The sequence below is a fragment of the Mytilus trossulus genome, chromosome 14, assembly GCF_036588685.1.
Source record: "Mytilus trossulus isolate FHL-02 chromosome 14, PNRI_Mtr1.1.1.hap1, whole genome shotgun sequence".
Lineage (NCBI taxonomy): Eukaryota > Metazoa > Mollusca > Bivalvia > Mytilida > Mytilidae > Mytilus > Mytilus trossulus.
The window spans coordinates 42,312,755-42,456,933 of NC_086386.1; the positions used below are offsets into that span (position 1 = coordinate 42,312,755).

Below are 144,179 nucleotides of genomic sequence, written 5' to 3' on the forward strand. Positions count from 1 at the left end.
GGAACAGCATAGCGAACGCCTTCTGAATACACAAAAGAGTTATTATTAGTACAGACGAAATATGACATATATATGCAAAGTCGTCAAGTACATGAAATACAACGCAAGCTGGATATTTCCTATTCCATATCAAAACAGTGTCACGTAAGTTTGTCGACTTTAAAACTAGGTTAATATCGTCATGGAAAACATAATATCCACATAAATCAATGATTGTTGTAGAAAATGCAGTTAAGCTATCTGTAACAGCCAAACATGACAATAAGACAGTTACAGGAGAACGATTTTCCTTCCGAGTGAATACACATAAAATAAAAACGTTAACAAGTAGAATCTCGAAGGTTAGAGCAAGCTCAAAGTTTAATATAATAATGTCCGGAATCAAGTATGAGATTTGGTTGCAAATACTTTTGACCATCTTGACAATAAATACACTTTTTCACTCCAGTCTACTTTTGGTTAGATCTTGTACAAATGTACAAATAACAAATGAACTCATCACAGATACCAGGATTGAATTTTTTTATTTGCGCCAAACACACGTTTCGTCTAATTTTAATATTCTAAACAAAAGTCACTGATGAAGTCTTTTTTTCTTGACATCATACGATCATATAGCTCTTTATTCTTTAAAAGCAATAAATGAGATATACCATATCGTAATTAAATATGACTATATTTGAATAGATTGAAATTCAGATTATATCGGAATTAATTTGATAAAATTGCTGTTAAGAAGAAAACGTACTTGTCATATGATTATATAAATAGGAGCAAATCAAAAAGGAGAAACGAATACGATTTGTCTTGTATATCATTTTAGTACTTGACAATATATTGGGATTTGTTTACGAAACCATCTGCTTTCATTTGACAACAGTTCTCCAAAGAGTTAAATTGATGTTTCATATGTACAGAAGATTGCCCCAGATATAAATATATTATCGAAAACAAATTGACTCATGGAATAAATCGAGATTAAATTGACATAGCCTTGAGACACGTGTAAACTTTTCACATGATACGTCTCCCTTGTGAATTGAATTTCGTAAACTTTAATAAAATGTATCAACTATTTTCGCTTCATTATGTCTGCATGTGATTTGATACGGCTTTGAGGCAAGTGTAAACTTTTAACATCATATATCTCTCTGTAAGACCCTTACACAAAATGCATCAACTATCATGGATGCACAACGAGTTCATGATTTCTTGAGGTTATATTTTTGCAAAGAGGCATTAGTTACAAGATATGAACAAATTGAATATGATTTTGTTTTGTTTAATCATTAATGAAAGGGAAATTTTGAAATAATAATTTTATTAAAAGCCAGTTCAGTTCAATTTTGTCAAAATTAGTTAAGATACATTGCAAATGAATTATTCACTTGCATGGGAATAATTCGACCATATTAAGTCCATAATCATGTGATCTTCAAATAAATGTATTATCTAGAAAAATGTAACGTATGTATTAGTTGTGATCAGTCATCAAAAGGAAAAGAATGACCCAGTTAAGTGAAAACAGTTGTACCATTTCTTTGACTTTTTCGATCCACTAACAATAATTCTTATAAACACGATGATTCACTTTTTTGTGACCTAAAACTTTAAATCAAACACACCTAGGAAAGTCCATATATATGTTTATCCGTCGGCATTCTTCGAATACTATCGCGATGGTAATGAAAAGGCGTGTAGACTAAAATACAAACAAAATACTGATGTATATTATCGGGTTCAATCATGTTTTGTAATTCAGATATACATTTAAATATATTATAATGGAGTATGAACATTTAAGTCAAATCGGTTAACATGGAATCTTCCAATTGGTCTTAATTTGGAATGAGAAACATCGTTGTAAAGTTAACAAAAGTCATACGTTTTAATATTTCTGCAAAATGATTGTTTGTACTCTAACATATTATTAGAGTTTTGCAGTATCATTATCTGAGTCATGCCATCTCGAGAAAATGTAGATCACAATTATTAAGATGTTTGGCTTTGATGTGTGCTAAAGTTGATGTTAATTATTCAAAATAGGTGAAGCACTTGGAAGACCAAGCAATTTACCATTGTGTGTTATGAAATTCATAAAGGTTAGATTGCCTATACAGTAATGGTAGATTCAGTTATTCATACATGGTTGAAATTCCAACGAATCAAATAACAGACCTATTATATTCTCTTCCGTTAGTGTCATTGGAGGTTTATTTTCATGTTGTGTAGAGTTTTTGTAGGGACACACGAATATTGTTTAAATTTCAAAGATATCTCACTTGGGATCACTGATTTATTCTGTTTATCGTAGAATTCAAATGGATTTTGAAAGTAATAATCATTTTTGGGGGTTCCGCATCAACGTGAATTTTTTAAGTGTGTCATAGAACGATTTTGAAATAGCTTATTTCAGCCTAGTCCATTCCGAAATCCAGTTTCTTTTATCTTTAAGAATAGTGAATACAAAGTTGTCGCTTTTGATGTTTGTCGTTTCTTCATCCCAAATATTTTGTAATGTATGAATTTTACCGTTTCCGTAGTTAGCGGAAAAAAAAGTTTTTTTGTTGTATTGAATTTTTAATGACTGATGTAGCATTCATTTCATAGGCCCATTCCGTTTCTTGTGTCTTGATTCTGATTGTTATCAACGCCGTCACAGTTCTAGAAATTTGTTCTTTGGGTTTCATTTTGATATAAATATGATACTTACTAATAATGAAATAATCTCTTAAATAGAGAAACGGTCAACTCTTATTATTCAAGTTGTAAGTTTTAATAAAAATTACATTACAAAAAAAAACAGAGATAAAAAACAAAAGGATAAACCCTGCTCATTTCAAGGAAAACCCGGATTTGTTTTTTTATAGATTCGTGTACAACACAGCTTGACCTCCAAAACCATGTCTCATATTTACATAAAAAACAATAGAACAAATATTTATACCCAATTGAATTAAGTGATCTCTTATGAATTAATGTTGCAAACTTCATTGACGATTTATGAGAGAATGAAATACAATATAAAAATTCCATGACATGGTTTTTGAGGTCAAACTGTGTTGTGCAAGAATCTATGAAATATTTTTGGATGCTATGAAAAACAAAAAAGCTAAATTCATTCAAGTGTGGACATCACAATATAGCAACTTATTACATAACAATAAATTAAGTAATAATTATGTCATGATAAAATTATCACAATTTTAAAGAATAATCCGTCCTCTTTCTTTTGGTACCTCATTTATAAAATTTAAAGAAGGATGAGTGGAATTACATCAATTTAAAGATGTCTGATGGGGGATGAACCATTTTGTATTATGCTACCTTAAATGAAATAAAGTTAATATGCTTTCTTCTTTTTTACGATACATTATATATAAAGGCTGGTCCACTTTTCTTTGCATAAAGCAGGATGTTCTTCTTAACATCAAAATATAAGGCCAACGGACGCGTGATTCCGTCTTCGAAACTGAGAAGCTGCTTGCATATTGTTCCATCAGCCGACAGTGCAACTAAACTGTTTGTAAAATTGGAGGAAACAAACAAGTTTGAGTTGTCATCAACGGAAATAGCCATAGGAGAAGCCAAGAGGTCAGTGTTGTTGTAAACCCACCTTTTCTCTCCAACTAAGGAATAACATGTTATAGTATGTTGTTCTGCCCTCGATTCGTAAATACTATCGCCATGGACAGCAATATAGAACGAACCCGTCTTCGAATCACCTCTTACTTGTACGATAGTTGAAATTGTCTTATCGAATAATTGAATCGACTGAATTCCTCTTGATTTTACATAGCATACTATCATTCCTCTTGCGCTATGGTAATCTATGCCCTGACACTCTCCGTGTGTATTTATATTGTCTTTAATATCCTCTGAATCGATGTCAATAATATGAACGGCACGAAATGCTGACATTGCTACTGTTCTGTCACTAATGATGGAAACGTCATATGGCCCACTAGTCACTAATACGGTTTTTGCAAGCGTACCATCTTTATTGATCAAGATAAGCTTACGTTGACTACAATCTGCAAATAACATTTGTCCGTTAGATAATATGACGGCCCCCCGGATATCAGACTTTTTAAACAAATCTCCAGTCATATCAATTTTGGATGCAATTAACAGTTTAATATTATCAACAGTTCTTTCGATGGGTATAGGAATGTTTGTTAAAATTTGGGCCTGCTTTTCCTTTTCTGTTTTTAATGTTACCGATAAACATCCTGGTTCTACAGATATGTTTCCAAAGGTTTTAATTGATGTTAACCTTGATATTTTATCATCAATTTTGCATTTCAAGAGATTTTGTTGAAGGCTTCCATCCTTTGTTAAAGACTGGATATATTTCTCCTCGATTCCCACATCAGCTTCAATCATTTTACTGCCTATATATGTCTGAAGGTCTGACCCGTGTTCCTTCACAGATGCTATGTTTTGTTGCAAGACATCTGCATGTTGTGTTTTCTCAGAAAGATCTGCTATCACTTTATTTGTTTTAATTCTAACTTTATTTTCTGCAACATCTAGTTCGTTCAATATCTGTTGTTCTAGTTCATCCATATGGCAGTTTATTTTAAATCGAAGTTGTTTGATGTCATCTTGACATCTTTCTCGTTGCTTCCGGAATGTATTTAGGTCATCTTGGCGATTTTTTATGATTGTGTCAATGTTGGTTTTGATGTCTTTTATGCTAACCTCAATTGAGTCCAATAACGTTGACGATTTGGCAGTTTTAAGAACGTCCTGGAGCAGAAGTAAACCGACACAGTTTTTGTGCTTTGTTGATATACACGCTGGACAACAAAGTTTGTTATGATGCGGACAATAATTTTCATATTTCATATCATGATCTTCGCAAAAACTTACGATGTTTGCAATTGACGTCGGTAGTTTGTAATAGCTTTCCATAGAAATAACGCCATGTTTGCGTGTTCCTTTTGATATGCTGTGATGTTCATGGCATTCAGTACACAGTCCTTCGTCGCATTCTGGGCACCAATAAGCTGCTGTCTTTGTAATATGACGAGCGTCACAAATACCACAAAACACACAATTGAATGAAGCCATTCAATCTGTAGATAAATAAATAAAAACATCAATTATAAGAACCTAAATTTCTTCATTAATCATAAAAGTTACTGTGTTTCTTTGAAAATACTTTACCTTATGCAATAAATGAGATCTATTTTACTACAATGAATATGGATTGAACGATACGTAGCCTCTGCGATATTGGCGCCTGTCCAAAGGAAAGAACCAATAACATTTAGTTATTTTTTAATTTCTCTTTATGTGTATGCTTCGTAAAACGGTGTGACGTCCATTACGATGAAAAAGTGTAAAGTATTGTTTAGGGGACAAGCTCCGGGTACGGAGTTTTTGCGTTGCTTGGAAAACCAATTGGTGACCTCGGGTTAAGTTTGTGTGAGTGTGTGTTTTGGCTTCAGGGATAGGTTGTTGTCTCATGTTCTATTTTCCTATATCAATTACATATTTCATTGGAAGAAACAATAATATTTATAGGGCAGAAAACTGCATAAGGGTTTCATTAGACCTATAATCTTGAGTATAGTATAAAAAAACAGTAACATATCAAGAATCTAATGATAGTCTACATTTACCAATCTGTATTAAGCTTGAAACAATTTCAACAAAGCATACTTGAGCTTCTGTTTTAATTCTATCAACACTGATCAATCTCATTTCATGTCTCTAAGGTTCAGCCTCATAACTTTGGTATGACATATCCGATTTAAAAAAAAACAAAAACAATTTGATACGTTATAACTTGCTACAAATATTTAATTTTCCAGTAATCTAAGTTTAGTAATATGTTATTTTAATTTTTTCCTTGCATAAATACTATTTGTATTTGTTGTATCAGCTTATAGGAAGAACTGTTCGTTTGATGTGTAAGGGCTTTTGATTGTGCCGTTTGATAAGCATGATTAAAGACTTCCCGTTTTGAATTTCCCGCGAAGTTTAGTATATTTGTGATTATACTTTGTTTCTGTTGATGACTATCAAGTTGAGGTTGCAAGTAGTATGACGTCGCTGATTAGTTCGGATTTAGGTTATGAATATAAGATCTAACACATTGAACATCGCCAGATCATGATCAGATATACTGTGAAGAATAAAACAAGATAATAGCGATGGAGTGAAGTACAATTAAAACAGTAAACAAAGTAAATCTTCTTTTTAACAATCTCACCTTATTACATTTTCCTATGCACAATAAAGAAAACAATTAAACTGTCAATTGTTCTTGAACAATTGAGAGGTCTTTCCTTTTTTAATGTAAAATACATGTTCCAACAGACGTAGAATGTATTGAAAAGGTCAAGGTCAACCTTAAAAAGCTCGAAAACACACTAAAAATCCTTTAAATAAGGTTAAAAACACTAAATTCGCTATCTGGGACATGACCTTGACCTTTGACCTTTTGACCTTTGTCAAGGTCATTAATCCCCAATGTCATTGCCTAAGAGCCCATGGGTCTAGGACCTTTGGTTATATAGTAAAAGCTGATTTTGTCTTTCCAAAAACCTAAAACAGGTATAATGCCCCTTAAAAAAAGGTCAAATCTCTTCGGTCAAAATGTAACAAAGTTGCGCCGTAATGACCCAAACATTTTCCACTATTCAAAACTTCTGTAAGTATTATGGTTTCTGAGATTATCCCATAACAAGGTGATAGGTCAAAGGTCAAGGTCAACATACAAATTTGACCTTGAGGTATTTTTCAAAGATACATGAATTGATGATGAATGGTGAAGATCCTAGGTGTCTACGACTTACGGTTTCTGAATTTTGGTGGTCAACCGACACCGGTTAATTTTCATAGGGGCATAACCCTACCAATGAGTCGTTGAATCTTTTCGATCCAAATGTAACGAAGAACCGGGGTCTGGTCCTGAACAAATTTCACTCTTTGTTTTTTCTCTACCTTTTACGGTTACGGTGTTGGAACGATAACAAGGTTTTTTGGTTTCGGAGGGATAACTCCGAACCGACAAAATTTTTCGACTCACAGGGTGAGTTCCAGATAGGTATTCATGACACCTATACAAAGTGTGAATATGAAAGCGACACGTCTTACGGTTAACGCGGCTAAATTTGTCAAAGTTTAACGGAAGAATAATAATAATAATTAAACTGTCAATTGTTCTTGAACAATTGAGAGGTCTTTCCTTTTGTAATGTAAAATACATGTTCCAACAGACGTAGATTGTATTGAAAAGGTCAAGGTCAACCTTAAAAAGCTTGAAAACACACTTAAAATCCTTTAAATAAGGTCAAAAACACATAATTCGCAATATGGGACATGACCTTGACCTTTGACCTTTTGACCTTTGTCAAGGTCATTAGTCCCCAATGTCATTGCTGAAGACCCCATGGGTCTAGGACCTTTGGTTATATAGTAAAAGCTAATTTTGTCTTTTCAGAAACCTAAAACAGGCTTTATGCCCCTTAAAAAAAGGTCAAATCTCTTCGGTCAAAATGTAACAAAGTTGCGCCGTAATGATCCAAACATTTTCCACTATTTGAATTCTCTGTAAGTATTAAGGTTGCTGAGATTATACCATAACAAAGTGTTAGGTCAAAGGTCAAGGTCAACATACACATTTGACCTTGAGATATTTTTCCAAGATACATGAATTGGTGATGAATGGTGAAGATCCTAGGTCTCTACGACTTACGGTTTCTGAGTTTGGGTGGTCCACCGACACCGGTTAATTTTCATAGGGGCATAACCCTACCAATGAGTCGTTGAATCTTTTCGATCCAAATGTAACGAAGAACCGGGGTCTGGTCCTGAACAAATTTCACACTTTGTTTTTTTTCTACCTATTACGGTTACGGTGTTGGAACGATAACAAGGTTTTTTGGTTTCGGAGGGATTACTCCGAACCGACAAAATATTTCGACTAACAGGGTGAGTTCCAGATAGGTATTCATGACACCGATACAAAGTGTGAACATGAAAGCGACACGTCTTACGGTTAACGCGGCTAAATTTGTCAAAGTTTGGCGGAAAAAGAATAATAATAATAATAATAAACAGAAGAAATACAGTAAGGTCTTTCCCTTTTGTAAAAGGAAAGACCTTAATTAAACTGTCAATTGTTCTTGAACAATTGAGAGGTCTTTCCTTTTTTAATGTAAAATACATGTTCCAACAGACGTAGAATGTATTGAAAAGGTCAAGGTCAACCTTAAAAAGCTCAAAAACACACTAAAAATCCTTTAAATAAGGTTAAAAACACTAAATTCGCTATCTGGGACATGACCTTGACCTTTGACCTTTTGACCTTTGTCAATGTCATTGGTCCCCAATGCCTTTACTGAAGACCTTAAGGGTCTAGGACCTTTGGTTATATAGTAAAAGCTGATTTTGTCTTTTCAAAAACCTAAAACAGGGGTTATGCCCCTTATAGAAAGGTCAAATCTCTTTGGTCAAAATGTAACAAAGTTGCGCCATAATGACCCAAACATTTTCCACCATTTAAAACTTCTGTAAGTATAATGGTTTCTGAGATTATCCCATAACAAGGTGTTAGGTCAAAGGTCAAGGTCAACATACAAATTTGACCTTGAGGTATTTTTTAAAGATACATGAAATGAAGATGATTGGTGAAGATCCTATGTGTCTATGACTTACGGTTTCTGAGTTTTGGTGGCCAACCGACACTGGTTAATTTTCATAGGGGCATAACCCTACCAATGAGTCGTTGAATCTTTTCGATCCAAATGTAACGAAGAACCGGGGTCTGGTCCTGAACAAATTTCACCCTTCATTTTTTTTCTACCTATTACGGTTACGGTGTTGGAACGATAACAAGGTTTTTGGGTTTCGGAGTGATTACTCCGAACCGACAAAATATTTCGACTCACAGGGTGAGTTCGGGATAGGTATTCATGACACCGATACAAAGTGTGAACATGAAAGCGACACGTCTTACGGTTACGGAGGGAAATTTTGTCAAAGTTTGGCGGAACAAGAAGAATAATAATTAAACTGTCAATTGTTCTTGAACAATTGAGAGGTCTTTCCTTTTGTAATGTAAAATACACGTTCCAACAGACGTAGAATGTATTGAAAAGGTCAAGGTCAACCTTAAAAAGCTCCAAAACACACTAAAAATCCTGTATATAAGGTTAAAAACACTAAATTCGCTATCTGGGACATGACCTTGACCTTTGACCTTTTGACCTTTGTCAAGGTCATTAGTCCCCAATGCCATTACTGAAGACCCCAAGGGTCTAGGACCTTTGGTTATATAGTAAAAGCTGATTTTGTCTTTTCAGAAACCTAAAACAGGGGTTATGCCCCTTATAAAAAGGTCAAATCTCTTTGGTCAAAATGTAACAAAGTTACGCCATAACGACCCAAACATTTTCCACTATTTAAAACTTCTGTAAGTATAATGGTTTCTGAGATTATCCCATAACAAGGTGTTAGGTCAAAGGTCAAGGTCAACATACTAATTTGACCTTGAGGTTTTTTTCAAAGATACATGAATTGATGATGATTGGTGAAGATCCTAGGTCTCTACGACTTACGGTTTCTGAGTTTTGATGGTCCACCGACACCGGTTAATTTGCATAGGGGCATAACCCTACCAATGAGTCGTTGAATCTTTTCGATCCAAATGTAACGAAGAACCGAGGTCTGGTCCTGAACAAATTTCAGCCTTTGTTTTTTTTCTACCTATTATGGTTACGGTGTTTGAACGATAACAAGGTTTTTTGGTTTCGGAGGGATTACTCCGAACCGACAAAATATTTCGACTAACAGGGTGAGTTCCAGATAGGTATTCATGACACCGATACAAAGTGTGAACATGAAAGCGACACGTCTTACGGTTTAGGCTGCTAACTTCGTCAAAGTTTGGCGGAAGAATAATAATAATAATAAACTGTCAATTGTTCTTGAACAATTGAGAGGTCTTTCCTTTTTTAATGTAAAATACATGATCCAACAGACCTAGAATGTATTGAAAAGGTCAAGGTCAACCTTAAAAAGCTCGAAAACACACTAAAAATCCTTTAAATAAGGTTAAAAACACTAAATTCGCTATCTGGGACATGACCTTGACCTTTGACCTTTTGACCTTTGTCAAGGTCATTGGTCCCCAATGCCATTACTGAAGACCTTAAGGGTGTAGGACCTTTGGTTATATAGTAAAAGCTGATTTTGTCTTTTCAAAAACCTAAAACAGGGGTTATGCCCCTTATAGAAAGGTCAAATCTCTTTGGTCAAAATGTAACAAAGTTGCGCCATAATGACCCAAACATTTTCCACCATTTAAAACTTCTGTAAGTATAATGGTTTCTGAGATTATCCCATAACAAGGTGTTAGGTCAAAGGTCAAGGTCAACATACAAATTTGACCTTGAGGTATTTTTTAAAGATACATGAAATGATGATGATTGGTGAAGATCCTATGTGTCTACGACTTACGGTTTCTGAGTTTTGGTGGCCAACCGACACCGGTTAATTTTCATAGGGGCATAACCCTACCAATGAGTCGTTGAATCTTTTCGATCCAAATGTAACGAAGAACCGGGGTCTCGTCCTGAACAAATTTCACCCTTCATTTTTTTTCTACCTATTACGGTTACGGTGTTGGAACGATAACAAGGTTTTTGGGTTTCGGAGGGATTACTCCGAACCGACAAAATATTTCGACTCACAGGGTGAGTTCGGGATAGGTATTCGTGACACCGATACAAAGTGTGAACATGAAAGCGACACGTCTTACGGTTACGGAGGGAAATTTTGTCAAAGTTTGGCGGAACAAAAAGAATAATAATAATAATAATAATAATAATAATAATAATAATAATAATAATAATCAGAAGAAATACAGTAAGGTCTTTCCCTTTAGTAAAAGGAAAGACCTTAATAATCAGAAGAAATACAGTAAGGTCTTTCCCTTTAGTAAAAGGAAAGACCTTAATAATAATAAACAGAAGAAATACAGTAAGGTCTTTCCCTTTTGTAAAAGGAAAGACCTTAATTAAAAACCAATTGTTCAGAGAACCATTGATGGTCTTTCCACCAGTAAGGATCTTTTTTTATATGAAAATATTAAAAATTTGGTTTTAAATGTCAATTGAACCGTCAAATGACAGCTTATTGAACGTTGATTCCAAAAACGTATGGTTTCTATGGAAAAAGATATAGATAAGGAAGATAATTGTTTACTTCCGGTTCAAACGATGTAATTTCCGGTATAGTTTGATTGTTTAATTGACACTGATTCCAAAAATATATGGTTCTATATACTTTTACATTTATTTAGAACGAAAAATAGCTACTTCCGGTAAACAAAATGTCACTTCCGGTTGGCTTTTACAAGGTCACATTGCTTGCAACCTATTGCAAAAAGTCTCACGTCTTTATCATGTATACATATGAGGTAAAAGCAAAGGTCAAAATCTAGAACGTTAATTTTGCCAATGACCTTGAGCTCAATTTCAAGGTCTTTAACCAAGGACCTTAAATCAAAAGACTTTAGTCCTCTACTTTATATTGTTTATGAGTTATATTACCATACATATGATATTAGATATAAAAAGGGGAAAAACTCGCGTCAAATGTCTACGTACCCTTTTGTCTAAAATTTATGTGTTACTGCATGTCGTAACTAACAACTTTATGAAAATATTTTGTCAATATCTTATATGATTTCTGAAAATAAGAGATAAAAAGCCAAAATCAAAATTTTAATCATGACCTTGACCTTTGACCTTGACCTCATTTTCAATTTTTTGGACCAAGGACCTCAAAACAAAAGACCCTAGGCCTCTAACACTTATGGTTTTCCAGTTAAAAATGCATATCACTTATATCAAATATAAAAGGGAAAATAACTCTCATATGGAGTCTCCGGATAGCTTCGTTCAAAATAATTCAAATCATCCTGAGGATATAACAAGCAATTTGATAAAATAAATTTGTCAGTTTCTTATACGGTTGCGAATATTAACCGATCACAAGAAAAACAGTGTTCGGGGAGATAACTCTTACATTGAAAAGATTTTGGTTACGCGGTGTCAGTTTCAAAAGCGTATTAACTGTTTGATATCATATACCATATATCTAAGCGACATCTTGCGAAACAAAAAAATTGCGAAGGAACAAAAAGTTGGCGGAAGAAAAAAAAATAATAATAATAATCAGAAGAAAACCAATAGGTCTTTCCACGGAAAAGTGGAAAGACCTAATAAACGGAAGAAATACAGTAAGGTCTTTCCCTTTAGTAAAAGGAAAGACCTTAATAAACAAAAGAAATACAGTAAGGTCTTTCCCTTTTGTAAAAGGAAAGACCTTAATTAATTAACTGTTTATAATTGTAAAATCAAAGGCAAATAATCATTGATACTAAATACAACATAGTAAATTAAGTATGATTGATCAGAATAAGTAAAGGATTTTTAAACCGCCTTTGTACATGTCATTTATATATAGTCAATCACAAAATCTTCAGTTTTTTAATCGAATGCACAACGTCAGCAAAAATGTATGAGAAAAAAATAATATTTTTGAACAAATAATGTCAAACCGATTGTGTCCTTTTTGTTTTGTTATGCTCTTACAGCATTTGCAAACTCCTTAAACTTGTAGTAATATTAATGGTTACCTGAGTATCGGATGTGTACTCTCCCCTTGTTTGTTTTATAACAAGGAAGTAAACCAGGTAACCAGGTTCAGAGTTTAAATAACATTATCAAATCAATCAAGTTTATCAATAAACGGTATTCAAACCATGAGTTTAAATAACCCAACACAGTGTATCCATCAGTACATACGTATAGTGAAGGGGAGAGAACTCGAGATTAACAGTGGATATGGAATAGAAAAAACCCACTGTGAAACTTCGTGCGTCCGTTGTGCTTTTCTATTTTTTATTGTCATTTCCAAACATTTAAAAGCCACTGATTCATGAGGAGTTATATTACCAAAACTTTGTATCAAAATACTGAACGCTTAGTTAAATGTTAAAGTGGAGGTCAACACAATTGTCTTTATAAAACGTTACAAATAAACAGAACGAGTGAAAAGCAACTGCCATATGGTCGTATGTCCGAATTGTGACACATATTTCCGAAAACGAATTGTGGGTTATATTCATTAGTAGCTCCCTAATTGGACTTAAACGGAATAGAAAAAAAATTATGTTTGGTAAATTTTGTTTCTTGTCAATTCTTTAATAATCATCGGTTTATTTTAGAAAAAAATCGATAAAGTACTGATTCACTGACTATTGAGCGATAGATTTCCCTGGGAATAACAGTTTCGATTTATGCACAGCATAAGAAACTAAACATAACACTGTCTTAATAAATTTCCATTAAAATAGACATAATTTATTTAAAAGACACAGTATGAGTATATCTTATAGTCATATCGAACTATAGCAGTCATCTTGTGACTTTGGCGACGTCACACATCACCTGTACATTGTATCAAGTCCAAGTAAAATATATAAAAGTGCACTAGTGCTTTCAGGAATTTAAATTACTTTAAATTCATGATACAAAAGGTGTGGAAATATATAGTAATTTCTCATACATTTAGAAAGGTATTTATGCCTTATGGAAAAGTTCAATTTTTGGTCTTTTCCCTTCCAAATGAAAATGTGTCTTGTTGTCTCGAAAATTAGATATTATAGGTAGATGTGGAGTGTGTGCCAATGAGATAACTCTCCATCCAAATAACAATTTAAAAAAGTAAACCTTTATAGGTCAACATGGTCAACGGCCTTCAACACGGAGCCTTGGCTCATACCGAACAACAAACTATAAAGGGCCCAAAATTACTTGTGTAAAACCATACACACAGGAAAACCAACGGTCTAATCTATATAAAAAAAAGTTCACATGTTATATCATACAACTCCGATGAATTGTGGATTTTATGTCTTGTTTAAACTTAAAGTGCGATTTAAACAAAACCTTTAAGTGCGATTTAAACAAAACCTTAAAGTGCGATTTAAACAAAACCTTTAAGTGCGATTTAAACAAAACAAACGGAATAATTGTGGAAATATGTGCTTATTATCATGTTAAAAAATATACGAAAAATCGTACGTGCAACAGTTTAATTTTTTATTATGTCCCTTCCACATTGATTGGAAAATTAGCTTTTTTCAGAAAATATAGTATTATTTTTCAAGATGGCGACCACATTGAGCGCGTGGGCCGACTTGGTAAAAACATATTTGGTAAGATTGTTACAATGAAAATTAAATAACTTTTGGATGCTCGCGTTTTCAGTCATTGTCTAACCTTAAAGCAGCCTAGATTCAAATATTGGTTCCTTTAGATAAAGCTGATACATACTGCTCCTTTTTATACAGTTTTGCAAAGAAAAGAAGACCAAACAATTTTCACTATGACGATGTTCGACACTTTTTTTGTCCATGGAAATAATTCAATTTAATTTCACTTTTCTTGCAATTGAATATGACACGTTATTGTAACTATAATGATATTCATGGACAAAGCTAGATTAAGGAGATATTTTAGTCATAACATCGACGTGATCAAAGAATACAAATATGGTACCTGATCACGATTTAAATTTTGACTATACCGTATACCTATGTAGATTAGTAATGTCAAATTCTCAATAAAAATCATTACAATATTATTTTATATTGATATGAAAAGACATAAAATGAATATTATAATTTACCGAAGTGAAATAGCCATATTTTTCAATTTTCTTTATATCATTCATCGAGTAACCAGTAAATTTTACATAATCCTAATTAAACCAGTAATATGCAGAGTTGTCGAACTTAATCATGCATGTGAAAATAAAATGACATTTTCTTTTAAATGTTTTTCTTTTTTCCCAATTCAGTATAGTTTACCATTTTTGATAATTAATAATTCCCTTTCCTTGATTAAGCGTGTGCATTAGAATAGAATGGACTTACGGTTAGCGAGAAGTATATTGGCCATTTATTAGCAAAATTCATTCCCTGAAAATTGAGAACAAAATTCATTATCATAAAAAAATGCATTCTCTTATAAAAGTCACTTTAAAGATGTTAATAGAGACATACGCATTATAAAAATATGTAATTTGGTATTTTCATGATACCACAGTTAGTTATATCCAAGAACGATGATTTCGCTGAATTTCATGTATTTTTACATCTTTTTAGCGTTAGTTGTAATCTAGTACTGTGTAACAGTGTTAACTTAAAAAATTAATGTCAGCTTATGGTTCAATTAATGCGATGATACATTGATTAGTCAAAATGAATGCATATAAATTACCAATCTTAATTTGGTAAAATTTCGTCAAACGTTTCTTATCAATTTTCCAGAATGAACAAAATATTCATGCTTTCAAAAAATTTCTAAAGTCACAGGGGGAAAAGCGATTGGGTGGGATCACAAATACCACCAAAAACGATTGACATATCATACATGTAGTAAGAAAAAATTACAAATCTATTTTGTGAATACAAATAAAGGCAACAGTAGTATACCGCTGTTCAAAACTCATAAATCCATGGACAAAAAACAAAATCGGGGTAACAAACCAAAACCGAGCAAAACGCATTAAATATAAGAGGAGAACAACGACACAACACCGAAACGCAACACACACAGAAACAGACCAATCATCAGACAAAACACCACGAGAATAACAAATGTAACATGAAAACCAAATACATGAATTTGGGATAGACAAGTACCGTGCCACGTCTTATCTCAATATCTCAAAAATAAGAGAAAACACAAACGACTCAACGTTAAAATGCAACACAAAGAGAAACGAACAATACTATAACAATGACCATCTTCCTGACTTGGTACAGGACACTTTTAAAGGGGAATACAAGTCTTAGATTAAAGCAAGTGGGGCAACAACATGGTCGGAAGATTTTAGCTAAAAAAAGCTTAATTCAAAACTTATATAGACAGCACAAAAATGTTATCTTAATATAATAAAAATAGAAAATGTTTAAGGAGGATAAGTGCTGGTTGCTTTCCTAGTCTAGGATGCATCCCTGTGTTGTCCATAACTGGTCTCAATATGATAATCTAAAAACGAGGAAGGGAGTATACAGTATTGTTTCATTTACAAATGGAACATATTCTGTGGTTTTAATGGCTTATATTCTGAAACGGTCAATTAAATTCCTGATAACAATCTAAATACCTTGATATAGTTTAATCTTATCCTTTAAAGAACTGTAAGATTAGTGTATATGGTCCGAATACACAGTAATCGTCCTTTGAATTTCGTATGTATAGTCCTTAGTGTGGACAGTGTGTAACCAGCCAATTTGTTTTATATCCCTTCCATATTTATTTATCCATGTGTTATGCCTTAAATAGCAAGAAAGGGATGAAATGACACTGAAAGAAACCAGATGCTCCGCAGATCGCAGCTTTATACGACCACAGAGGTGGAACCCTGAACGGTTGGGGCTAGTATTGACACAACATTCAAACTGGATACAGCTTTGAATTTGGACTGGGATTAAAATGTTGACACAGCATAGGTTTCGGACACACATATGCTGTTGAATATTAATTCTTTGATATTTGAAGAAATTTTTTTTTTCATTTCTGAAATCTGAAATAAGAAAAAATGGACCCCACCAATTTTTGTTCACCTCCCCCTTTCCCTTATTCCAAAACTGATCTCAATTCAAATTTCTAATGAAGTTTTCAACAATAACTCCTCATTTAAATACATCATAAAACTTAAAATATCATAGTCATGATTTTAAAAGTTGATTTAACTACTCATAATTATTCTGAAAAAAAGAGAGATAACTCAAATGCAACATTTTATATTGGCAAATTTCCAATGAAGTTCATTAAACTTAAGTTTTTGGCAAATATCCAAAGGAATTTATTAACAATATTTTTTTGGGCAAATTCCCAACATACATAATTTAAGAGCAGTTTAGGTAAAATATTAAAATGAGTTTCAATTACTAATCTTACATTGCTTTTAAATTATGTTTTGTACTTCAGTTATTGTCAATTAACCTGGAAACCCTTTTCTCCCTTTTTTTTTGCACCTTATTCCTTAACGGCTTGAGCCATAACTCTCAAAGACAATTCTAACCATCCCTTTGTGGTATTCCAATATCCAAAATCTAAATACATGGTTAGATTCATCATATCAATTAAAGAACCCCAAGAATTCAATTTTTAATGAAATCAAATGAAGTTCAATTTTGGACCCTTTAGACCTCAATGTGGAACAATTTGATAACCGGTCCTAAATATTAAAAATCTTAATACATGGTTAGATTTAGCATATTAAAGAACCCCATATATTGAATTTTTGTTGAAATCAAACAAAAAAGTTTTAATTTTGGAACCTTCTTTTGACCAACTTGAAAACTGGGTCCATAATAAAAATACGAAGTACATGTTTAGATTCAGCATACCAAAGGACCCCACGAATTCAATTTTTGTAATAGTCAAACTAAGTTTAATTTTGGACCCTTTGGACCTTTATGTAGATAAAGGCAACAGTAGTATACCGCTGTTCAAAGCTCATAAATCCATGGACAAAAAACCAAATCAGGGTAACAAACTAAAACCGAGGGAAACGCATTAAATATGAGAGGAGAACAACGACACAACACACAGAGAAACGAACAAGCATCAGATAAAACACCACGAGAATAACAAATATAACATCAAAGCCAAATACATGAATTTGGGATAGACAAGTACCGTGCTACGTCTTATCTCAATATCTCAAAAATAAGAGAAGACACAAACGACTCAACGTTAAAATGCAACACACACAGAAACAAACAATAATATAACAATGGCCATCTTCCTGACTTGGTACAGGACACTTTTAAATGGGAATAAAAGTGGTGGGTTGAACCTGGTTTTGTGGCATGCCAAACCTCGCACTTTAATGGCAAAGTTAAATATAACATTGAAATGACAACATAATATTACAGGACTACAATACAAATAAATAGGAGAACATATTAGACAAAGAAAAACATGATTAATAGATAACAAAAAGCATCAGGTTTAAAATTCAATACGCCAAAACGAATCACCAGTGAAGCCCAGATAAAAAAGATCGAAAGTGAAAAAAGTACAAAGTTGTACAGCACTGAAAATCAAAAGTTGAAAAGGTTTTGCCAAATTCGGCATTGTTTTTATGCCCGGGATAAGAACATTCTTATTATATAGAACAATTTATGCTATTGCAAACAGTAAATTTTATCAAATGAATATGAAAGAGATATACATAATGAAACTGAAGTATTAACTAATTACAGAAAACTAAACCCAATTCAATCCAGGCGTAGACCAATTTGAAAACGGGACCAAATTTAAGAATCTATATACACAGTGAGATTTGGCATATCACGTAACCATAATTATTCAATTTCTGATGAAATCAAACAAAGTTCAATTTTTAACTCTTTGGGCCCTAATTCCTAAACTGTTGGGACTAAAACTACCAAAATCAATCCCAACCTTCCTTTTATGGTCAAAAACCTTGTGTTAAAATTTCATGGATTTCTATTCACTTATACTAAAGTTATGGTGCGAAAACTAGGAAAAACGCTTATTTGGGCCCCTTTTTGGTCCCTAACTTCCTAAACTGTTTAGACCTTCACTCCCAAAATTAATCCCAACCTTCCTTTTGTGTTCATAAACCTTGTGTTTTAATCTCATTGATTTCTATTTACTTATACTAAAGTTATTGTGCGAAAACCAAGAATAATGCTTATTTGGGCCCTTTTTTGGCCCCTAATTCCTATACAGTTTGGATAAAACTCCAAAAATCAATCACAACTTTCCTTTTGTAGTCATAAACCATGTGTCAAAATTTCATAGTTTTCCATTGTCTTAAACTAAAGTTATAGTGCGAAAACCAAGAAAATGCTTATTTTGACCCTTTTTGTCCCCTAAATCCTAAACTGTTGGGACCAAAACTTCCAAAATCAATCCCCACCTTCCTTTTATGGTCTTACACCTTGTGTTTAAATTCACTAATGCTAAAGTTAGAGTGCGAAAAATAAAAATATTCGGACGACGACGACGAAGACATCGATGACGCATACGACGACGCCAACGTGATACCAATATACGACCAATAATTTTCAATTATTGCGGTCGTATAAAAAAGGGCCATGAATTTTAAAAGTAAAGTAGTGACTTGGTCCAGCTGAAAAGAGTTAAAAATCATCACTTCGGTAGCTTTTAAAATATTTCAAGACCCCCTTAACATAAAATTGTCCATATTTTAACAGTCGGTTGAAATAGAACAAAAGAATCGAAGCTATTTGTTAGAGAAGGCAATATATGTTTACTATGGAACGCCACAGCTGTCTTATGTGGAACTATGATATTACTTTATGTTGTTTTATCATTACTTAATACTAGTTTGTCTTTATTTGATATGGTTTTGACATTACGGAATATTTTTTTAATATAACTCAATATGAAATAGTAATTACTTAATGATATTTCTATATTACACGATATGGTTTCGTTTTGACTTGATATAGTTTTGTCATTACTCAATATGCTTCTGTCATTACTCAATATGGTTTTGCCATGACTCGATGTGGTTTCACCATTATTTAATATGGATGTGTCATTAGTCAATGTGGTTTTAACATTACTTGATGTGTATGTGACTTAACGTAATGTGTTTTTTTCATTACATGATATGATTTTATTATTTCGGAATGAGGTTTTGTCTATTCTTTATATGGTTTCAACATTACGTAATGATGTTTCAAAATTTGACCATTTTACACTACTTGATGTGTTTGTTTCATTATTTGATGTGGTCTTTTCATTCTTTGATGTGGTCCTGTCATTCTTTGATGTGGATATTCCATTACTTGATGAGGTAAGTCCACGTGACCAATTCGGAAAACCCTGTTCTTTTTTTAGATAGATTTCCATGTTGTATGTGCCTCTTATGCGTTTGGCCATCCATCTAATTATTGTTCGTGTTACTGATTAAGTTAAACTTTGAATTAGTTTTCGAATGAAAGTACAATACTAATAATTAAAGTTATAGTAAGAAATAATTGACTTCGAGTTTGAGTCACATATAAAGGCAGAATTCTAGTTACAACTTTGCATTTGAGTCACTTCTTGAGGTAGAGTTCGAGTTAGATTCGAATTTAAGTCGCATTAAGATTTATTAAGATTTCAAGTTGAAATTCGAGCCACTTTATATGTCTTTTTGAAATCGTAATTAAGTTTTTCTATCGCGGAACAAGGGCTTTTGCTCGGGCTTCCGAAAAGAGGAATCCGGGATATGCGTACTAAATAAACAATGTTGCTAAAAAATCCGACTAAGAGACAAAGCATCAATACTATAAAATAATAATTCTCTAAATTGTTCTTAATGATCATTTGAACATATAATTATACGAATATCAATCTTTTACTTTTAATCAATTGAATTCTCTGATCTACCTCGCACTAATTGAAAAATAAACTTTTTTGAATATTTGTTTCAAATGTGACAACAAACATGTTCCAGCTGTCGTAACCATAATACCTTCATTTTTTACTCGAATGTGAACTTCCAAATTAGACCAAATCACTCAGTTTGTAATTTCGCGAATAACACGACGGGTGCCACACGTTGAGCAGAATAGCCTTACCTTTTTGGGGAACCCGAGATCACCCCGATTGATTTAAATTACCCAGTCATACCGATCTATTGAGCCAGCTAATTGAAACTGCCATGGGGTTTTTTGCCACCGCAACTTTACAGCAACTGAAAGTTGGGGGCATAGTGTTGAACCTTTGTCCGTCCGTCCGTCTTTCCGTCCCATTATGGGTATATAGTTAATCTGCATTACTGCGCCAACAGTGTGAATCCTAAGAAGTTTTTGCTTTACTGTCTGTTTGGACATACATTGAAGGTGTGCTGTCTGTGTTCAGGGTTTAATTTATATTAATATGTGGTCTTTTGGGAGAAAGTTGAACTTTGTTATTTTGGGGATATTTACTTGCATAAGTAGGGCGTTTACAGTTAACTCCTCCTAAAGTTTGAATGCTATGAATTTATCACTCTGCTAGCTGTTTGTATATGTATTGATGTTGTGCATGGTCAGGGTTTTTTCTTTTTATTATTTTTCCTTTATGTTTTTGAGTAAAATTAAACGTTTTCCTTTTTGAGGTATAAGCGGTTAAATGAGTGGAGTGCGATTTGTCTAGTTTACTTTTTTTTCTCGTGGTGTGCTGTTACACTACTGTTACAATTCGATGTTCTTTCATATACATGTTAAACTCCTCCACGTTTACTTTCTTTATGTACCTACCTCAAGTCAGGAGCACGAAGTTCAATTGTTGTCGTTGTATACATATGTGTCATATTTGTTGTTTTGTGAATAAGACCGTTAGTTTTTTCGTTTGATTTTTTTTCACATGGTGCATGGTGGCCTTTTGTAGCTGACTATATATATAGAGTGTTGAAGGCTGTACGGTTGCTTATATATGATTTCTAACATCCACTGTATTTAAACTCTGGTGTTTAGTTGTCTCATTGGCAATCACACCACATCTAACTTTATTTCAACTTCTATGTTCCGTTTTGTATACTGCAAAATTGTTTATTTAGTACGCATACTCCGGATCCTTCTTTTCGGAAGTCCCAGTAGAAGCCCTTGTTCCGCGATAGAAAAACTTAATTACGAACTTCAAAAGACATATAAAATAGCTCGAATGTCAACTTGAAATCTTAAAATGTGACTCAAACTCGAAGCCCAACTCGAAAATCAATTCTAACTAGAACTTTACTTATAAATATGACATTCATTCGAAAACTAACTCAAAGTTTAACTGAAACAGTAACCCGAATACTAATTAGATGGATGGCCAAACGCATTAGATGTATTTTATTTTGTTTGAAATAGCGTTTTTCCCGTTCGCTATTTATAGATCGGATACTGGTTTTGTAATAGTATGTACTATTTATTATTTGATTTTAGGTGCAGGATGCACGAGGAAAGTTTTGGCAATTTTTACGGGTGGGGTTTAATTGTACTATATAAAGTTTGGCATTTAAATGCATTAGTATCGAAGGTGCTCGCAGTTACGTCGAATTGAAGTTGGTCACATAGGTATAAAGTCAGTTGCTGCTATGTTTAGTGTACGTACAGGCGTTGGAGGTATTAGCCGAGGAAACAGAAACGAGAGGAATAATGTTATATGCCATGTATTTATATATTGTTTCAATCGAAGAAATATGTACAATAAAGTAAAATAAAATATTGTATCGCAAGAGAAAAAAATATGTTACTGCGAGCAACTAATCCTATATCTGTGTTTGTCTTGTTTATAGCCTATTGAATTTAGAGATTAAATACTTTAAATTCGGACGAGCAGGGCGAGGGAGAATTTAAAGGCACATACAACATGGAAATCTATCTGTATTTGAAACAGGTTTTTCCGAATTGGTCACGTAGTTTTACCTCATCAAGTAATGGGATAACCACATCAAAGAATGACAGGACCACATCAAAGAATGAAAAGACCACATCAAATAATGAGACAAACACATCAAGTAGTGTAAAATGGTCAAATTTTGAAACATCATTCCGTAATGTTAAAACCATATAAAGAATAGACAAATCCTCATTACGAAATAACAAAATCACATCATGTAATGAAAAAACCATATTACGTAAAGTTACATACACATCAAGTAATGTTAAAACCACATTGACTAATGACACATCCATATAAAATAATGGTGAAACCACATCTAGTCATTACAAAACCATATTGAGTAATGACAGAAGCATGTTGAATAATGACAAAACTATATCCAGTCAATACGAAACCATATCGTGTAATATAAAAATTTCATTAAGTAATGACTATTCCATATTGAGTTATATTAAAACATCATTGCATGATGTCAAAACCATATCAAATAAAGACAAACTTTTATTAAGTAATGATAAAACAACATAACGTTATATCAGAGTTCCACATAAGACAGCTGTGGCGTTCCATAGTTAACTGCATTGTTTACCATAGTGACAAAATTTTTAAAAGTTAATATAAACAAACAAAACTGCAATTTTCTTCTCAATTACGAAATGTTTTATTTAAAAAAACAAACATTTGTATAAGTTTTCAATTTTTCTAGCACATAGTTAAGCAAAACAATTAGATATCAAGTCGACGACATGGGTATCTTTCAAGTTAGATAAAGAAAATGCATAACCTCCGATTTAAAAAAAAAAAAGTAACCACGGACGAAAAACATATCAATCTGTTAGTTCAGTAATATTCGTGTCTGCCCTTCCATTATGTGACTGAAGAAAAATACATTTACATAATCTTAGCATATTGGTCCTTCTCTCTAACGAGAAAAATGACAGAGACACAGTTACTATTCAATTGTTTGTCAATGTTAAAGACCATTTGATAAAGAATCCCATCCTCAGTGAAATGCTGTAGATCACTTTTCTTTACTAAATAGTTTTACTTCCATCTTATGCCTGAAGATCTAACGCCTACATCTTAAGTGTTGATATGTCAATGATATACTATATCGTGTCTAGATAACTACGAGTACATTTATTTAACATGTTTTTAAAAAGCTGCAACGTATCTGAAAGAACAGTGCATTTATTGAGTAACGGAATAAACAAATCCTTCGAGACTTCGAAATGAAACAGAAATGATCAAATTAATAAAAACCTTCATAAGTAAGTGTGTCTGTTAACTGTATTCCATATCAATTATGAGTGTTACAAATATATTAAATACAAATCTGAAGAGTCAGTGAAAAACAAAGTCACGTCAACTCAAGTGTCACGAAACCTTATATATAAATATAGATTGATGTTGATTGGCGACGAGTAAGTTATGTTTAGCCTCATCAAAATATAGTGTTCTAGGACTGAATAAGCCATCCTTGGAGGAAAGAATTTTCCTAAACTTTTTTCCATCAGTAGACAAAACAATAACACTTTTATAATGAGAGAATAACGCAACGTAAACGTACGAGTTGTTATCTACAGCTATTCCAGCTGGACCAAAGATAACCTCTTTATTCTTGAATTGCCACAACTTCTTTCCTTCCAACTCATAACACCTTACAATGTCATTTGAAAAGTCCGTTGTATATATTTTATTTCTATGTACAGCTATACCAGGTTGAGTACTTCCATCGTCAACGTTGACTAAAGTTGTGACAGTCTTGTTTACTATATCAATACCTTGAATTCCCTTTGATTTAACACAACATATTAATACGCCGTTGTTGTATGCTATTCCTTGACATTGCCCAGCAGTCTTTATACTTTCAAAGACTGTCTCTGAGTTAATGTTGACAATCTGAATGCCAGTGGATGTTGAAACCGCGACTACATTTTCTTTAATGAAGGTGACGTCAAAAGGACCTTCTTTATCTGTTGAACATGGAATTGACTTTTCCAGTGAACCTTTGTTATCAACAACAACAAGTCTACTGTTGCCACAGTCTGCTAAACTCACCTTACCATTAGGCAAAACAACACATCCCCGAAAATCGCAATTCTTCCAAACTTTGTTTTGGATTGTTATTTTTGATATTTGAGATAGTGTTATTTCATCAAAAGATTTCGGGACTAATTGTGGAACAGATGAAAAAATCTGCGCTTGTTTGTTTTTCTCATTTTGCAATACAACTTGTGGACGTCCTGTCAGGGTGTTCACTTTTCCGAAGACTTTGATTGTTGTTTCCAGACTTGTTAATAAATTATCAATATTTAAATTCAAACGAATTTGAGCAAGACTTCCATCCTCGATTAAGGATTGAAGATAGGTTTCCTCTTTTTCTACTTCTGTTTCAATCGACTTACTTCCAATGTATGCATTTAGATCTGATGCATACATTTTAATGGCGGAAATGCTGTGTTCTATATCATCTGCGACTTTCCTTTTTTCTAATAATTTGGCTACGATCTGTTCTATCTCTGCTTTTGTTCGGATTTCTGTATCATCTATATCCTTTAACATGTCGTGTTCCAGTGTGTCAAGATGATTATTAACTTTTGTGCGTGTCTTCTTGATCTCGTCCTTATATCGCTGTCGTTGGTCATGTATGCTGACAATATTTTGTTGCCGGTCTTCAATTATATTTGTGATGTTGTTTTGTAGGTCTTTAACACTAGTTTCAATAGAATCCAACAATGCCGATGTTTTTGCAGGATTAATAACATCTTGAAGTAACGAAAGACCAATACAACTTTTATGATCAACAACAATGCAAGCAGGACAACAAAGCGTATCATGGTGTGGGCAATAATTTTCATATCTCCTGTCATGGGTGGAGCAATAATTGACAATATTTGATATCGATAGTGGTAGTTTATTGTAACTGTCAATCGTAATAACGTTGTGATGCTTAGATGCTTTAGAAATACTATGATGATCATTGCACGCAGAACAAAGTCCTTCATCACATTCGCCACACCAGAAATCGGCTGCCTTTGTAATATGACGGGCTTCACAAATTCCACAAAATGTATTACTTGAGGTTGCCATATTATCTATAAATACAGAGAAAGATAAAGGTAGTATGCATGTGTATGGTGTGCTAGCACTTCCAATGCTTACATTTATCCGTCAATAATAACGTTAGATGTATGTTTCATTATAATACTATAGTCTGAATGGCTAATTGCACATCACATGTTCTTCCTTCAGCAATTGCATCACTCAATAAAACGTATCGCCCATTGTAACAATAATGTGCACAGGTGAATTAAATTTAAAAAAAAGGTAAACATTTCTGTTTCCATGATAATAGCTAAAAAATGTAATTATTGAATGCTTCTTTTTGTTACTTCATAGGGTTGTAAAAGCGTTGACCATGCTCACATTTTGTGAATAAGCACTTCCGCGCTTCATACAAAATGTACTTCGGTCAACGCTTTTACACCCCAATGAAGTTACAAAAAGAAGCATTCAATTCTTAACACATTGTCTGGTCCATTTTCTTGTATTGGTCGTGATTACCTAGCTGGTGATATTATTTTATCATGACGTTATTATTTAAGAATTGAATGCTTCTTTTTGTAACTTCATTGGGGTGTAAACGCATTGACCGAAGTACATTTTCCGAGCTTCATTCTAAAAATGTGCGCAATGTCATCGCTTTTACAACCCTATGAAGTTACAAAAAGAAGCATTCAATACTTTTAATTATTGTTTTAGCTAGGATCATGAAAACACGAATTTTATCATTTTTTTTTATTTAATTCACCTTTGCACTTTATTGTGGGACCACGTGTTATCATGAATGATAAGTTTTATTGTGTAATACAATTGTTAAAGGAATAACACGTGATGCGCTGTTAGCCAATTAGAATTACGTATAATATTGAAACATACATCTAATATAATTATTGAACAATAGGCTCTTCAGAGCCTGTGTCGCTCACCGTGGTCTATATGCATATTAAACAAAGGACAGATGGATTCATGACAAAATTGTGTTTTGGTGATAGTGATGTGTTTGTAGATCTTACTTTACTGAAAATTCTTGCTTCTTACAATTTTCTCAATTTATAATGAACTTGCAACATTAGTAACAGAGGAAAATATATTGTTAAAATTAACAAAAATTTACAAAATTTACAAAAATTACAAAATTATTAAAAATTGACTATGAAGAACTCCTTAAGGGGTCAACTGACCTTTTTGGTCATGTTGACTTATTTGTGGATCTTACTTTGCTGAACATTAATGCTATTCACAGTTTATCTCTATCTATAATAATATTCAAGATAATATCCAAAAACAGCAAAATTTCCTTAAAAATTTCCAATTCAGTGGCAGCAACCCAACAATCAGTTGTCCGATTCGTCTGAAACTTTCAGGGCAGATAGATCTTTACCTGATAAACAAATTAACGCCATGTCAGATTTGCTCTAAATGCTTTGATTTCAGAGTTATAAGCCAAATCTACATTTACCCCTATGTTCTTTTTTAAGCCATATCGGCCATCTTGGTTGGTTGGCCGGGTCACGCCACACATTTTAAACTTGATATCTCAATAATGATTGTGGCCAAGTTTGGTTTAATTTGGCCCAGTAGTTTCAGAGGAGAAGATTTTTGTAAAGCTAACGCCGGACGACGGACGACGGTCGACGACGACGGACGACGACGACGACAGACGACGACAAACGACGACAACGACGACGACGACCAGGTGAGCTAAACATGAAATGTTTTAGAAATGAATTACACTGATTTTACATTAAGCTGGGTTGACATTCATATATATATTTCAAGTATGCGTCCCATGTAATTGCTAATTTGAGGATTGCATAAAAGCAATTAGGAGTATTTTCTGTCGTTAACAAATACAATAGAGCACGTATCAACTAAAATATTGTTGGAAAGAGATTAATATAAGTTGCAAAACTTGTTTCCCAAACCACTATAAATAAATATGTTTAAAATCAAAGTATTTTTTTATTTGCTATTCAGCTGGAGCCTGCTTATCGAAGCTCTTTAAGTAATAAGACGTGTCCTAAGACCAACTTAGGACATACATTAGTTCTAAGTGGGTTTATCAAACATGTCGCAACTTAGGAAAATCCCAGGAATTGTCCTAACTTTAGGATACCAAATTAGGTGTCTTAAGATGGTCTTAGGGTAGTTCTAACTTTAGGATATATTTAGGATGGTTATTTTCTTAACAAATATGTTTTTTTATAGGTTCCATTTCTTTTTTATGGCGGGATGAAAGGGGGAGGGGGTCTAGGATAAAAAAAAATTGCCATGTTTTATTTTGGTTGTTATCTGTATCCTTCAATTTCATTTATTAGTGTATTATGATTTTTTTTACATACATTTTTATCCGCCTTTTATTTTTCAAAAGTTGTCCAGCCTTTTTTTTTTTTTTTTTATTCTGAAGTCAACCATAGATACAAGAGATAAAATGCGGCGTTGTAACTCCCGCGACATATTCAAACTTAGCCAATCCCGTAGCTCCATTTAAATTCCGTGAAATACGATGACGCTTGCGGTAAATCAGTGTCACCCAGGTCCAATAGATTGAAACTATTGGCCGGTCCAATTAGTTCAACGCTTGCTATTCGAAAGAAATAATGAAAATATTGTGAACATATTCTATATAGAAAATGATGACTAAGGTATGATAAATGCCCTTATGTACATGTACTTATATTCATTCAAGGACATTAACCATAGAAACTGAATTCAGATATGCGTCTAGAAAATTGATACAAATTTAAGTCATAAGTCTACGTCTGTGTCCAGTAATAGTTACCGGACTTGGTGTGTCCCAGAACATTTTTTTGGATCTGGATACTAAGCAACAATACAATTTACCGCACACGTATTTTAGTAATGCATTTATGATGGAATCGTTGATTGAAAAAATACCAGTGACAACTATTTCATGCTTGTTTTAAACGATGTACTAATAATATTACTGATGCTTTGAGTCTTGATAAGCGATTAGTAAAGCTACCTATTGAGTTTAGACAAATAACTCTGTAAATATACAAAAGTAAGACAATGTCAGAAAAATATCAACTTTTTTTGTATGAGGCTGAGAAACATGGGAAGGGCAAGATTCTATCGAGTTTTTCATCAGTTTTGCGCCGAGTACAAAAAAGTTGATACTTTTCTGACATTGACTTAATATTGTTTTTTTACTGCAACTTAAATAAATAAAATCGCAGATATTTAAATTGTAACACAAATTTAAAACTTATTCCCATGCCTAAATAATTACATTAGATGTATGTTTCATTCTAATAAGTTATTCTGATTGGCTAACTAGCAATCTCGTGCTATTCCGTAATCAGTAACATTACACAATGCAACTTTTCATTCATGATGACACGAGGTCCCACAAAAAAGTGCACAGGTAAATGAAATAAAAACTTGATAAAAGTTGTGTTTTCGTGATCCTATAGGTAAAAATGTAATTATAAGTATTGAATGCTTTGTTTGTAACTTTATAGGGCTGTAAAAGCGTTGACCGCTTTATACAAAATGTTCTTCGGTCAACGCTTTTACACCCCAATAAATTTACAAAAAAGAGCATTCAATTCTTAAATGAAACCCTGACTGTGGAAAAAGTGATGCATGATGAAATTGACATTGCACAAAATATAGCTGTGTTACTATATTTAAGAAAAGAAGGAAGAAGATAAATACTAACACGGAGATTACAAACCAAGTCATTTTGAGCATCTCAAAACTTGTATGTCTGTGTATGGAACGAAAGAAATGGGTCATGTCAAATTAAAATACACCGGTTTTGTCATTGTTGTATACTACACAATCACCCGGTTTCGTCTGTTTTTTTTGGATTTTTTTAAAACCAACAATTTATTATTAACATTAACATATATATACTAGTCAACAAAAGAAACGATACACGACTGTGAAATAAAATTTATCAAAAAGCATTTAATATAACAAAACATAAGATACACTATTTTAAAAAGCTTTCATTTGCAATTGATGCACATGTGATAATGAAAATCAAAACTTGTCGGGAAGTATCTAAATTCCGTGTAAAAGATCAAAGGGTGAAACTTAGATTTGAGGAAAGTTGAAAAAAAAATCGACACATAATTTTCTAAGCACTAAATTAAATTTCAAATTTGTTTAAAAATATTCAATATGATAATCAAGTTATGTTCATGATGTAACCAATGGGTTGAAATATTGATTTTTCAATTTTTTGGGAAAAAAAAGTGTGTTTTGAAATCTCAAAAAATGCAAAATATTTTTTTTTTATTTTCGTCTCAAATCAATGCTTTCGATATGAAAACAACACACAGTAAATTTGGAACCTTTCGGATTAGTTTTAAGATTGCTACCGCTTTATGAATATCACTTTACACATACTGTCTATGGTAAATCAGTTGATAATGTATACATTTTAACGATTTCTCGTAGGACCAAACTTTGCTTAAAGTCATAAGAAACGACTGACCGATGAAAAATAATGTTCTTCCAATTCTTGAACCAATGCATACAAACATCATAAACTTAGTCTTCTGTGCTCGAATTTATCATTTTTTTCGTGTAAATTTCGTATAATCGTCAATTTTTTTTTCAAAAAATATACAAAAAAAGCATGGAAATTGAGCACGTGTTTAGCATGTAAATTCAGATAATAGTTTATTTTAAGGACATCCATGCGTATTGTGGTCACCGGATTTTTACGAGATGGGTCACACTGAGGTCACCTTGCATACGGAAAATATGTCGGGGGAATTGCTTGCTGGAAGGAAGCAATTCAAATAAGTAAACTTCTTCTAAATATGGATAAATTAAAGAATTTTCTTCAGAAAAAAGTATATGTACATAAGTTTTATAATGAAAACTATCCATTGAGTTATAAAAAACATATGCATTATTTTTTTTTTATTTGAGGTTTCTTATGACTTTAACAAATAAACGAAGAAACTGTATGATTTTTAAAAACAACTTGATGGCAAACACGGTCTTTGCCTTTAAATGAGAGGTTGACATCATTAGTTGGAACTTCTGTTTTTAAAATTGTCGTTTTATGTAAATTTTGTAAAAAAAAAAAATGGCGAAAAAACGTCACAAAAGCAAAAAAAAATTTTTTTTTAACGGATTTATGTTTCCATAATGATTAAGTATTTCTACCTTCAATATTGGTCCAATGAATGAAAAATTGTATCTTTAATTTGAAAAAAATTCTTGTATCGTTTCTTTTGTTGACTAGTATATTTATATTACGCACTAACATGTCACACATGCTTAACTGATCGCAATCCAATTTATTATGAAGGTCTGTAAGATAAAAAAAAAACTGGTCACAGAAACTTAACCGATTGTTTATGGAACCATTTAAGTCGAGGTCTAATGAATCCTGCCAGACGAGCATGAACACATTCTAATTATTAAAACCAACAACACAAAACCCTTCACATTTACCAATCAATGAAGGAAATAAGTTCATGATCACATGAATCGTCATGTGGCCAAAGGAAAAAGAATATAGAAATGAGATCAAGGGTAGGGGCAATGGACATATGGCAAATAGGGACAAACATCGTTAGATCTGTGTTCCATACTTGTATATGTTGCAGTCAAACCTTCTAACGTTTGACATATGCAGCTTTGTACAAATAGTTCAAAACACTTAGTCTCGCTTGTTTAAAAATATCAATGAGAATGTTAATAATAAACATAATCAAACTCACATAATCCCATTTTGCTGGTGTCCCTGTTTTCTTATTTCTTACAATATTTTAATTCGGTATACACATTATAAGATAAGTGGCGAATCTAGGTTGCACGCCCCTGAACCCACCTTTGATTGCCAAAACTATATTGATTCGTGTAATTAACGATTTTTAAAAGCAAATAATAGTTAAAATATTGTTGACTCGCTACGCTCGGCGGTATGTAAAATCTGTTCGAATTACGTCCACGTTGAAATAACTTGAATCCGTCTGTCCGTAAATGTATATATTGTCAAAATATATTGACCAACGTCAGTGTACGATCACCATTACACAATGGCGACAGTACAGACCTGTTTTTATAGTAAGTTTAACCATGGAAGTAAAAGGTTAAAAAATATTTATTTTTGAACTTTGTCGATGACCTGAGACTATAATACTAATTTATACATACATGTAGTAGTATAGTTACAATTAGTGATAAAAAATATATGTTTAATGCATTGTAGTTTGAATCCTTTACTTCCTATAAACATTCATTTTCTATGTTGATTATGCATGCATATATACATTTGTCTTATCATCAACATTTACCCTTCCGAAGATTTATTTTTAACGATCATAGAAAAGATTACATTTAACATACACAGAATGATTATATTACATATAAAGGTGTACATCCTATTGTAAGAGAAAATCACGTATCAAGTGTGTGTTTCGATTTTTTAAGACCGTTAACTCTAATTTCAAGTTTAAACATATTTTCCATAATTCATATAGAAAACGCATATTTGAGAGCTTTAACCTCAATTTGCGTTATAACCTTCATTTCTATCTATTCTGCTGTTAACAATTTTTGAATGCAAAGTAAAATTAAATTATTTGTGTTCTATAAGAGTAGGAATTTTAGTGTTTGATTATTATTTATCTTAATCTGAAACTGATCATATAAATAATAAGCCGTTGTCATGTGAAAGAACTTGTTTTTCAACAACCCACAAAACTCCTTTTTAACACTAAAGTTAAATTTTCAATTTTAATGTAATGCGATTATGATTTTTTTTTATTTGACCAAACCGGATTACGCATTGTGAAATCTATGACAAAACCGGGTGATAAACATTGACAAAACCGGCCAGTTCCATTTTGACATGACCTATTTCTTCCGTTCTATACTCAGAAATACAAGTATTGAGATGTTTAATGACAAGTTTTGCAATCTCCATGTTAGTATATATCTTCTCGTACCTTTCTTTCCGTACAATGTGAAAAATTCAACGACAAAATAAAAAAAAATTGCCGGTGTGGATTAGACACAATGGAAACACTACTCTATACATATACAGGTTTTTGAAGATTTCTTGGAAAGTTGTGTTGTTCAGTATAACAAAATTCTAATGACTGGTGGAGCGGGTAAATGCAAGTTTGTTGTCCCTTAATTCACATACCAAATTTTGCCCTCGGCCTAGTAGCTTGCCCCGGGCAATCGTTGGTATCTCAGGGACAACAAACTTGCTATTACCGGGTAACCCGCACACACAATCAATAGGTGTATACTAGTTGCTATATAAAGAACTTTATTAATAATTGTTATAAATATCATATTTATTCAAAAAAAGTTTCTTCTTTAAATATACATGGTAAAATTCGTGTTATAAATACCTTGTTTGTGTACCCTTAACATACATAAGGCCTACATTGACTATCGACTGCATGTACATCTCGAGATGTACATATGTAGACAAAGCATGTTTAAAACTATACATGTAAACACGTGATTTTTATCAATAGGAACGTAATTATGCTTTGACAAATTGTTCACGTGTGATTTACACTAACACAATTCACCGATTTTCGGTCAATGTTAACACGGCCTTCATTTTAATTGAAACTAAACAACACCAACACCTGGTGAACCGAATACATCATTTTCAGCTTATAATAATCGTAGTCGATACACTTGTTTCGACGTAATCTACCAAATTATAAATACAAAACCGTTTTTGCTATACATTTCTGTATTCGTTTAACGGTTCTGAAATGAAATCATCCGTCAAAAAAATAATTAGGAAATCATGTATGTTTTACCTGATTCCACTGCTTTTTCCGTCATTTATCAAAAGGGAAGTGAAAATGTCAAGGTATAAACATTTATAAATAACATAAAGACCGATAATTCAAGAACATTGAAAGTAAAAAAATTGAAAAAGCAACACGTGAACTTACGATGTATTTCAACAAAAACAAAATGAGTTACACAATCATAAGAAAGTGATTGCTGGTACATATAATGAATAGCTGTTTTACTGAAAAGGTGTAATACCAACAATCATAGTGCATAACATCCGGTTAAATACGAAGAAGTGTAAACACAAATCTTCCCTTATATTTGATAGTTATAAGTTAATCAATCTTCCATTGCATTGCAATACGAAATTTCTGGGTCATAAACATAATTTATATCTTAGGTATTTCATAGCACCATTACTTCTTGTTTTAGGTTTCTATAGGATATTGTGGTTACTTGTGGTTATATGGTTACTAAGATTCTCCGTCTAGTGGACTTATAACATTCTTTTAAAGAATCCAGTCCTAAGCAAGGAAGAAGAAGAGGAAGAAGAAAGGATTGTACACAGATAAAAAAGAAAACGTGGTGAAAATAGTTTACTTCCAGTGATGGTTATTTTCTTATATTATGTAATGATATATTATGTGAAAATTTGTCCATAGTATTTGAAAAAGGCCAGGAGACAAAATCTTACTCATGCTTAGTATTTCTTCATTTGAAACAAAGAAAAATTCTGTACCATTTTATGAAAAGTGAAAAGTGAAAAATAAACTAATATGGAGAAACTAATGGTGGAATTACACTTGATAAGTGCCATAGTATTTTATCTATTTTTATCGACATATTGTAGTACCGTGAAGTGACAAAACTGTTTGATATAAAGTAAGGTTTACTATAATTCAACAAAATCAATATTTATACCCCAGACATGTATTTAACAATTTAATAACAATGTTGAATTGGTAACATTTTAGAACAATTTAACGCAAAGATTTGATAAGTTTTCCCGGATTGTATCATAATTTTCTGACTCGGTTTGAAACATCACAGAAAATAGATTTTTTTTTTAATTTCAAGCCAAACTTAAAACCAAATATTTTTTGAAGAGACATCAATGAAAAGAAGCTTTTCATAATGTTTCTTCAAAAATCCGCTTGTGTTTATCTGTTTATCTTTTAAAATAAAAATAAAATAGGTATGGGTACCAAAAGAATAGAGATGTACAAAATAAAGAAACTATTAGTAAATATTTAAAACTTCCACTCCCTTCACTACAAACTGCTCAGAGTCTGAATTGACCAGTTTTTGTGCTCGACCAGTAAAATCAAGCACACATTTTACTCGACTAGTCTCGACATTGTCTCGACTGTACTTAACTGTACTTAAGTGTACTCTACTAGGTCTCGACTTTACTTAATTAGTCTGATTCAATACTTGATGATCTTTGTGTAGTCTAAAATGGTCTTGACCAAGGCTCGACCTGTCTCGACCTGTCTTGACTAGTCTCGACTAGTCTCGACTCAGTCTCAACCAGTCTCAACCATTCTCGACCTGTCTCGACTAGTCTTGACCTTCAAATTTAGTTTTGACTGGTGTAAATCAGCCTATCTAACTAACTTAAATATTGATCTTACAAAATTCAAGCTTAATAGGTAGTTTGATTAATGGCTGTGAAATAAAAGAATTTAATTTTACAATACTAGGTAAAAAATAAAAATTATTATATAAATTCGAGACTGGTCGAGACAGGTCGAGCCTTGGTCAAGACCATTTCAGACTACACAAAGATCATCAAGTACTGAATCAGACTAATTAAGTAAAGTCGAGACCTAGTAGAGTACACTTAAGTACAGTTAAGTACAGTCGAAACAATGTCGAGACTAGTCGAGTAAAATGTGTGCTCGATTTTACTGGTCGAGCACATAAACTGATCAATTCAGACTCTGAGCAGTTTGTAGTGAAGGGAGTGGAAGTTTTAAATATTTACTAATAGTTTCTTTATTTTTTTACATAAAGGTCACCAAGGTCAGGTCAGCTATAAAAGGGGCACATATTCTTATACTAAGTACTTCTAGATATTTTGTTCAGACTCATTATACTTATAAAGTTTTTGTTTTTTCTTAATTCATGCACTGAGGATTCATAATAAATCGTTGCATTTTAGAAGTTTCGTTGATAAAGATAAACTACAAATTTCAATATTTTGTGAAGTACACATTTGATATATACTTGTCTGCACACTTTGGTTAAACTACCAAGTTAAACTCAATATTTCTCAATCTATAAATTTGTTATGCCGATCGAAATTTAGAAACCACAATATTCTCTTGATTTAAGCTCTTTTCTTATATGATTTTGTTTTCGTCTATATATCAGCTGTTTTTGTACTCGGCTCCAAACAGGTGTAGTAGCTCGCTTAAAGCTCGCATACACCTTGTTTCCTAGTCTCGTACAAATACAGCTGATATTTAAATACACTTAACAGTTATTGTCTAGACACTAAACATTTATAGTCTTTATCCTTCTATTAATCCTGTATATTTTTGTGTTTTAAAAGACACAAAAACAAATGTTTTGCTTTTTTTTTCGATTTGAAATCCCTTGAAACCGGTGTTGTAATACGATACAGTAATCACACATTCAGCTGAAGACGGGTTACCAAATTGTATACAAGAAACTAAAATTAAAAGTATACAAGAATAACAAAGACCAGAGGCTTCTAACTTGGGACAGGCGCAAAATTGCGGCGGGGTTAAACATGTTTATGAGATCTCAACCCTCCCCCTATACCTTTAGTCAATGTAGAAAAGAAAACGCATAACAATACGTACATTTAAAATTCAATTCAAGAGATGTCCGAGTCTGATGTCAGAAGATGAAACCAAAGAAAATAAACAAAATGACAATTATACATAAATAACAACAGACTGCTAGCAGTTAATTGACATGCCAGCTCCAGACTTCAATTAAACTGATTGAAAGATTATGATTTCATCATATGCATATCAGGCACAATCCTTCCCGTTAGGGGTTTAGTATCATACCATCATAACATATATGAGAAGAACATAACCCGTGTCATGCCAACAACTGTTTTTAGAATAAATGTGTTTGGTTCCGATGCAAAGACCCTATAAGTGAATCAATATTAACGCCAAATATGCAATCTTTAATGATTTGACAACAGTATCGTAACTATATCCCTTCTTGATAAGTTTATTTAAAGGTTTTCTTAGTTTCTGTGGTGAATGCTGACGTTTTTGTGCTAATGATTTGACAACAGTATCGTAACTATATCCCTTCTTGATAAGTTTATTTAAAGGTTTTCTTAGTTTCTGTGGTGAATGCTGACGTTTTTGTGCTTTATAAAGAATATTTCCATAAAAAATGGATGTGAAATACCTAAACGTATAAGAAGTCTGCATGTTGAGCTATATTTACGAATGATGTCCTTATACCGATGATAAAATTTAGTAAATGTTTTGACTAGTTTGTGATATCGAAAACCCTGGTGTAATAATTTTTCAGTAATACATAAATTTCTCTCGTTCAGATCTAAAACATTGTTACATACACGAGCGAATCGTACAAGTTGAGATATATAAACTCCGTAAGATGGTGACAAGGGAACGTCACCATCTAAAAATGGATAACTAACGATAGGAAATGAAAAATCATCTCTTTTATTATAAATTTTAGTATTAAGCTTTCCGTTAATGATATAGATGTCAAGATCGAGAAAACGGCAGTGGTCATCGTTAGTATTAGCTTTATTTAAAGTAAGTTCAACAGGATACATTTCTTTAGTATACATACTGAAGTCGTCATTATTGAGAGCCAACATGTCATCCAAATATCTAAAAATATTATTAAATTTGTTTATCAAATGTTGTTTTGATGTGTCTTTACTGATTTTTGTCATAAATTTTAACTCATAGCAATACAAAAACAGGTCCGCAATAAGTGGTGCACAGTTAGTCCCCATTGGAATTCCGATAACCTGACGATATACTGAATCACCAAAGCGAACAAAAATGTTATCTAGTAAAAATTCAAGGGCATATATAGTATCAAAGCATGTCCAATTGAAATAGTGTTTATACGCCCGTCAAAATTTTTACGGGAAGTATTATGGTATACAAATGTTCGGTGTCCGTCCGTCTGTCCGTCTGTCCGGCGTAAACATGACGCACCGTAACTTGAGAACGACTTATCCAAATTTCATGAAACTTAATATAATTGTTTCTTATGATGGTCGAATGATCTGTATACTTTTTGGTGAAAATAAGATTTCAACTTTTTGAGTAACGGCGCTTTATTACTAAAACAGTTTTTTTTTCAAATGTCGCACTGTATCTCAAAAAAGATTCTTTATTTTGACTTAAAACTTTAAACACTTTTTAGTTATAATAATCTCAATATCTGTATACTTTTTGGTGATGATTCAAAATTTCATTTTTGAGTTTTTGAATATTTTGTAAAAAAGGGGGAGGGTTTTTTTACATGTCGCACCATATCTCAAAAACAATTTATGATTATTGCTTAAAACTTTACACATGTCTTTGTTATATTAATCTAAAGATCTGTATACTTTTTGGTGATGATACAAAAATTTAATTTTTGAGTTATTGAGTATTTTGTTAAACAGGGGAGGTTTTTTTTTACATGTCACGCCGTATCTCAAAAATAATTAATGATTTTGCTTAAAACTTTACATACTTCTTTGTTATATTAATATAAAGATCTGTATATATTTTGGTTTTGATTCAAAATTTTATTTTAGTAATATTTAGTTTTTTGTAAAATAAAAACAGGGTGGGGGTTTCGCATGTCCCACTGTGTCTCAAAAACAATATAAGGTTATTGCTTAAAACTTTCTGAGAAACTATTTATGACTATTGCATAAGACTTCCACACAAGGTGTCGGGCGTATCATGCGCTCATGTCGTAGCTGTTTATTTTGTTTATTGCTTCTAAAAAATGACCTAAAAGAGTTTGAACATATATATTCACATTCTGACTTTTTAAATGCCCATTTAATTAGGTGGGTGATTTTTTTCTTAATGAAAATGTGAGGCAATGTGGTATACAGGGTAGAAAAATCAAAACTTTGAACAGATTCAAAATCACCAATATAAGCATGCAATTTATCAAGTACTTCCAACGAGTTCTTGACACTCCAAAAGTAATTAATTCCACTATTTTCGAAAGCCTTATTTGAACAATTTATTATCAGGTTTTTTATTGTCCCAAGTGTACTGGTAAGAAGTATAGACAATTTTGTTGTTGAACAATGGCTTGAAGACAAAATAATCTACATTTGTAAGGTGTTTTGTGAAGCTTCGGAAGCCAATACATAGTGGAACTTTCAACGAACGATGTTAAGATCTCCTGTTATAACATGGGAAATGCGTCCGTAAATGTATGCGGAATTAATACAATTACATGAAGTAGGTGTATTTTCACTGATATTAACATCTTTACACAATTGGTTATAATTGAATACAAATTTTCGAGTAGATTTCTTGTATATATAACAAATAAGAGGAAGCTCAGTATTGTCAAAATATCCAGGAATTTGTTCTTTAACAGAATGGTCGTTAAATATACCGGCAATATTTACAAAATCAAAACCTTTATTGACATACTTTATTTTAATAAAATGTTTTTTATGATCTTCAGGGCGATCAATTTTTGGAAATAGTTTAGAATAACAATATGCCATAATAATTTGAACTATTTCATACTTAGAACTGTTATATGAAATTGTGTTGCAATCCTCCAAAATTTTATTTAACCTATTAACCGGTAATGAACAGAGCTTTGTTAACAGATAATTTCTGCCGTTGTTTTTTGAAATAGAAATTAAGTCCGAAATATCGGTATGATTGGTCCGAAATTTTCTTTGATTGCGATGTATGTATGTTATCAGAAAATTGGTTTGATTCTTATTGCTCTGAAGAAATGTTTGAAAAAAAACCAGAACATATAAAAGTAATCGTTTATTTGCAATTATTACGTCATTGGAATGAGACTGCAATGCACATTCTTAGGTCACGCAGGTTCATACAATACTCAGTCCGGCAGTGGGCGGAGCTTTCAAACGATATCTGTATAGTTTACAGATGCAGCATAGCGATATCTGTATAGTAGAGCCCCAATTGCAGGATAAAGATTTAAAAGGACCACGAAAGTAATATTTCTGATCCCTTTATAAGGCATTTGATGCTGTGAACATTATACACACATACTGATAAAATCGTTGAAAAGGAAAACGTATCAGTTGAGATATTTACAAAGCAATGCGATTTTGAGTAAGTGAAATTGTTCTTCTGAAAATTAGTAAATCGGACATAAAACTTTGATACAATAAACTTTATTATATATAAAGAAAAGCAGTTGTTCAAAAACACTAACCTAATTAATTATTATAGACTAACACATTTTACAATAAAGAGAAATTATATGCACAATTTAATTGTAACTTTACTATAAATAAATGATTTTTTATCTGATACTGAAAAAAAAACCGGAAAGTGAAATGATTTGTTCATAATTAAAGTTGATTTTGAAGAAACGAGAAATATTGCTCTCTCAAAAGTTGACGAGACAGGGCTATGAATCAATCATATTAAGGTCATCATTCAAGACATTTTACAGTCGCCATCATGAGCTGATTGACCTATTTGACAAAAGGTTACCCTTCTGAAGTACCTGATTTCACTCCCGGTTTTAGTAGAGTTCGTGTTTTTTCTTAATTATATTTATTGTTGATGTAAGTGTCCTTTGGTTTTATGAGTCTTTGTTTACTCCTTAAGTTTGATTGTTATTGTCTTACTCGAAAGGTTCTTGGAACTTAGTCATCTTTCATTACACAAAATAGTACTTACACTGTATTAATGCAGAAACCCTTACAAAGCTTAAATTTCCTTTGTTCAGATTTATATGACCGTTTTAATTGGTAGGATAGATTACATTCTAAATCCATTTAAAGAAAGAAATAAATAACAATTTAAATCATTTATGGAACGAAACAAGAAAAATATGAATACACATTGTTATATCATAATTTTATATGAGTTAGATATTAACAATACCAGTTTTATAACAAAAGGCTTAAAAGAACAATACAATTAAATCCCCTTTATGAATTTCTTTCAGGATGGCTTGTTTCAAAAGATATATTTTACCGATTGTACGGTGAAATATGCAATAAAATTTAAAGGACTGATTCTTCTACCATTTTCATTCCAATGAACAAGCCGAAGATTATATCGTAATTCAATATAAATAAAGAGCATGTCGTTATTCAATATATATAAACAAAACTATACATTGTTATCATAATTATTTGCACTGGAAGGTAAGTCTTAGCAATATATTTAGATATTTGCATTACATCTTAAAGATATAATGAGACGGGTTTTTTTTCAAATTCAATACTTACATGAGCGCTTTCAAAAACATAAAGAAGAAAAAAACCACAAACATACTGAACTCAGAAGAAAAGTCAAGAAGGAAAGTCCCTAATCAAAGGTCAAAATCAAAAGCTCAAACATATCGAACAAATTCAAAACAAATGTCATATTTCTGACGTGGTTGATTAAATCCGGTTTTGAAGCTAGCTAACTCTTTTACCTGTATGAAAGAGGGACGAAAAATACAAGAGGGACAGTCAAACTCATAAATCAAAAGATAAACTGACGCCATGGTTAAAAATGAAAAAGACGAACAGACAAACAGACAAACAACAGTACACATGACACAACAAAGAAAACTAAATATTAGCAACACGAACCCCACCAGAAAAAGGGGTGTTCCGGAAGGGTAAGCAGATCCTGCTCCACATGTGTCACCCGTCATGTTGCTTGTGTAATAAAAATATCCGGTAAATAGTCTAGAGTCGCAAAAGTAATCCATTATATTGACAACAAAACAAACAGACATAAATTGTAAAAATGTCAAAAGAGGCTTACTTAAAACCTCTAACACAGAATTCTGATATAAATTCTGACATTCCTTTTCATAAAGAACATATATTTTGAATCTGCATCAGACCACTTTTGATGGATAATGAAGACATTCAAAGCATGATCAGATAACATAAGCAACACGACGGTTGCCACATGCGGAGCTGTATCTGATAACCTTTCCAGACCACATGAGATCACCTCCAGTTTTTTTGTATTGTTCGTGTGCGTAACTCGGTCGTTAGTTTTCTAGCTTGCGTTTTGTGTTAAATTGTTTGTCTGTTCGTCTTTATCTTTTTAAGGCATGTCGTTTTCAGTTGTTTCGACGAATGGGTTTCAATGTCCTCTGGTATATTTCCCCTTTCGTTTACTAAAGTTTGTAGGAAACATTTCAATAAATCTTTAAAAATGTAGTACATTTGGAGTGTATTTTATCATAGATTTAGTATTGGCCTCTAGATGATAGACCACTTTTGAGTTCATCCGTCACCGGAAAAAAAAATCGTCAATTATGCGCGCATTTGTGACGTCATTTACCAGATAGAGGGGGTCGCATGTATCACTGCACTATTAACGTTCATCAAGCGTCTTAGTTATTGTCATTGTGCAGGATAAATTAGATGTAATACGTGTTTTGAAGGTACTTAATCAAAATTCCCTAATGAAGTTAGAGCTGATTTACAATTATGAGAATTCAATGTGCCACATATTTCGTACACTAGCTCAACTTTGGGAAGGGAAATGACAAATGACAACACACATAAACGCACGAATGATGTTCACCTAAACCAGAGTTTTTGACGGAAATGTATCGAACTCGAAAGTTGTCTATTAAACGCCTAGATGATTCGATACTTAAGATCGATACAAAATCTTCATTTAATAAAATCAATGCAAATTCAAAGCATTGCGAATAAATGTATTAACAATCATTGGAGGGTTTCATATTTAAATGTTGACTTTTGGACATGACAATCATTGAAGGATTTTATGTTTTAATATAACATATTCACACGAATGAGATATTACTTATATAATAGTTCTTGAAATACTGGTCATTATCGTGATATATGGACTGTCCTACGGGCAGCCAATGTATCACGATAATGACCAGTTTTTCGAGAACTATTATGTTTATTTCATTGAGAAACCATGTTTTGGAAAATTCTCATAAATTCAAAATGCCTAAAGCGAACTCGGGTTGTTGTGCGATTTCCATGGCAAAGAGTGAAGACCAGTCGTAGTAATACAGCCATTCATTTGAGTGCAATCGTTCAGTATATAAAGATTTAATCTAGTAGGAATATGTTTTATAAAAGGTACATCTCTCTAAACAGAAAAACAATGCCCCACCGGTCATTACCAGAGAAACAACGTCCCAACGGTCATTATCAGACGGACACCACGCCGAAACGGTCATTATTAGACGGAAACAACGCCCCACCGGTCATTATCATGTAAAAGTTCGTTAACGACCGGTTTTCTGGTCCGCTTTGTTCTGTTAATGACCGATTGAATTTATCACTGAAGAATAATTAATGTCATGTGACCCCTTTTAAGTCAATCAGAAAATCTTATTCTCAACCGATATGAAATAAATATAATTTATCAACACTTCAAAAAATTAAAACGAGCATTCGATATGTTTAAAGGCTTCAATTTATTATTAATATCAAGGCAAACAGCATAATGCAATCTTACCATACCATAATTAAACGCATATTCATGTGGTGTGTATATATTTCTATGTTCCTCTTATTCCTGTATTGCCTTGTAAGCTAGCTTTTATTTTGTTTATACAAGCGACACAGTTGCGTCTATTGTAAACGACAGGTGCTTCTGTCGTATATATTATAAGTCATATGAGTGTTTTTCTAAACTATGAGTAAATTAATGAGGTCTAAATGGAAATTGCTGATGCCAGTTCACTATTAGTCTGCAAATTATTTTTTCTAGCTATAGTTATTGCATATGTCGTAGAATCATTGTTACAGTAGTATTAATAGATATAAAGCATTTAATACAAGTAGAAATTAGAAATAATATCAAAGGATGCAATGTTGTGCGCATTTTTTGAATTCGTTTAGATATTATAAGATTTTTCAGCTTTTATTTAATCAATCTAAAACTTGACAAAATGCTTTTAAAATAAGTCGTAAATAACAAACATTTTGATTGCTATACTATAATTTTGCCCTAAAAAAAGATAAAATGCAATTTTGTTTTGCAGTAAACATGTTTTTGATCTGATCTAAATAATAACTTTTCAATTTGTGTTGTACACAAAGTATGTTAAAAATCATGAACATATTATGTTCTAGCACAAGTTAAAAATTGTGTTTAAGTGAGAATTTTTACGAACTATCATTTTATGGTACTTTAAACACAAGTATTTTGTTTAATAATCCAAACCGAATTCTGCAGCTTGATGTTAACAGTTTTACCACATTACAATGTAATAAAACTTTGCGAGGATACAAACAAATTGTCCTGAGAATATTATTCCAATTTGTCCATGTGTGTTTAAATATCTTTTTCACAAAATGTACAGTTGCTCATACATACTTTCTCATGATCATACTTAATACCACGATAATCTGAAAACAACAGAACTTAATAATTAAATAAATAAGTTGTCATATATATATTTTTTTTTTTCATTTGTAATCGATCGTTTAATCCTTTTGATATGTTAACTGAAAAGAACACATTGTACGTAATCAAACGGAACACTCATTTTGTTACATTTTTAAATATATGTATCAAGTTTTAAGTAACTTTAACACGAAATCGGCAAATGCATATTTTAAGGTCGATCGGGCTATATAAGCCGGTCGACCTAAAACATTCGTCGGGCATAATAGAAGTAATTTGAATGTCGACACTAAAACATGATTATTTGTAGTTACAGTCGTTAAATTTTAAACATTATAAAGATACAATATAATTGATTACTTCTGTGCTTTTTTTTCTTCAAAACTTCTTTTTATGATTTGTATGTTAGAAAACCATTATAATTATTTTGGTAAAAGTTAAAAACAACCAACCTTGAATGATTATTCTGCAGTTTTCTTATTCTGTTTAAAAAATCCAAACATCAAGCGATAAATAGGTTTGCCATTAAAAATACATCGGGAAACTAGTGATTATAGCCCAATTCAGCTTAAAAGAAAAAAATTCAAAGAACATTTTGATAGAAATTATAATAAAACACAATATAAATATCAATAAAATGTCCTAGGCGTTAAATCTACACTAGAGTAACCTGGAAAATATATAGAAATAAGACATTAAATTACAGGTGGGGAAATGTGAAATGTTTCTGACTATTGCATACTAAGTAGGTGTAAGTAAGTTTGTTTTATCATTTTTTAAAAGTGTCAAACTAAAACGCCACCTGCATAGTATACAAACAGTCATATTTTTTATACAAAGTCTACATAAAATTTTCTCTTCTACAGGTGTAGTTTGCAAAAGATTTGTTTTCAATTTCATACTTCATTTACTTTGTTGCCATTTTCAATTTGTTACTCCATATTCTTTGTTGCCTTTTTCTTTTTAATAATTCTTGTCACCAGTCGAATGTACCCGCTTATCATTCAGAGATTTGAATGAAAGCTAGTAACTCGAAAATAAGTTCTTGTATTTAAGATATCATTGGTTTTAGTTTTGTCTCTTACACTACATTCCAACACAACCTTATCAGACAAAATTTGTCCTATTTAATTAAATCATTGTTTGGTAATTCTGAATGCAAATAAATTTGCTGCAACTCATTTTAAACCTTCTCCTCTAAACAGAAAGGTTAACAAGCTTGATATTCGTTTTTATGATTCTTATGCATTTCATTTCGTGAACGGTTTAACAAGATGTTTATACAATGTTTTCTATTTGAAGAGATTTACCAAATGTATTAAGGAATGGATAGCATAAAATATGCCAAAGAAAAAGCACTTACATGTTTTGATAGAACATATTACAGAAATGTTAAACAAAAATTAGTCCCAGAGTCAAAACAGATTGATTTTGTGTTAATTCATCCAAATTTAAAAGAAATAACTTATCCATCGAGTGATAATGAACAGAAAAAAAATCAAGCTCGAGATAGGCTTAGAAATATTTTTGAAAATAAGTTGAGAAGGGACGACTTTATTGTTCAGGAAACTGTGTGTAAGGACACAATTTATAAGAAGCTTCACTGTTCCTTTAAAAGACTTTGCATTGAAGCCGACCTTACAAATCTACAAATGCCATTAGATGGGGTAAGTTATGCTAATTCTTTTTCGTGCTTTCTATACAATATTGTATGAATTTGTTGTGTACAAGATGTAGTTTGTACAATTGATAATTTTTTAAGAGTTTTTGTACAAGTTATAATTTTTTTGACACATACCTTCTAGCACCAGGTGATAGTTTAATCTTCTAAAATGTACTAGTTTTATGTTTTAAATTCAAATTTATATATTTCATCCTCACATTTAGTGCTATTCGCCCCGTCATGCAACTAGAAATGAGGATACCTGAATGGTTTATGTTTAAATTTTAGTTTTCCTCCTGATACCATATCCATATCTATAAAAAGTCTTTTTGTGGTCTAATAATGTTTTTTTTTATCAATGCTCAGTATAAGACTGTATGACGTAGTTGTGAACATATGACAGAAATATGTGAAACAAAAGACTTTGTACAAATTATAATTTGAACAACATTACAACTTGTACACAACATATATATGCTATTGTATATAAGTTTTTTGCATATTGGTTTTCAAATTCAATCTGTGCACAGTTAGATTAAGAAATTTAAACTCCTCTGGGAAATGAAAACCCTTATAGTATTTCAAATACAGTAAAAAGTGGTTCATAAGTACTCTTTTTGTTATCATTTCATAAATACTACGGTGAAAGGTGAAGCCAAACACAAATGAATTATGGAATTGCAAATCTTGGTGAGGACCATGTATCTACAAATTTTCTATACACCTAAATCCTGTTATTGGTATCCATAAAAATGTGATAGATAATAATGAATTTGTGAGTAGTGGTATGTCAAAAATATATTTCTTTTACAGAAATACTATCCAGATGAACGTCATACCAACATTTGCTCCAAGTTCATTTACAGTACATTTGATACAGACAAAGGTACGTATTCATACATATAACATGCACAAGACAATAGCAATACGATATTCATATTTAATATATACCATTTGACTAGTTACAAGGGTAATAGAATGTTTGTTGTCCCTAAGATACAAACTATTGCTCATGGCTATAACCAGATGAAAATAACAAGTCAAAAAGTGTTTAATTATATGAGTTTGGAGGTAGACTTTTCCAACAAATTGTCGGCATTCCTATGGGAACAAACGTTGCGCCTCTTCTTGCCGACCTCTTCTTATTTTCATATGAATCGGAGTTCCTCCAGACACTTGTCAAAAACAAGAGGATCAAAGAAGCCAGATTATTCAATTTCACTTTCAGATATATTGATGATGTTCTTATCATAAACAATCCGAACTTTTCTGATTGGGTTCCATTGATATATCCCCCAGAACTAGAAATTAAAGAAACAACAGACACGGCTTCCTCCGCCTCATTTTTAGACTTATATCTCGAATTTGACTTACACAGTCATCTCAGTATCAGAATCTATGACAAACGAGACGATTTAAATTTTGAAATTATACATTTCCCCCACCTTAGTAGCAATATACCAACTTCACCTGCATATGGGATATATTTTTCCCAACTTATTCGATATGCAAGAGCTTGCAGCTCCTACTCAGACTTTGTACAACGTCATCAGTGTCTGAGTAGAAAGTTGATGAACCAGGGGTATGTCAAAGAACGTCTCGTCCTTTTTCTAAAAAAAATTCATCGGAAGGTACTAAGACCTTGTTGATAAATATTCCGTATCAACTTCTCAAATAATACACGATGGTCTTGATGTATAGATTATGCGTACTGATGTTGTTTATCATCTTAACACCATGTTTTATTGTTCTTTCATTTGCCTTTGTTCTATTATAAATATTACTTTAACTGTTGAATGGTTTTATGTGATATCCGTTTGACGTGGCTCGGTACTTATACATCTCGTCCATGTGTTTGTTTTGGCTTTCATTTTTTGGTGGTTTATTTTGTATATGCGACTCTTTGTATTTCTTTTGTTTTTATAACGTGACTCTGTACTTTAAAAGATCCCGTCAGTATTATATTGGTCTATTATATGTCATTATGATATATTTCTATTATGAATTACTATATAGGTTGAACCACAAACGTCAAAATCATTCAATCGCGTAGTTGAATTAACTATTTTTGAATTATCATAAATTCTATCTATAACTTTTGGACTTGTTTGAATCTCGGTCTTTTTCTGTAATTTATTCTTACATACTTTTGATATTTTAACCCTTTATGCTTACATAGCCTATGTAATTTTAAAATTGTCTGTATGCACATTGAACGACAAATTTATGTGACGTATACAAATTTTCTGACGTCAGACACTTAAATCAATCAATGTGTTCGTAGATAGTAGATGTTTTTGTGTTCTGTTAAATTGTCCCTTTTAAAATTGTTATACGATGATGACTGATGTACCCATATTTTGACTATTTTATTAATTTTGACTGTTTATTTAACGCATCATGTTAATATAACGGAATTTGATGAGACTGTTATTAAAGTGAGAGGGTTAGCGCTTTAGAACCAGGTTTAATCCATTATTTTCTACATTTGAAAATGCCTGTACCAAGTCAGGAATATGACAGTCCTTGTCCATTTGTTTTTAATGTGATTGTGAACTTTCCAAATTGATTTTCCTCCTTAGTTCAGTATTTTTGTGATTTTACTTCATACCGATCAAACCAACATTCCAAAAAGTTTACTAACATCATCGGAAAGAAAATAAAAATGTCACATGAACATGCACAACATTTGTCAAAAATCATGTTGTACATGATATCTGTAAATATTTAAATAACTGTAATCAAGACTAGGAATACCTGTGTCAACGTTTCCGTATTAAACACTTCTTTACTAGATCTATTATTGAGCACCAAAGCAATCACAGATAATGACAACAGACCCATATTATATCTTTTAAAACAAGTCGCGAAGATTTTCTTTTTCCTTTTTAATTGCTTTTAGTCAGTGGTATATCTATTTGAAATTAAGATAGACACATTATACCTTTTACGATATAAGAAAATGGCAGACAAAAGGTTTAGAGGATTGAAAATTAAAAACGAATAAAAAATAACACTAGTGTAAGTGATGTACACAAAAAGAAGTCTATGCACACTTTTTATTTCTCAATTTTTCATTTAGTGCAGACTTCGTTAGTCATGTTAGTATGGTGATGAAACGTTCTAAACCTCTTAAGCACACGTAAGACAGGCTTCCAAAAACGTACCAATAGGCTTTAAAATAGAATACCCGGCTTGGATATTTTTAGGTCTGCTAAATTTTGTATTATAGATTAAACAAATATGTTTATCGTCATTTTTACCTTTATAAGACTGTTATTGTGGATCGAATTAGTTAATCAAATTATTCACCTTTGTTTCACTTTCAATGTTGACATTCTTTTGCTTTAAATAACCGTACACGGACAATGCATGCGTTATTCTACCTCTTTTTAAGGGGTTAAATTGGAGTTCACATGAATACGGATTTATTCTCTTGCAAGTGAATACTTCGTTATCAATGTTTAATAGACTAATTTGCCAAAATTGAACCATTTCAGCTGAAAAGCAAATTATTATTTCACTATTTCACTTTCATTAATAATTGAACAAAATAAAAATGATAATTTAGAATTTTTATATACTCAAAGCTAGTGCCCCTTTAAAACTATGTGGATAGGTAACTGTTTTTCCGTAACATTTGTTTTGTGTTTAAAAGTTGTTCTCATTTTACGTTTTAGCTGTTAATCCCAAATCTGCCAGATTTAAGGTGAAGAGAACACATCTTTTTGAAAACCATAATGACCCTTATAAGTTCTTCAGACCAGCTATCAGGACTTTACTGGTAAATATTGTTAATGTCACTATTCTGTTTCAAAAAACAAGCTCTTGAAAAGTCAGTTTTAAAATGATATCATATCAATAAAGGAACTTAAAACGCAAGGAATTTTAAGACTTTCAAACATGGCTTATTTAAAATGTATATCACAATAGTATGAAAGGAGAAGTAGCGGTAAGCGGGCAAATCTTTTAATGGTACTGCATACAAATGTTTTAAATCGTGAAATGACTGTTACCTGGCGTAGAACTCAGGTAAAGGGGCCACTAGCACTAGTTTTAGCAGAATTTGTATTAAGATGTCGATAAGCCTTTTATATATTTCTGTAGTCATTATGTATGAGAAACAATATCGCGTGTCATACTTGCAGGTATGTGCAGAATTTTCAAAACGTTTTGTACCCTCAAATATGAAATAAAATTTACAAAAATATGGATTTCGATTGAAAAGTGTAAACGTTTTGTATATGATTGAAGAAACCATTTAGCTTTGTTGCTTTGGCGGACATTTACATCGTTCTGACCTTAAACAGTCATCGTCTCACAAGTAATCAAATAAAATGTCAATATCGTTGCATGAATCTCGATAAGCCGATCAAATAGAAGCATGTCACTTTTCCCTTTCTTCTGTTACTCACAGTTTTGTTGGAGACGAGAAGTATATCTACATGCAAGAAACAGATAACAAGCAACAATTATGTACCTTGTCTTACCATAGTCCTGCAATGTGTCCTACTATATATGAAGCAAACACAAATCCATCAATCAATCAATTGTTTTTCAATATTGACAGGTTAATAATATTCTCATGAATATCAACCTCATTGATTATGTGAATATAAACATGATGGAAGACATGATAAAAGACATTAAGTTACTTGATGATGATGTTGATGAGACGGATTTGAAGAAAACAGGTTTGATTTTAAATATCTAGTTTTGGGCAGGAATTTAGATTACTTTGTGAAAAAATCATACAGAGTCACGCAAACAATACACCATAGAGGTTATCACTGCCATGCTTGAATTTTAAATTGACAAGAAGGAGAAAAGAAGTCTTTTAATTTTACCTTTCGGTATATTGATGGTGTTCTGTCCCTTAATAATAATAGATTCAGTGATCACTTACATTAAAAATATGCAAGTGAACTTGAAATTAAAGATGCTACCGACACAGATATATCTGATTCTTATTTAGACATTTTTTTCTTTTTTTTAACTACTTATGGTAGGTTAAATACAAAATTTATGACAAACGCGATGATTTAAGTTTTCATATAGTCAACTTTCAATTTCTGTGTAGCAACATCCCAGCGGTATCAGCATATGGAGTATATGTGTCTCAAATCTGACGTTACTCTGGAGCTAGATCAAAGTACGTTGATTTTGTTGAAGGAGGAATACTGCTTTCTCAAAGGTTGCTTAGATAGGACTTTAAATCAATCAAATTAATCTCCCAATTGATACGATATTCACGTGCTTACATTTCCTATCATGATTTTCTTGATAGAGGGTTACTGATCACAAGGAAGCTATTAAACCAAGAGTTCCAAATGGTGAAGTTGAAATCATCCCTTCGTAAATTTTACGAACGCCATCACGAGTAGGTTGACCGTTATGGAACAACCGTTTCACAAGTGATATCGGATATGTTCCTTACGTCGTAAATACAATCCCGTTCCCTTTCATGAATGTGACCTAACGAATTAAACTATATACCGGATTTGTAATCACATAAGCAACACGACGGGTGACACATGTGAAGCAGGATCTGCTTACCCTTCCGGAGCACCTGAGATCACCCCTAGTTTTTGGTGGGGTTCGTGTTGTTTATTCTTTAGTTTTCTATGTTGTGTCATGTGTACTATTGTTTTTCTGTTTGTCGTTTTCATTTTTAGCCTTGGCGTTGTCAGTTTGTTTTAGATTGACGAGTCTTTGTTTACTCTTTGATTTTGATTGTTATTGTCTTTTTATGATTAAATTGAAGTAATTGTGAGAAAAAAAATCCAGAAAGTTGAGTTTCCAACATGTCATGTTAAAAGTCAATATATGGTCTTCAATACCATAAGAAATGTTACCTACTATGTTAAGCAATCAAATCGATAGGTTAAAAAAAGAACTTAAGCAAATTTTATATTCTAGTGAAGATCTGCAATAACTGCTTGATTTAAGGTCACAAACTATTTACCTCCAACTTCAACTTAAGGTTGCACTTATTTAAGTTTACATACTAGACACTTCTGTAACTGCTAAATCGTTTATATACACTTATATTACTGTTTTTTGAAGTAAACAATTTTATAACATCTAGGAAGATTACTTTACATTTTTAAAAAACATTAAGAAGAGAAGTTAGGATATATATTAAACGATTAAAACAAAAGTTAAATGTGAAGGAAACAAATATTCAATCGATAAAAAAACTCAAAGGAATCTATATTGAATATTTCAAATATAAAATATTATTTTTTTTTAGATATAACCTTGTTGTTATTATGTGGTCAACTATACTAGCTTCACTGCTACTTAAGATCTTTTATCTGATTAATCAATTTTTGTAACCAACATAGTACATGTATACGTATAATGATATATTATTTACAGGATTTGGTACAACATTAACTGAAGCAATAGACAAAAAACTCCAGATAATAAGTGAGTATTATAATATGCTTCTATAAAAACATTATGAACAACAGTTCAGCTGTCAAACGTCTTGCTTGTTATATTTACCTATTTCTTCCTAATGTATGAAGTTACCAGGTAGAAATCAACACATACTCAAATGAACACATTGTAAAAGGAGAATGAGACTTAATTATAGCAGGAATCCTCCGGGAAAACAGTGCTGAATAGATTTGAATGGTAATGGTTATTATATCATAAGGATTATGTTCACTCAGCATAATATTCAATTATAAATGTGTTAAAATTATCTGCAATATCATGTTTTAATTTTCATTGAAATATTCCAGATTTCCCTTACATGAAGAAACTTGGTGTGTACTCAGATAATTTGATTTTACATGAGACCTCTGACGACAGCAATCCTTATGAAGAACGGCCTGATAGTATTACAATTGAAGAAACTAGAGATGGTCTGGAAAAAAAGGTGGACGATCCACGAAAAGAGCTAAATGATGAATGGACAATATTTTATAAGTTTCAGCCATTAACAAAAATTCGAAATTATTTCGGAGAGAAAATAGCGTTTTATTTTACATGGTCTGGTTTGCTGATGACATCATTGTGGGTGCCAATGATAGTAGGTTTGATCATCTTTATATATGGCATAGTTAACAGGTAAAATAACATAGTGATACTATTTGTTATCTTTTCAATGAAAATTAGTTTTATGTGCTTCCTTTGGAAAGATGAATCCTTGAGTTGCAAAGTATTTGACCTCTAAATCATGATAAGTACCTGCAAAAGCTATTGGTTAGAGTTGTTTGGCCACGAAACATATGAATCCGGACGTTGACGCAATCGAAGTGATAATACGGACAACATTTTGAATGACAAAAACTTCGAATGCCTTTCTAGAACTTGTTTTATCATCTATTATTATGTACATGCATATGGTTAGTTGATGATTAATTATTTATTAAATTAAAAAAAGAAGGTTGCAGATCTTGAAACAATCGTTTGATAAAAAACGCACAAGCGGGGTACCTTTTCTTTTACGTCTGGTAATGTTAACAAATATTCAATATTTTTTCTAATATAAACCTGTACATACCTATACTAAAAGCGATAATAAATAACTGAACTTGAAATCACCACAACGAGCCTTCAAATGTCCCCTAGAACTTCAAAATCAACACATTATCGTACTTAATCGGCTCAACCTTTACTGTAGCGTCCTTCCCAATAGATATGGTAAGGTAGTAGATCTCTAACAATATAATTAAGCATTTTTCTATATTCGTTATCAAAAACCGTCACAAAAACTAGTCCTTTGATTTTTTTCAAAATAATGAAAATTGAAACGACTACAATTCAGGTGAGAGGTTTCGCTAGCTTCAAACCCATATTCAATCCGCCATTTTCTTTATTAAAAAAATGCCTGCACCAACTCCGGAATATGTCAATTGTTTTTCATTCCTTTGATGTAAAAAATGGGAAATCATAAATTTTGTCGAAGTACTAGACTATGAAATTGTCAGTTATATAACGCCATGATTTAAATGTCTTATCCAGCGCGCACATCTGAAGGTAACTTTTGTTTATTATAAAAAAAATAAAAAAATTCACGTTATCCAAAATGAAATAAAGTTTTAGAAATATACCTTACAGTTAATATGATTTACTCTTCCACAATTATGAGTCTCACTTAAATGCAGATGTTGGTCCTACATGTAATTTGCCTTAGACAAAATAACAATCTGAGCTTGCTGAACATTGGTTGACAAATGCACTACTCATGTGAGAGGTTTAGGTACTATAAAACCAAATCACGAACTCCAAGGGAAATTCAAAACATATAGTCCTTTATAAAATGGGAAATCATAGGCTCAGATATATTTTACTAATGGGAAACAAGTAACATATTCCTGACATGGTACAGGTATTTCCTTTTGTAGAAAATCGTGGATTAGACTGGGTGTTAGAATTGGCCAAACCACTCAGTTGTATGATAGTCTCATTGAATTCCATAATATTGACAACAATATGTAAGGAAAAAAAATACATAGATACAATCGTGTGGAAAAGCATTTACATTTGTAATATAATCTTAATCACTATGACTATGAAAACATATAACTGTTTCACAAAACAAAATAAAATAAAAGAATTAAAAATTGAACATATCACACAACACAATGGCGATATGTATGAGAAACAAGCCTCGTCATGAGTATAATCAAAAATTGACTATACAGTAAAATGTTAAAAATATACAAGGAAGTTCTTTGATTTAACTTTGGCTAATCAATTTTCTGTTCAGACACTGGGACGTTTTTAAAGTCTTAGTATCAGCTTAACACTCTTGAATACCGAATGAATTTGATATTGTACATCCCATATGTAGGTGAAGATATTATATTGCTGCTGAGGTAGTGAATATTTATAATTTCAAAATTTTATTCGTCTGGGTTGTCATAAATTCTGATATTTAGATGTCAAATTCGAGGTAAAAGGCTAGAAATTGGGCGGATGAAACTACGTATGTTGTGTCCGTAAGTTCATGTTCTGTAGGACAAATAAATGAAACCTAGTCAGAATTTGATAGTTAATGGAAAGAACATTAAAAACATCATTATAATATCTGAATGTTAAAGTAAATAATGTGGACTATTTGATCATATAAAATTGAGAATGGAAATGGAGAATGTGTCAAAGAGACAACAACGCGAGTGTTGCGTTTCTTGTTTTTGACATGTTTTTAAAGAAATTCGACCCATATCAAAAGAAAAGATGATGTCGGCATGGACGGTTTTGCTTTGTATCGTTTCCATTGTATCGACCCGAAGAAACTTCATTTAAACTTCTAGTATTTCTAATGTTCGTATTAAAAATGATAAAATGTGGTGATTGAAAATAAGTCAAATGAGGTAAAAGTGGATTGTAGTGGACTGTTATAGACCGCCGTACGGTATTCAACACTGAAAAAAAATGTTTCGTAGAGTCGGTTTTGCATAAATGTGAAATAGTTCAGACTCAAATCAAACGGTATTATGTATATCGATATAATTCACAAAACCATATACACTGACGGACTTTCAAAACGCAACACTCGATCATTTTATTTGGGTTTTTTTCTCTTTATTTTGAAATACACATGAGTCAGGAATCTGATGTACAGTAGTTGTCGTTGGTTTATGTAATATATACGTGTTTCTCGTTTCTCGTTTTGTTTATATAGATTAGACCCGTTTGAAGGGTTTTATACTAGTAATTTTGGGGCCCTTTATAGCTTGTTGTTCGGTGTGAGCCAAGGCTCCGTGTTGAAGGTCCGTATTTTAACCTATGGTGGTTTTACTTTTTAAATAGTTACTTGGATGGAGAGTTGTCTCATTGGCACTCACACCACATCATTCTATATCTATATATGATACATGAAATACGTAATTGAACATGTTGAAGAATCTGTTGATTTATTTCGTCATTGCAATTGTCTAAAATTAATTTGAAATTCGAAAATTTGAATGATAACGTCACGCTTAACGTTTAGATTATGTGGTATGCACTGAAATCCTGGAATTTGTTTTATCATATGTCGAGTCAATCGTTAAAGGCAAATGTGGCTGTTGAAAATTACTAAATCACAAACAGAAAGGTAAACAACTTTTGTTTGGGATGTTATGTGTCAGGTTTCCACCTTCTGATTTTTGCAAATTTCTACTTCTTTCAGTCTGTTTTTGCGGTGTTGTGGCGTACACGGAAAGCATTAACAATTATCTTACAGTGTTTTGTGGCATTTCAGCAAACTAGAAACATTGCTGATGTAAATCGGCCTGCTATGGCATCTAGCAATTTGGTAAAAATTTAATACTGTGTTGCAAGTTACGTTTCATAATTTGATTGAAATTGCGTGACGTTAAACTTCAGGTGGTCCCTAACGAGTTAATACTACCTGCATTAAAATCTCTAGCACTTAACAAGTAATTTTATGGCGCGAATTTTTTCTCAAAAGAATGTGCACTTATTTCTGTCTGTAGATTCCTAATGACATAATTTTATCATCATTAGTTTTTTCTGATTCGTAACAAAAAGGAAAATCAGAAAATTTGTAATGAAGAAAACTTTTTTAAAAGTCATTTATGCGCTGCGCTATTAATTTCCCGCCAAGAAAATCGTGCGACTTCAACATTCCGCCATGTTTGATTGCCTCCTGAGAAATTTCATGTATTGATTTTTTGTATTCATAAAGAAGTATGAGAAGCGTGATTAGCTATTAAACGAATATAAGTTATGATTTGCGTTTTTAAAGTGCAACAGTATATGACAACGACAACTACTGTAGTACATGGTCCTGGCTAACCATGGTACAGTGGTGAATCAGCAAACCAAACTAGGTAATATCTTACCCGGTTCGATTTGATAGTTTATGTAACAATGTATTTAATTTTAACGAAAGAAATCTCTGCTTTTCTGAAAATATTACACCAGGGTTTTCTAAATCAAAACAATAAAAAAAAATCATCGGTACAAGGAAATCAATCAGGAATATAAAATAACGTGCATACATCTTATACGTTCCGATATTTAATATCCCATATTTTATGGTAATATTCTATACAAAGCACAAAAATATCAGCATTCATGAAAGCGCGCAAATGTATTTAAAAACTGCGGCCAAAAGAGACAAACATTTCTTAAATTGCTGTCTTGCATGCTTTCACTGTGTATGACAGTTTTTGTTCCGGTTGATGTGTTTCAGATTTTGATTTTGCCATTTTATTTGCTTTTGAATTTTCCTTGAAATTGTTTTTTTTCAATTTTTTATTTTCTTGTTATAGTCTGAATTAAGTCTCTTGATTTACTTTTAATCATCTGACGTTAGAGATTTGTTTACCGTTGAATTTCGTACAACACAGTATAAAATGTGCAGTCGCTCGACCAATGGTATTTGTAATTTGTCGGGCGATTGTATTTTCTTACCATTTTAATCTATAGTCATATTGATTCTGACACTTCTTAAATATACAAAAATAAATAAATACCTAAAAGTATAGTTCAACTATGTAACAAATAAAAAGTGTTGGCTGTTGATGGTCAACTTTTTTAACATGTGTATTGTTATCTACATATAAAAAATTAATGCATGCAAAGACAATTTGATAAATTCAATGATTTCGCAATGAATCGTACAGTATAAAATATTTTACAGATAACGAACTGTACACAATTTGAAAAAAAGATGTATAAAAATGCACCTTTTTGTTTATAGATAACAGAAACCATAGAGTCTTTACAAGTTTGATAAGTCTAAACTTTAATATTATCTAATATGAAATGTTTTAAATTTATGATGCACCAGACACTTGAAATGTATAATTATCAAAAAAGTATCATTTTCTTAGTAGCAGTGTAGTGCGGTTTTTTAATATTGGGTATATAAATATCGCATACTTAAAAAAAATTGCAGTAAGTCATAATTTATACAGCAAAGAACATATGTGACATAAATTAGTAGAAAAATAGATATTTGAACTGTCTTAAAATTGTAAACTCTCCTCTGTCGCAACTCGGTGGTACAAGTTATATTCCATTCAAACGCGTCAATGTCCGGATTCATTAGTTTCGGGATTATACGAGATGTGGATATCGAGATATATTTATTTTGGAATGTACCGTTATATTGAACGACGGTTTTCAAGCAAAAGGACTGGCAACAATAAAGGAATGTTTTGAAGTCATATGAAAAGAAACAAAATATATTCAAAAGCATAAATTAAAAAAAAAAATCGATACTTCTTATTTATTGGCATTACACTAAAATGTGCAGATTTAAGTTATCTAACAATTAAACTTGAAGATTGGTTTGTAAAATCATAAGGCATTGCATGGTAAAAGTAATAGTATTGTACACATTAATGGATTGCAGTGTTATGATTTATCATTTTACACATATTTCCTTATATCATCATATTTATACAGTGCCAGTTTTTCAGAAGACAATTCAAGGTAATTGATGGTTTATTTCTAGTTTATGTTGTTGTTTTTCAATGTCACTTAAAACGACCACACGCTATATAATACTAACCAGTTTGTGTTATTAGAGTAACGGGTGTTAAATAATTACGACCATTGACAGGAAACTTGCAGTCCTTGTTAATAAAGATCGGCGTAAAGTTTCCATAGGAGGAGATAGGAATTACAAACACAGCGTCGACAGACTAATGATCACTGTAGATAAACTACATCTATAAATTACACACAGAAGCCATAAAAAAACATGGGAAAAGATTTTCCTATTACAAAAATCTGGAACAAATAGATCATAATAGGTCGTGGTAATAGAGGAAAATATATAAAAAATTACTATGTTTAAAAATATCAAATTGGAGTATGGTGTAGGGTATCTACTGAAATGTATTTTTTATTAAAATGTGAGCATTTTTGTCAAAACAAATTTCATTGCGATGAGATTTTGATGAAACATGTATTTTATTTGTGACAATTGTAACCAAATTTTATGTATGTTGATTAATTCTCATATTAACAAGAACTGACACTTTTGTTATGACATTGGCAAATTCTGGTATTAATTCATGTAATTTTCAAAACGTCTTGAAATTTTGGCAGCAAGTGGGAAACTAGAAGTTGAACTTACTTTATATTATAAGAAAATATAATGATAAAAGTTTTGAATCTTATAAAAAAAACCAGCTTATTTAAGGGAGTAGAAAGGAAGTATCAATACCAATTCAATAAAATCATTTAATTCACTTTGTGTTGATGTTATTTTCCTTATTTTGTTTTACTTTATCTTTTTTCAGCTTTACCAACAATGAAACATCAAAGTGAGTATTGTCTTTATGATAAACGCTATCAAAAGTATATGCACAGATATGTTACCTTACATTTGCATTTTTTAATGTTTAACATAACATGCGTTAAAAATGCTACTTACGATGTTTACAAATGCAACATTTCACATCAGATCTGTTTAAAAAAAATGGAAGTAAACAACATGTACAATTTGATAAACCTTAACCTGAGATATTTTTTGTTAAATTGGAAGAAGTTCAAAACCGGCTTATACATGTAGTATGTTCATGAAAGTACCGAGTACAAATGCAGTTGGATGAATTACCAGAAACTCTAAAATGTTATATCCATGTAAAAAAAACGTTTGAATGGTTTTACAATAGTTAATCTTGGGTCCTTATAGCCGTGTTGACGGCCGTTCATTATAATGATTTACTTTTATAAATTCTTATGTGAGTGGAGAGTTGTCTCATTGGCACTCACACCACATTTTTCTAGACCTAAATAAACGTTTTACAGGAAGACTGCACGCATGGTTCGTCCTGTACAATTGTTATTTTGTCCTTCTTTTTTTGTATCGGAACGTTGTAATGTGTAATCAAAATTAACAAAAAACGACATGTTTTTATTTTTTCCCCCTCATTGTTGATAATAAGCCGCTATTTTATTGCATAATAACTAAATTTAAATATGTTCCCTTTCGACTTAATGTTTCTAAAACTATAAGCAATATGTCAACTGCATCGGTTGTACGGGCAGATCGGTATGAATATATGTTCGTCTTGCATAGTTTCTCTTCACTTAACAGGCACTGTATGGTTCATTCGAATGTTAAGTTTCCATTGCTACACAATAATTTTAAACTTTCATTAGCAATTTAGTGTTTTGAACAGATCTATGCCAATAATATGCCAAAGTAATTTATTACATTTCAACTACGTACAGCTTTTTTCAATTAAACCACAAAAATATTTCAATTACATTTGTTTAATTTTTTTTATAAAAACAAACTAATTTCGTCAGTGTCAATAACTCTGTTTAAGTATTGAAAAACTACAATCAAACACCACATTGAAATCTTTCGACTGAACAACTCAAAACCTACGTAAAACCGGTGTTATCTTAGACACATAAAAGGCAAAAGAGTCTGCTTCTCAACGTATTACTCTTACAAAAACGTGTTTGAGTTATTTTAAGTGATTATATGTTTATAGACGTGTTACACCATCAGTATAGTGTTTATAAACAATCATATTAGTTCCTTCTGACATAATTTGTATTTATATTTTAGGGTAACAAAAACCTTAGCTGTTTTCAGCGAGGCAAGTGACAATGACGCCACTCCATTCTATGCTTTACTCATCTGTGTCTGGGGTAAGTTCTACAATACGGTCTTTTTCAAATGACTGTTCAAATTTGATGCAAGTATCTTCGTTTGTCAATTGACTCAATAATGTTCTATCTATTTATTAATATTCAACTCATCATATAAACGCACGGTTGAAAATTACACCGTAGACAGGTAATTTATTAACCATGTTCTTTTACGTCCTTGTAGTTCTCGTGTAAAAAATTCGTCTGCTTTATCATTCTAGCTTTGGAGAGAACAATTAACGTTAAGTTTCAATCAAATGGAGACAATACAATTTTAAAAAAATATCTTGAAAGCCAAGTAATAAAAAAAACAAAGGATTAGGTCCGGCCCGGTAAGGGCCGATGTCATCCTCAAATTTCAGATTCATCTAACGAAAGTTTTTGGACAATTTTTATATACTTAAGTGTCTATTTCAATTGATTCGATTAGTTTATGTGAAAGATTCTAACTGATTAAGTCATTAAAAACGCGCTGATACAAGTCTAAATATGAAAAATCTGTCAAATATGCAAACAAAACGTCACTTTTCAGAGGGTTTTTATCAAAAATGAAAGTGGCCGCATCCGTGTTCATCCTCAACCTTTTTATGTTTTGTTTTATAATCAAATACAACTAACACTTCAATATTATGAATGAACACGAATACCGCCACTTTCATTTGAGACGGAATTTAGCATGACTTAATGATGCTAGAACGCAATATTTGTGCAATGTATTGTCAAAAACAGCTCATATTTTTGTAGCAGAAGAATTTTACTTTCCAAAATATAGTTTAAAGATTAGATTTTCACATTTTTCTAAAACTGCTGTATTTTGGGGCCAAACAGGGGTCTTACTGAATCTACTTCTTTTATTATTAAACGTCGATCTTAACATCTTGTCCAATGTACTAGCTCAACGACTGAAAAAAGTTATATCAAAACTCATAAACACAGATCAGTCTGGATACATAAACAATAGATTCATTGGATTCAATTTAAGGCAAGTACAGGACATTATAGATTATGCAACTATATATAATAAAAAAAGGCTATTGTTTTGGTCGATTTAAAAAAAAAGCCTTTGACACTGTTGAATGGAAATTTATGTTAGATACTTTATATCACTTTGGATTCAGTGGATTATTCATAAATTCGGTTAAAACTTTGTATACTGCACTACAAAAGTCAAAAAGTCTGGAAAGACCAGTTTTTGTCTGAATTCGCATGAACTTTTATTTGACATTCTTAATTGGTCTGCATAATATAAAAAAATCTTGACATATTATTAGGTTGTCTAAAAAGATTCTTGATTTTCCTTAACAAGTGTCTTGACAGTATCAAGATTGTCTTAAAATTTCTCAACACTTCCTGTATCATCTGATAAGATATATATATAGGAAGATGTGGTGTGAGTGCCAATGGATTAGTCTCGACCAATTCTTGACTGTCTTAAATTTGTCTCGATCTGTCTTGACATATTCTTGACATTATTAATAATGTCTGAATATGGCATGACAAATTATTGACATTCTAAATAATGTCTGAATATGTCTTGACACATTCTTGACAGTATTAAATATGTCTTGACAATATCTCAACAATATAAATTTCGCCTGAAATGTGTACAGACTTATTCTGCACGGTTTATGACATCTTTTGGGTTTTTGTGGCTAAAAAAGAGGAGGGGAAGGGCTGTCGTGTTGGTGAAAGAATTTGTTCTCATCTTGATTCAAACTATATTTTTTTTAGAACAACCCAAAAACATTTTTTTTTTCAAATTTGAGTGTTGAATTTTATAATTTTTTATCAACAAAAAATTGTGATAACTCCTTCCTGAAAAGAAAAAAAAATGTTAAGATCTATATTATGTATATATGTTTGAGACCAATGAAATTGATTAAAAGATATAAAATTCAAAACTCAATCTCAATTTGAATAAAAAATAGAAATCATTGATGGGACCCATTATGAATACTTTTTTTTTATTATTATTCCTGGAGAAGATAATAATTTTCTTTTAATCTTTGGAATCATTATGGAAGGTCAACTGATAAGTTGTATGGATGCTTACAGGTAAATCAGTAATTTCTATTTGATAGTTGCATGTATTCTGGGGTGTGTAATACATTAATGTTATGGGGAACATCCTGTCCATGTGAAATACTTAATATATATTCCAACAGATGACATTACACAAATTTTTCTTTTGTTATATGAATGATTTTTATATCATCATAATTTGCTATTTATATAAACTACATTTTTGTACAAAAATTATTTACCATATTAAAATTGGATATTATGAATGTAGAGTGAAATATGTCTACCATATGATTGGTTTTAATTATTTAATTAATAAAATTTAGGAATCAAAATTTGTAATTTAAAAAAAACACATTTAAATTGTTTTATATCAACACACCCTTTTAATTATTCTTTTTACATTAGATTTCATAGCCATATTTGCATTTGTGAAACTATTTAAATACCCAAATTTTCAATTATTTTACATGCCCAACTTTCATATTTGTTGTAAAAAGTGTTACTTAAAACAACAGTATATTATGTAAAACGAATTAAAGATAAAAGTTATATTATGAATATTGGTCATGATTTGTAAAACTCAGAACTGTCAAGTAAATTTAAGACACAATTCAAAATGTTCAGACTATGTCAAGCCATGCTAAGAAAGAATAAGAATGTCGAGAATATGTCGAGAAATTTCAAGACAGTATTCAAATATCATGAATTTGTAAAGAAATTTTAAGACCATATTCAGAATGTCAAGAATATGTCGAGTAAGATTCATACAAATTTGATATAAATGAGAATTTGTCAAGAAAAATTAAGACACGAGTCATACTTTGGGAGAATGTCAAGTAAAAGTTCATGCAAGTCAAGACAAAAACTGGTCTTTTCAGACTTTTAGAATTTTGAAGTGCTAATATTCAAACATGTATTTTAAAAAAAATGGATTGATTTCAAAAATATTTAAGAATTTACGAGGGATTAAACAAGAGTGACCTTTCTCTCCTCTACTTTTTGTTCTATCCGTTAAAATATTGGCACTAAGACTTCGAAGTAAAGAAGATAAAAAGGATTTTAGATAAAATTTAATAGAAAAACACATTTAATTTAAGTAAGCCAATTAGCTGATGATACAACTTTATTTTTAATGATACAATTGAAATCGAACTATCATTAAATGAAATTGAAATCTTCGGATCTTTTTCCGGATTAATTATAAATAAAAATTAAATAGATATGATATGTATAAGAAAACTCAAAAATAGTAAAGACAAAATAGCATATATTACCTGTACAGATAAACCTGTAAAAGCTTTTTTGGGACATATTTTAAATGAAGAATGTGAGAAATTAAATTTTAAAAATAAAATAGAGAAAATGGATAAATTATTTATTCTTTGGAAAACACGAAATCTCATTATTTTAGGAAAGATTTTGATCATCAAATCTTTGATTATACTACTCTTTACCTTTTAAGCTAGCTTTCGCGTATTTCCAGAAAAATATAAAAAAGAAATAGAAAGAAAATGTTTCAAATCCATTTGGAATTGCAAACCAGATAAAATTAAAAGAAGTACGATACGTAGTTATGAAAACGGGGGTTTGAATATGATTGACATTGAAAAAATCACTTTGAATCACCAAAAGAATCATGGATAGGTAGAATCTTAAATACAGATGTAAAATTATACCTTTATATTATTTACATTGATCAGGAAAAAATTGCCTATATATGAATATGGATTATAATAAAACTGATCACTATTTACCTAATATCTAAAAATTGTACATGTTGTGTACTAGTTATCAAATTAAAATGTGTACAAAATAATTGTACAAAATTATAATTTGTATTTTGACTTTGTACAAATTGTAAAAAAATTGCCTGTACACGTTATAATATGTATAAAATAAGGCCTAATTTTACTTATAACTTGTACAATATTATACATATGATAAGTTTCAAATCAAATGACAAAAAATAATTTCAATTTTAATTACGAATCAATATGAAACACACTGATAACTCTATTTCAATACTATACAATAATATACAATGCACTTATTTGTTGGAGCAGGTGGACGAACCATGACATCTCGAATTACACAAAACATTCTGCTTTTAACATTTACACTTCAAATTGTTACAACCACCTTTACATTTGCAAACGAGATAACCCTGTTCTTCAATTCTTCCTCAGTTTCAAGATTTGGCAAAAGTTCCACGGACAAAGAAGAATAAAATAAATCTATCTTTGGATCTGAACCAAACAGAGCATGAGAAGACGATTGACCAATTACTCTGTGATATGATATATTTTTCTGCGATTGCACGAAGCGCAACCTTTCATACTACTGTTGTGTTTTAATGTCATTCATCCATACTATGAGCATTTCTTCAATGTCTAAATTTGCAATTTATACAGACCCTTGACTTTGGCGATGTCTTGGTCGCTCATGAACTATTACTAATTCTGACCATAAAGATTTCAGTTCAGAAATGATATGTGCAGTGAACTCTCTTCCATCATCGCTTTGGAGGATATGGGGTAAACCAAAGAGAAGAAAAATGTCAAGTAATTGATTGGTCACTTTTCTTCAATGCCCCTTTTTCATTTTTAACTTTAGAAATTAACTCATTCAATTTGCCCCTTGTATAAAGATTGTTGTGCTTAGATGAGTTATTCTCAGCAAATTGCTGAACTTCCTAATAAAATTCATCCTTTCGATCAATAATAAATGAATCAATATGACTTTTAAAATAGCATTGAAATTTTTTTATAGTGGGCATCAACCCTTTTTTTTTCACAATATCCATATGATAAGTTATTGTACAAGTTATAAGCGAAATTAAGCCTTATTTTGTACAAATTGTAATTTGTACAAGACCTTTGTGTACAAATTATTATTTGTACAAAGTCAAAATACAAATTATAATTTGTACAAAGTCAATATATATATATATATATATATGTGTATTAAAAAGCTAGATGAAATTAGGAGGAGGACAGACGGAAATACCAAAAATCTTTTACGATATTAGAAAACAAATTATTTGGGGGAATGAATACTTTAAATTTAATAACAAATGTCTTTTTTCCAAATTTGGATAAAAGGTTCTTTGATTTATATAAATGATATTTTAAATGAAAATGGGGAAAATCACAAAATGTAAACTTGCAAAAAATTGAAAATAAATCCGACTTGATAGCTGAGTTTACTTCCCTAAAAACGCAATTCCAAAAGATTGGTTACAACGAGAAGTATAGTCTATGTAAATAGACAATGTTTGTCTATAAGTTGTAATTATAGTGACATTTCTTTTTTTGTCAAATAAGTTATTAAATAACAGATTAGTAAAGAAAAAAATTGTGAAACCTTTTGGTATAAATGTATGGTTAAATGTATTACAATTACAGACAAAATTTCATTTGAAACCATTGTACAAGTTTATGTTTTTATTATCTAGAAGAAAAATAGTTAAAGATGTATCGATGGAAACTTTTACAAGGCATTTTATCAACCAAAAAGTTATTATTTAGATGGAAGGTAACAGACAATGATTTATGTAGCAAATGCTTTATTGAAGAAGATTATCAACATTATCGTATGTCATGTTCTTTTTTACACGACTTTTGGAGAAAAAAATATTATTTATTGCGAAAAGTAAATAATGAAAAAAGATTTCACATTGAACAATGTTGAAAGATATTGTTTTTGGCTATAAAATATATGATAGATAATACTTTTGATTTAACTATATATATGAGCCAGTCCATGCGAAAAGGTACATAAAAAGTCCTTTTAGTAAACTTTACAGGACACGTTATTAAAGTTTGTTATAGTATTTTTGAAAAACGATTTATCCGAAAAAAATATCATTATTGTAAACATTTATAAGATTTTCAATTCTATCTCGAGTGTGTCGATTAAAACAGAAAAAAGACGTAGAAATATCTAAATTATTTGCTTTTTGAGCAAGTGTAAAATCATTTGTTCCTCGGACTAATGCTTTACCGACCAGCAATTAAAAAAATCTTGATCAAACTAAAAGGGGGAGGGGGTCTCAACACGTGCAGGTGCGTGTAGTTCACAGCTTGATGATATGAGGAAAAGTAAATAATAATTATGCATACTTTTAAGAATTCCTAAATTTTTCGTTTTTGTACCTTTTCGCATGGACTGGCTCATATATCTTATTACTATCATTGGGTTTTCAATTTATAAATCCTACCATGTATCTGATTAGAAAATGAAAAGACTTAATTTTTTGGGGTCTATTCATTAGAAAAATTTATAAAAAGAATGTATTATACTAAGAAGTTAAAGAAGATAAATTTTTAGTTAATGTTACATTTTGTAAATAAACATTTATGAGATTGATGTTTTATTAATTGATATAATAAAATTGAAAGGAGTAGGTCCGGTAAGGACCGATTTTGCCTCAAATTTCAGGTTCATCTGGGGAAAGATTTTTACCACTTTTTAAACACTTAAGTGTCTATTTCATTTAAATCAATTAGTTAATGTGAACGAATTTAACTGATTTAATCATAAAAAGCGATCTGATTCAAGCTAGAATATGACAAATCTATTAAACATGCCGAAAAACTTCACTTTTCAGATGAATTTTGTCAAAAATTAAAGTGGCCGCATCCGTGTTTATCCTCAACCTTTATATCTGTTATGTAATATTATAAAATACAACTAACATTTCAATATTAAGGATGCACACGAATGCGGCCACTTTGGTTTGACACGAAAACCGTCTAAAATTTAACTAAAATACTAAAAATTTTAAGATGTTCAGTAATTTAGCATGACTTAATGGTGCTAGTGCCCGGTATATAATAATATGTGCATTGTAATGTCAAAAACAGCCCATATTTATGAAGCAGAAGCATTCTTCTGTTCAATGAAAAACTAAAAGTTTACAATTTAACGATTCTGTTAAACTGCTATGTTTTGAGGCCAAAAAGAGGTCTTACTGGACCTACTCCTTTATATGCATTCTTCACAAGAAGCTTTGACTTGTCGGAGACAATGTAACAAGCAACTGATGGAAATAAAGGAATTTTAAAAATAATAATAAAATAAAAGATTAAGGAAAATTAAAAAAAATCTTTGCATTTAAAGATTAAAAATAAAATAAATTGACTCTGAAATACAATTTGGGTTAATCATGTTAAATATTAAAACCATTATAGACTGCACAAAACTTAAAGCCTACTGAAAAGAATAATGGTGTCTTAAGGGGACACTAGCTGTCAAATTCTTGTCTTTTGACCCAAATTCTCATATTTTATTTTATAACAATGAAAACAAATTATTCAAATTTCCAAAAAAAAGTTAATACAATTTACAGGACATGGCCTTAAATATTTTTGGCTTCGTTTCGTATGTTAATTAGTCTTGAACCTTACTGGCTGCTTGAACCGATTTATTATTACATTATTTAGATTTAATTATTGATTGAACCAAACAAATCATACTTTTCTATGTCTTGTAGATAATGCGCCTTTACCTGAATTTCAGACAACAGAATAATGACATTTTATAAAGAATTACTTTTAACCATTCTTTATATGACATTCTTATCTTGTTCTATAATCATATTTAAGTTTTTTTGGTTTTTTTTTCTTACCTATGCAAACATATGCCAAAAGATGTATAGTTTACCCTTTTATCTGGCTACACGTGGCACACACTTGTGTTGTATATAATCAAATAAGGATTTTTTGGTTTGCATTTGTAAACAATCAAATAACATTTTTAAAATTAAAAAAAAATCGACAATTTAAAAACAAATCGAAAAGTTATGGAAATGTTTTTTTTCAGGAACATTATTTCTCAAATTATGGAAAAGAAAAACAGCTACATTGGCCTATAAGTGGGCTGTAGATGAATTTGCAATGACAGAACCAAACAGACCACAGTTTTATGGAACACGAATAAGACAGGTAAGATAGAAGTTTTTAGCTCTTTTAATATACTTTGCGTGGCTATACACACTGTTTTTCTTCTTTTTTAAAACATTACCTTCAAAAGTTGGAAATGTGATTAATGCCTGCGTCAATATGTAGTACATAAACACAATTTTAATATAAATATAAACATATAAGTTGCTCACATAACTGGCGGAATTCTTTGAAGCTTTTTCAGTAATAGATTTTCTTATACCTAACACTCCTTTATCCAGTAATTCACTGTCGAAATGATTATTTCCTTGAACAAGGATAATTTCAGTACATTTAGGAGATAACTGTATTGTATTTTAAGCTCCGACGGCATCAATTGGGGATTTGATGGTCGCAAATTAAGTTTACTGGCGACGCGTTCGCGGAGACAGTAAACGGGTATTTGCGACCATCAACTCCCCAATTGATGCCGTCGGAGCTTAAAATACAATATTGTTATCTCCATTATAATGAAACTGACAGAAAACAACGTTAAAACATGTATTTAAAATCTGTCATATGCCGTCTGCGCTTGCGCGTACGTCCCATAGCATCAATTGTCAATTGATGCCATGTAAATAAGTGACGTTATCCAATCAAAATGAACGTTACAAACGTTGTTGCATTAGAATGTGTCTTTTGTACAGATGTCTAACATTTACAAATACAACAACTACTCATTTGTAACAAACAAATGAAGACTTTTAAGTCTGTATCTTTCATAGTTTTATTAAGGTACAGTTTTAGAACTATACAATATATAAGAAAGATGTTTATTCAAAAATCGTGTGTACGTTTTAAATCGATTGCTGAATGATGCAATGTTAGTAGCTCTAGCACATTGTGTTCTTTATATAATTGAAAGGTCAATTGACCAGCAAAAACTTTTGATACCAAGATCATTCCAAGGGTCACCATCATTTGGTCATTTATTTGTACATAATGAACCAAGGTTTGTTTATAACCATGTTGCCAGTAGCCATTGCTGTATCTACAGTGGTACATATAATTACCAGTCCGGGAATTCAGGTCAAAATGAGAAAACAAGATGTTTTTGAAAAATAATAACTTCATAATTCATGAAAAAGGAAAAAAGACATAATACAATTAAAATAAAGACCATTTGTTCCAAAATGATTGAAGGTTTTAACACATAAATAAATTATTGACGAGAAGCTACTTTCGGTTTACTCAAAGTTACTGTTAGCGTCCTAAGCATAGGTGTCTTTCATATTGATTCAATAAATAAATATTTCTAAATTTTTTTGCATAAAACAAGGAATATAATTGTCAACTTCTGGTTTAGAAATATCGCACTTTATTTACACTGATTCAGAATTTAGAATTGGACCTTGATATCTGGCCTTGACCTAGTTTTCTATTCTTTGGACGAAAGACCTCAAATCAACAAACCCTAGTTCTCTATCTTTTATGTTTTACAAGTTACAAATGCATATCATTTATTTCAAATGCATTAGGGGAAAACAAACTCTTATATGGCGTTTACTTTTTGTCAAAATCTGACAAAACCTATCCTGGGGATATAGCGAGCAATTTGATAAAATGCATTTGTCGCTTCCTTTTAAGGTTACGGATCCGGAGGAAATCTTGCCACAAATTAAACAGTGTTTGGGGAAACTCTTACAATAAACAATTATTCGACTTAACAGGATCTACCAGAGTCAGTCTTCTAAAATGTAGTAAATTACAAATTTTTCAAGAAAAAAATATCTCAAAAACAGGCTTTGAAAATTTTGGCAAAATGCATGCTTCCAAAATGTCGTATGCGAACTTGAACATTTTTGTAAATAGCAGTGAAATAAAAACTTTGACATTTATGGATTATCCAAGAACTTATATTATTTTCACAGAAATAAAGAAATGTACAATTTTTTTTCCCAAAGCCATTCTACAACGATTTTCAAATTTTCATACAACATTTTGGAAGCAAACTTTACAAACAACAGACCTTGGCAATTTTGTAATATGTCTTATTTTACACATTTTGAATGGTCTTACTGTATGCTATTTTGTAATACCGAAGATTTTCTTCCGCCCGGACCATTGGTGTCAACAAGTATTTTTAGCCAAAAAAGTCATATAAGACATTCAAGAAGCCCAGCGACGATATGCAAAAAAATTAAGCGAAACAACAAAACGGGGTACGTTATAAATTTGGCGGAAGAAAACATAAATTATCAGAACAAATACAAAAGGTTTTTCCACAGAATAGTGGAAAGACCTAACTAGTCTATCTTTATTGCATATTTTAGCATCCGGTGACAGATCAAGAAGATTGGTACTATCCAACAAGAAAACAGCTAAGAAAGTTTATGTTGTCTGGGCTGACAATAGTATTCATGTTATGTATTGTGTTGGCAAGTGTGATTGGTGTCATTGTTTACAGAGTGTTTGCTAGTGTTGACTATTGTCCTCACATGCCTCCTGAAGCCTGTGTGATGGTTACGACAGTTGTTTCTTCTTTGCTGAATACAATATCAATTTTGATACTAAGCAAGGTAATTGAAATATATAAAAGAATAGAATATAAATTCTGAATTTACAGTAAATTACAGGTAAATGTAACAAAGCTACAGAAATTTCGGTGTCACAGTAAACTACTATTCTTAAAACTAAGCTAAAGTCATATTTCATTGTTGATTAAGGGCGTTTATGAAAGGAAGCACTACTATGTTACCTATCTGAAAAATTATTATACCATTTACAAAGGTATCCAACATCAAGCCTGTTCAAGTTTCACCCTATCAACTTCTCTTAACTACTCAGAGTGTCTTTTTTTCTAAATATTACCCAATCTTAAAGTTGAAACTATATCTTGTTCGTCTGCTTGCTCTTCCGTCCAGTCGTCCACACATTTTTGTTCTTATTTTTCTGATGAACTGTTGAACATACTTCGTATTTTGTCAGCAACGGGAAAGTGATATACCGTATGGTTTACACACCGTACTGATTTTCTTGTCTCATTCATAGTGGGATCATATGGACAAAATAACTTGATATTTTGTTCAGTAGCCATGCGTTGAATGGTTTTAAGGTATTGGTACTTTTTAAAATATGTCAGATGTAGACTATCCATAATTTGAATATTATTTAAATAATACATTGTTTTGAATGAACTTAATACATTGTAATATTTTCCACAAGGAAATATTACTTCATACTTGCAATCAGTTTAACAGATATAATTTGTAACGTGTGTCAACTTGTCAAACACGTCAGACGTCAATAGCTACTTCCAGGTGTCCGAAATATTTCATAACGAATGAGGGCAAGTTAAGACTGTCAACGTATGCATTCCTGTTTTATGATAATGGAACAACATTTTTATTCTTTTTCCATGATTTCAATTGCATTACTTTGAATAAGTCAACCTTAATTGTCTCGATCAACTAAGATATCAGCAGTATTCCATTGGCATAGCAATAGTCATGGATATTAAACCTAATCACATCTACGATTAAGCTAATACTAGTTAATTGTTTTTTTTTTAAATTCAGTATTCCTTTAGTGTATTAGTCTGAATGAAGATAGGTTAATACACCCTAGTGTTGATTTTCAATCAATACTATTTTGGGTTTTGATATAATACGTTTAAAAGTTTTTTTCTTTCTTTAAATGTCCTGTTTAAAGTCAGGAATATGGCATTTGCAAGTTCTTATCTATGTATGTTGCATTGTCGTGTGCTTTAGTTCAGTGTTTCTGCTGTTTCGTTGTTTTCGGCTTATAGTTGATGTGTTTCCCTTAATCGATTGATGACTTTTGAACAGCAGTATACCACAATATAAGACACCTGAAAATGAAAGTAAAATAGGTTCCATAACTTTAAAATTTTGATGGATTCAGTCGAGGATTATGCCAGGCAATGGGCTAAGCGCGAGAAGGAAGACGTAGACACTCTATCCGAATGGATAAAGGCAGTGAGGTCGTTAATACAAATCAGAATTAAGAAACTGAATGGGTCCATCAATGCCCATGCTACGTCAATCTTCAAAGATCCAAATGTTGCTAAACACCTATCTGACCTCCATGATGAATATGTTGTTGTCCCCGCAGACAAAGCCCCAAATAACATCGTTTTTATCTGTAAAAGTCATTACATTAATTGCTTGATAAACGAATTAGGTATAGACAATTCACTTGGAAACCCAACATATACCCTCACGACATTTACCAAAGAGGAAATCCTGGATAATCATAGGTCTGTTCTTTGTTCCTTTGGTATTTCAACCAAAGATGAAGAACTGGATCTTCCATCACTGTATTGGATACCTAAACTACATAAGTGTCCTTACAAACAACGGTATATTGCTGGGTCTTCCAAGTGCTCCACGAAACCCCTTTCTAAATTATTAACATCCATTTTATCAGCAATCAAAGACGGGCTTCAAAGTTATTGTGAAACTGCCTATTCTAGAGGTGGCGTGAATCAGATGTGGATACTTAAAAATTCCAAAGATCTTTTAGAGTACATACAATCTAACTCTCTTTCAGCTTGTAACAGTATTAAAACATTTGACTTTTCTACTCTTTACACAAGTATTCCACATTCCAAACTAAAAGACAAATTAAAAGAGTTGGTATTACTTTGCTTCATAAAAAAGAATGGCCAACGTAGATACAAGTATCTTGTCTTAGGGAGGGATAAATCATACTTTGTAAAGAATCATTCTGATTCAAACAAAAAATTCTCTGAAATCGATATTATCAAGATGCTTGATTTCTTGATTGACAACATATTTGTTACGTTCGGAGGACGTGTTTTTCAACAGACTGTCGGCATCCCAATGGGAACAAACTGTGCCCCTCTACTTGCTGACTTGTTTCTTTATTATTATGAGGCTGACTTCATGCAGGAACTTCTTAGGAAGAAAGATAAGAAGTTAGCAATATTCTTTAACTCTACTTTCCGCTATATAGATGACGTTCTTTCACTAAACAATTCAAAATTTGGTGACTATGTGGATCGCATCTATCCCATCGAATTGGAGATAAAGGATACTACAGATACAGTTAAGTCGGCTTCATATCTTGACTTACATCTAGAAATTGAGGGTCGGTTGAAGACAAAACTTTACGACAAAAGAGATGATTTCAGCTTTCCAATTGTAAACTTTCCATTTCTAAGTAGCAACATTCCAGCAGCACCTGCATACGGGGTATATATCTCCCAATTGATACGATATTCCCGTGCTTGCATTTCCTATCATGATTTTCTTGATAGAGGGTTACTGCTCACAAGGAAGCTATTAAACCAAGAGTTCCAAATGGTGAAGTTGAAATCATCCCTTCGTAAATTTTACGGACGCCATCACGAGTTGGTTGACCGTTATGGAATAACCGTTTCACAAATGATATCGGATATGTTCCTTACGTCGTAACTACAATCCCCTTCCCTTTCATGAATTGGACCTACCGAATTAGACTATTTACCGGATTTGTAATCACATAAGCAGCACGACGGGTGCCGCATGAGGAGCAGGATCTGCTTACCCTTCCGGAGCACCTGAGATCACCCCTAGTTTTTGGTGGGGTTCGTGTTGTTTATTCTTTAGTTTTCTATGTTGTGTCATTTGTACTATTGTTTTTCTGTTTGTCTTTTTCATTTTTAGCCATGGCGTTGTCAGTTTGTTTTGGATTTACGAGTTTGACTGTCCCTTTGGTATCTTTCGTCCCTCTATTCCAAACTAGTCAATATCAGATGATTTTTTTTTCCATTCTAAACAGGTAAAATCAAACTTATAATATGATGGTTTATCCAATTAAATGCTTGTTACAAGTCGTTGTTTAAAATTGAGACTATTTAGAATATGTTATGATAAGATTCAATTTGGTTATTTGTGCGTTTGTGAGTAAAAAAAAGATGTTAGTATGTTAAGCAAATGGATGGCGTTGATTTCAATTGGGATTATTTTTGTTTGGCTTTAAATAGATATGATCTAATGTTGAGTGGACTGTTGTTGCATGTTCAAGTGGGTATTGATTTCAAGTACTCCCCCAGTTTTCTTTTGAGTGTTATGTAGATAGCTAAGTAAGTTAACTTCATTGTAATATTAACTAAATAAAAAAGATACTTTTTACAAATGACACATTAAAACAACAGTGCATCGCAGTCTTCTCGTTTGTATTTTGAACATTGTCATTTCTGGGCCATTTATAGCTGACTTTGTAGTATGTTTTTTACAAATCGTTGAAGTCCGTACGGTAACCTTTAGTTGTCAGTTTCATTTGATCGCTTGTGGATAGTTACATCATTGGCAATCATACCACACTTCTTGTTTTATAGCAGTATGATAAAATGCCATAGTAGTATGATAAAATGCCATAGTAGTATGATAAAATGCATAGAGTATACTGTTTACACTGTTTAAAAAGGTCAACAATTCTAAACGTATATGCTTTGTAGATTTATGACTGGATTGCGAGAAGACTGACAGACTGGGGTAAGAATAGTTTTATACTTTTGGAAAAGGAATATATACATATAACATTGTATAAAACACATATAGAAACATAACTCATCAAGTTATAGATTCTTGTCAGCCCCTTTATGGCTCAAAAACATATATCTTCGGATTCATCCAAAGAATATGTGGGGTCAAACTACATTGAGAGTCTAGCCTTAGATAAACGTTTCTTGTTTTTATATTTGCGATACGTCTTGTATATTCTCCAAGGCACACCCCTTTATTGTTAATGCGGTTTACGACGTCGAGGTTTCTGCGTTATGAGTAATTCCTCTTTGATGCGATGGAGAACGTGACAATCATTTTGATAGGTTGATTTGCAGAGAAGTAAATAAAATTGTCTTTAAATCATTCTTGCATTTGATATATGAATAAATGATGTTTATATTAACATGATTAATGTGAATTTAGTGTATCTAACACAATAAAACATATGAAGAAAAATAGAGTAAACTATGCACCAATCTAACACAAACACACTCAAAACGACTGTCAAGATCTGGATATTCTACAAGAAGATGGTTTAATCAAATAAAAATATAACATAATGTCATACATGTATGTGCTAATCTATTTAGATAAATTTTCGATGGTAGGTTTAAAATTGTATTATATTTCCACAAATCATTAAGAAAGAATATTAATCATCAATAAGGTCATCAAATTCAATTTCAAATTGCACTGACGTATTATGAACATGTATGGCGCTCACATGTACATTTTTACACGCATATAAAAATAGTTTTCGGATAAACGACAATACTACAGTAACCCAATGACGCTCACGTGTAATATAAGAACAACACTGTAGGTTTTTTTATTTCACAATTCTGTTTCCGCCTGTGAAATAAAAATCGATATATTAAGTTACCAGGTGCGCACTTTTTGTATAAACAAACATAAACGTTTCTGTGTTTAATATTGAAAAACACATTACACATTTTTTTCGATACAGCGTAAAAGCATATTATCTAGAGTTATGTTATACAATGATACAAATCGCAAGACACTTTTTTTTCCTTTCATTGTCTTAATTGTCAATATACATATGTTTGTTAATTTAGGATCGTTTTTATTCAATAATACAAAACAAATCTTCTTCATTTAATAAGAATTTCTGTTCAAGACATATACACTCTATGAATCGAAATTTTCATAGAAGCATTCGTATCTACAATGCATTGTTTCGACCAACCGCTTTTATAGTACTTATCTATTATGGCTAGAATCTATGTAACAAAATGTATGTATAAATCTGCATGAAGTGTATAAAACAAACAAACCATAACACAGCAAATACCATGAACTCAATTGTCAATAACTTGATGTGAGAATATCGCCTAAACCTCCCTAATGTCTTTCGTCGTTGCTTTTATAATTGACGTAATGTATGCCCGCCAATTTAAATTGTTAACCTCTTTTTAGAAATCTCTTTTTCCATTACAGTGACCCTACCTTTGTATTTCCATATTTTGTTAAGATATAATCAACGCATATTCTTTTGAATTCTCATCGAGAAAACATTGGTCAATTTTTATCAAACTTGATTTTATAGATAATAGAAATGGCGGGAAAAGTATTTTATCAACTTATCGTAATCATTTTCTCCTCGGAAAATAGTTATAACAATAGTATAGTTACGAACTTTTCATAAAATTTGACACGATTCCCAAATTCCATGACTAAGATGACGTTTTAACGAGGTCGGTGACCCCAATTTCAATTTGCCTACTACTAAGCTTTTTACCTTGCCTGGTAAAGTAAATATAAATGATAAAGAAGATATTATTAGTAGATTTCAATATAAGGATTTACCGGTTTTATAAAAATGTTCTAATATTTGACCAAATGCAAGCGACCATCTTCCAACAGCTCTTTTACATATATATTTGTAGAGAATCACAGAACACAGACATCTTTTGATGATGCCTTGATTGTGAAGTTGTTCGCCTTTGAGTTTGCTAACAACTATTCATCCTGTTTTTATATAGCCTTTGTCAGAGGAGTATATACCTATACTTTATAAACATGTCTTTGTAAATTACATTGCTCATTTTTATGTTTAGGTGTAATACCACCATTGATTTCCCCTATTAGTCTTTGTTAAACAGGTTAACTTTGCACTTTTCGAAAGAATGTCAAGAAGTTATCTTTGTTTCAAATATAGATATAATTGGCATGAGTAACGTTTTATCCTTCCAATACAAGTTTCTCCCCTTCTCTAACCTATGTACAAGGTTTAGAAACCATGCAACCTCAAGTTTACAAAATATTCTATAGTAACCCCAAATAAAAAAAATAATAGTGATTTGAAATACCCAAGACATATGTTTATGAAACAGAAATGTTTTACTGCAATAAAATTTAGGATTGGTTGCCTACAAATGTCATATTCAAAGAGTTTTTTTTTTTACCTATTTTCGTATACAACTGGATGCGACGAACCATGATTTGGTGGTATTACACCTTTATGAAACTTCATTTTGTGCAAGCCCAGTTTACGGCAAAAGTTTATAAATATTCACAATTTAACTTTAAAGCTTTAAAGATAACTGCAAAACGATGAATGTGAGAAAAAGAATAAACATTATTTGACTTAAGATAATTTCAGGGGGTTTTAACAAAAACTCGAGTACTCGAGTATCGCTCGATACTACATAGAATCGGGTACCAAAATGACACTTGAATGATCTGTTTTTTGTTGTCTATACATTACTCTGTTGAGTAATGTTTCTCTGGAAATCAAATAGTACGTTTATTAATCAAAATTTAGTAACATTTTGAATTGTCATTCAAAAATCATTAAAGATAATTAGATTATGTATGAGAGAAGCTTTTCTTGTCTTGAAAGTTTGTCTACATGTTACCGAGCCATTCAAAAACATCTGTACCGTCAGAGCAAATACTGTTCTTTGCAGGGTTGTGTTTAGTAAGATGAGAGACCGACGATGCAAGAAAAGTAAAAAAAAAAACATATAATATTTCTTAATATGATCACATTCGTTGAACCCTGTACTGAATCTCTAATTGAAGTTAAATTATTCTGAACCATTATATCAAACTTTTAAAAGTATTGTTGTATTTCAATTGATCATGATTCCCTTGTTATTTATTTTCAGAGATTGGGAGAGGAAGGTATCTTTGGTTTAGGAGAAAAATACATAGATCATTGCAATCCTTATGGAAACTGTATGCCAGAACTTTCCTTTCAGATTCTTTTTCTTATAAGTTGCAAACCGTTGCCAAAATTCTTCAATGATATCGTTTTGCTGTAAGTATGCATATGTGTGATAGTAACAATATATTTATAATAGTGTCCACATACAAGGTTGTAACGTTTATCAATATCAATCAGTTTACTCTAACATACCTCCAATTTGATTAAATACCAATGAATGGGCATGATGTATTAGATTCGTTAGTCAATGAGAACACCATCCAACTATATAATTCAATAAGAAAAATGACGTTTTCAATTGTAACATGTTCTTACCTATACATAGCCTTATCGTAGATTTAAGAAGGACTTTAAAGGGTTCACGAACACATCTTGAAACAGTAAAATATCGAAAAATATCATTGACATTAATACTTGTTAGCATAAAGCATATTTCCACGAAAAAAAGTTTAATTAGTTATAAAAGAACTGATCCCAATGTTACGAAGATCTTAAAACACCAATATCAGAGTAGAATGTGAATATACACACACGGATTTTCAACACCATTTTTGTAACGCCTTCAAGAAGTCACAGGGGTGATAGTGAGGATGGATTAACAGCATCAACAATGTTTGACTCCATCCAACGGTTGTATTATGTATTTCCAATTGCGTGCTCGTATATCCTTTATTGCATTTAATTGTTCATCTGTTAGTTCGTCTGTAAGAAAGTAAAATTTAAAACGATTAATCATGTTTATTATAGTGTAAACTTTGTTACCATGTTCAGAGATATCGGACATGTTCCTTACGTCGTAACTACTATCCCCTTTTCTTTCATGAATGTGAACTACCGAATTAGACTATTTACCAGATATAACATAAGCACCACGACGGGTGCCACATGTGGAGCAGGATCCGCTTACCCTTCCGGAGCATCTGATATCACCCCTAGTTTTTTTTGTGGGTTTCTTGTTGCTGATTCTTTAGTTTTCCATGTTGTGTTATGTGTTCTATTGTTTGTCTTTTTTTATTTTTAGCCATGGCGTTGACAGTTTGTTTTCGATTTATGGGTTTGACTGGCCCTCTAGTATCTTTCGTCCCTCTTTATTAGTACTAAAATTGAAAATAAGAAAGTGAAACAAAAAGTTCTTAGCCAACAATTTCGTTTTAGGTTGTAAACTATTAAATGTTGGTCCGATTGTAGGATTCACGAAAATTTCATTGTTTCAAAGTTTGTTATCATGTGAGTTGCGGGAGAATACGATACGGTTAGTAAAGGACATTTGGTTTCAATGATGAGTATGATTACACTACTCTAAGTCATGTTCTATTGCAGTTGAAACTTTTTGCATACTCTAATCTTTATGGTAAATATATGAGATAAGGTAATATAAAAGTAACTCCTAATTAGTTTGTAAATGTTTGAACACAGCTCATTTCCATGATTTTATTGGCCGACTTTGCATATTTTGTATGTAGGAAAATAGGAAAATTTAACTTAACCACTTAATATATAATATTATAGAACAGTTATGTGTGTTTGTCTTTCATTTTGCTAGTGTACTTTATCTCTATGCCTCTTTGTGAATCTTTTATACAAATATGACGTGACTCTGTTCTTACACATGCCATCATTGTGTTATTATACAGCCCTTGGATGGTGTAAACTTCCCCAAAAAACGTGTATGGTGTAATGGTGTAAGGTGTATGGTGCAATGGTGTAAGGTGTATGGTGCTATGGTGTATGGTGTAAGGGGAATGGTGTAATGGTGTATGAGGAATGGTGTGATCGTGTAACGTGCAATCGGTAATGGTGTGAATGAATGGTGTATGACATTTCATTGGTGAAATCGAAGTACTTTTTATTTTAATTTTTCGGATTGTAAACATAATTAATAATAATAATCTATTCTTAATTAATATTATTCCAGAGTAGCAAATTACTTTACACTATATATATTATAAATAAGAATACGAAAAAAAAATTAATGTGTACATATAAAAGTAACTATTTTTATTATTTTTTCATATTCTTATTTATAGTGAACAATGGCTATAAGATTGGATAATTGTTATCCCTTGCAGCTATCATAAATTAAGGGAAAAAAATTGTTAACTAGAAGCCGTATAAAGAGGTTATCCATGCATAGGAACATTATTTTTATATCATGGGTTATCAACATCATTTTTGACGTTGCTTCGTTCCCCATTTTTGACAGGCTCTTCATAAATATTCATTCGTAATTCACGTTTGTTTGCCTTGGATTTACGATTCTGTTTAAAATGTTCAAAAGAAAATTGTACACTGTACAGTGTACGTTACATGTAGCATGCGTTGCACATAAGGTGTTGTATATACTATATACTATAATTATGAACAATCTCGTCAATTGTGTTAATAGATTTGTCCTGATGGCCGGGATAATAAATAACATGTTTAAATAATTGTATTATATGATTCAGCATGGTCAGCCTGAGGTTTCAAATCACTGAAATATTGTTGCGAGACAATATTTTGAATAAAAATAAGACATGCCAACAATCTACCAAATTTATATAATGCAATCCATTCTGACATCAAATTATTGCTGATTTACTATGCTGCTATATTGATTTACATAATAAAGTGCAAATATGGTCAGTTTTGGTTGATGAATTAGAATAATTTTATTTTATGAGTCAGCTTGAGGCATCAAATTACTGAAATTTTGTTGACACCTTAAAATAATTTTACTATACGAGTCAGCTTGAGATATCAAATCACTGAAATTGTGTTGACGTGTTAAAATAATTTTATTATATGAATCAGCTAGAGCATTGTTGAGTATCAAATCACTGAAATTTTGTTGACGCGTTAAAATAGTTTTATCATATGAGTGAGCTTAAGTTATCATATTACTGAAATTTCGTTGACGCATTAAAATAATTTTATTATACGAGTCAGCTTGAGCATTGTTGAGGTATCAAATCACTGAAATTTTGTTGATGCGTTAAAATACTTGTATTGTATGAGTCATCTTGAGGTATCAAATCACTGAAATTTTGTTGAGGCGTTTAAATAGTTTTATTTTATGAGTTATGTGAGTGAGCTTAAGGTATCAAATCACTAAAATTTTGTTGACGCATTAAAATAATTTTATTATATGAGTCAGGTTGAGAATTGTTGAGGTATCAAATCACTGAAATTTTGTTGATGCGTTATAATAATTTTATTATATGAGTCAGCTTGAGGTATCAAATCACTGAAATTTTGTTGCAAGACACTATTTTGAATAAAAAGAGGATATGCTGGCAATCTAAATGATTGGAATAAATTTGTGTTGACATTGTGTTGCAGTGTTGCTATCATTTGTTTAATGCAATGCATTCTGATATCAAAATAGTGCTGATTTTCTATGCAGCTATATATATAGATTTACATAATAAAATATAAATATGGTCAGTATTGGTTAAATGCATTGATATAATTTTACTATACAAGTCAGCTTGAGGTATCAAATCACTGAAATTTTGTTGCGAGACACTTTTTTTAATAAAAGAGAACATGCTGGCAATCTAGATTGATTGGAATAAGCCCGTTAAATAAATGCGTGCAAATGTAATCAAAAGTTGAGTGAAAACGTAAAACATTTTAGTTTCCAAATGCGTACAAACATACATGTAGTGCGCCCATTAAACATGTTAAAAGGAGATATGGTACTATAGTATATGATTGTTAATGAGACCACTCTCCACAAGAGACCAAAGTAAGTCAGCTATTAAAGGCCCCGAGATGAGCATAGTATCCAGTCTGAAAAAAAGGATTCATTAATACTTATATTATTTTTTTAGTAATGATGCGAGATCCTAAGTATTTATTACGTACTTCTGGAATATTTGCTGCTGCACAATAAGGGAGGCAACATATAACGTGCAATGGAGATTTCAAACTTATAAGCCGAAAACATACCAACAATGCCAGGCAAAATAAAACGAAAAAGCACCTGTGTTCTTTGAAATGTCAAAATTGCCTTATTTTGAGCAGGGACTTTCTATACTAAGTCCTGTTTTGAGGAACGTCGTGTAACACAAAGTAGTAGAAGTAGTACCAACATGGTACAATTGACTAGCTGGTGGTATAATTTTATCATGTTTATTGTCGGTATCATCATGATCATGTTTGTAGTAAACAAAATTATATATAGATTAGGCGTTATAATTGCCATGGTAAAATATAATATACTGGGAGTTTTGTACTGTGTCATTCAAGGTTCCCCCCTTTCTTCTTACGATTGTGTTAAGAGGTGATTCTTCCTATAAAATTCAGGACTAATAAGAACTATAAACATCGATCACTTTTTAGACGAAGAAAATATTTACGAATATAGGAGCTGGAAAAACAAACTCCCATGCTGTCTACGCATTTCAACAGATTATGTGTAATGAGGATATCTGAATTGGGTATTTTCTACATTTCATATGATAACTACAGAAAATAACAATACATATGTTTGTATACCATGCATTGCCATGTATATAGTTGTCCATTTGTCTATTTAAAGTCACTTCCCGTTTTTTCACATGTTAAGCTAAACGCATGAAAGATAGAAGTTGAAAAATTGTTTCATATAATTTCACTCTTTCATGAAATGTTTTACTGCTTGCATGAATGAATTTATTTGGTTTTGACAGAGTTTAAACCATCTTAACATATTTCCGTCCCTGATGGTCACATGAGCATGATGGTACACAATATACAAGTTTGTCGGGGAAATGTGGATTGCGGATTAAGAAGTTAACTTAGATATCAAACTTGAAAAAACACCTGAGGCGAATTCCACACGGAAATGTATTTTCTCTTCAACAATATCCTAATTCTCTTTATTTTCATTTAAACTGGGCTAATACATTTTCTGGCATATACAATAAAAATAAACATACGATAAAATTGAGAATGGAAATGGGGAATGTGTGGAAAGAGACAACAAAACAACCAAAGAGCAGACAACAGCCAAATGATTGGTGTCAATCCAAGTGGGGAGGCGACGAACAGCAAACTATGGAACCAATATTAAAATTTTGATAATATCAACTATATCACAAGTCCACAAGATACTCTTTTCATATATTTACATACTAAATCTATTCTATGGAATTTATTTCTGCACAAAAACGAATTTAGAATATTAGAATTCATATTTTAGTTCAAAATTTTATCGATTGATTGTTGATTGCATAACGTCCAGTGGCAAAATTTCATGCATATTAAGGACGAAATATCATTTAAAAAAATATGGGAGGGTTGGGATACCGCTAACATGTTTAACCCCGCCACCGATTATTTATGGATGTGCCTGTCCCAAGTCAAGAGCCTGTAATTTAGTGGTTGTCGTTTGTTTATGTGTTACATATTTGTTTTTCGTTCATTTTTTTATACAAATAAGGCCGTGAGTTTTCTCGTTTGAATTGTTTTACATTGTCATATTGGGGCATTTTATAGCTGACTAACCGGTATGGGCTTTGCTCGTTGTTGAAGGCCGTACGGTGATCTACAATTGTTAATGCTTGAGTCATTTTGGTCTCTTGTGGACAGTTGTCTCATTGGCAATCATACCACATGTTCTTTTTTATATATGGAGTAATACTTACGACACATTTAAATGTTTTGTATCATTTGGTAAAATATCGAAACTCAAGTTTGCTTATGTAGATAGAATGAAAACGTAAAAAAAAGATAGTTCAGCTGAAACGATTTATTAATGCAAGAAAACGATTGTGAACTGTTTAAGACAGAGTGGACTCCATAGTAGCCGAGTGCTTTATATCTTGTTCCTTTGCAAGACTTGTCATTCATATTCTGCAGTATAGAACATATTATTTATACGGTAATAGTCAACAAGTCTACTTAATACCAGACACGCAATAGTATTTTCAAATTTCTTTAATTTAATACCAAGATAAATAAAAACCACCTATATTAATTTGATACCCAATGTTTCCTTGAATATAAACATATTTTCATTCGGTCAATAAAATATGAAATTAGTAATATACATGCTGATTTGTAATACCCGGAAAAGTCAAGGTATAACACTCAGTACTTATATAGGCTAGCCCGATGATACAGAATGCATCATCTATGTCAAAGAAATTCGCAAAGCATGACCATTCGAATGTTGGAAAAAAAGTCACGGAAAAAAAGTCATATGGCTGCACATATATATGAATATAATGAGAAACATTCCCAATAAATATTTAGTACATAGTGACTTTTTCACGAGTATTCCAACATACTTCTGACAAATACTTTCACTTAAACATTTTGTGACTTTCTTTTCCGTTTACCGACTATTCATGATTTAAGTGGAGTAATTTTATGTGCTACAGTATTTACAAGCAGTATTTTTAATTGTTTAATAAGTAATAAAAACACAATCATTTTGATAGCCAATATATAGGGGGCACCATGAAATGATTTTTTTAGAGATGTATATATGCGAGTTTGAGTGTGGTTTTTTTTTTGGAGGGGGGATTGGAAGAGGGAGGGGTGTCAGAGCGTCGTTTCTATATTCCTATATCTATATATTTTGCTTTTATTTATTTTACTATTTAACTTAATTGCCAATTGATCATTATTTTAAACGTCCTAAACATGCATCAAATTAATATTTGCCACTAGACGTTAAACAACTTTTCTTGGACCTGGGGAATAAAAAAAGGGGGGTAAACAGGTTGTTGATTTCCCTTGAAAGTAAGAGGGGAAAGACATTCTATTTAAAAACCAACTCTTGTATGGTATTAAAAAATGAATAGTTTAATTTGTTGCTGAATAAATTTACAAAACGACAGTTTTGAAGGAAAACAAACATACATTCACAAGAAATGTTATTGCTGTCTCTAAAAACACCGCAAAGAACCTCTTTTGTGCACAAAGGAGCACAAAAGACCGCAGAGGAGTTTGATAGGTGCACAAAGGACCTGAAATTGTTTATAGAATGGGGGGAAAGTGATTTTTCACAAAAAACGATATTGATTTTTATTAAACATGTTAAAGGTAAACTCCGCAAAAAAATCAAAAATTGATAGCATGTGTTATGAAAGGATTTAGGACACTTTTAGAAATAATTAGAAATTGAAAATGATTCATTGATATATGAAAATAAAGTAAGAAGAAAACACATATAGAAGATATCGAATAACAAGCATTATCTTAGATGCATGATAAGCAAAAATAGTACAAGTCAAGAACCTCATTTGTTATTTGGCACGCGTTTAGAAGGTTGCCGGACAGATGTATGTCGAATTGATATTACATCCAAGGTTATAACCATATTCGCAGAATGTGTAGATACTACAGCATCATGAATATTCAGTAATACATTTAGGCACACAAGATTGTATAAATAACCAATCAAAAAGTTTAGATACGAAGATTGACGTACACAAGATATTAATTAAAATTTAACAAATCTTTAATCATCAATTATAATGAAGATCAGAAATTGAAATTCTTCCAAAAATATTATTTTATTTAATTTAAGAAATAAAAGTCCAAATGCTTTTCAAAAACAAATAAATATAATTTGCATATTATGAAGCAATAAATGTTTTGGCAACACATTCCAAGAAGCTCAATCTTGTCTGGGGAACAAGAATGTCGGGTAATGAGTAGTGACTATAAAAGCAAATATAAGTCTACTGCCCGCACATTATACACAATACAATCCTTGTTCCTACCAGCAAATTGAGTTGTCTTATTTATTTCATTAAAAAGGTAAGTTATATAATGTTACTTAAAGTAATTTAATAAAATAAATTAATTGCAAATTAATAGGAAATAATTCAATAAATATGATAAGTTTAATTCGAGCAATATTTGAAATAGAAATATATTTGTTATTGTCAAATGATAATCTTATTGTTAATCTGTATGATTTATGCACTGTAATATTTAACGATCAAAAAGAAAAGACATGACATTATACACAATACAATCCTTGTTCCTACCAGCAAATTGAGTTGTCTTATTTATTTCATTAAAAAGGGTAAGAAGGCGCGAGTCCCACTCTCGCTGCCAAGCTGTCCACAACAACGACATGTAGTCCCCAGATGTTCAAACATCCTTCTACCTACAAGAACTGTAGAAGAACTCAGAAAACAAGAAGAGGCAAATCAACATCATGTTTATCAATAAAGAAACAACAAAGACAACCTTATACAAACATCAACAAGTAACCACCATGTCCAGTTTTCAACAACAATATCAAAAACCTTTTCACAACACATGTCCATTCTGTATAAAAATGCTGATATTCATAGATATTAAAGTTGTATTCTGCTAGACAAGAGATCACCATCGATTTCAAATTTAGAGTATCAATGATTATTTTCGTGCCGCCATTTTGACCATCTTTACCGTTTCAAGCCACGATATGTCTATGAATCACAAAAGACCAAAACGACAGAAACCTAATGTAGTCATAATTGCGAGTATCTTGTCAAGCGTACGGTTGTATTATCCGACTTACTAATTTGATACGGATTTTTTTTTAAGTAACCAAGGTTTGCATGTTGTTTTCAACTATTTATATGGGAATTTCGATAAAAAGTCATAGTTCAAAGTCATAAATGATCATAAATAAGTGTTCTGTGAAAATTGTTTTCGAAAAGACTAAGGTACTAACTTATGGATTTTGAAGCAATACGATACTACCAAAGGCTATCCAGATTGGGAAGTAAAAATGATATACCAATTATACATGTTACTAGACGTATAAATGCAAATTAGTGCAAAACCTCAAATGACCAAATATTACTGATTTGTGGGTTTCTTCTGTATAAATTTATGAAACATTTTTTTATTATTTGAAATATACCAAATTTTATTTAAAAATAAAATGTAATAAGTTTACTATCGCCTATTTTATATATATGTTTTAAATAAAATAAAAACATACAGGAACAAATTTACTGTCAAATTTTAGAAAGACACCTTCTTATAACTAAACAAACAACCCAAAAATTAACAAAAATAAAAAGTTGGCTAAATGAGAATACCTTATTTTTAAAAGTTGGATAAATGAGAAGACACCGTCTGATCAACTGCATGGTTAAAGGTATTACTCCAAAAGGTATTGTGAGGTGACACGTCCAGGTATTCAAGCGATTTCCTGTCGGGTGTAAAATATACATCTCTGTCTTGCGTTTCCGGTAGTGATATACTAGTCAATATTACTAAAACTCAAACGCTTGTTTATAAATAATATTTCTGGTGTAAAGAATATTATTTATAAAAATCTAAATAACTAAAAAAAAAAATTTAATAAAATAAAAATCTGTTTATACATTTTTCCAAGGGTAAATTTGGGAAAATGTAAGTATTCGTCTAGTAGTCAAAAGTAAAGGACAGTTTGAAACATACAAGAAATATTGATTAAACAAAAATATACGCACTTGTCGACCATTCGATTGTACGCCAGGATAAAAATTACGAACTATAGATAGTTGCAATCTAAAATTATATACCGGCATTTTTTCATTGAACATAAGAAAGAAACATACATTTTGTTTAATTTGGGTTGAAAGTTTTGTAAATAGACTAGTCGTCGCAAGAAATCAGTACATGTATGTTATCATGGGATTTCGATGGACTATTGTATACACGTGACCAAAAAGAAGAAAACGAAAAACCATTTTGAATTAAATACAGGTCGATATTTAACTTGCTTTATGGTTCATCGAAGTTATGGACATGGTAAAATCACAGATTTCTATTTCAATAAAATTGTTCTCGAACAAAGGAAGGAATTCGTCATCACAATTGTTGGGTATAATGTTTTATAATATGAACATGGTTCTGAAAGTACTTTTTGCCAAATTTCCTGTTCCGACATGCATGTTATATATATGCCACTGGACGTCCACTAATTATCCCCAAGGGATGTGAATATTTTGCTGGAAAACTATTGAGTATCAAAGTTTAAAATTAAGTTCGGGATTTATTTTCTTTCTTGGTATTCAATAACAGAAAAAAGAATAAACTGCTTGTCCGCTAAATAGGGGTTTTCTTGCCATATAAAAGAATTATAGTTATATTAAAAATATAGCAAAATGACATTAAATTGGTTCCGTCTTTTTTTTAAATATCGTTAAAAAGATGTGTGTCTAAGGTGAACGACACAAGAACCTATTCATACTTTAGTACGAGTGTATAGCATGTAAATATTCCTACCCAATATGGTTGTATTGGAAATCTTTTTCATACAGATTGACAACTCATGGTCCGATATGCATGTAATATTTGCCCATGACGCCCATTGTTCTTTCTACCGTCATCATCTAATTCTTTGATACTGCTGTAAACATCGATGATTCACACCCAAACAAAATGGGAGTGATGTATCTTCAGAGCTTGGTTTGGTAGGTGGTCACTCAAAATCGTTATTTAAAAATCCTGTTTGTGAGATGTAGATTCACTTCAATACCGAAATTTCGGCTATGTCTTTCACAAGTTAATAACACGGAGAAGCAGACTTTTCTTATAAAATAACGAGTGTTGCCTGTCCGGTACATGAAAAGATCGGTTAGAAAGCAAGTTTTGAATTTTAGTTAGATTGGAAAGCTTAATTCGAGGGTTGAATATTGTAAGCGTCAATAAAGGAGGTTGGAGTGGTCCACTGGCAATATTTTTATTTCATTAACGGTGCATTTGATAGGTTTATATGTTTGTTTTTACCGGTTCTTTTATTTAATCTTTTTAATAACCAATGGATGCCGTAGGAGGTTCAACAGAGTTGTGATCAAGGATTACTCTGCATGACCAAAAATATGTTGGTCCAAGAAACGTGAACACTAAAATCTGACCAACCTTGAATTTCTGCTGACCAATGTCCTTACTGAGTGAAAGATACATACTTTTTATTAACATAAAACAAAAACTTTGAATGTTAAACCAACCTTGGTTAAACGTATAAGGAGTATTACTTTAAAAAAAAATAAGATTTTTTTTTCAAAATTTGAGGGGAAAAAAATCGAGTCAAGTTCATTTTAGAATAACACGTCATATCGTACTCTAAAGGAAAAAAAATGCGTTTTCAATCTCGACATTTTAAGGGAGAAAAAAAAAAGAAATTGCAAAAATTTACCAGTATATTTTTAGGTTCGTGCGTTTTAGTTTTTAGTGAAGATGAGATGTGAAAGCTATTTTGTGGATGATTCATCTAATTTAATAAAAGGATATGTATGATTATACTGTTGATTGGTGCAGAAAAATAATTATTATTTATATTACGCTGGCCATAAGCATAACTAGTTATTGCACGACGGGATCGTAAACTCGCAAAACCGAGTATACTCGATTTTCAGAGTTCGCCTTGACCGGTTAACTGTACACCAATATCGCTTTCATGATTATATATGAATAGTTTATATGATCTAAGTACTATACGTTTTTTTGCATTGTTTGTCGTTTTTATCTGAAAACCAAGTTTTTTTTAAATTTACGCTAGATTTTAAAAACGAAAAACTTAATAATAAAAGCAGTGAAACCCATATCGTTATTTATTGAAGGAGGCCACAGCCTCTACAGAAAGGCAGATCACGGCTAAATATATAGTACAAGCAAAGTTTTCTGTGTAATTTATTAACACATACATGTATATGTATTTGATCTGTGTTGTTTATATGACCATGATCACGGAAGTCTTAATTTTATATATTAGTTTGCAAAATTGTGATCAAAATTCGTTTTTTAAAACAAATAAATAATTTTGTAGTCGTTGAAATTTAATTGCATTATGGGTAATTTCGGATCGTGTAGATATAATGGGGAATCGTGTATGGTGTAAGGTGTAACGTGTATGGTGCAAAGGTGTAACGTGTATGGTGTAATGGTACAAGGTGTGTGGTGTAATAGTGTATGGTGTATGGTGTAATGGTGTATGGTGTTAGTGGGAAGTTTACACCATCCAAGGACTGTACTATGATAAATTTGTGTATTCCTTTCTTTCATTTTTGCTAAACAGCTAGGTCTATGTTCCAGTGTGTGCCCCTTTGTTACATATTTGTTTGTTTTTAAAGCGATTTAAATTATAACACAATGTTGACTGCACATCTATTTTTACATGTTTTCCTGTAATGTCTTTTATTATGTCTGTTTGTTTTGTTGACACATCGATGTCAATATAATAGAATATGATGCGATTGTGCTACAAGTGTGAGGTTAAGCTACAATGTAGCTTTATAACCAGGTTGCATTCATAATTATCAACATAAGGAAATTCCTTTACCGATTCAGAATAATAAAAGTTGTTATCCATTCGTTTGAGCCTTTGATTTTGCCATTTAATAAAAGCTTTGTGATTTTAAAACATTAACAAGTGTTAACATTTCAATTTCAACATTATACTATAATTACGTACATTCGATACAAATTTTTGTGTCAACTACTATTACTTTGTTAAGGGCATACGATACAGTTACAGGGAAGGTCATGACGTTGCTAACGTAATTTGTTATTTTCGCGACGTCAAACTGTGACATATCGGGAAAAGATACATTTTTCGACTGATTTTTATCATTCAAACTGATTTAATTTGAAAACGAGTTCATGGACCCCTATTTTTCAAAACGGCATTTGGTTTCATTTTGCAGGGAGATTATGTGACCCAAATTTTATAAAACTGTAAATAGAGGATTTTTTTTAATTGTGATAAACATGCAGTAAACAATTACGTTTTTTCCTCAATTCATGAACATTTGATAAATATGAGTCATTTCTGAATTAAAAAATGCATATTTTTTAAAGATATTTATAAAATACAGAAATTACCGATTATTTAACAAAAAACAATTTGTTTTTATCTTTTATAACAAAAAAGTTATGTCTTTCTTTCGAAAAAGAAATTACGGCCACAAATCTGAATTTCGAGCAAATATACAAAATTTCGACTTCATTTTACGCAAAAAGTAGCACACGAAGGTATATTATTTATTACATATTTGATTTAATCAGGTAAAAAATAGCCTATATGCAAATTTTCATGAACTTGTAAATACAGGATCAAAACTGTATCGTATGCCCTTAACAATGAGAGGTTATGAGTATGTATTTAACCATTTTGAACAAAAAGTTAATATCATTTGTTTTATCATAATATTCTGCATTTATTGTAATGATAGTAAGTGATTTAACATGTACAATTTATATAAATCATCAAAAAATATGACTATACGACTACCCCATTTGAATGTACAAGCCTTTTGTGTACTGTAATAATATTCATTAAATACAATTTATAAGGCTTTCAAATTTCTGTGATAATTAATTATTGTATATATCACAGGCTTACCCTACACACAGGTTTGTATAAATGTGAGTCCTCACTGGAGCATCGGAGTAAACCCTAAGTCTTCTTTGGTTCGTGTTGTTTAGTCTTTGAGTGGATATTTTCGTTAACATGCTTTTTTTACGTTTTTCAAATCAGTTATTTCTTTCGAATGTAGCCTTTGAAATTTTTACCGTTTTTGTAATCTCCTTTTTATATATATATTTAACGCTTCTAAGACAATGACAACGGCAATAACGCAATAAATCGACTGTTGTATTGTATACATTTGTCCAATTAATTATATTATAGTTTTTGTTCTATTTAATAGGTGGTTTAAACGTTGTATAAGCAAAAAAGTGCAAGAAAAATTGCCTTATGTCCAGACAGAGGCTCTTAAACCTTCACTTGGTGATTTCACGATGGAAGAACACACAGAGAAAATTATACAATATGGATTTCTTATGGTTTGTTAATTCTTTTTTATTTATATGACGACATTTTATGATTGTTATGCCGTTTTTTTACATCCTTTAACCTTTTTTAAGACTGTATGTGTACTGCCCTTACACATTTCGACTCAGAGTTATATATAACTAATGATTATGATTTATTAAATACTAATGTTTGACGCCAATTGGCCCAAGAACACAATTATTTCGTAGTGTATTTCTTTTATACAATAAATTCAAATATAAAAATCGTACCTGCTATTTCTCAAAAAGATTTTCACAGTGTAATGTACTACCAGTGAGACAAATAATATCAAAATTATAGAATTTTTTACCAGCTCTAACTCAAAATATTGACAATTCTGTGTTATGGGGGTGTAAAACTCAGTTTGACAGCTTCAGACGTGATACAATTTGACCTTTTAGAACTAGACCAATTCACTACTTTGCATAAAGAATCAGCACCAACATTTTTTTGACATGTAACTACATCCCCCTACTTAATATTTCATGCAATTAATATCAAAAAATAAATTGGGAAAGTGTATCAAATAAAACATGCAAGTTATACACTGTTTATACTAGGGACTATATTCGTAGACAACGAAACCCAAAGGACGATAACTGTGTCCTTGGACCAATTGCAACATTCAATGATGTCATGGCGGTAATGTTCTATTGGTGTACGACAGCCTAGAGAATATGAAACTTTCGGCAGGAAAAAACTGGAAATCCTTGAAAATCAATAACAAATTTTTACAAGTCAGGTTTTAAATTCACAATTCTGCTCTTGAAAATCTTAAAAAAGTTTGACTACTTTTTTTATATAACCTCTGAAATTGCTTTTGTGATTTAATGTTAAAGTTCCTGAATCAATAACAAAAGTACGTACAAGAAGCAAGAACAAGTAGCAATAGCATGTATAGTACACAGTACCTAAACAAGGTATCAGGTTCTTTTTGCTGTCATACTTTTAAAGTGGGTGTTGGGGAACAACACCCATAACTGATGTTAATGAACACCCGGTTCCGTAAGACTCAGAATACATTTATTACATAATATAACAAGGTATAAGAAAAGAAATTAGATATGAGGAAACACTTTTGCTTTTATTTGGTCAGTTTCTTTTGGCTTGAGGAGCTATTAGTATCCAGTGACCACCACCAATTTTTGTTTGCATTGTCTGCAGTCATTGATTCATTGATCTGAAGCCAATACACATTGATGACATTTGTTAAGATCTATTGAAATATATCATAACAATAATTATGACACTTATCCGACACAAATAAATGATGTATAAACAACATTTGACTTTTTAAACTTGGTCTACTTTGTATTTATATGTTATGATCATTTCATGTAATTGCTGCTTATACAAATTCAATACAAATATTTGAAGATTTTTTTTTCAGTTGTTTGCAGCCTCACTTCCGATAGCACCACTAATTGCTCTAATCACAGTTCTTATTGACATCAGGTTAGATGCAAAAAGGATGCTTTGGTGGTACAGAAGACCTTTAGCAACGATAGCACAAGATATAGGTAATGTTTGTGCCACGATACGATATTCATGACGCAAGTTCTTGATGTTGCCTTTTTGTCGTATATTAGAGTGAGCAAATCAATTTTGTTGGTATGGCCCGGGTGTTGGCAATTTTTCTTAGTGCAATTTGCTGATTTGCCCCAACAACGATACTGCAAAAAAGGCGACAACAAGAACTTCGCGATTACTTAAAAAATTGATGCCAAAAAAGAAACGATATTGATGAGAATGGGGGTCATAACAGCATTAGCCGAAATCTATTTTTATAATATAAAAACTTCTATCCGCAATTTGACAATTTGCATGTATCACACCTTGTCGGCGAAAATTAAAAAAAAATCGAAAAACATCTTTAAATACTCAAGAGCTTTCCCAAGCCATCTGTACTGGTTTTCTGTAGACCAGAAAGGCTCAAAGACCTTCTGGAGAGAGCTAGTTATCATATAAAGCAGTCAGGCTTTTTATCTGTGGGTTCTTTCAAGGAAAGCCGGACTTGCAAACACATACTGATTACCCATTCTTTTAACAGTCACTCCACTGGATTTTAATACATCATACTCTGTAATGGTACATGTAATTGCAGAGCTACTAAGGATCTCCTACAGTGTAAATGTGTCTTAACGGTCGCCACATTAGATATTTAAGAATTGTACTACATGTAGTTCATACCGCACATTACCATGATTATCTATTATAGCATATTCGTGCAGATTTGTTGTAAATAACTATATAATCGACATCATTTTTCAAATTTTAGAATTGTTCTAGCCTCTCTCTCTTGGGTGTTTACTATTTTATTGTACCCTTATCAAGATTGTTATATTTTAAACAGAATAGATTGATATGAATGAATGAATGAATCTTTATTGCGTTAGCAACACGATTGCTTAAGGAAAATGCAAATATACATGAATATGACAAATATGAAAAAAAATTACAGAGAACAATGAAACAATGCCGAGATAAATAAAAATAACTAGTAACAATATTGGTTTAAGTTATGTATGACTAAATCTAGATGTTAGCACAATATGTATAAATAATGATAAAACTCGCATTAAAGATTATTTTTCCAGAATTGGTATACAACATTTCAGGAATGCAGTACACTTGATTTTTTTTTAGATTTAAATTAACTTCAATATAGAAGAATATCTTTCTTATAACAATAATGTTAGTCTGTTAACAAAGTCACGTAGTGGACATTGAAGTAAAATATTGAAGCTGGTCGTTATCACTAAAATAATATTCCTAGAGAAAATGATGTATGTGGATGTTGACAAATGTATGTTATTGTAGATGACGACTATTTTGTTCTTGTTTGTTTGTACGAACACAATTTTTACTTTAAGTATTATTAATCTTAACCTAATAATCGCAAACTATTAAATATACTACAAGCTTCTAGTAAGTCTCTTACGAATAACATTATGTAATTATGTAAAACCTGCATAGAATATTCTATCTAATATGGTCTCATAACTTATTAAAATTTTTAATTATACTATTGTTTTCTGCAGTCTATTCATGTTTTATATAATGAAATATATGTTGTTTATTTTGCCATAGCATGTCTATGATTTAACAATAAAGATTTATTCGTTAATACATTCATGTGTAAAACATTAATTGATGATTTGAGAACTTAATTGTTCTGACGTATTTAGATAATTGCACAGTTTCTTAGCTTTTTGACTCAGATTGTAACAAAAACATTAGCTTTTGTGTAATTGGCCATGAACAAAAATACTTTGGCCAAAAAAATAACATCGAAGGGTTCTGTACGCAGGACATATCAACACAAATGCAACATGATATAAATATATTTATCTTCAATATAAGTTATTCACAACATATACAAATACGATTTTCTCTAGGAATATTGTCATAGCGATCTGTTTCTAATTATAATTTCAAGCTTCTACTTCGTAGTTTGGTTAATTTGTTGTTGTTTAAATCATATTGTAAATTATTCTCCATATAATCATCTAATTTAAAACATTTATAGATAGACAGTCTTCACAATTTCACAAGTATTAATATTAGCTTACAAGCAGTTGTTATACTTTTCAAATTATCAGTCTCAAGAATATTATATAAAAAAAGATATAATATTTGTTTGCCTATGCGGCTATTCATATTATCACAAACAAAAAATGAACCTATATATTTATAATCTTAACAATATTTCCTAGATCATTATTATTAAACATACGATTTGAATTATAGTTTTTGTGTGTTATATAAGCAAAACATATCTATTAATCATCATTCAACTTAAAATATAACTGAAAATATTCAAAGGAGTTATTCTTACAAAAACCAGCAATACCTTCATTTTCTCTTTGACCAATATGTGTCTTTCTATTATCCGAGTTTACTGTAGTGAAACATTCGATATTTATCAAAAAATCTTTGCCATCAAAACAAGACTTTAAGCTATTAATGTTCCATGATAAATATTTTAAAATGTATGCATGTTCTCTGTTTGACCGAGGAGGGTTATATCCTTGACCGATATCAAAAAATTTGTCTCTGATAAAATAGGCATTTACATTGTAGTCACAAAGTTCTTTTATAATTGGTAATAGTTCTTTCCTGTGATTTTTATCATCTGTTAAAAATTTCTCTGACGAAGAGTTTTTTAATGTTTCCGTTTTTTTCGCACTAGTTGACTGTGTACATATGAAGTAAATTTGGCTTATATTGATTTTATCTTCTCTATTTTTGAAACCATTATGGGTGCACCTTTTACCTGAATTTAATCTGAGTTTTCGAGCTGCATTGTGACTTTTCAAAAGTCAAGTATAAGATCTGGACAATTTTCAACTTCAGTTTCTCCAGAATATTGTAAAATACCAAATTGTTTGATTTCATTTGGAGATCTAGCATACTTTCTTTTGAATTGACCTTTTTTTTTACTTCATATCGGACAAAGACGATAGAAAATCATGGCCAATATTTCTGACTTCACTACTTTTAGTTCTCAATGATTTAGAAATGAAGTTGACCTCTGATATAAGTTCCGTTAGCCTAAGATCACCCTTTTGTTTGTCCTAAATTGTTATCTACGCGTAACGATTCAACGCCCTTGTTAGAAAGGTCATTGTCTAAAATCTAGACGTTTTATAAATTTAAATAAGTTATAGTGAATTTGTATAATCAGGGATTATTGAGAACATATACTAACCCTATCAATTATCCACATTATTCCTTAATAGATACCGCAACAAATTACGAACATCACTATACACAAAAACATTTTTTTAATTTATTGTATGTAATAATTAAGTTTTTACAATGCTGTCAACTTTTCAAGTACAGGGTTGCCATTCAGTTGATCGACTGTTCTGGAATATTTGTTTCACATAAAGTACGGATATGTTTCAATCGTCGTAACCACAAACTTTCCTCCTTTTCCCAGAAGATGACCTACCGAATTACTAAACCCGGTTTGAACCAAAATCAGAAACACGACAGGAGCCGCGTGTGGAGTAGTATCTGCTAACCCTTATGATGCACATAATATTAATGGTACTTAAGATGTTCACTCTCCACTCGTCTTTGTTGTGTTTTGTATATTGCAGGTTTTTTTTTATTTATTTTTGCCATGTCGTAGCCATCGTGTTCTTGATTTATGAGTTTGTATATTCCTTTGGTAAATTTTTCCTTTCGTTAATACCTTATGTTTTATGTATTGGCTTACCGATTCTTACCCATTCTGTAATCGTGAGTCTATTTCCAGCTTATTTGTCTCTATTCGTTTTGTATATTCCTGCTTCTCTATTTATCGACTACAAAATGTATTCTGTAAACCTTAATTTGACTGTCCCTCTGGTATATTTCGTCTCTCTTTTAACTGAATTCCTCCATATATATGTATATATGAATATTGTACAATTGCCTATGAGACAACTCTCCGCAAGAGACCAAATGACACATTAATAAACAAGTATAGGTCATCGTAAGGCCTTCAATAATGAGCAAAGCACATATCGCATAGTCAGCTATAAAGGAAACTAAAATGACAAATGGTTCACACCTGTATAAGCAAAAATTCCGCTCGATAACTACCATATACACATGATACACGCAAAGACAAAAACTGCCTTAATAATTTGTGGGTCAGAGTTGAATTCATAATCAATTATAACAAAAGCATCCCATGACAATGTTTCTGTTTGTAGGAATATGGTATATAATTCTTCAGTTTGTAAACATTTGTGGAGTGATATCTAATGGTTTCCTTATTGGGTTTACTTCATCATGGGGACAATCCTATGGTGTTTATACAAGACTTTGGATAGTTGTAGGATTTGAGGTTTGTCTTATTTGTATTGTTCGATTTGTACTTATCATATATTAGAATTTGAATGATACTTACAATTAATTATATCATAAACAGTATAGATAGTATCAAGAGCTTTGGAAATGAATGATAAATTTTTTTTGTAAGATAGTTATAAACAAGAGTTGTTTACAGCTACCTATGTTTAGGTCTTCAAAAAAAAATTAAAGCATGTTTAATTAGCTGAAATATTTGAAAAACAATTATGCTAGTACCCCGTGTTTCCGTATTCTCCAGATCACACACAAACACTTAACTAAATAAAACAGAACGACATTAATTTTTATTCCATTTATTTTGCAAATTAATACATTTGAAAGGACTTTTAAAATACCATGATTATGATAACCATTACATGACATAAAACAGAAACTCAATATTGTTTGAGTTCCTCAATTATTTCGAATTCATTAATTAAATTCATGTACCGATCATATGTCTTTGCATGATTTAAGCGTAAACAATACATCAAAAAGCTCTATTTAGTTCTATATACTGCGAACAAATTTGCATTAGAAATGTTTTATCACATTTTCTGCGATAACATTTCCTGTTAGATTATTTCAAATGAAAATGCAAATCGTAGTTTAAACATATTTTATTGTCCAAAAACCTTGACAATAGGATTAGACACAAGTTTTGCAACTTAGAACGTCTTCTCCATTACATACAAATAATCGTATTTAAAAACTGCTTTTGCTAACACATTATTCCTTGGAAAAAATATGGGACGACAGGAAAGAAGATTTTATGTAAGCCTTATCCGAGGACCCCAATCATCATTTTAAATGTCATTGTTAACATTAAAAACAGATTCAAAACTACTTTTTTGTTTATTAAAACAATAAACATTTACAGTTTGCCAGATAGCATCTATTTTGTATAAATAAAAGCAATTTTCAAAGGACACGTATTATCAAGGTTAAATCGACTATGGTTGATAAAGTTCTAATTAAAATTTCAAAAACATTAATGATCCGACTCTAACTTCATTACATTCCAGTTGTCAACTGATGCTTGTCGGGCACGATTATTTAGATATGAACAATACAAGAAAAGAACAAATAAGTCTTTTAATTTAGTTTTCAGTCAATTGTCAAACTGATCCACGGCGCAGCGTTAAATTCATTAGATTGTATCTCAGCTTTTTTTTCGCTCAATCTATGTATGACTTTTAAATAACGGTACACTACTGCTACTTAATGAAAAACGGTACATGTATGTCTTACATTATATTCATGCTCCATTTGTAATAACTAACTTATTAAACAACCAGCCTCAGTGTCATTCGTGCAAGGCTTAACACATACAATGTACATTTTTATATGCTTTATTTTGTTTCAGCATATAGTTTTTGCGCTGAAACTAATTATTGACTACCTCATACCAGATGTCCCATCTGTTGTTCGATTAATGGCAACAAAGGTATTCCAATTGATTTTCTTTTATCAAACGTTAGAATAAGATTAATCTAATAAATTAGAATCCATTACAATTGTTAACACTGATTTATACATTTGTAGATGCACACATAAAATAGTTATGATTTGTGTCACTAATATACTTATACGGAGTGATTTTCTTTCATAACGATAGATCTTGCTTTTAAGGAATCAATCCGAACGATACCTAATGTCCATAACATTTGCCTAAATGCATACAATATTGTTACCCGAATTCGTGCTCTATTCGAGTGATTGCTAATTTTTTTACATATAATACCTTGCACTCCAACAAATGATCAAATGACCAAATATGCTGATGTTTACTAGAAACGCAATTACGTTCTCTGAAATTTGATGGATGTGGAAGGGTATAAGATTAAATTGTGATTCTCAGTTTAGAAATGTATTGTCACACCAAAAACGTCTCAGAGTCTGAAAAAAACTATGTTTGTGCTCGACCCGTAAGAACATATTTCACTTGACAAGACTCAATCTAATCTTGACATGAATGAACTGCACTTAACTCCACTTGGCTTTGGTCTCGACTTTACTTTCATTGAATAAGTTGATACAATTAATTACTGACAAAGTGAATTGTATTATTCTTACAACATATTAATCAACTGTGTTATGCCTTATACTGCAACTGTTACAGTGATATTTTGAAATAAAAGCATTCCCATTTCATGTAATTTTGTTTATTGTGGTATACCACTTTATTCTTCTATGGTTTTATGTTGTACACATATAAATTCATACGAGCCATTTCTAATATGATTGCAACTGGTTAATGATTTTTAAAGTTTATATATCTAGCTTGAATAGTGAATTGTAATTCACAGTATAAATGAGCAGTAGTGCGTATCAAAGCTTGAACGCATCGCAAAAGAATCCACATTTAGTATAACACACAAGGGAAACATTAAAATATGCATTACCTATAACATCAATAATAAGCTTTAACATCCGACACGTCATAATGAATCAATATGAATAGTGTAACCATTTTTTTACACACTATCTTGAATGTTCAAAGGGAGTTATGAGTGAATGGTTTATTGTATTACTTCACTGATAATTCTCTGAATCCTTGCATCTAGAAAGAAAATGTTGTACTTCTCAGCTTGAAACAATTTTATTCATTTGATAATGATTCGTTGAGACATCACAATGATTTAGAAATCTTGTGTGGGTTACTATCTGTTAACAAATTAAATAAGTGATAGTTTACATTTCTAATCAATCCCTTGCAGTTTCAATGTCTACTTTGTCTCATTTTGTAAATCCTGAAGTTAAATTAAAAATCTGTAACCAAGATTTTTTTAACAACAGCATATGCATGACATGTCGATTACACTTATGAAAGACAGAGGAAAATTGGAGAATACAAACAATGAAGATTTTACAAGTGGTACAAAATACTATCAATCAAAAGACAATCCATCTTTGAAGATATCAGCAATTAACAGAAAGGAAGAGACCGAAATGAAAATTGTTGACGAAAAACGAGATCTCAGGTATTTCAATTAAAATAACCAGTGGTCCGTAGACAATGAAGTGTCTTGGAATCGTATGGTACTTAAAATGTGTTTTTTTATCAGTTTTACATGTACAATTCAACTTACGATTTGGAGTTATATTTATGATGAGACCCCCTCCCCCATAGAGCTCCCTCATTGATCAAAATCTTTATAAAGCAAATAACTTCTTTTCTTAATTTGGGCATTGCTGATTGTAGTGATGAAATGTTGAATTCTATTTCGGAGTCTTCTTTTCGTGTATATTGTTTTCAATAAGTTATTTTATTTTGTCAAAAGTTGTCTTACGCCTGCAAAATCCTGTGAATGTCTATTGATGTCTGACTTATATTATCTTTTATTTTGACTTCATTTAAGATTGTCGTCGACACAGAAGAGAACATACAAAGCATATAAAGAAAATAGATATCAGAGAGTAGATACCAGTTCTACACACACATCAAAGAAAAGGAATAAGAAAAAGAAACATCAACATCCACAGCAAGATAGAGTGGATGGTAATGGTTTTGTTTTCTATTGGTTTTCTTAAATAATTTGTTCAAACCCTTATATATATTTACAAACTCTTCTTACATTTAGTGTATTAGTTTGCAATAAATTCCAACTTATTTTACATTAAACGTTACCTTTATCAGAATTATACCTTTTCATAAGAAATCAAAGTCGCTGAGTTAAATACCTTAAACGCGGTTGGACTGATCAATGAAATTTATTTTTTTCCATTCACCCATATACTACTATCTACCCTTTATTAGTTAGTATTGACATCTTTGAATAATTTTCCAAAATGAAGGGTGACAAAACTGATTCTGTATAAGATTCTAATACATTGCTTTATTACTTTTATCTTTGTTTAAAAGCAAAGTATCACACTAATATCTAGTTCACTATATTTATATTCGTTAGGTATTGTTTTATTCGCATTAATTCTATATTATCGCTATTTTGTGCATTTTTCCTTCGATCTTTTTTTGTGATAATTTTCATATCATGCTTCTCGCTTGAGATGGAAAAATTATCGCTAGAAACTAAGGAGGCCACGTGGCGTTGCTAACGAAATTGACATAGGTAAAATAGCGATAAACAGATTATCATTGGTCATCTCAACTCGATTGCTTTTCTCACTTTCGCTGTACCAGCTCACGCGAGAAAATCAATCTCGTTGAGATGATCAACGATAATCTATAATTATTGAGTTTTTTTGCATAGATGTATATGTTGTTTCAGTCGGATTTATTGGGTGGTTTGTATGTTTCCCTTATATATTTCATGAACATTGTTGCCACTTTGGCATTTTCCACTATTTTTTGTTGTGATAATATTGTATATGCATTGTATTTATAGATAACATTGAACATCTATCCCTTGTTCAAAAACTCTACCACCAATCTGATGCCCGAGACTACACCACTAGAGTTAAAGATAGGTAATTCATGTGGTGCAATGTATGTTAGTTAGCTTTTTAATATATCTTCTTATATCAGTTTACATTATTTTAGCGTACTGGTGCAAATGGTTGTAGAATTCAATTCAAGATTTTTCAGTTTGTATCTATGTTGTACTTGAGTTAATTTATAATCGTTCACATAAGAAAGGCAAAATTCATATCATTTCAAAATCATATTAGATCAATAAGCGAAAGAACATAGTATATTCCCGTTCATTTTAGAATTCGAGTTTCCTATCAAAAAGTGAATTTCAACTTTAAACTCAACACTCATATATAGATGTTGTATGATTGTTTATCATACAACTATCTTCAAAATGTTAAGTGACGCACCTCATTACATTTCAAGAAATTTTCAAATATAATTCTGGAGAGAAATATTACATGTATTAAATGGTAAATTTATTTTTTACTCATTTTGTTTTTATTTAATCTAATTTGAGACTTTTTATTTATGACAGCTAAAGATGAATTCTAGCCTTTATATTTTTGTTTCCTATTAAAATATTTGACATATTATCAATCAATCAATAAACCGATCCAAAGTCCGACCTCATTTTATGTTGTAAGATTTATGTCAGCTGTATTTATAAAAAAACTATTACAGAAATATGCATTATTTTATATGTACATGTATACTGTTTATTTTAACAGGCGAATATCTTTTAAAGTGAAAGGCCCGAGGAACTATATCAATGCTGAAAGACCAATAATTACAACAATAAAAAAACTTGGAGATAGCAGACATGGATCATCAAATGCAGATGATTCCAAGGCTTAAGTCGTTCTATTATCAGTTGTTTTCTATGGTTGCTAATTGAAATACAGTTTTAATACATTGGAAGCATATTCATACATGTCTTTTATATTATGAATTGCTCTGATTAAATAAAAAGTTTGAGAATACACAATGCTTCCTACATTAGCAGTGTAAATGCTATTATTAGATTTTTTAATCTGGTGGTAAATAAATTGATATTTTATTGATCAGATCAAGAATATCAACGTCTTATGTTCCAACTTATATGATTTGTATAAGAGGTGCGAAATATACCAGCGGGCCAGGTCAACTCATCGATCAATAATAAACTGACAACGCCATTGCTTAAAAAAAACACCAAAACAATAGAACACATGACACAAATTAGAAAACTAAAGACTAAGCATCACGAACCCCGCTTAAAACTTGGGGTGATCTCAAGTGCTCCGGAAGGTTATTTAGTAACCAATATAGGTTTTTAGTTATTCGTATTCTGAAATTGTTTAAAGTAAGGCAACACAATTTTATCAATGAAAAAAAACAAAAAACGACTAGAAAGATTATAGTAAGAAACAGAAGCTGTAGAGACTACATGGACGTCAAAAGGAGCGAGACCTTGTTTTTTCGGCAGAAAAAGTGTAAGATAGTATACTGCATCACTCGCCAGCTGAGTCAATACTCAATAACCAATATGTTACAATCGTAAGAAAATTCTCGACCAGTGAAAGTACAGGTAAGACGAATATCGAGGTATCTTAGACCACAACACAGTTCGTTCGATGTTTAACTATATCTACGTTTAATACAATTAGCTGTAAACAAAAGACAGACAAAATATCAGAATATTATCATAGATACGTATAAAAGGTTTTTAAGACACAATTTTAATTTAATTTCTTGTAAAATTAAAAAAGAAAACGGGGAATGTGTCAAAGCGATCACAACCCGACCATAGAGTAGACAACAGCCGACGGCCACCAATGGGTCTTCAAACATAACGAGAATTCCCGCACACGTAGGTGTCCATCAGTTGGCCTTCTAAAAAATATGAATACTAGTACAGTGATAATGGACGTCATACCAAACTATTATACACAAGAAATACAATTAAAAATCATACAAGACTAACAAATTTAAAGGCCAGAGGCTCCTAACTTTGGACAAGCGCAAAATTGAGATGGGTTTAACATGTTTATGAGATCTCAAACCTCCCCCTATCCCTCTAGCCATTGAAGAAAAGTAAACGCATAACAATACGCACATTAAAATTCAGTTTTATCATCGGTATTCTGTATTAGATTTTTGTACATTATGTGAACCTTGACTATCATTTTTTTTTAATTAATTCCTACATCCTGTGACTACTAATTGGAAGTTGTCTCATTGAGACAATACGAAATTTTATTTGCATTAATCGTCATTTTTTAAAAGTATCCGACATTTAGAAGGCCAGCGACGATATGTTATATTTTGATTTTGCTTTTGCTTGTGTTGTTTTCTAAAATAAACATTTGTCCAATATTTGAAATCCAAATTCTTCCAAAACTATGATATTATTCGCCGTTAATTTTTCTATCCATTGAATTGTCCGAAAATGTGTTTCCTGTAAGTATATTATGTTGCATTTCTGTAGTTTATCCATTCTTTAAGTCTTATTCTCTTTTTTATATTTCTTTAGTCCCTTACAATATACAAAACATATATATATATATAATGGATAAAGTGACAAATTGATTGTGTATTAAAGTATTTGATACATATATTTCAAATTGAAACAGCAAAATATGCATTCTAAAATATTCAATTACAGACTTTAAAGACACACTGATAATCACGAATGACAGTTTTAGCCTTGACTCTGTGAGTTGCTTGTAAACTAACATGTACACACATATTTCTAAATTCATATTAACTGACTTTAATATGTTTCCACCTATTTCTACATTTAGAATCGTTGACTTGTAAAATATATTGACCCATAAATGTATCCTATCGCATACTTATGATATATGTACAGACAGTACAGCTGTTTTGTTTGCTAAGGTTGACTTTACTTAATTTACAAATATTTATCAAGACGAGAAGATCTTAATAAAAAAATTAAGGAGATGAAGAAATATTATATGTATCGAAACTGTCGTGGCTACAACTATAAATGATAAGTATCTGTATATAACTAGAGGCTCCAAAGAGCCTGTGTCGCTCACCTTGGTCCATGTGAATATTAAACAAAGGACGCATTTGAATTCATGACAAAATTGTGTTTTGGTGATGGTGATGTGTTTGTACATCTTACTTTACTGAACATTCTTGCTGCTTACAAACATTCTATCTATATTGAACTTGGCCTAAGAGTTTCAGTCGAAAATGTTAATTAAAATTTACAAATTTTATGAAAATTGTTAAAAATTGACTTTAAAGGGCAATTACTCCTTATGGGGTCAATTGACCATTTAGGTCATGTTGACTTATTTTTAAGTCTTACTTTGCTGTACATTGTTGCTCTTTACAGTTTATCTCTATCTATAATAATATTCAAGATAATAACAAAAAACGACGAAATTTCTTTTAAAATGACTAATTCAAGGGCATCAACCAAACAGCGGTTTGTCCAATCCATCTGAAAATTTCATGGCAGATAGATCTTGACCTGATAAACAATTTTACTCCCTGTTAGATTTGCTCTAAAGGCTTTGGTGTTTGAGTTATAAGCCAAAAACTGCATTTTACCCCTATGTTCTATTCTTAGCCGTGGCGGCCATCTTGGTTGGTTGGCCGGGTCACGCCACACATTTTTTAAACTAGATACCCCAATGATGATTGCGGCCGAGTTTGTTTAAATTTGGCCTGGTAGTTTCAGAGAAGAAGATTTTTGTAAAAGATTACTAAGATTTACGAAAAATGGTTAAAAATTGACTATAAAGGGCAATAACTCCTAAAGGGGTCAACTGACCACTTTGATTATGTTGACTTATTAGTAGATCTTACTTTGCTGAACATTATTGTTGTTAACAGTTTATCTCTATCTATTATAATATTCAAGATAATAACCAAAAACAGCAAAATTTCCCTAAAATTACCAATTCAGGGGCAGCAACCCAACAACAGGTTGTTTGATTCATCTGAAAATTGCAGGGCAGATAGATCTTGACCTGATGAACAATTTTACCCCATGTCAGATTTGCTTTAAATGCTTTGGTTTTTGAGTTATAAGCCAAAAACTGCATTTTACCCCTATGTTCTATTCTTAGCCGTGGCGGCCATCTTGGTTGGTTGGCGGGGTCACGCCACACAATTTTTAAACTAGATACCCCAATGATGATTATGGCCAAGTTTGGATTAATTTGGCCCAGCAGTTTCAGAGGAGAAGATTTTTGTAAAAGTTAACGACGACGGACGCAGGACGACGACGGACGACGCCGGACGCCAAGTGATGAGAAAAGCTCACTTGGCCCTTTGGGCCAGGTGAGCTAAAAACAGGTATAATTATAGATCAAGCTGATTTGTTTTCATTTTGTATACAGATGTGTGTAAATGATAGAATTAATTTGCATATCTATATAAATATGCCAGAGTGCTGTTTTCCTCATGTTAACAGGGTTATACATCATAACGTATATATTGATATTCTTATACATTAAAACATAGTTATTAAATATTCAGGTATAACTGCACTAGTTATTTCATATGAAAAACATGTGATTAGTGTCATGATCTATATATGTTGTAATGACCAACATCTATATACACATTGTTTGTTATATTTGTTTTGTGCAGAGTATATACAAATTAAGGGTATTGTATCATACACTGCCACATATTCTTTTAACGTTCTCCATAAGTATATAAAAAAAGGAACATTTACAGATATTTATACAAGTACAGATAATTATGTTCAATAACTTTAATAGAGATAGTTGGATACATAAAATATTTTAAAAGGAAATAATATATGGTAACTGTCCTTGTACCTATGTCTTTGAAAATTTGCTAGAGTCAGTTTGTTGTGATATTCATCTGTAGGGGCTGTTGCTGGTGTTATTGATTCATAATGCACAATGATTTTATCAATTGAGCCTTTTAATAGATTCAGGTTTTGGCTTGTGTTTTGTTTTGTCTTTGTTGTTCTTGTCATTTTTTCCCCTGTAAACGAGAAGTAATTTCTGAAATGATGACTTTACTGACATATGTTGTTGTTTCTGTTATTGCTTCTGTATGTTGCAATGTGAATTATGAAGTAAGGGTTTTTGTGATCAAAACGATCACAAGTGTCAGTCTCTTTCCTACTTCAATCTCACTAGAATCAAATTAATCATTATCTGTATTTGTTTCATTTTCTGATGCTGGTTTACTTGGAGTTTGGTTTTCTTTTCTTTTGCTTTATGTCCTTCTATTCCACATTGGTCTCAAACACATTCGTTTTGGCATTTATCCTTTTTGTGTCCCTATTTTGGACAATTGTCCACAAGCAATATATGCATTTATGTAAACCTGCCCTTTAAAATACATTTTTGCAATGGACTAGCTTATTTTTGTGAATCTTGGTAGTGGGTCTTCCAATGCTCGATATAAAAGATTCTGCTCCAGATTGGCAGTCAGTGCGAGCGCCATCTATTTTCACTCTCTCTTTAAATAGCTTTTAACGACTACACCAATAGATTGAAAAAACGCAAAAATCATACCGTCATCAGCTGATGATGGAATGTTGGACACACGAACTCAGATGTATTCTGGCTGCTGCTCAGTAACCGGGATTATTAGGTTTTTATCTCATACTGTAAACAGTGTATTACGTATATATACACTAGTTGTAAGAATGTGATCACTTGTTTCTTCTCGTGTACGATAAATACGCCTCATTCCTTTGATTCATTGTAACCCTTTCATTTGGAATCTGGGTACCTCCGTACCGCTACTTTCGTAATTTCTTCATGTTTTAAGAAGTCTTTTTCATTGCTGTATCGCCGATTAAATCTGTTTCTAAAATGAATAATTATTTACTGTTGATAGCCATACATAAGGATACAACAGCAACACAAACAAGTAGGGGTGATCGCTGGTGCTCCGGATGGGTAGGCAAGGCTCTGCTCCACATGTGTCATCCGTCATATTGCTCATTTTAGAACAAAGCCGGTAAATATTATATTATGTTAGGTCGTGAAAAGGGATATTATCTGTTAAAAAGATATTCAAAAATGGTCAGTCAACTCTTGATTTCTTCTGTAAAATTTACGAATGGATGATTTCAACATCACACTTGGAATTTACATTGGAAAGGTCCGAATTGGGAAGGTAACATCATCTCCTTTGAGATACACGAAATTCCAGTGTTTGAAAAAAGACATTGTCCCCAAATGTTTATAAATAACAAATATATAAGGTGTCTTTACGAAAATTGTGACTATATATATTCGATGTGCATTTCGTTTTCTTGTAAAATATGATGCATTTTTTCAATTGTAAAGGATCACAGCAATATGTGTAAATGCAATACTTAACAACATCACTAAAAATTGTATTATATTCAAATGTAAAACCCGGTCTACAAGGAAGTTGAATATGCAACAAACAATATTCAGATTTTCATAAGCGTCAGTAAACGTCTTTTGATAGACAGTATAAACACCGTGAATTATAATGCTTTTGATTTTGCTTACGTTCTTGTTGATTACAGGAGAATCGTACGGTAAGTGATTATAATGTTTTAAAGAGAATTTGTAAAAAAAATATATATATTTATGTGAGTGTTACACGTATAATTCTCTATTCATCTAGAAGTTAAGAGGTTTCTTAAATACACAAATTATTTCTACAGTTGGTCACGTAGTTATCTGTCGAGCGATGTATTCAGGTATATTGTAAAATGAATAGGAAATGTTTTAGTTTCGAAACAGATACAATATATATTTTAAACATTATTAAGCGTTCATTGCAATGAATGTCTGTCCAATACAAAACACACTTGTTAAGATTGATGTATAATTACTGCAAGGTAGTTAATACTTTTGTCAAAATATGTCATATCATTGAACTAATAATTAACTGTGACTATTGATAATTGTGTAATGTCACCCTCAACTTTTACCACTTGACACAATTAAGTTTTGAATAATATGTTTTGTCTGAAGCAAAACTAGACTAGAATCTTATAATAAAAGGTTTGTCAGGATTTCTTTAAATGCCGTAAACAGTCAGAATTCCTTAAAATGTAAAATAAGTTTCTAATTCGGATATATACAACTAGTTCTTTCTCTAATAAAACACACACAACGTTCGATTGGTCAGAAATCTGAAATGATAATTATGTTATTCTAAAAAATTATAAATTATTGATCAATTAATCAATGCAAAAAGAGCTAAGATCGACATTTGCCACGTGGAAATCGTACCTATTATGGTTGAATTCCTTTTTTTTCAAATGTTTCTTTCAGTAAATTGTTTAAAACTTGCATAACAATTTGACTTTCAAAAAATTATATCATATTCAAAAATTAAAACCCAGTCCAGAAGGAAGTTAATAATTTTAATTATGTTTTAAAAAAAATATTGAAATGTTTTTATTAACGTCAGAAAACTTCTATTGACAAACAGTATAAAAACCTTGTATTGATAATGCTTTTCATTGTGTTCACATTGTTGAGGTTTACAGTAGAATCAAGTGGTAAGTGATTAAAATATTGTTCGATTAATTATATGGCGTAACCAAAATCTAAAACGCAGGTATGTGCTTCTTTTATACTTACATTAACAGAAGCAATTATTATATTCAGGAACAGAGTGTATACATTGTACAGACATGGTGTTAAATAGTTCCTCTATCCCTTCTGAAATGAAAGTTGTACTAGAAGTATACAGATCACCAAACTGTGAAAATGCACACACAGCCAAGATTTCCTCAGGAATAACATTGAGGAATTGCTCAGAAGCTGTAGATGTAGGACAAGCAAGCAAATGTGGACGACTGGTTGGATCAATATTGTTGTCGAGTGGTCAATCTGAAAACAAATTAGGTATTGAATAAAATATAAAAGACAAAATTATATTCTGATAAATAGATTTTGAACTAGATAGAAGTACAAATAATGTAAAATGAAGGACGTGAACTAGAAAGACATAAGAAGTATATCAAATTTTCGCGATGTTGAAAAACATTACCTTTCGTATCAGGCCTCAGACACAAGGGAAGATCTATGTTCGCCGATCTTTTAAACAATTTTCGTGACGCATGTAATAAAAATGACATTTTATTTTAGACAATGGCGTTTATATGTTTATATTGCACTGGTTGAAAATTTGAATATATAACTATTGTTACTTCTTCAAATAAGCCCCAGATTATGAAGAACGTTGTCATTTCAATGTTATATTTCACTTTGCCATTAAAGTGCGAGGTTTGGCATGCCACAAAACAAGGTTCAACCCACCACTTTTATTCCCCTTTAAAAGTGTCCTGTACCAAGTCAGGAAGATGGCCATTGTTATATTATTGTTCATTTCTGTGTGTCTTGCGTCGTTTGTGTTTTCTCGTATTTTTGAGATAAGACGTGGAATGGTACTTGTCTATCCCAAATTCATGTATTTGGTTTTCATGTTATATTTGTTATTCTCGTGGTGTTTTGTCTGATGCTTGGTCCGTTTCGGTGTTGTGTCGTTGTTCTCCTCTTTAATGCGTTTCCCTCGGTTTTAGTATGTTACCCCGAGTTTGTTTTTTGTCCATGGATTTATGAGTTTTGAACAGCGGTATACTTCTGTTGCCTTTATTTTACATTACATTAAATCAATACTGCATGACGATTCTTTTGTTATTGTATTTGCAAAATAGGAAGTTTAGCTGTATACTGTATTAAAATGATAAAAATGTCAAAGTTTATAACTTGCATAATAATTTACCGTGATAGTTAATAGTTGAACTGACAAAAGATATAGAAAGATGTGGCATGAGTTCCAATGATACAAGTCTTCATCCAAATCACAATGTATTAACAACTGCTTACATTATCCCTCTCCATCTACGTCAGAAGTCTTTATTATGCTGGTTTATTAAACTCAAGTGCACATGGGTATATTGAATGTTTAATAAACACATCTGGAAAGAAATCTTATTTTTTTTGTGTTTTATCCACTTTTGAAAAAGTTGTGTCTAAATATTGTTTAAATGTTTCTGTTTTGATCTACTTTCGTTTAATGAAAGATTTCAGAGACCTTACTGTTATCATGTCAATTGGTGCAAACTGCTGGTTTTACACAACACTATATTGGTGTGTTGTCATAATTTGTCATTAAAGTATTTATCGTGTGTTGCGTATGTGTACAAAATACAATTATACCATGATGACAATTGGTGGGGATATTCCTAAACCTGAACATACATTCATATGTATAATACTACAATCAATATACAATATTCTATTTTTATTATAGAATTACCAATTTACTTTCACATCAGAGGATGTTTCGTCGTAGAGCTGTCATTGGGAGGAGGTTGTTACCGAAACCACCGATTTATTGATCAGTATAAAGATTATTTGTCGAAATACTTAGAAAGAATTGGTACCGTGCAACTTGGCGATTTTAATGGTGTTCTCTGTATTAATGGAGCTAACAACGTTGATCCGTGGAAAACTAACCTAGCAATAAGGCATAATCATTGCTGGGTGACTTTTATTGTATTTTTTATGGTTTATTGTTTATTATAGACAAAACAAAACACATAATTATCTTGAATTTAACAGAACAGCAATTTATGATACAAAATTTGCAATTGATTTGTAACTTGCTATTTCTATTTCACTTGTTAAATTTTGTGCTGTTTTGAACGACAATATTGATTTCACAATACTTAGGACCACATTGTATATTGTTTTCATTAGTTTTATTATGTTTATATGTGTTTTTTAAAGTCTGAAGGATTTATAATTTTTTCAATAGATTCATATCTAATGTGACTGCAAACGTATTATTTAAACTCAACATGAATTTTTAATTGTTTACGGTTCATTTTGTTTAGAATTAAATGATATAAACAACTGTTTGGATATTATTTTCTTTCATAAAAGCTTCTAACCAAAAGGAACAAAAATGTGTAGCCAAAGCCGGCAAAGAATCAAAGTATATCCATTAAATAATTACAGAATATAAAAATATCATATAATACATGTTATATAATAGAGCTTACAGAACGACATACAAAACTAAAGACTGAGCAACACGAACCCCACAAATACTGAGGGTAGTCTCTAAGTGCTCTGAAACGGTAGGCAGATCAGTTGTGTTGCTTTCTTTTGTAGATACACACTCATTGATATGTTTAATTTGGTTTATCACAACGGTGGAAGAATACGGATTATAGTTACGACCATTGGAACATATTCATCGTCATTTGTAAAACAGATATCCCATAACGGTCAATCAAGTCGTGTGGCGATCGAAAATTTTTCGAAGGGGTGTTTTAAACTTCACCACTCTAAACTCCTAAATAGTTTCTTTGTAAGCAGGAACCCATGTACAGGGAAAAAATGATAAGAAACTAAAATCCTGTAATATCGTATCTACTAGGAGATATTAACATAATGATCCAGGATTTTTTTTTTATTTCTCGTACTTTTCTGAATTTGAGAATGTTATATGAGATAACCGTTTTCATTCAACAAATATAAAACATAATAGAACATGGGATTTAGATTTCAAATTGAATAAGAAAATATTTCAGCTGAGCTACGGTTTAAAATATTGATCGAAAATTCATCAAGTGTGTCATTTTACAAAACACCTTCAACGTATATTTTTTCAAGGACGAATACAAAATACTGGTGACGTGACTAAATCATTTATAAACGAAAACATAATATCACTTTACAGCATTGACAATGGAAAATATTTATTGTTCTCTTTAAATAAATAAAAAACAACATAACAAACATGAATCACCTTAATGTCATAGCAGTAACTTTAAGAAGTAAACAAAGTATAGTGCACATGTACTAAGAATCGTATTAATATTGGTTGTTGCCTTATTCCAAGTATTCAGAAAGACAACTTGTTGTAACGTTTGCGAACGCATTAATAGGTTAGTTGCATGTATTATCCATTATGAAAGGAAAGAAAGTAATCTGTCATGCAGAATGTAGGAAAGGTTTTATTGAATTTTCCTCTGGTATAACCAAAAGTTTATGATATACTATGCTTCATTAACTATAATGTTAAAGAAACTCTTTGCATCGTTCTGTTTTTGTTTTTGTATATATTTTTAACATTATAAATCATAAAGGCAAAATATAACGCTGTTCAATAGTCATAAATCGAATTAATGAAAACAAATCCAAGTCACAATCTAAAACCGAGGGAACACACATAAATTATAGGAGACAAGTAACGGAACAATTAAGGTTAAAATCATACTGGTAAAATGATAAACTTGCAACAGAAGGTAGGAAATTTGAAAACAAATTAGGAGCAAAAGAAACGTCGTGTAGATTACACGATTAAAACCTCTGAGATGGCACATTTGCTTCTTAGAATGTGGAAATAAAAAAAAAAAAATTCTAAACCAGTATCAGAAAACTATTCATACCTGGTCCTAGCGGATATAACCTTGTTTTTACTTTTTTATGGGAACGTACATGCGTATATCAAAAAGAAGCATAAAACAGATATCAAACAGACATAGATACACATATTTGTAAGTTTGGCTGAAACAATAAAACACTTCTTACAAACGGTATAGCATATCCTAATTTGTACGTTATAGTTTACTAACAGCCCAAAAATCACTACATAATCCGTGCTAACTCATCGAACCTTTAAATTCACGTATATCTTACAAATGTTGTAAATAGATCTTTGAATATAGTTTACATTGGCCAAACTATCGATTTTGCCACAAGAAAACTAAAACAACTAAATTTGTATTCTTTTAAAACGGGATGTATGAATACACATCCAAATTTATTGTTTCTATACAGAGATAAAATCCTAACTATCCTACTGCCTGATGATACTTTTTCTCTTTTGCATCAGTGCACAAGTCATTTCTTCTTTGATTGTCCATCCCGTTAAAACTACTGTTTCCGTTTTCTACGTTTGAGTGTCTCGATAGGAAACTGTTCTGATTTTTGTAATGATGAACCTTGAACATGTTTTGGTTAAGCATTTCTTTTTACAAAATCGCGGTTTTCAAATGAATGAAATTTTATCAAAATTGGTCTAGTTTTATCCATTTCCTGTCATAATCTCAAGCTCTGTTCAATTCATTTTGGTAACTTTTGTTTTTGTTGCAACATGCTCAATTCCCAAGTTTTCTATTAAAAAAAAAATTGACTGATTTTGTATATTTTTTCGGCGCTTGAAAGTTCTAACTCGTCTATGGACAAACATATTTGGATTCTATTTCAGTACATTGACAATGCAACTGTGATGTTATTAACAACTGCCATGATATGAAAATCTTTGTTATTGTGATGTAAACATTTCATTTAGAAATAAATGTTAGTGATATGTAGTTAATTACTTTGCATGTTATTGGCCCCTATTTTGCCTAGCAAATTAAAATATACCAGAAAAGATGCACAACCACAAAATCAATATACAATATAGCGGAGAAGTACTTAAACAATAAACACTTTATTTTTGAAGATGCATTTGATTTTTAATTTAACAGTCCTATTGAGTTTTAGATAAACAATTTTCAATCGTCACCTGTCACTTCCTCATTTGAATGATTATAAACAGGCCCGCCGACCACACATGTCAACTTGTATTAAAAGTAAGATCACTGGTTTTGGGTTAAATATTTAGACTTGAATTTTAAGAACTGTTGAAAAGAAAGTATTCGTCTTATACGTTTACATACGTTCTTGAAAAGACCATTTGATAGACATCGTAAAACGCAAGGCTAAGAAAGACTTTAAAAAAGAGATGTTTCGCATTACAAGTCGTATATACACAAAATGTGACAAAAAAAACGTGAATGTATATACTATTTGAATGTCATACTTCCCCTGAAGATTATCATTTATTCTGTTAAGTTATCTACCAGAAATTAAAATGGATCAATGCAATTCAATAGTCTTACTCTAAGTGGTAACCTCTGATCAAAGACCAAATAACGTAAATGAAGACAATAACAGGTAGCTAGGTGGCTTTTACAAATTCAATCTGAGGAAATAACGTGAAGTATGATAAACAGCGCCCCATGACACCTCTGAATTACATGCTACCGTTTTTTTACGGCAACGTACAAAATGTTACGGCTAAAATCCAATGACGAGCGCCATATGACTTTGAACATTACTGTAACAGTACGACACTACAAAATCATCTCTTTAGTAATGTTGGTAGCAACATTATCTAAAAAACTGGATCTTTCACACATAGAATTATTGCTGATAACCATAAATTGTCAAAAATATATTTTGCATTGTTTTACAAAAACTGATCTTATCGTAGTATTTAGTAATGACGAGAAAAGTTTGAAATACACATTACCTGAACATTACAATCAACTTCATAAATGTGTTGACTGAAACAATGCATCATTGTTTTACCTCATCAGCAACAGGTTTTCTTAATATGGGATTAATTTATTTTTTTTGTGAAATCCAAAGTCATACAAGGTTTCTTTATATTTTAATTAGCAGTTCTCCATTTAATTTCTTGAATAAAAATTAATTATGAAATATATCCTATTTTCAAATTGCATCATGGACCGTAAACAACTTGTCAACCATGTATGTTACTAGAATTAATTACATTTGTACTTCTTATTGAGAAAAAAAATATCTGATCCACTGCGGTAAATTCAGTTGATTTCAAACTATTTATTTGAAGTCATTTAAGATATTATCATTTCAGCTTAAACTGTTCAGTAGTTATTTTTAACACATATTTACACATCAACTGAAGGAATTCTTGTCTAAAAGGTCAGTGATCAGTACTTTAATGACTTCAAGCAAATTGTCTGAATAGTTCCGGATGTATCGTTATTTGATACGGCTGAACATTTTCTAATTGCTTTACTTGAATTATTTTTTTATTTATCATTTTTAGATTAGTGTTTATCAATGAATGTTTCAGATCAAGCTTTATTTACTAATGATTATTTTTTTATATTGACAAACGGAATACTAAGAAATCTAAAACGTGCCACCATCTTTAGATGTCATCAGGAACACCTATGGTTGTTCAAACCCAGATTATAATTTATATATACTATACATTAAACTTAAATTATTGTGAAGCGTAACAGGCATTTGTTATGGACGCTTAAACATTATCGTAAAGGGGTTTTACTAAAAACTGCATGTAATAACAAAGACGTCTAAACTGTATGAATTTGTATTAAAGTACAAGATAACGTCATGAGTAAACGACGTTGGATATACAATAAAGCCGCGTTACATTAACGTTCTCTTCTGTGCGTGATTTCCAACAAACATGTTCAAAACAAAAACAGTAAATAACCAGAATACCAAATTTAAAACGGAAAGTACCTTATCAAATGGCGAAATCAAAAGCACCAAAACACCAAACGAAAACAACTGAAGCATTCCTGTACAATTAGATCTCTGTGTTCGAGAGTTGTCTCATCGATTTAATACCAAATGCGTTTTGCATTAACTGTTATTTTATTTGAACGACAGATAAAGACAACGATTTGAAATTACAAAAAAAGCAACAAATTAGTGCGCCAGTTTTGAATCGCAGAATAAGACATATTCTTAGAATCGGAAACTCTATAATTAAGTGTTCACGCTACGACAAGAGAAACATATTTTGCGAACCTGGCTTTTTAATCCTTGTACTAATACATTTTTTGTATGTTTCACGACACGACGCTAATGATGTTTTATACATTCTAATGACTGCAACATCTTTGTGATTTTAACATATTTATTCAGTGTTTTCAAAACAAATGTTTATTTTGATATACGGAAGACAACTATAAACACAATATTGCTATTAAACGTAGAAATACGAAAGCAACTTATAAACATAACTTAATATGTGAAGTACTTGGATTTTAAGCTCCTCATTGTTAGTCTTGCTTTATAAATATTAACAAATACTTTTGCAAAGGCTTTGTTACGTTTCTATTTACCATTTGATTCGTCAAATGCTAACATGTTAAAATAGTTATTGAAAAAAAATTCATTTAATATGAATAAGAAAGATTACATGATGAATGGTTGTTAACGTTACGTTCGGAGGACGTGTTTTTCAACAGACTGTCGGCATCCCAATGGAAACAAACTGTGCCCCTCTACTTGCTGACTTGTTTCTATATTATTATGAGGCTGATTTCATGCAGGAACTTCTTAGGAAGAAAGATAAGAAGTTAGCAATATCCTTTAACTCTACTTTCCGTTATATAGATGACGTTCTTTCATTAAACAATTCAAAATTTGGTGACTATGTGGATCGCATCTATCCCATCGAATTGGAGATAAAGGATACTACAGATACAGTTAAGTTGGCTTCATATCTTGACTTACATCTAGAAATTGACAATGAGGGTCGGATGAAGACAAAACTTTACGACAAAAGAGATGATTTCAGCTTTCCAATTGTGAACTTTCCATTTCTAAGTAGCAACATTCCAGCAGAACCTGCATACGGGGTATATATCTCCCAATTGTTACGATATTCCCGTGCTTGCATTTCCAATCATGATTTTCTTGATAGAGGGTTACTGCTCACAAGGAAGCTATTAAACCAAGATTTCCAAATGGTGAAGTTGAAATCATCTCTTCGTGAATTTTACGGACGCCATCACGAGTTGGTTGACCGTTATGGAATAACCGTTTCACAAATGATATCGGATATGTTCCATACGTCGTAACTACAATCCGCTTCCCTTTCATGAATTTGACCTACCGAATTAGACTATTTACCGGATTTGTAATCACATAAGCAACACGACGGGTGCCGCATGTGGATCAGGATCTGCTTACCCTTCCGGAGCACCTGAGATCACCCCTAGTTTTTGGTGGGGTTCGTATTGTTTATTCTATAGTTTTCTATGTTATGTCATGTTTTTTTCTGTTTGTCATTTTCATTTTTAGCCATGGCGTTGTCAGTTTGTTTTAGATTTACGAGTTTGACTGTCCCTTTGGTATCTTTCGTCCCTCTTTTAACGCCAGGAAGCATGTTCAATGCAATTTTTAAACGGTTTGGATTGAATATGAATATATCTTATACTAGACCAACACACTCAAATTGAATGTCCATCATTCTTATTTATAATGATATAAATCGAAAGAAGACATTTTATCCTACAAAGAAACATTGTTTGACTCCAGGTGGACCAGTATTTGATTGAATAAAATATTTCCGTTCTTTTGTCATTCTGACATGCAACAGTACTTTAATTTTTTGTTGAATTGTAGATATATATGCAGGCATTTTAAAACACAGAGTTAGAGGATGTAATAGTGTAGATAAAGACAATTCTGTTATTTGGACATACTATTCCTATCACCGTCTGGTAAGATATTACATGTTTTTTTTGTGATTTTTCGTATTCATGCATTCATATATTTTTTCAACAAGTAACAGTTATTATTATTTAATTGATCATTTATAAATTTCACATATTGTGTATTTTTAGACGTTTCTATAATATTTTGAGATGACAACCTTGTAAGTATCAATGTTATTAGACACACTTAGAAGCTCTTAGAAGCACAGCCCTATCTTTTGAATCTACAAAAAATAGTAATACATATAACCGTTCTAGTCTTGTATATAATTTTTACGAAACTTCAAAGTAAAAACGGAGGAGGAAAAGACTGACAAAATTTTCCAGACTATGATTTTATCAAGTAAAGGGTTTTAAGTGAAAATGGTATGCAAAAACATTGTCATCAGATTTTAAGTCGTCAATTCTGTTACTTTTTTAATTAATATATAAGCCAATTAATAGTTAATTTCATACATACAATTTTTGCAAACATAATAGACATATGGCTAGAAGCGATATAATTGTTACAAGATTCCTAAACTGATCATTTTGGCAGAAATTTGCAGAGATTTTTATCAATGTATCTGCATATATAATAAAATGTGGACAGGAGATCGAAGATACAGGCAAGATAACATTTACTATTTATGTTCATAGTTGTTTTGATATTTTTTTAAAGCGCACTTTTAGTCATATTTAAATATGATTTGTTTCTATAGAAAAATGATAAATGGATTTTCTGACAAATTTGTCTTTGTATAATACATCTTGCATTATCCTGTTTTTGTTATACGTTTTAATTTTACATGATAAAAATTACTTCTTTTCTCTAAATATTTGTTTTATCGTAAATTATTTTTACCGAATAACTTTTTGACCTGATCATGACGTGATCACTAAACTTTAAACAAATTTGATAATGTGAAAATCTAATTGGATTGATGTTAATTACTGAAAAAATATATATTTAGCCGTTATAGGTATTAATGCTTTTCTTATACGCCTACTTAGCAGGTCATTAATTATATATTCTTCTGACTTTTCAGTCTCTTTCAGCCTAATGTTAGTAGTTTTCTCCTGGTGCACCAGCACCTTTTCCCTGTATATAGCTGGTCGCCATAAAATAGCAATTAATAATAAAAGTGGCGTTAAAGACCAATATTGAATAAATCAATCATTGTACACATTAGACGTTTAACACACAGATCTTATCCTTATTGGGCAAAAATCTATGCATTAGAAATTGAATTTGACAATAAGAATTTTCCAGCATCGTATAGTAATGATTTCCTTTATGACTGTAATATGTGCCACTGGACATGACCCTTAGTCTATGTAACATTGTAATACCAAAAAGGATGGAAGAAAGTTAAGGCATCTTAGCTTTCAAGTTTTATCTACAATAAAATTATTGTAATAGAAAGCCAAGTATTTAGAAAATACCTTATGGTTTAAAGGGACCTATTTTTCAAGGTTAATGTGTCAATCATAGTATATATGTGGCAACCTTTTGTAAAATTCTTGTACTAAGTTTAATATATAAATACATTAAGTTCCGTTACTAACTTATAGTCGACAACTTATAATGTAGAATATCTTTTTAGAACAGAAAATGGTGTTTTCTTTTTTTTTCTATTGTAAATTTTTCCAGAATATATCGAACAGTCCCTTTTCGAATGCAGAATTCACTAGCTTAATAGACATGTCTTTTACAATTAATACCGTCAACCACTGAGAGTGTCTTTGAAGATGCAATATGCAAAAATGTCAAAAAGGGGGTACAGAGTATTGTCCCCGCTAAACTGAGATGTACATGTTTCAGCTCTGTGGTTCCCAGTGAAGACATATTTTTTTAAGTTAAAACATTTGAGGTACACAGTCTGTAGAATGAAACAAGAGTTCAAACGATGATGTTCGTCTTGGTTTATACTCAAAAATTAGTTTATTACGAACTGGTTAGATATAGGAAATGAAGTCACAAGACCCATGCAAAAACTCGATGCTTGAAAAGGCAGAGTTGCCCTTCGTACAACTTTGAAACGTAGTCCCTCAATGGCTCAATAATTTAAAGCATAAGAAAATATCATAAAGTTCACTTTTAAAGAAATAATATGAATAATACTTTTAGCCATTATAGATTTTTATATGTAAAAAATAAAACACAGCAAAAATAACTTACCTACAAGAAAAATGACAGGAACTATATTCATAGACAACCGATTACGAGCGACCAAACAGGTCATTTTTAAACATCTTTTTGTATTTAGTTCTTTGAGTTTCCCTTTTGCTTTTCTCTCTCTCACTTATTTACGCATGACATAACACCTTAATATCAAGTTTTAATATACATATACATATATATGTTTGTGTATTGTGCGTCAATATGAAATATGGGGTAAACGTCAATGAGACAGCAACCTAGCAACATAAATCACCATAAAGATATGTGTTTGGTTTAAATGGAAGCCAGATATAAACGCGCGTTTTTTATTGACTCACCGAGATAGCACTCAACGACAAAGCTGTATTTAAACGAACTATGCACTCGGCTACTGTTCTTTTTTTCTTAAACTCTTTTTAAAACTGCTTGCTCTATTCGATTTGAGAGATAAAAAAAACATGACTATCTATCAAACGAAAACTGGATCAAGTGAGAAAAAAGTTTCTTTCATTAGTACAAATTATTGCTTCATTGCTTATTTCAGAGTTCGAAGCTTGAGCAGACTCTAAAACTATGTTTGACAATTTTCGGCTACTCCAAAACTATGTTTAACAATTTTTCAGCCGAATGTTAGTAGTTTTCTCCTGGTGCACCAGCTGTCTTTCCCTGTAGATAGCTGGTCGCCATGAAATAGCAATTAATAATAAAAGTGGCGTTAAAGACCAATATTGAATAAATCAATCATTGTACATATCAGACGTTTAACACAAAGATCTTATCCTTATTGGACAAAAATCTATGCATATGAAATTGGATTTGACAATAAGAATTTTCCAGCATCGTATAGTAATGATTTCCTTTATGACTGTAATATGTGCCACTGGACATGACCCTTAGTCTATGTAACATTGTAATACCAAAAAGAATGGAAGTAAGTGAAGGCATCTTAGCTTTCAACTTTTATCTACCACTGTAATAGAAAGCCAAGTATTTAGAAAATACCTTATGGTTTAAAGGGCCAAGCATAGGGACCTATTTTTTAAGGTTGATGTGTCCATTATATTATATATGTGGCAACCTTTTGTAAAAGTCTTGTACTAAGTTTAATATATAAATATTTTAAGTTCCGTTACTAACTTATAGTCGACAACTTATAATATAGAATATCTTTTTTGAATAGAAAAGGGTGTTTTTTATTTTTGTCTTTTGCAAATTTTTCCAGAATGAATCGAACAGTCCCTTTTCGAATGCAGCATTCACTACCTTAATAGACATGTCTTTTTACAATTAATACCGTCAACCACTGAGAGTGTCTTTGAAGATGCAATATGAAAAAATGTCAAAAAGGGGGTATTGTCCTCGCTAAACTGAGATGTACATGTTTCAGCTCTGTGGTTCCCAGTGAAGACATATTTTTTTAAGTTAAAACATTTGAGGTACACAGTCTGTAGAATGAAACAAGAGTGGAAACGATGATGTTCGTCTTGGTTTATACTCAAAAATTAGTTTATTACGAACTGGTTAGATATAGGAAATGAAGTTACAAGACCCATGCAAAAACTCGATGCTTGAAAAGGCAGAGTTGCCCTTCGTACAACTTTGAAACGTAGTCCCTCAATGGCCCAATAATTTAAATCATAAGAAAATATCATAAAGTTCACTTTTAAAGAAATAATATGAATAATACTTTTAGCCATTATAGATTTTTATATGTAAAAAATAAAACACAGCAAAAATAACTTACCTACAAGAAAAATGACAGGAACTATATTCATAGACAACCGATTACGAGCGACCAAACAGGTCATTTTTAAACATCTTTTTTTATTTAGTTCTTTGAGTTTCCCTTTTGCTTTTCTCTCTCTCACTTATTTACGCATGACATAACACCTTAATATCAAGTTTTAATATACATATACATATATATGTTTGTGTATTGTGCGTCAATATGAAATATGGGGTAAACGTCAATGAGACAGCAACCTAGCAACATAAATCACCATAAAGATATGTGTTTGGTTTAAATGGAAGCCAGATATAAACGCGCGTTTTTTATTGACTCACCGAGATAGCACTCAACGACAAAGCTGTATTTAAACGAACTATGCACTCGGCTACTGTTCTTTTTTTCTTAAACTCTTTTTAAAACTGCTTGCTCTATTCGATTTGAGAAATAAAAAAATATGACTATCTTTCAAACGAAAACTGGATCAAGTGAGAAAATAGTTTCTTTCATAAGTACAAATTATTGCTTCATTGCTTATTTCAGAGTTCGAAGCGTGAGCAGACTCTAAAACTATGTTTGACAATTTTCGGCTACTCCAAAACTATGTTTGACAATTTTTCAGCCGAATGTTAGTAGTTTTCTCCTGGTGCACCAGCTTTCTTTCCCTGTAGATAGCTGGTCGCCATGAATTAGCAGTTAATAATAAAAGTGGCGTTAAAGACCAATATTGAATAAATCAATCATTGTACATATCAGACGTTTAACACACAGATTTTATCCTTATTGGACAAAAATCTATGCATTTGAAATTGAATTTGACAATAAGAATTTTCCAGCATCGTATAGTAATGATTTCCTTTATGACTGTAATATGTGCCACTGGACATGACCCTTAGTCTATGTAACATTGTAATACCAAAAAGAATGGAAGTAAGTGAAGGCATCTTAGCTTTCAACTTTTATCTACCACTGTAATAGAAAGCCAAGTATTTAGAAAATACCTTATGGTTTAAAGGGCCAAGCATAGGGACCTATTTTTTAAGGTTGGTGTGTCCATCATATTATATATGTGGCAACCTTTTGTAAAAGTCTTGTACTAAGTTTAATATATAAATATATTAAGTTCCGTTACTAACTTATAGTCGACAACTTATAATGTAGAATATCTTTTTTGAATAGTAAAGGGTGTTTTCTATTTTTGTCTATTGCAAATTTTTCCAGAATGAATCGAACAGTCCCTTTTCGAATGCAGCATTCACTACCTTAATAGACATGTCTTTTACAATTAATACCGTCAACCACTGAGAGTGTCTTTGAAGATGCAAAATGCAAAAATGTCAAAAAAGGGGGTACAGAGTATTGTCCCCGCTAAACTGAGATGTACATGTTTCAGCTCTGTGGTTCCCAGTGAAGAAATATTTTTTAAGTTAAAACATTTGAGGTACAAAGTCTGTAGAATGGAACAATAGTTGAAACGATGATGTTCGTCTTGGTTTATACTCAAAAATTAGTTTATTACGAACTGGTTAGATATAGGAAATGAATTCACAAGACCCATTCAAAAACTCGATGCTTGAAAAGGCAGACTTGCCCTTCGTACAACTTTGAAACGTAGTCCCTCAATGGCTCAATAATCTAAAGCATAAACACATATCATAAAGTTCACTTTTAAAGAAATAATATGAATAATACTTTTAGCCATTATAGATTTCTATATGTAAAAAATAAAACACAGCAAAAATAACTTACCTACAAGAAAAATGACAGGAACTATATTCATAGACAACCGATTACGAGCGACCAAACAGGTCATTTTTAAACATCTTTTTGTATTTAGTTCTTTGAGTTTCCCTTTTGCTTTTCTCTCTCTCACTTATTTACGCATGACATAACACCTTAATATCAAGTTTTAATATACATATACATATATATGTTTGTGTATTGTGCGTCAATATGAAATATGGGGTAAACGTCAATGAGACAGCAACCTAGCAACATAAATAACCAAAAGATATGTGTTTGGTTTAAATGGAAGCCAGATATAAACGCGCGTTTTTTATTGACTCAACGAGATAGCACTCAACGACAAAGCTGTATTTAAACGAACTATGCACTCGGCTACTGTTCTTTTTTTCTTAAACTCTTTTTAAAACTTCTTGCTCTATTCGATTTGAGAGATAAAAAACATGACTATCTATCAAACGAAAACTGGATCAAGTGAGAAAATAGTTTCTTTCATTAGTACAAATTATTGCTTCATTGCTTATTTCAGAGTTCGAAGCTTGAGCAGACTCTAAAACTATGTTTGACAATTTTCGGCTACTCCAAAACTATGTTTAACAATTTTTCAGCCGAATGTTAGTAGTTTTCTCCTGGTGCACCAGCTTTCTTTCCCTGTAGATAGCTGGTCGCCATGAAATAGCAATTAATAATAAAAGTGGCGTTAAAGACCAATATTGAATAAATCAATCATTGTACATATCAGACGTTTCACATAAAGATCTTATCCTTTTTGGACAAAAATCTATGCATTTGAAATTGAATTTGACAATAGGAATTTTCCAGCATCGTATAGTAATGATTTCCTTTATGACTGTAAAAGGTGCCACTGGACATGACCCTTACTCTTTGTAACATTGTAATACCAAAAAGAATGGAAGTAAGTGAAGGCATCTTAGCTTTCAACTTTTATCTACCAGTGTAATAGAAAGCCAAGTATTTAGAAAATACCTTATGGTTTAAAGGGCCAAGCATAGGGACTTATTTTTTAAGGTTGGTGTGTCCATCATATTATATATGTTGCAACCTTTTGTAAAAGTCTTGTACTAAGTTTAATATATAAATATATTAAGTTCCGTTACTAACTTATAGTCGACAACTTATAATGTAGAATATCTTTTTTGAATAGTAAAGGGTGTTTTCTATTTTTGTCTATTGCAAATTTTTCCAGAATGAATCGAACAGTCCCTTTTCGAATGCAGCATTCACTACCTTAATAGACATGTCTTTTACAATTAATACCGTCAACCACTGAGAGTGTCTTTGAAGATGCAAAATGCAAAAATGTCAAAAAAGGGGGTACAGAGTATTGTCCCCGCTAAACTGAGATGTACATGTTTCAGCTCTGTGGTTCCCAGTGAAGACATATTTTTTTAAGTTAAAACATTTGAGGTACACAGTCTGTAGAATGAAACAATAGTTGAAACGATGATGTTCGTCTTGGTTAATACTCAAAAATTAGTTTATTACGAACTGGTTAGATATATGAAATGAAGTCACAAGACCCATGCAAAAACTCGATGCTTGAAAAGGCAGAGTTGCCCTTCGTACAACTTTGAAACGTAGTCCCTCAATGGCTCAATAATCTAAAGCATAATAACATATCATAAAGTTCACTTTTAAAGAAATAATATGAATAATACATTTAGCCATTATAGATTTTTATATGTAAAAAATAAAACACAGCAAAAATAACTTACCTACAAGAAAAATGACAGGAACTATATTCATAGACAACCGATTACGAGCGACCAAACAGGTCATTTTTAAACATCTTTTTTTATTTAGTTCTTTGAGTTTCCCTTTTGCTTTTCTCTCTCTCACTTATTTACGCATGACATAACACCTTAATATCAAGTTTTAATATACATATACATATATATGTTTGTGTATTGTGCGTCAATATGAAATATGGGGTAAACGTCAATGAGACAGCAACCTAGCAACATAAATAACCAAAAGATATGTGTTTGGTTTAAATGGAAGCCAGATATAAACGCGCGTTTTTTATTGACTCAACGAGATAGCACTCAACGACAAAGCTGTATTTAAACGAACTATGCACTCGGCTACTGTTCTTTTTTTCTTAAACTCTTTTTAAAACTGCTTGCTCTATTCGATTTGAGAAATAAAAAAATATGACTATCTTTCAAACGAAAACTGGATCAAGTGAGAAAATAGTTTCTTTCATTAGTACAAATTATTGCTTCATTGCTTATTTCAGAGTTCGAAGCGTGAGCAGACTCTAAAACTATGTTTGACAATTTTCGGCTACTCCAAAACTATGTTTGACAATTTTTCAGCCGAATGTTAGTAGTTTTCTCCTGGTGCACCAGCTTTCTTTCCCTGTAGATAGCTGGTCGCCATGAATTAGCAGTTAATAATAAAAGTGGCGTTAAAGACCAATATTGAATAAATCAATCATTGTACATATCAGACGTTTAACACACAGATTTTATCCTTATTGGACAAAAATCTATGCATTTGAAATTGAATTTGACAATAAGAATTTTCCAGCATCGTATAGTAATGATTTCCTTTATGACTGTAATATGTGCCACTGGACATGACCCTTAGTCTATGTAACATTGTAATACCAAAAAGAATGGAAGTAAGTGAAGGCATCTTAGCTTTCAACTTTTATCTACCACTGTAATAGAAAGCCAAGTATTTAGAAAATACCTTATGGTTTAAAGGGCCAAGCATAGGGACCTATTTTTTAAGGTTGGTGTGTCCATCATATTATATATGTGGCAACCTTTTGTAAAAGTCTTGTACTAAGTTTAATATATAAATATATTAAGTTCCGTTACTAACTTATAGTCGACAACTTATAATGTAGAATATCTTTTTTGAATAGTAAAGGGTGTTTTCTATTTTTGTCTATTGCAAATTTTTCCAGAATGAATCGAACAGTCCCTTTTCGAATGCAGCATTCACTACCTTAATAGACATGTCTTTTACAATTAATACCGTCAACCACTGAGAGTGTCTTTGAAGATGCAAAATGCAAAAATGTCAAAAAAGGGGGTACAGAGTATTGTCCCCGCTAAACTGAGATGTACATGTTTCAGCTCTGTGGTTCCCAGTGAAGAAATATTTTTTAAGTTAAAACATTTGAGGTACAAAGTCTGTAGAATGGAACAATAGTTGAAACGATGATGTTCGTCTTGGTTTATACTCAAAAATTAGTTTATTACGAACTGGTTAGATATAGGAAATGAATTCACAAGACCCATTCAAAAACTCGATGCTTGAAAAGGCAGACTTGCCCTTCGTACAACTTTGAAACGTAGTCCCTCAATGGCTCAATAATCTAAAGCATAAACACATATCATAAAGTTCACTATTAAAGAAATAATATGAATAATACTTTTAGCCATTATAGATTTCTATATGTAAAAAATAAAACACAGCAAAAATAACTTACCTACAAGAAAAATGACAGGAACTATATTCATAGACAACCGATTACGAGCGACCAAACAGGTCATTTTTAAACATCTTTTTGTATTTAGTTCTTTGAGTTTCCCTTTTGCTTTTCTCTCTCTCACTTATTTACGCATGACATAACACCTTAATATCAAGTTTTAATATACATATACATATATATGTTTGTGTATTGTGCGTCAATATGAAATATGGGGTAAACGTCAATGAGACAGCAACCTAGCAACATAAATAACCAAAAGATATGTGTTTGGTTTAAATGGAAGCCAGATATAAACGCGCGTTTTTTATTGACTCAACGAGATAGCACTCAACGACAAAGCTGTATTTAAACGAACTATGCACTCGGCTACTGTTCTTTTTTTCTTAAACTCTTTTTAAAACTTCTTGCTCTATTCGATTTGAGAGATAAAAAACATGACTATCTATCAAACGAAAACTGGATCAAGTGAGAAAATAGTTTCTTTCATTAGTACAAATTATTGCTTCATTGCTTATTTCAGAGTTCGAAGCTTGAGCAGACTCTAAAACTATGTTTGACAATTTTCGGCTACTCCAAAACTATGTTTAACAATTTTTCAGCCGAATGTTAGTAGTTTTCTCCTGGTGCACCAGCTTTCTTTCCCTGTAGATAGCTGGTCGCCATGAAATAGCAATTAATAATAAAAGTGGCGTTAAAGACCAATATTGAATAAATCAATCATTGTACATATCAGACGTTTCACATAAAGATCTTATCCTTTTTGGACAAAAATCTATGCATTTGAAATTGAATTTGACAATAGGAATTTTCCAGCATCGTATAGTAATGATTTCCTTTATGACTGTAAAAGGTGCCACTGGACATGACCCTTACTCTTTGTAACATTGTAATACCAAAAAGAATGGAAGTAAGTGAAGGCATCTTAGCTTTCAACTTTTATCTACCAGTGTAATAGAAAGCCAAGTATTTAGAAAATACCTTATGGTTTAAAGGGCCAAGCATAGGGACTTATTTTTTAAGGTTGGTGTGTCCATCATATTATATATGTGGCAACCTTTTGTAAAAGTCTTGTACTAAGTTTAATATATAAATATATTAAGTTCCGTTACTAACTTATAGTCGACAACTTATAATGTAGAATATCTTTTTTGAATAGTAAAGGGTGTTTTCTATTTTTGTCTATTGCAAATTTTTCCAGAATGAATCGAACAGTCCCTTTTCGAATGCAGCATTCACTACCTTAATAGACATGTCTTTTACAATTAATACCGTCAACCACTGAGAGTGTCTTTGAAGATGCAAAATGCAAAAATGTCAAAAAAGGGGGTACAGAGTATTGTCCCCGCTAAACTGAGATGTACATGTTTCAGCTCTGTGGTTCCCAGTGAAGACATATTTTTTTAAGTTAAAACATTTGAGGTACACAGTCTGTAGAATGAAACAATAGTTGAAACGATGATGTTCGTCTTGGTTAATACTCAAAAATTAGTTTATTACGAACTGGTTAGATATATGAAATGAAGTCACAAGACCCATGCAAAAACTCGATGCTTGAAAAGGCAGAGTTGCCCTTCGTACAACTTTGAAACGTAGTCCCTCAATGGCTCAATAATCTAAAGCATAATAACATATCATAAAGTTCACTTTTAAAGAAATAATATGAATAATACATTTAGCCATTATAGATTTTTATATGTAAAAAATAAAACACAGCAAAAATAACTTACCTACAAGAAAAATGACAGGAACTATATTCATAGACAACCGATTACGAGCGACCAAACAGGTCATTTTTAAACATCTTTTTTTATTTAGTTCTTTGAGTTTCCCTTTTGCTTTTCTCTCTCTCACTTATTTACGCATGACATAACACCTTAATATCAAGTTTTAATATACATATACATATATATGTTTGTGTATTGTGCGTCAATATGAAATATGGGGTAAACGTCAATGAGACAGCAACCTAGCAACATAAATAACCAAAAGATATGTGTTTGGTTTAAATGGAAGCCAGATATAAACGCGCGTTTTTTATTGACTCAACGAGATAGCACTCAACGACAAAGCTGTATTTAAACGAACTATGCACTCGGCTACTGTTCTTTTTTTCTTAAACTCTTTTTAAAACTGCTTGCTCTATTCGATTTGAGAAATAAAAAAATATGACTATCTTTCAAACGAAAACTGGATCAAGTGAGAAAATAGTTTCTTTCATTAGTACAAATTATTGCTTCATTGCTTATTTCAGAGTTCGAAGCGTGAGCAGACTCTAAAACTATGTTTGACAATTTTCGGCTACTCCAAAACTATGTTTGACAATTTTTCAGCCGAATGTTAGTAGTTTTCTCCTGGTGCACCAGCTTTCTTTCCCTGTAGATAGCTGGTCGCCATGAATTAGCAGTTAATAATAAAAGTGGCGTTAAAGACCAATATTGAATAAATCAATCATTGTACATATCAGACGTTTAACACACAGATTTTATCCTTATTGGACAAAAATCTATGCATTTGAAATTGAATTTGACAATAAGAATTTTCCAGCATCGTATAGTAATGATTTCCTTTATGACTGTAATATGTGCCACTGGACATGACCCTTAGTCTATGTAACATTGTAATACCAAAAAGAATGGAAGTAAGTGAAGGCATCTTAGCTTTCAACTTTTATCTACCACTGTAATAGAAAGCCAAGTATTTAGAAAATACCTTATGGTTTAAAGGGCCAAGCATAGGGACCTATTTTTTAAGGTTGGTGTGTCCATCATATTATATATGTGGCAACCTTTTGTAAAAGTCTTGTACTAAGTTTAATATATAAATATATTAAGTTCCGTTACTAACTTATAGTCGACAACTTATAATGTAGAATATCTTTTTTGAATAGTAAAGGGTGTTTTCTATTTTTGTCTATTGCAAATTTTTCCAGAATGAATCGAACAGTCCCTTTTCGAATGCAGCATTCACTACCTTAATAGACATGTCTTTTACAATTAATACCGTCAACCACTGAGAGTGTCTTTGAAGATGCAAAATGCAAAAATGTCAAAAAAGGGGGTACAGAGTATTGTCCCCGCTAAACTGAGATGTACATGTTTCAGCTCTGTGGTTCCCAGTGAAGAAATATTTTTTAAGTTAAAACATTTGAGGTACAAAGTCTGTAGAATGGAACAATAGTTGAAACGATGATGTTCGTCTTGGTTTATACTCAAAAATTAGTTTATTACGAACTGGTTAGATATAGGAAATGAATTCACAAGACCCATTCAAAAACTCGATGCTTGAAAAGGCAGACTTGCCCTTCGTACAACTTTGAAACGTAGTCCCTCAATGGCTCAATAATCTAAAGCATAAACACATATCATAAAGTTCACTATTAAAGAAATAATATGAATAATACTTTTAGCCATTATAGATTTCTATATGTAAAAAATAAAACACAGCAAAAATAACTTACCTACAAGAAAAATGACAGGAACTATATTCATAGACAACCGATTACGAGCGACCAAACAGGTCATTTTTAAACATCTTTTTGTATTTAGTTCTTTGAGTTTCCCTTTTGCTTTTCTCTCTCTCACTTATTTACGCATGACATAACACCTTAATATCAAGTTTTAATATACATATACATATATATGTTTGTGTATTGTGCGTCAATATGAAATATGGGGTAAACGTCAATGAGACAGCAACCTAGCAACATAAATAACCAAAAGATATGTGTTTGGTTTAAATGGAAGCCAGATATAAACGCGCGTTTTTTATTGACTCAACGAGATAGCACTCAACGACAAAGCTGTATTTAAACGAACTATGCACTCGGCTACTGTTCTTTTTTTCTTAAACTCTTTTTAAAACTTCTTGCTCTATTCGATTTGAGAGATAAAAAACATGACTATCTATCAAACGAAAACTGGATCAAGTGAGAAAATAGTTTCTTTCATTAGTACAAATTATTGCTTCATTGCTTATTTCAGAGTTCGAAGCTTGAGCAGACTCTAAAACTATGTTTGACAATTTTCGGCTACTCCAAAACTATGTTTAACAATTTTTCAGCCGAATGTTAGTAGTTTTCTCCTGGTGCACCAGCTTTCTTTCCCTGTAGATAGCTGGTCGCCATGAAATAGCAATTAATAATAAAAGTGGCGTTAAAGACCAATATTGAATAAATCAATCATTGTACATATCAGACGTTTCACATAAAGATCTTATCCTTTTTGGACAAAAATCTATGCATTTGAAATTGAATTTGACAATAGGAATTTTCCAGCATCGTATAGTAATGATTTCCTTTATGACTGTAAAAGGTGCCACTGGACATGACCCTTACTCTTTGTAACATTGTAATACCAAAAAGAATGGAAGTAAGTGAAGGCATCTTAGCTTTCAACTTTTATCTACCAGTGTAATAGAAAGCCAAGTATTTAGAAAATACCTTATGGTTTAAAGGGCCAAGCATAGGGACTTATTTTTTAAGGTTGGTGTGTCCATCATATTATATATGTTGCAACCTTTTGTAAAAGTCTTGTACTAAGTTTAATATATAAATATATTAAGTTCCGTTACTAACTTATAGTCGACAACTTATAATGTAGAATATCTTTTTTGAATAGTAAAGGGTGTTTTCTATTTTTGTCTATTGCAAATTTTTCCAGAATGAATCGAACAGTCCCTTTTCGAATGCAGCATTCACTACCTTAATAGACATGTCTTTTACAATTAATACCGTCAACCACTGAGAGTGTCTTTGAAGATGCAAAATGCAAAAATGTCAAAAAAGGGGGTACAGAGTATTGTCCCCGCTAAACTGAGATGTACATGTTTCAGCTCTGTGGTTCCCAGTGAAGACATATTTTTTTAAGTTAAAACATTTGAGGTACACAGTCTGTAGAATGAAACAATAGTTGAAACGATGATGTTCGTCTTGGTTAATACTCAAAAATTAGTTTATTACGAACTGGTTAGATATATGAAATGAAGTCACAAGACCCATGCAAAAACTCGATGCTTGAAAAGGCAGACTTGCCCTTCGTACAACTTTGAAACGTAGTCCCTCAATGGCTCAATAATCTAAAGCATAAACACATATCATAAAGTTCACTATTAAAGAAATAATATGAATAATACTTTTAGCCATTATAGATTTCTATATGTAAAAAATAAAACACAGCAAAAATAACTTACCTACAAGAAAAATGACAGGAACTATATTCATAGACAACCGATTACGAGCGACCAAACAGGTCATTTTTAAACATCTTTTTGTATTTAGTTCTTTGAGTTTCCCTTTTGCTTTTCTCTCTCTCACTTATTTACGCATGACATAACACCTTAATATCAAGTTTTAATATACATATACATATATATGTTTGTGTATTGTGCGTCAATATGAAATATGGGGTAAACGTCAATGAGACAGCAACCTAGCAACATAAATAACCAAAAGATATGTGTTTGGTTTAAATGGAAGCCAGATATAAACGCGCGTTTTTTATTGACTCAACGAGATAGCACTCAACGACAAAGCTGTATTTAAACGAACTATGCACTCGGCTACTGTTCTTTTTTTCTTAAACTCTTTTTAAAACTTCTTGCTCTATTCGATTTGAGAGATAAAAAACATGACTATCTATCAAACGAAAACTGGATCAAGTGAGAAAATAGTTTCTTTCATTAGTACAAATTATTGCTTCATTGCTTATTTCAGAGTTCGAAGCTTGAGCAGACTCTAAAACTATGTTTGACAATTTTCGGCTACTCCAAAACTATGTTTAACAATTTTTCAGCCGAATGTTAGTAGTTTTCTCCTGGTGCACCAGCTTTCTTTCCCTGTAGATAGCTGGTCGCCATGAAATAGCAATTAATAATAAAAGTGGCGTTAAAGACCAATATTGAATAAATCAATCATTGTACATATCAGACGTTTCACATAAAGATCTTATCCTTTTTGGACAAAAATCTATGCATTTGAAATTGAATTTGACAATAGGAATTTTCCAGCATCGTATAGTAATGATTTCCTTTATGACTGTAAAAGGTGCCACTGGACATGACCCTTACTCTTTGTAACATTGTAATACCAAAAAGAATGGAAGTAAGTGAAGGCATCTTAGCTTTCAACTTTTATCTACCAGTGTAATAGAAAGCCAAGTATTTAGAAAATACCTTATGGTTTAAAGGGCCAAGCATAGGGACTTATTTTTTAAGGTTGGTGTGTCCATCATATTATATATGTTGCAACCTTTTGTAAAAGTCTTGTACTAAGTTTAATATATAAATATATTAAGTTCCGTTACTAACTTATAGTCGACAACTTATAATGTAGAATATCTTTTTTGAATAGTAAAGGGTGTTTTCTATTTTTGTCTATTGCAAATTTTTCCAGAATGAATCGAACAGTCCCTTTTCGAATGCAGCATTCACTACCTTAATAGACATGTCTTTTACAATTAATACCGTCAACCACTGAGAGTGTCTTTGAAGATGCAAAATGCAAAAATGTCAAAAAAGGGGGTACAGAGTATTGTCCCCGCTAAACTGAGATGTACATGTTTCAGCTCTGTGGTTCCCAGTGAAGACATATTTTTTTAAGTTAAAACATTTGAGGTACACAGTCTGTAGAATGAAACAATAGTTGAAACGATGATGTTCGTCTTGGTTAATACTCAAAAATTAGTTTATTACGAACTGGTTAGATATATGAAATGAAGTCACAAGACCCATGCAAAAACTCGATGCTTGAAAAGGCAGAGTTGCCCTTCGTACAACTTTGAAACGTAGTCCCTCAATGGCTCAATAATCTAAAGCATAATAACATATCATAAAGTTCACTTTTAAAGAAATAATATGAATAATACATTTAGCCATTATAGATTTTTATATGTAAAAAATAAAACACAGCAAAAATAACTTACCTACAAGAAAAATGACAGGAACTATATTCATAGACAACCGATTACGAGCGACCAAACAGGTCATTTTTAAACATCTTTTTTTATTTAGTTCTTTGAGTTTCCCTTTTGCTTTTCTCTCTCTCACTTATTTACGCATGACATAACACCTTAATATCAAGTTTTAATATACATATACATATATATGTTTGTGTATTGTGCGTCAATATGAAATATGGGGTAAACGTCAATGAGACAGCAACCTAGCAACATAAATAACCAAAAGATATGTGTTTGGTTTAAATGGAAGCCAGATATAAACGCGCGTTTTTTATTGACTCAACGAGATAGCACTCAACGACAAAGCTGTATTTAAACGAACTATGCACTCGGCTACTGTTCTTTTTTTCTTAAACTCTTTTTAAAACTGCTTGCTCTATTCGATTTGAGAAATAAAAAAATATGACTATCTTTCAAACGAAAACTGGATCAAGTGAGAAAATAGTTTCTTTCATTAGTACAAATTATTGCTTCATTGCTTATTTCAGAGTTCGAAGCGTGAGCAGACTCTAAAACTATGTTTGACAATTTTCGGCTACTCCAAAACTATGTTTGACAATTTTTCAGCCGAATGTTAGTAGTTTTCTCCTGGTGCACCAGCTTTCTTTCCCTGTAGATAGCTGGTCGCCATGAATTAGCAGTTAATAATAAAAGTGGCGTTAAAGACCAATATTGAATAAATCAATCATTGTACATATCAGACGTTTAACACACAGATTTTATCCTTATTGGACAAAAATCTATGCATTTGAAATTGAATTTGACAATAAGAATTTTCCAGCATCGTATAGTAATGATTTCCTTTATGACTGTAATATGTGCCACTGGACATGACCCTTAGTCTATGTAACATTGTAATACCAAAAAGAATGGAAGTAAGTGAAGGCATCTTAGCTTTCAACTTTTATCTACCACTGTAATAGAAAGCCAAGTATTTAGAAAATACCTTATTGTTTAAAGGGCCAAGCATAGGGACCTATTTTTTAAGGTTGGTGTGTCCATCATATTATATATGTGGCAACCTTTTGTAAAAGTCTTGTACTAAGTTTAATATATAAATATATTAAGTTCCGTTACTAACTTATAGTCGACAACTTATAATGTAGAATATCTTTTTTGAATAGTAAAGGGTGTTTTCTATTTTTGTCTATTGCAAATTTTTCCAGAATGAATCGAACAGTCCCTTTTCGAATGCAGCATTCACTACCTTAATAGACATGTCTTTTACAATTAATACCGTCAACCACTGAGAGTGTCTTTGAAGATGCAAAATGCAAAAATGTCAAAAAAGGGGGTACAGAGTATTGTCCCCGCTAAACTGAGATGTACATGTTTCAGCTCTGTGGTTCCCAGTGAAGAAATATTTTTTAAGTTAAAACATTTGAGGTACAAAGTCTGTAGAATGGAACAATAGTTGAAACGATGATGTTCGTCTTGGTTTATACTCAAAAATTAGTTTATTACGAACTGGTTAGATATAGGAAATGAATTCACAAGACCCATTCAAAAACTCGATGCTTGAAAAGGCAGACTTGCCCTTCGTACAACTTTGAAACGTAGTCCCTCAATGGCTCAATAATCTAAAGCATAAACACATATCATAAAGTTCACTATTAAAGAAATAATATGAATAATACTTTTAGCCATTATAGATTTCTATATGTAAAAAATAAAACACAGCAAAAATAACTTACCTACAAGAAAAATGACAGGAACTATATTCATAGACAACCGATTACGAGCGACCAAACAGGTCATTTTTAAACATCTTTTTGTATTTAGTTCTTTGAGTTTCCCTTTTGCTTTTCTCTCTCTCACTTATTTACGCATGACATAACACCTTAATATCAAGTTTTAATATACATATACATATATATGTTTGTGTATTGTGCGTCAATATGAAATATGGGGTAAACGTCAATGAGACAGCAACCTAGCAACATAAATAACCAAAAGATATGTGTTTGGTTTAAATGGAAGCCAGATATAAACGCGCGTTTTTTATTGACTCAACGAGATAGCACTCAACGACAAAGCTGTATTTAAACGAACTATGCACTCGGCTACTGTTCTTTTTTTCTTAAACTCTTTTTAAAACTTCTTGCTCTATTCGATTTGAGAGATAAAAAACATGACTATCTATCAAACGAAAACTGGATCAAGTGAGAAAATAGTTTCTTTCATTAGTACAAATTATTGCTTCATTGCTTATTTCAGAGTTCGAAGCTTGAGCAGACTCTAAAACTATGTTTGACAATTTTCGGCTACTCCAAAACTATGTTTAACAATTTTTCAGCCGAATGTTAGTAGTTTTCTCCTGGTGCACCAGCTTTCTTTCCCTGTAGATAGCTGGTCGCCATGAAATAGCAATTAATAATAAAAGTGGCGTTAAAGACCAATATTGAATAAATCAATCATTGTACATATCAGACGTTTCACATAAAGATCTTATCCTTTTTGGACAAAAATCTATGCATTTGAAATTGAATTTGACAATAGGAATTTTCCAGCATCGTATAGTAATGATTTCCTTTATGACTGTAAAAGGTGCCACTGGACATGACCCTTACTCTTTGTAACATTGTAATACCAAAAAGAATGGAAGTAAGTGAAGGCATCTTAGCTTTCAACTTTTATCTACCAGTGTAATAGAAAGCCAAGTATTTAGAAAATACCTTATGGTTTAAAGGGCCAAGCATAGGGACTTATTTTTTAAGGTTGGTGTGTCCATCATATTATATATGTTGCAACCTTTTGTAAAAGTCTTGTACTAAGTTTAATATATAAATATATTAAGTTCCGTTACTAACTTATAGTCGACAACTTATAATGTAGAATATCTTTTTTGAATAGTAAAGGGTGTTTTCTATTTTTGTCTATTGCAAATTTTTCCAGAATGAATCGAACAGTCCCTTTTCGAATGCAGCATTCACTACCTTAATAGACATGTCTTTTACAATTAATACCGTCAACCACTGAGAGTGTCTTTGAAGATGCAAAATGCAAAAATGTCAAAAAAGGGGGTACAGAGTATTGTCCCCGCTAAACTGAGATGTACATGTTTCAGCTCTGTGGTTCCCAGTGAAGACATATTTTTTTAAGTTAAAACATTTGAGGTACACAGTCTGTAGAATGAAACAATAGTTGAAACGATGATGTTCGTCTTGGTTAATACTCAAAAATTAGTTTATTACGAACTGGTTAGATATATGAAATGAAGTCACAAGACCCATGCAAAAACTCGATGCTTGAAAAGGCAGACTTGCCCTTCGTACAACTTTGAAACGTAGTCCCTCAATGGCTCAATAATCTAAAGCATAAACACATATCATAAAGTTCACTATTAAAGAAATAATATGAATAATACTTTTAGCCATTATAGATTTCTATATGTAAAAAATAAAACACAGCAAAAATAACTTACCTACAAGAAAAATGACAGGAACTATATTCATAGACAACCGATTACGAGCGACCAAACAGGTCATTTTTAAACATCTTTTTGTATTTAGTTCTTTGAGTTTCCCTTTTGCTTTTCTCTCTCTCACTTATTTACGCATGACATAACACCTTAATATCAAGTTTTAATATACATATACATATATATGTTTGTGTATTGTGCGTCAATATGAAATATGGGGTAAACGTCAATGAGACAGCAACCTAGCAACATAAATAACCAAAAGATATGTGTTTGGTTTAAATGGAAGCCAGATATAAACGCGCGTTTTTTATTGACTCAACGAGATAGCACTCAACGACAAAGCTGTATTTAAACGAACTATGCACTCGGCTACTGTTCTTTTTTTCTTAAACTCTTTTTAAAACTTCTTGCTCTATTCGATTTGAGAGATAAAAAACATGACTATCTATCAAACGAAAACTGGATCAAGTGAGAAAATAGTTTCTTTCATTAGTACAAATTATTGCTTCATTGCTTATTTCAGAGTTCGAAGCTTGAGCAGACTCTAAAACTATGTTTGACAATTTTCGGCTACTCCAAAACTATGTTTAACAATTTTTCAGCCGAATGTTAGTAGTTTTCTCCTGGTGCACCAGCTTTCTTTCCCTGTAGATAGCTGGTCGCCATGAAATAGCAATTAATAATAAAAGTGGCGTTAAAGACCAATATTGAATAAATCAATCATTGTACATATCAGACGTTTCACATAAAGATCTTATCCTTTTTGGACAAAAATCTATGCATTTGAAATTGAATTTGACAATAGGAATTTTCCAGCATCGTATAGTAATGATTTCCTTTATGACTGTAAAAGGTGCCACTGGACATGACCCTTACTCTTTGTAACATTGTAATACCAAAAAGAATGGAAGTAAGTGAAGGCATCTTAGCTTTCAACTTTTATCTACCAGTGTAATAGAAAGCCAAGTATTTAGAAAATACCTTATGGTTTAAAGGGCCAAGCATAGGGACTTATTTTTTAAGGTTGGTGTGTCCATCATATTATATATGTTGCAACCTTTTGTAAAAGTCTTGTACTAAGTTTAATATATAAATATATTAAGTTCCGTTACTAACTTATAGTCGACAACTTATAATGTAGAATATCTTTTTTGAATAGTAAAGGGTGTTTTCTATTTTTGTCTATTGCAAATTTTTCCAGAATGAATCGAACAGTCCCTTTTCGAATGCAGCATTCACTACCTTAATAGACATGTCTTTTACAATTAATACCGTCAACCACTGAGAGTGTCTTTGAAGATGCAAAATGCAAAAATGTCAAAAAAGGGGGTACAGAGTATTGTCCCCGCTAAACTGAGATGTACATGTTTCAGCTCTGTGGTTCCCAGTGAAGACATATTTTTTTAAGTTAAAACATTTGAGGTACACAGTCTGTAGAATGAAACAATAGTTGAAACGATGATGTTCGTCTTGGTTAATACTCAAAAATTAGTTTATTACGAACTGGTTAGATATATGAAATGAAGTCACAAGACCCATGCAAAAACTCGATGCTTGAAAAGGCAGAGTTGCCCTTCGTACAACTTTGAAACGTAGTCCCTCAATGGCTCAATAATCTAAAGCATAATAACATATCATAAAGTTCACTTTTAAAGAAATAATATGAATAATACATTTAGCCATTATAGATTTTTATATGTAAAAAATAAAACACAGCAAAAATAACTTACCTACAAGAAAAATGACAGGAACTATATTCATAGACAACCGATTACGAGCGACCAAACAGGTCATTTTTAAACATCTTTTTTTATTTAGTTCTTTGAGTTTCCCTTTTGCTTTTCTCTCTCTCACTTATTTACGCATGACATAACACCTTAATATCAAGTTTTAATATACATATACATATATATGTTTGTGTATTGTGCGTCAATATGAAATATGGGGTAAACGTCAATGAGACAGCAACCTAGCAACATAAATAACCAAAAGATATGTGTTTGGTTTAAATGGAAGCCAGATATAAACGCGCGTTTTTTATTGACTCAACGAGATAGCACTCAACGACAAAGCTGTATTTAAACGAACTATGCACTCGGCTACTGTTCTTTTTTTCTTAAACTCTTTTTAAAACTTCTTGCTCTATTCGATTTGAGAGATAAAAAACATGACTATCTATCAAACGAAAACTGGATCAAGTGAGAAAATAGTTTCTTTCATTAGTACAAATTATTGCTTCATTGCTTATTTCAGAGTTCGAAGCTTGAGCAGACTCTAAAACTATGTTTGACAATTTTCGGCTACTCCAAAACTATGTTTAACAATTTTTCAGCCGAATGTTAGTAGTTTTCTCCTGGTGCACCAGCTTTCTTTCCCTGTAGATAGCTGGTCGCCATGAAATAGCAATTAATAATAAAAGTGGCGTTAAAGACCAATATTGAATAAATCAATCATTGTACATATCAGACGTTTAACACAAAGATCTTATCCTTATTGGACAAAAATCTATGCATTTGAAATTGAATTTGACAATAGGAATTTTCCAGCATCGTATAGTAATGATTTCCTTTATGACTGTAATAGGTGCCACTGGACATGACCCTTACTCTTTGTAACATTGTAATACCAAAAAGAATGGAAGTAAGTGAAGGCATCTTAGCTTTCAACTTTTATCTACCAGTGTAATAGAAAGCCAAGTATTTAGAAAATACCTTATGGTTTAAAGGGCCAAGCATAGGGACCTATTTTTTAAGGTTGGTGTGTCCATCATATTATATATGTGGCAACCTTTTGTAAAAGTCTTGTACTAAGTTTAATATATAAATATGTTAAGTTCCGTAACTAACTTATAGTCGACAACTTATAATCTAGAATATCTTTTTTGAATAGAAAAGGGTGTTTTCTATTTTTGTCTATTGCAAATTTTTCCAGAATGAATCGAACAGTCCCTTTTCGAATGCAGCATTCACTACCTTAATAGACATGTCTTTTACAATTTATACCGTCAACCACTGATTGTGTCTTTGAAGATGCAATATGCAAAAATGTCAAAAAGGGGGTACAGAGTATTGTCCCCGCTAAACTGAGATGTACATGTTTCAGCTCTGTGGTTCCCAGTGAAGACATATTTTTTAAGTTAAAACATTTGAGGTACACAGTCTATAGAATGGAACAATAGTTGAAACGATGATGTTCGTCTTGGTTTATACTCAAAAATTAGTTTATTACGAACTGGTTAGATATAGGAAATGAAGTCACAAGACCCATTCAAAAACTCGATGCTTGAAAAGGCAGAGTTGCCCTTCGTACAACTTTGAAACGTAGTCCCTCAATGGCTCAATAATTTAAAGCATAAAAAAATATCATAAAGTTCACTTTTAAAGAAATAATATGAATAATACATTTAGCCATTATAGATTTTTATATGTAAAAAATAAAACACAGCAAAAATAACTTACCTACAAGAAAAATGACAGGAACTATATTCATAGACAACCGATTACGAGCGACCAAACAGGTCATTTTTAAACATCTTTTTTTTATTTAGTTCTTTGAGTTTCCCTTTTGCTTTTCTCTCTCTCACTTATTTACGCATGACATAACACCTTAATATCAAGTTTTAATATACATATACATATATATGTTTGTGTATTGTGCGTCAATATGAAATATGGGGTAAACGTCAATGAGACAGCAACCTAGCAACATAAATAACCAAAAGATATGTGTTTGGTTTAAATGGAAGCCAGATATAAACGCGCGTTTTTTATTGACTCAACGAGATAGCACTCAACGACAAAGCTGTATTTAAACGAACTATGCACTCTGCTACTGTTCTTTTTTTCTTAAACTTTTTTAAAACTTCTTGCTCTATTCGATTTGAGAGATAAAAAACATGACTATCTATCAAACGAAAACTGGATCAAGTGAGAAAATAGTTTCTTTCATTAGTACAAATTATTGCTTCATTGCTTATTTCAGAGTTCGAAGCTTGAGCAGACTCTAAAACTATGTTTGACAATTTTCGGCTACTCCAAAACTATGTTTAACAATTTTTCAGCCGAATGTTAGTAGTTTTCTCCTGGTGCACCAGCTTTCTTTCCCTGTAGATAGCTGGTCGCCATGAAATAGCAATTAATAATAAAAGGGGCGTTAAAGACCAACATTGAATAAATCAATCATTGTACATATCAGACGTTTAACACACAGATCTTATCCTTATTGGACAAAAATCTATGCATTTGAAATTGAATTTGACAATAGGAATTTTCCAGCATCGTATAGTAATGATTTCCTTTATGACTGTAATATGTGCCACTGGACATGACCCTTACTCTTTGTAACATTGTAATACCAAAAAGAATGGAAGTAAGTGAAGGCATCTTAGCTTTCAACTTTTATCTACCAGTGTAATAGAAAGCCAAGTATTTAGAAAATACCTTATGGTTTAAAGGGCCAAGCATAGGGACCTATTTTTTAAGGTTGGTGTGTCCATCATATTATATATGTGGCAACCTTTTGTAAAAGTCTTGTACTAAGTTTAATATATAAACATTTTAAGTTCCGTTACTAACTTATAGTCGACAACTTATAATGTAGAATATCTTTTTTTAATAGAAAAGGGTGTTTTCTATTTTTGTCTATTGCAAATTTTTCCAGAATGAATCGAACAGTCCCTTTTCGAATGCAGCATTCACTACCTTAATAGACATGTCTTTTACAATTTATACCGTCAACCACTGAGAGTGTCTTTGAAGATGCAATATGCAAAAATGTCAAAAAAGGGGGTACAGAGTATTGTCCCCGCTAAACTGAGATGAACATGTTTCAGCTCTGTGGTTCCTAGTGAAGACAAATTTTTTAAGTTAAAACATTTGAGGTACACAGTCTGTAGAATGAAACAAGAGTTGAAACGATGATGTTCGTCTTGGTTTATACTAAAAAATTAGTTTATTACGAACTGGTAAGATATATTAAATGAAGTCACAAGACCCATGCAAAAACTCGATGCTTCAAAAGGCAGAGTTGCCCTTCGTACAACTTTGAAACGTAGTCCCTCAATGGCTCAATAATCTAAAGCATAAACACATATCATAAAGTTCACTTTTAAAGAAATAATATGAATAATACTTTTAGCCATTATAGATTTCTATATGTAAAAAATAAAACACAGCAAAAATAACTTACCTACAAGAAAAATGACAGGAACTATATTCATAGACAACCGATTACGAGCGACCAAACAGGTCATTTTTAAACATCTTTTTTTATTTAGTTCTTTGAGTTTCCCTTTTGCTTTTCTCTCTCTCACTTATTTACGCATGACATAACACCTTAATATCAAGTTTTAATATACATATACATATATATGTTTGTGTATTGTGCGTCAATATGAAATATGGGGTAAACGTCAATGAGACAGCAACCTAGCAACATAAATAACCAAAAGATATGTGTTTGGTTTAAATGGAAGCCAGATATAAACGCGCGTTTTTTATTGACTCAACGAGATAGCACTCAACGACAAAGCTGTATTTAAACGAACTATGCACTCGGCTACTGTTCTTTTTTTCTTAAACTCTTTTTAAAACTTCTTGCTCTATTCGATTTGAGAGATAAAAAACATGACTATCTATCAAACGAAAACTGGATCAAGTGAGAAAATAGTTTCTTTCATTAGTACAAATTATTGCTTCATTGCTTATTTCAGAGTTCGAAGCTTGAGCAGACTCTAAAACTATGTTTGACAATTTTCGGCTACTCCAAAACTATGTTTAACAATTTTTCAGCCGAATGTTAGTAGTTTTCTCCTGGTGCACCAGCTTTCTTTCCCTGTAGATAGCTGGTCGCCATGAAATAGCAATTAATAATAAAAGTGGCGTTAAAGACCAATATTGAATAAATCAATCATTGTACATATCAGACGTTTAACACAAAGATCTTATCCTTATTGGACAAAAATCTATGCATTTGAAATTGAATTTGACAATAGGAATTTTCCAGCATCGTATAGTAATGATTTCCTTTATGACTGTAATAGGTGCCACTGGACATGACCCTTACTCTTTGTAACATTGTAATACCAAAAAGAATGGAAGTAAGTGAAGGCATCTTAGCTTTCAACTTTTATCTACCAGTGTAATAGAAAGCCAAGTATTTAGAAAATACCTTATGGTTTAAAGGGCCAAGCATAGGGACCTATTTTTTAAGGTTGGTGTGTCCATCATATTATATATGTGGCAACCTTTTGTAAAAGTCTTGTACTAAGTTTAATATATAAATATGTTAAGTTCCGTAACTAACTTATAGTCGACAACTTATAATCTAGAATATCTTTTTTGAATAGAAAAGGGTGTTTTCTATTTTTGTCTATTGCAAATTTTTCCAGAATGAATCGAACAGTCCCTTTTCGAATGCAGCATTCACTACCTTAATAGACATGTCTTTTACAATTTATACCGTCAACCACTGATTGTGTCTTTGAAGATGCAATATGCAAAAATGTCAAAAAGGGGGTACAGAGTATTGTCCCCGCTAAACTGAGATGTACATGTTTCAGCTCTGTGGTTCCCAGTGAAGACATATTTTTTAAGTTAAAACATTTGAGGTACACAGTCTATAGAATGGAACAATAGTTGAAACGATGATGTTCGTCTTGGTTTATACTCAAAAATTAGTTTATTAC

General features: G+C 31.6%; 4 protein-coding genes across 4 annotated transcripts; 2 read left to right on the top strand and 2 right to left on the bottom strand.

Annotated features, from left to right (window-relative positions):
• Positions 1 to 3,363: 3,363 nt before the first annotated feature.
• Positions 3,364 to 12,694, bottom strand: LOC134697780 (uncharacterized). The gene is made up of 2 exons (XM_063560066.1): positions 12,662 to 12,694; positions 3,364 to 5,081 (listed from the first exon to the last, which is right to left on the bottom strand). Exon 2 carries the CDS (start codon positions 5,074 to 5,076, stop codon positions 3,364 to 3,366), a length of 1,713 nt encoding a protein of 570 aa, XP_063416136.1. The 5' UTR covers positions 5,077 to 5,081; positions 12,662 to 12,694.
• Positions 12,695 to 23,840: 11,146 nt separating this feature from the next.
• LOC134697781 (uncharacterized) lies at positions 23,841 to 25,556 on the bottom strand. The gene has a single exon (XM_063560068.1). The coding sequence runs from the start codon at positions 25,554 to 25,556 to the stop codon at positions 23,841 to 23,843; it is 1,716 nt and encodes a 571-aa protein (XP_063416138.1).
• A 19,624-nt stretch (positions 25,557 to 45,180) lies between these two features.
• On the top strand, positions 45,181 to 102,582 carry LOC134697782 (anoctamin-7-like). The gene is made up of 21 exons (XM_063560069.1): positions 45,181 to 45,522; positions 46,332 to 46,404; positions 49,199 to 49,302; positions 50,089 to 50,212; positions 51,900 to 51,950; positions 52,271 to 52,598; positions 58,742 to 58,765; positions 60,025 to 60,107; positions 67,956 to 68,077; positions 70,348 to 70,593; positions 74,499 to 74,535; positions 76,455 to 76,564; positions 77,679 to 77,830; positions 91,357 to 91,492; positions 92,893 to 93,022; positions 97,211 to 97,344; positions 98,716 to 98,796; positions 100,149 to 100,333; positions 100,712 to 100,851; positions 101,699 to 101,780; positions 102,456 to 102,582. Exons 1-21 carry the CDS (start codon positions 45,181 to 45,183, stop codon positions 102,580 to 102,582), a joined length of 2,811 nt encoding a protein of 936 aa, XP_063416139.1.
• A 5,541-nt stretch (positions 102,583 to 108,123) lies between these two features.
• LOC134696680 (uncharacterized) lies at positions 108,124 to 111,285 on the top strand. The gene is made up of 3 exons (XM_063558603.1): positions 108,124 to 108,247; positions 109,332 to 109,571; positions 110,983 to 111,285. Exons 1-3 carry the CDS (start codon positions 108,199 to 108,201, stop codon positions 111,255 to 111,257), a joined length of 564 nt encoding a protein of 187 aa, XP_063414673.1. The 5' UTR covers positions 108,124 to 108,198; the 3' UTR covers positions 111,258 to 111,285.
• The last annotated feature ends 32,894 nt before the right edge of the window (positions 111,286 to 144,179 follow it).

What these genes read in the sequence shown, in the direction of transcription:
- LOC134696680 (XM_063558603.1), top strand. Translation starts at nt 108,199, where the DNA reads ATGCTTTTGATTTTGCTTACGTTCTTGTTGATTACAGGAGAATCGTAC. An exon ending in GATTACAGGAGAATCGTACG is followed by an intron (nt 108,248 to 109,331) that starts GTAAGTGATTAT and finishes TATTATATTCAG; the next exon opens with GAACAGAGTGTATACATTGT. An exon ending in TCAATCTGAAAACAAATTAG is followed by an intron (nt 109,572 to 110,982) that starts GTATTGAATAAA and finishes TTTTTATTATAG; the next exon opens with AATTACCAATTTACTTTCAC.
- LOC134697780 (XM_063560066.1), bottom strand. Translation starts at nt 5,076, where the DNA reads ATGGCTTCATTCAATTGTGTGTTTTGTGGTATTTGTGACGCTCGTCAT.
- LOC134697781 (XM_063560068.1), bottom strand. Translation starts at nt 25,556, where the DNA reads ATGGCAACCTCAAGTAATACATTTTGTGGAATTTGTGAAGCCCGTCAT.
- LOC134697782 (XM_063560069.1), top strand. Translation starts at nt 45,181, where the DNA reads ATGGATAGCATAAAATATGCCAAAGAAAAAGCACTTACATGTTTTGAT. An exon ending in GAGAAGACTGACAGACTGGG is followed by an intron (nt 74,536 to 76,454) that starts GTAAGAATAGTT and finishes ATATATTTGTAG; the next exon opens with AGAATCACAGAACACAGACA. An exon ending in ATATAGCCTTTGTCAGAGGA is followed by an intron (nt 76,565 to 77,678) that starts GTATATACCTAT and finishes ATTTATTTTCAG; the next exon opens with AGATTGGGAGAGGAAGGTAT.